The sequence below is a fragment of the Urocampus carinirostris genome, chromosome 3 (genome assembly GCF_059441175.1).
Source record: "Urocampus carinirostris isolate Australia breed hairy pipefish chromosome 3, RoL_Ucar_1.0, whole genome shotgun sequence".
Lineage (NCBI taxonomy): Eukaryota > Metazoa > Chordata > Actinopteri > Syngnathiformes > Syngnathidae > Urocampus > Urocampus carinirostris.
Window position 1 is genome coordinate 6,876,015 of NC_142351.1, and position 109,381 is coordinate 6,985,395.

At 42.0% G+C, this 109,381-nt stretch overlaps 2 protein-coding genes across 3 annotated transcripts; both read left to right on the forward strand.

Moving 5' to 3' along the window:
* The first annotated feature begins 2,161 nt into the window (after nucleotides 1–2,161).
* Nucleotides 2,162–68,753, forward strand: LOC148368482 (A disintegrin and metalloproteinase with thrombospondin motifs 5-like). 2 transcript variants are annotated; one of them, XM_088330500.1, is made up of 9 exons: nucleotides 2,162–2,857; nucleotides 2,888–3,264; nucleotides 44,221–44,353; nucleotides 45,774–45,941; nucleotides 51,858–52,141; nucleotides 55,860–56,043; nucleotides 58,972–59,147; nucleotides 59,215–59,390; nucleotides 68,025–68,753. In XM_088330500.1, the coding sequence occupies exons 1-9, from the start codon at nucleotides 2,254–2,256 to the stop codon at nucleotides 68,704–68,706; spliced, it is 2,784 nt and encodes a 927-aa protein (XP_088186626.1). In that variant the 5' UTR covers nucleotides 2,162–2,253; the 3' UTR covers nucleotides 68,707–68,753. The 2 variants fall into 2 exon arrangements, with proteins under 2 accessions (XP_088186626.1, XP_088186625.1); XM_088330499.1 differs by having other exon boundaries at nucleotides 2,162–3,264.
* A 15,853-nt stretch (nucleotides 68,754–84,606) lies between these two features.
* adamts1 (ADAM metallopeptidase with thrombospondin type 1 motif, 1) lies at nucleotides 84,607–102,990 on the forward strand. The gene is made up of 8 exons (XM_088329748.1): nucleotides 84,607–85,420; nucleotides 93,245–93,591; nucleotides 96,169–96,301; nucleotides 97,671–98,128; nucleotides 99,126–99,312; nucleotides 99,399–99,577; nucleotides 100,713–100,888; nucleotides 101,692–102,990. The coding sequence occupies exons 1-8, from the start codon at nucleotides 84,802–84,804 to the stop codon at nucleotides 102,428–102,430; spliced, it is 2,838 nt and encodes a 945-aa protein (XP_088185874.1). The 5' UTR covers nucleotides 84,607–84,801; the 3' UTR covers nucleotides 102,431–102,990.
* The last annotated feature ends 6,391 nt before the right edge of the window (nucleotides 102,991–109,381 follow it).

Genomic DNA, 109,381 nt, shown 5'->3' on the forward strand with positions numbered 1-109,381 from the left:
AACCTCTTTTGAGCCAACTTCCTTTTTTCCTTTTCTCTCTTTTCTCTTTCTCTCTTCATACCCTTCGCGCTTTCTTTTCTCTTTTCTCTCCTTCTGTCTTTCTATTTCTCTTTGGATTTCTTTCTTCCTCTCCCTTTCTTTCTTCCCCTCTCTCACAACTTTTTATCTTTTGTTTCTCACGCTCTCTCCCCCTCTCTCTTTTTCCCTCCCTCTTTCTCGTATTTCTTTATCTCTCTTTTTCTTTCTCTTTAATCTACTCGTCCGGCCCCCGACAGAATGTTTGTTCTATCGTGTGGCCCCCCGAGTTCAAATGAGTTTGACACCCCTGCTTTAATCAGTATATTACCGACAATAATTTAATAATTTGAATAAGAAAATGTACTATTCTACTTAATTCTATTTGCATGTCTTTTTTCCTTCTACAGTAAAAGTCCAAGCGACTTCATTTTTCAATTTTTTTATAATAAAGCTCATTCATGTCGAGCAACTCAGGATCTCACAACAAAATGATAATTAACAATATATATGATATACACTATAATATGTTAAACTACATCAATAAACACGTTTGGGAAAAAAATATGGTGTAAGTGTAGCGACCCTCTTTCATGCACGACACAAGGTTTCACAGTCTCTGGGTTTATTGCCTGCATTCAGTAAACAAAACAATACAAAAATCAGGGGCATCTGTTCACGACTGCAATTATCTTCAGCGCTTACAAATTCACTTAACTTACGGCAAGCAGACAACATGCGAGCACATTAATAATGAAACTTCCATAATAACAATGAACATAACTTTCCCACGTACCTGCATTCAGTAAACAAAACAATACAAATATCAGGGGCATCTGTTCACGACTGCAATTATCTTCAGCGCTTACAAATTCACTTAAGTCACGGCAAGCAGACAACATGCGAGCATATTAATAATGAAACTTCCATAATAACAATGAACATAACTTTCCCACGTACCTGCATTCAGTAAACAAAACTATACAAAAATCAGGGGCATCTGTTCACGACTGTAATTATCTTCAGCGCTTACAAATTCACTTAACTTACGGCAAGCAGACAACATGCGAGCACATTAATAATGAAACTTCCATAATAACAATGAACATAACTTCCCCACGTACCTGCATTCAGTAAACAAAACAATACAAAAATCAGGGGCATCTGTTCACAACTGCAATTATCTTCAGCGCTTATGAATTCACTTAACTTAAGGCAAGCAGACAACATGCGAGCACATTAATAATGAAACTTCCATAATAACAATGAACATAACTTTCCCACGTACCTGCATATAGTAAACAAAACAATACAAAAATCAGGGGCATCTGTTCACAACTGCAATTACCTAAAATATTAAAGATACAAAAAAACGGGTCATCACTCAACAGGCCGCACCTCGTGACGTGTTTGTATCAAAACACGTTGCATCGTCGTTTCAAGCTCTATTGCTTTATTTTTTATTTAGTGCTTTTTTTAAATATACATCATTTAGCACAACTTATATATCTTTATATACAAAAATAATTTGCGAAAGCAGCTCATATGTCTAGCAAAATATGCATTTTTTTTATCCAACTGATATTGGGCACATCTTACCTTCAGCGCCTACAAATTCACTTAAGCTACGGCAAGCGCTGAAGCCCATAAAGTGCCAAACGAAAATGATAGTCGCAGACGCCCATCACTTAACAACTGAATGAGGTACCGGAATATTAACAGTAATACAACAAAAACACAGATTTTATGAGAATTCGAAAAAAAAATCTAAACAATCAAATTTCAACTCTTACATAAGATTATTTTGTATTTTGTAAGGGCATGGAGCCCTGGAGCGCGACAGGTATGGAGAGTTCTAAGAATGCTATAATTTGGGGTGGGGGCTCGGGTTAAATTTGGGGCTGGTTACGCCCATGTTTGTCTCCTCCAGCATTCTTCAGCTTCCTCTTCTCTCTCTCCGCTGTGATTTGAGAAAGAGCGCAAGGGGGAGGGATGGCGATGGAGCGCAAAAGGGGGCAGGACTTCTCCTCTCGAGGTCCTATTAAGAGCAAACTTTGGGATTCTGTTCTCCAAGTTCGGCCCCAGACTGCATGCGCACGCTTCCCCCCCCCACACTGCGACGCCATTATCTCTCCATCCCCGCAACTCTCAATGATTTCGTTCGCTGGCAGGGTGCGCCTTTTGCACCGACTGAGAAGTTCGCCAGGGATTCGGACCTGCGACTGCGCGGAGTAAACAATGTTAGGGATTTTCGGTGCTGGAGGCGGCGACATGCTCCGGTTGCTGTGCTTGGTCCTGTGGTTAGAACCTGGTACCGGAGTCTCCATTTTCCAGGGATTCTACCTCCCACCTGCGAACGGTTCTCTGTTCTCCCCCGCGAGAAGGACGGACGGGGTGGTGAGGACGGTGGATCGGATCTATCACGGGGGCGGGAAGGCGGGGTATTTGATCTACCTGGACGGGAACCGCTTCCAGCTGGACCTGGAGCGCGACGAGTTGTCGGAGGACTTCAGCCCCCAGTACGCCATGATGGGGGGGAGCTTGGAGTCTCCGCGGCGGGACTGCGTGTACCGCGGAACCGTCGACGGCAACCCGGAATCCCTGGCGGTCTTCCACCTCTGCGGCGGAGGTCTGGAAGGTTTCTTCGCCGTGCACGGCGTGCGCTACGCGGTCACCCCGATCGTCCGCGCCAAGGGACGCCACGCGCGCGTCCTGCAGGACCAGGACGCGGAACGCGCGCTCCACGCCTACACGCGCGAGAGGTTCACGTTCGAAGCCGCGGGAGAAGGTGGCGAGAGTTGCGGGACGCGCGACAGGGAAACCGGGAGAAGTCGGCGGAAAAGTGGGAGAAGGAAGCCGGGCGGGCGCGGAGGGTGGACCCGGTTCTCTGGAACCGCACCTGCGGGGAATCACATGCGGCGGAGGAGGTCCGTTTCCCGCGCCAGGCACGTGGAGCTCCTCTTGGTGGCGGACGAGACCATGATCAAAAAGTATGGCAAGGACTTAAACCATTATCTCCTGACGCTGGCGTCCATTGCGTCCAAGCTGTACGGGCACGCCAGCATCGAGAATCCTATCCGGCTGTCGGTGGTGAAGATCAGCGCGGTGGCGGAGAAAGTCAAAGGCTTGGAAGTATCCAAGAACGCAGCGGCAACCCTGAAGAGTTTTTGCAAGTGGCAGAATCAGCAGAACTCGGTGGATGATGAACACCAGCAGCACCACGACGCCGCCATTCTTTTCACTCGCCAGGTAAAGGAAGCTGGAGTGGTGGGTCGTTTGCGATTGAAATGGCGGATGGAGCTGGCTCTTTGGATGAGGAGCCGGCTCCTTTTGACGCATGACGATGTTGTAGTCTCTCTCTTTCTGTCTCTCTCTGTCACCTTCTTTCTCCCTCTTTCTCTCTCTCTCTCTTTTTCTCTTGTTCTTTCACTTTCTTTTTCCTTCTCTCTTTCTTTTTCTGTTTATCATTTTTTTCTCTTTTTCACTTCCTCCACTTTCGTTCTCCGTTTTTTCTCTCTTTATAATTCTCTCTCTCTATCCTGGCCATCCCTTTATTTTTCCCTTACTCTCCCTTTTTATCTTTCTATCATTCATTTTTTCCCTCTGTTTCTTTCTCCCTCAACTTTCTCTCTCTTTCCCCTTTTCTTCCTGTCTTTCTGTCTCTTTTTATGTCTTTCTCTCTTTTTTCAACTATCTCTCACTCTTCCTCCCTATCTGTCTCGTTGTTTCTTTCCTTCTTTCTGTTTTTCTGTTTTTCTCCATCTCTTTCTTTTTTTCTCTCTTTACAACTCTTTCTTTATCCTGGCCCTCCCTTTACATTTCTCTTACTCTCTCTGTTTTTATTTCTCTATCATTCACTTTTATTTTCTCTGTTTCTCTCTCCCTCGGTTTCTCTCTTTCCCTTTTTCTTCCTGTCTTTCTGTCTCTTTGTCTGTCTTTCTTTCTTTCTTCCACTATCTCTCACTCTTTCTCCCTATCTGTCTCGTTGTTTCTTTCCTTCTTTCTGTTTTTCTGTTTTTCTCCATCTCTTTTTTTTCTCTCTTTACAACTCTTTCTCTAACCTGGCCCTCCCTTTATTTTTCTCTTACTCTCTCTCTTTTCTTTTCTCATTCATTGTTATTTTCTCTGTTTCTCTTTCTCCCTCAAGTTTCTCTCTCTTTCTCCTTTTCTTCCTGTCTTTCTTTCTGTCTCTTTGTCTGTCTTTCTCTCTTTCTTCCACCATCTCTCACTCTTTCACCCTATCTGTCTATTTGTTTCTTTCCCTCTTTCTGCCTTTCTGTTTCTCTCCATCTCTTTCTTTTTTTCTCTCTTTACAACTGTCTCTCTCTAAACTGGCCCTCCCTTTATTTTTCTCTTACGCTCTCGCTCTTTTTATCTTTCTATCATTCATTGTTATTTTCTCTCTTTCTCTCACCCTCCGTTTCTCTCTTTTCCTTTTTCTTCCTGTCTTTCTGTCTCTTTTTATGTCTTTCTTTCTTTATTCCACTACCTCTCACTCTTTCTCCCTATCTGTCTCGTTTCTTTCATTTTTTCTGTCTTTCTGTTTTTCTCCATCTCTTTCTTTTTTTCTCTCTTTAAAACTCTCTCTCTCTATCCTGGCCCTCCCTTTACATTTCTCTTACGCTCTCTCTTTTTATCTTTTCTATCATTCATTGTTATTTTCTCTCTTTCTCTCACCCTCCGTTTCTCTCTTTCCCTTTTTCTTCCTGTCTTTCTGTCTCTTTTTCTGTCTTTCTCTATTTCTTTCACTATCTCTCACTCTTTCTCCCTATCCCTCATTGTTTCTTTCCTTCTTTCTGTCTTTCTGTTTCTCTCCATCTCTTTCTTTTTTCTCTCTTTTTCTGTCTTTCTCTCGTTCTTCCACATCTCTCACTCGTTCTCCCTATCTGTCTCGTTTCTTTCATTTTTTCTGTCTTTCTGTTTCTCTCCATCTCTTTCTTTTTTCCTCTATTTAAAACTCTCTCTCTCTATTCTGGCCCTCCCTTTATTTTTCTCTTACGCTCTCTCTTTTTATCTTTCTATCATTCATTGTTATTTTCTCTCTTTCTCTCACCCTCTTTCTCTCTTTCCCTTTTTTTCCTGTCTTTCTGTCTCTTTTTCTGTCTTTCTCTCTTTCTTCCACTATCTCTCACTCTTTCTCCTGTCCGTCTCGTTGTTTCTTTCCTTCTTTCTGTTTTTCTGTTTTTCTCCATCACTTTCTTTTTTTCTCTCTTTACAACTCTTTCTCTATCCTGGCCCTCCCTTTGTTTTTCTCTTACTCTCTCTCTTTATATCTTTCTATCATTGATTGTTATTTACTCTGTTTCTCTCTCCCTCCGTTTCTCACTTTCCCCTTTTATTCCTATCTTTTTGTCTCTTTTTCTGTCTTTCTCTCTTTCTTCGACTATCCCCCACTCTTTTTCCCTATCTGTCTCGTTGATTCTTTCCTTCTTTCTGTCTCTCTGTTTCTCTCTGTCTTTCTTGGTTTCTCTCTTTCCCCCTTGACTCTTTCTTTCTCTCCCCCTTTATTCTTCTTTTCTCTCTCGACCCCTTTTCATTATTTCTTTCTTTTTCCCCCTTTAGTCTTCCTTTCTCTCCATACCCCTTGTCCTTTCTTTCTTTTCCTCTATTTTTGCTCTCTTTGACTTTTTGTTTTTCCTCTCTAGTCTTTTTTTTGTTTCTTTCTCTCTCTCTCTCTCTCTCTCTCTCTCTCTCTCTCTCTCTCTCTCTCTCTCTCTCTCTCTCTCTCTCTCCCTCTCTTTCTGTCTCTCTATCTTTGGGAGATCAAACAGGACATAAATATTCTTAACCTATTCCAATGAATACAGAAATATACGGAACCTTTGAACATTTTGCTGCTGCGAACATGTCATTTTTTCATTTTTTTATTCCAGTATGGCTCTTTTAACGTTTTGGGTTGCCACTTGGGTCCAAACAGTTTGAAAGTTAAAATGGTAAAAAAAAGGCAGCATGGTGGATGAGTGGTTGCAGGTGCAGAGGTCCAGGGTTCAATTCTAGCAGCCTCCTTTTTTGGAGTTTGCATGTTCTCCCCGTGCCTGCATGGGTTTCCGTTGGGCACTTTGATTTCCTACCACATTCCAATGGTCTGTGCCCGGCCCCTGGATGGGCTCCAGCACCCCCGTGACCCTCGGGTAGATAAGCGGTGCAGAAAAGGGACGGGTGGAATTTAGGTTAGTCCACTGTATAATGAAACATTAGAGGCTATTATCGTAGAGTAGCATAATACGGGTGCTTCAAATCCTTCAAGATCCTTGAATTTTGGGTGAAGTGTGTGTAAATGCTCGAAATTGTTGCCGTGTTTCGTGACTCGATAGATTGCGTTTTAAAAGAAGAATAAAGAAATCAAGTCTGCTAAAAAATAAATGACACCTACACACCTGCTCCGGTGGCTTCACTTTGCCATTGCCGATGCTTCTTTCCTCGGGACTAACGGCAGCTGGTATTAGTTTGTAGGGCATCGTCATTCTGAGGCGTCATTTATGAGTCGGGACAGATCGGGACCCAAACGCATGACAGTCTCACACCAACCTTTTATTTGACGGGAAATGCGGAGTCATGCATGTTAGGCAGCAGTCTGGCGTGAAATGATGGGAAGCCAGAGGCCGACGAGATCGATACCAACTGCCCGAGTAAATATCGGACGGATGGGGTCGATACTGGACAGGACGGGACAGACAGGATTGATATTGAAAAAGGATATTGGTATTAAACAGGGCAAACGAGATGGGAACGAAAACTGGAGAGAATAATGAACAGGACAAATATAGACAGGAACGAAACTGGAAACCGATATTAAACAGGACAAAATAAATGGGAACCATACCGGGAAATACAGGAAATACCAACAGGAAACAGGACCGAGTCAAAACCCACGTCTTGCGGGGCAGAGGTTCGTTGACGGACTGACAAACGAAGAGTGAGAGCACTGAGCTTAAATAGACGGAGAGCCAATTTGTCAATGAGCTGCAGCTGGCGCCACATGGGTGGGGCCAATTGGGCACCAGGGCAACCGTGACAGACAGGCACTTGTTAAAGGCTTTCAGAGCCAACTTTCAATTTTTCCAGAACCATTAAAAGAATAAATCCATCATGGATCAAAAGAAAGGGAGCCTAAACCTTAGTTTGCAACCCTAACTCCAGCCCCAACTTTATTTTGAAACCATAAAATAAGTTTTAATCTTACTGAACACTTACCTTAAAAAACATGGCAACAATTCCAAGCATTTAGCAGCATTTCACCTAAAATTCAAGCTTTTTTCAAATGTTGAAAACACAACATGTTTGTGTCGTGTGGTTTGTGTCAAGCATGGTGTTGGGAATGTCATGGTTTGTGGCTGCATGAGTGCAACTGGAGTTGGGGAGTTTTTATGGCAATGGCGGTGACGGGAACGGAAAAAAGCGGGTCAGTAGCCGGGACAGGACAGCAAATAACGTGGTCGGCGTCAGAAACGAGTCGAAAGCCAGGAGTGGAAAGTCAAAAGCCAGGAGAGGAGCGTAGATGTTGTCAGGATTTAAAAAAAAACGGGTCCAAGCCAGTGAACAGACGGGAGCAAAAACAGGTGTGAGTCAGGGTTGAAAAAAAGCTTGCCTAGAGTAAACTGAGGTTCGCAGACGGACTGACAACTGGTGACAGCGGGCACAGGTGGCTCGCATCAGTAATCATGACGGTCATGTTGTCATGGAGGCGTGAAGGAGCATTCCAATGGCAAATTGTAAGGCTCTGGTGTGGTTCTGCAAAATCATGGAGGCCAACCCAAATATCGAACTTCAGGCACTTTTACTTAAGGGTGCACTCGCTCATGTTACAAAGCTACGAATGGCTATAATTTGAGTTTTTGAGGGGAAAAATACATTTTTCGGGGACGTTTTCACAGTGAGCCGAGCCGAAAAGAGCAAGAATTCCCATCATGGCTGACTTCCTGTCCCAAGGCGCCGGACTGCATGTTCTCCCGGCCGCACGGCAGCTTAGCACCCGGGTGCGATGCCAAGGCAACGGGGTGACGCCATGGCTTGTTTTGAAATCGGATAGCAGGCAGCTGCTTCTCTTTCCCCACTAGGTGACTTTTGGCGCTCTTCTAACTCGCATACTCTTACTTTCATCGAGGCGTTAAGGACACACACCGAGACTAAACCTCAAGCTCTCGATTCTGTAGACCCCTGGCGATTTCCGTGTGCCTCAACACTGTCAGGGGCCTCAAAATCAATTCGCATGGGGGCCGACGGAGCGAGGGTTGGAGTAAGGTTGGGCCAAAATACAAGTTCAGTTTTTTTACACAGAATAAGATCTATTTTTTTTCAAAAGGAATAGTTTATAAGGGGGCAGCACGGTGGAGCAGTGGTTGGCGCGTGTGCGGCACAGTTCTGAGGTCATGAGATTGAACCCCCTGTGTGGAGTTTGCATGTTCTCCCCGTGCTTGCGTGGGTTTCCTCCGGTTTTCTCCCACATTCCAAAAAGATGCACATCAGGTGAAATGGCCGGTCCAAATTGTCCCTAGGTGGGAATGAGCGAGCAAATTGTCTGTCCCTGTGTAGGTCAGGGTGTCCCCTGCCCACTGACTGAAGATAGCTGGGATGGGCTCCAACACCCCCGCGGCCCTACTGAGGATAAACGGTGCAGACAATGGATGGATGGATAGTTTATATAAAAATAAAATATATAATTAATAGTACATAAATCCATTATTTATGTGGGATCTTACATCAGGGGTCTCAAAATCAATTCGCATGGGGGCCTGACGGAGTGAGGGTCGGAGTAAGGTTGGGCCAAAATACAAGTTCAGTTTTTTACACAGAATAAGATCTAAATTTTGAAAAAAAAGAATAGTTTGTATGGAAAGAAACCAATAAACTAGTAGTACATTAATCCATTATTTATGTGGGATCTGACATCAGGGGTCTCAAAATCAATTCGCATGGGGGCCCGACGGAGCGAGGGTCGGAGTAAGGTTGGGCCAAAATACAAGTTCAGTTTTTTTTACACAGAATAAGATCTACATTTTGAAAAAAAAGAATAGTTTGTATGGAAAGAAACTAATAAACTAGTAGTACATGAATCCAGTATTTATGTAGGATCTGACATCAGGGGTCTCAAAATCAATTCACATGGGGGCCGACGGAGCGAGGGTCGGAGTAAGGTTGGGCCAAAATACAAGTTCAGTTTAGAATAAGATCCAAATTATTTAAAAAGGAATAGTTTATATGGGGGCAGCACAGCAGCGCAGTGGAAATTGTCTGTCCCTGTGTAGTTCAAGGTGTCCCCTGCCCACAGCCGGAAGATAGCTGGGATGGGCTCCAACACCCCCGCGGCCCTACTGAGGATAAGCGGTGCAGACAATGGATGGATGGATAGTTTATATATTAAAAAAATAAAAATAATTAATAGTACATGAATCCATCATTTATGTGGGCTGCATCTTACATCAGGGGTCTCAAAATCAATTCACATGGGGGCCAACGGAGCGAGGGTCGGAGTAAGGTTGGGCCAAAATACAAGTTCAGTTTTTCTTAACAAAATAAGATCCCTATTTTTTTAAAAAGGAATAGTTTATATGGGGGCAGCACAGCGGGGCAGTGGTTAGCCCGTGTGCGGCACAGTTCTGAGGTCATGAGATCGAACCCCCTGTGTGGAGTTTGCATGTTCTCCCCGTGCGTGGGTTTCAAAAATGTCCCCGAGCGAGTGAGTCTGCTGTCTCTGTGTGCCCTGCGACTGGCTGGCAACCAGTTCAGGGTGTCCCCTGCCCACTGCCCGAAGATAGCTGGGATGGGCTCCAGCACCCCCGCGGCCCTACTGAGGATAAGCGGTGCAGATAATGGATGGATGGATGGAAAATCTAATTTAAAAACAACAAACAGGAGAGTAAATATGAAAATAAATCAATAATTTAAATGAAAAATTTATTTTTTTAATGAATTACCCTTTTTGACCACAAGATGGCGCTGAATAAAACAGAACTGTCCTATTTTCTTTTATTGTTTTTGCAAAGGCATGTGAATATCTGTAATGAAGAATATTCAAAAGTTTTCATTTCAAACTGTTTCTTCTGTTTTTTTTTTTAGCTTAATTCATTCGGCTTCATGCTGTCCGCTGCCAAGATTTTTAACACAGCAAGGACGCTGGTCATTGGTCAACTCCCTCTGCGGTCGCAGTGAAGTGCTGCATAGGCTTTTTTTAAAATTCCTTTTCTTCACTTTTTGTAAGAAGACTTTTGTTAGTCTTTTCGACCCGTCCCTTTTTTGTCTGTCTCTGCATATCTGTTATATATATTTTTAAAGGGGTCACTCTAGGGGCACAAGTGTCAAACAGGCGGCCCGCAGGCCAAGTCAGGCCCACTAAGGGATTGAATCCGGCCCGCGAGACAACACTCAGAGAAGCGCAAGAGAAAAAAAAGCTGCAGGTTGAAATATGTCAACTTGATGTTGCCAAAGCCAGGTGCCTCGAACAAAGACACTGTACTTGTATTTATTTCTCTCTCTCTCTCTCTCTGTCTCTCTCTCTCTCTCTCTCTCTCTCTCTCTCCTTCCACCTCTTTTGTCCCACTCTCTGTCTCTGTCTCTTTCACTCTCTGTGTCTCCCTTTTTCTCTTCCTTTGTTCCTTTTTGTCTTTCTCTCTCTCTGTGTTTTTAACTTCTTTTGCTCTGACTTCCTTTTTTCCTTTTCTCTCTTTTCTCTTTCTCTCTTCCTACCCTTTGCGCTTTCTTTTGTCTTTTCTCTCCTTCTGTCTTTCTATTTCTCTTTGTATTTCTTTCTTCCTCTCCCTTTTTTTCCCACTCTCTCACGACTTCTCTTTTTATCTCTTTTGTTTCTCACACCCGCTCCCTCTCTCTCTCTTTCTTTGTCCCGCCTTCTCTTCTTTTCCCTCCCTCTTTCTCTTATTTCTTTATCTCTTTTTCTTTCTCTTTAATCTACTAGTCCGGCCCCGACAGAATGTTTCATCTATCGTGTGGCCCCCGAGTTAAGATGAGTTTGGCACCCCTGCTCTAGGGTGTGCTACACTTATTATCTACTTTTTATTTTCAATGCTTACGCTCTGTGCTTGATGCACTCCATGGAGGCTAAATGTAACAAAAACACTCTGAAAATGTCACTGCCCCCTAGTGTAGTGGAGGTGCAGTTTCACTTTATTCTGGGAAAATTTAATTAAAAAAGTTCCTCAAAGTCAAGCGCTCGTTGATGGAGCCTCACGTCCCTGATTCCTGCATTTTAGAGACAGTGTGTATTTTTTGACCACTAGATGTCACTCTATTGTGTTGTTCAACAGAAAACGAGTGCTACAAAGCACAAAGATGAATAAATACTGCAGAGACTCAAAGTCACCAAACACTCCTCTTTTTCTTGTTGTTTTTTTTGAGTTTTCTAGGCGAGCCTTATCTAATGACAAAAAATACAAATCTCTCAAACGACATGTATTTAAAAGCCCCAGATGTTTATGGTGAAGGTATCGCATGATTCGGGTCTGCATGGCGATCGTCGTCCCGCACGAAACGTCATCCCTCTCTGTCCCGACAATGACGAAGGGACTTCTCAATCGTTTTTAAGAAATATTAAGGCATAGAGGCATTAACTCTCTCTCTCTCTCTCTCTCTCTCTCTCTCTCTCTCTCTCTCTCTCTCTCTCTCTCTCTCTCTCTCTCTCTCTCTCTCTCTCTCTCTCTCTCTCTCTCTCTCTCCTGCCCACACACTGCCATCTAGCGTCATACGGTCGGGACAGGAAGCAAAACCGTGTTGACAAAAATGCCAGACCTGCCATCTACTGGTGATTTTTCGGACTGAAATCATTCCTAGAGGCTTGATACTTACTGATAAGCAGCACCAAAGCCTTCATAACAGGGGTCTAGAACTCGCGGCCTGTGGGCCAATTGCAGCCCCCGGTTTGAGAACCCCACGTTAATATGAAAGTTAAAGGGACATTGTGTGTTAATGTCGCCACCAGATGTCGCTGTATTCTGTCATGCCACTGAAAACGAGTGCTAAAAGCATAATAGAAGAAGACAAAATAGGGAGAGTCCAAGTGACCAAAATGTATTAGTTTTGAAAAGTAGAGAAATAGGAAAATAAGAAAAGAGAAAAAATGAGAATGAAGAAATAGGACAAAAAAAACTCAAGAAAAAAGGAAAATAAAATAAAAAATGGCAGACTGAAAAAATGTAAAGAAAAAAGAGAAGAAAAATAAGATTTTTTTTCTCCTTGTCTTTGTCTTTTTTCTCTGTAATTCTTTTCCCTTTTCCCTTTTTCTTTCTTCAACACATTTTTGTTTTAGTTTTTTCCCCTACTTTTTGATTTTTTTTCTCGTTTTCATTTTTTTGCCACTTTTTCTTATTTTTTTCCTTCAATATATTTCATTCCTTTGAAAAAATTGTTTTTTTTTTAACTTTTTTGTCGATCTGGGTGTTTTGCCCACTTTCAGTCTCCGTAATTTGTAGTTTTCCTTGGACTCATTTTTGCTCGCACAACACATGACAGTAACATCGAGGGAACAAATTTGAAACACTGTCTCTTTAAGAACAACGGAATGTTTTTATCAGTGCAGTTTTTGTAGAAAAACCCACCCAGATCCTAGCTCTAGCGGCCCCCAACTCCATTTAGTTTATGATATATGGAGAATCCACTTTGGCACTCAAGAACAACGTATTTATACGTTACGGCACCGAACGAGTGAAGTAAGGGACCCCAGACTATCCCCCAGGCGGACCTGAATCGGCCCCCGGGCCTCGATTTTGCGACCCCTGCCGAATTTGGCCCGGCGTCTGCGAAACAGCCATAAAAAGTGTATTTCCTGAGTGCGGTGTTATTCTGGGCAGACTCTTAAGTCTGCCCTTCCCAGTCTCCTGACAGACGTCAGTGGCTGAGAGCTTTTCAGGCAAATACTTCCCAGGAATTCTTTTTAAATGAGCACCCTTTCAAAATAAAACCCCACTTCACTTTAAAAAGCAGACTCCCCGGCTGTCTATTATCCAAGCTGCGCATTTTTGGTGGTAGAAAGTCTTTCTAAGGTTGCGGTCCTGCGTACCCGCCCCACTCGCTTAGCCTTTCTTTCACCCAAATTCCGTTCCCCCTTTCCGGTACCACGCCTTTGCGCTGGTGAAGCGGGCGTCCGGAGTTTGACTTTGCATCTGTGAAGTGTTTTGGTGTCGGGAGGATGCCGTCATTTTTTGGCACGCCGGTTAAAAGGACTTGGCAGAGAGTCCCGGTCCCTACGAACGGTGTTTACACTCCACCTGCTCGGGCAAGCCCGCGGAGGAGGTTATTGTCTGCAGGGGGCGCCACCTCAAAGTTGTTCTTTTGTGAGAGTTGCGTTCCGAAAAAGTACTGCGATACTTAAAACTAGGGTTGTGACAATATACTTTGGACGAAAAATACAAATCTCTCAAACGACCAGGGTTAGGTAAAGTTACTTGAACTGGATTACTTTCAATGACTTTTGGATGACTCCAATACCAAATATGCTAATAAATGACAAAAGAAACTAAATAGGAATCAAATGATGACTCACAACACGTGGTAAGCTTTCTCTCCTGGCTTTGATCTCAAAACAAACATCAAATGCAACAGAAACAAAATGAAAAAAAAATCCAAACAGCTTGCTAACATCATTTTTGCCGTTCCATGTATTCCAATTCTGCACAAAAACTAGTAATTTTATTCATATTCAGTTTATTTTGTCTTTTATTAGCATAATTGGTATTGGAGTAATCCAAAAGTAATTGAAAGTAATCCAGTTAAAGTAACCCTACCCAACCTTGGTTGTCATAATATGTTCAACCCATTTTGCCACAATGACAATAAAGGTATATTTTATTCTATTCTATTCTATTCTATTTGTTCCTTTATCTTCTTTGTTTTCTTTTATCCTCACTGTTAAATGTGAACCTGGAGTGCCACGTCCAATTTCGTTGGGTAGGGTTACTTTAACTGAATTACTTTCAATGACTTTTGGATGACTCCAATACCAAATATGCTCATAAAAGACAAAAGAAACTAAATAGGAATCAAATGATGACTCACAACACGTGGTAAGCTTTCTCTCCTGGCTTTGATCTCAAAACAGACATCAAATGCGACAGAAACAAAATGAAAAAAAAATCCAAACAGCTTGCTAACATCATTTTTGCCGTTCCATGTATTCCAATTCTGCACAAAAAAATAGTAATTTTATTCATATTTAGTTTATTTTGTCTTTTATTAGCATATTTGGTATTGGAGTAATCCAAAAGTAATTGAAAGTAATCCAGTTTAAGTAACCCTACCCAACCTTGGTTGTCACAATATGTTCAACCCATTTTGCCACAATGACAATAAAGGTATATTTTATTCTATTCTATTCTATTTGTACCTTTATCTTCTTTGTTTTCTTTTATCCTCACTGTTAAATGTGAACCTGGAGTGCCACGTCCAATTTCGTTGGGTAGGGTTACTTTAACTGAATTACTTTCAATGACTTTTGGATGACTCCAATACCAAATATGCTAATAAAAGACTAAATAAACTAAATATGAATAAAATGATGACTCACAACACGTGGTAAGCCTTCTCTCCTGGCTTTGATTTCTTTGATCTCCGGAAAAACGAACATCAAATGTGACAGAAACAAAATGAAAATAAATCCAAACAGTTTGCCAACATCATTTTTGCCGTTCCATTTATTCTGTTACTCCCCAAGCCTTCACAAAATTGAGTCATTTTATTCATATTTAGTTTCTTTTGTCTTTTATTAGCATATTTGGTATTGGAGTAATCCAAAAGTAATTGAAAGTAATCCAGTTAAAGTAACCCTACCCAACCCTGCAAATTACATGTATTTAAAAGCCCCAGGTGTTTTTGGTAAAGGTATCTCATGTTTCGGGTCTTCATGGCGATCCTCGTTCTGCACGAAACGTCATCCCTCTCTGTCCTGACAATGACGAAGGGACTTCTTCATATTATTTTAGAAAAATTACGGTATTGAAGCATGAACTCTCTCTCTCTTTGTTGTATCTTTGCTGTTCTCACCACACTGGCCTACCCGGGATACGGGCCGCCCACCTGCTCCGGCAAGCCTGCGGAGGAGGTTGTTGTCAGCAGGGGGCGCCGCCTCAAAGTGGGAAATAGTCATGAACCAGGACGGAATCTTCATTAGAGAGAGTTGTCGGTCATCAGCCACTTCGGACGGAATGGCAGTTTCGTGACAGGTAGGTGGAATCGGTAAAGCTGAGCAGGCAGGTCGATGGCCAGGGCGGGAGAGCAGGTCGAAAACGTGGAACGGAAACAGGTCAAAAACAGAAGGCAGGCAGGAATCAAGCAAGAGTCGTCTTAGGTACTTAGTAATCCGGCGAAACACTCAGGAATACAGAAGTACGGTCTGACATCCTCCTCTGGACGCTGACTGCTTAAGAGGAGAACGTCAGCCAATCAGAGAGCGAGCTAAACGATTGCCCCCGGATCAAAAACAGGTCGACGGGAGCAAAAAACAGGTGGGAGTCAGGGTCGAAAAGGGCTTGCCTTGTGTTAACTGAGGTTCGATAGATAAGGATAAAAAAGTGACTCCACTCTGGCAATCATGACAGAAATGGCCTATGTTGTTTTTTCGCGAGGGTTGCGTTCCGAAAAAGTACCACGATACTTAAAACTACGGTGGGACAATATGCTTTGGACAAAATATACAAATCTCTCAAACTACATGTATTTAAAAGCCCCAGATATTTTCGGTAAAGGTATCTCATGATTCGGGTCTTCATGGCGATCGTTGCCCTGCACGAAACGTCATCCCTCCCCGTCCCGACAATGACGAAGGGACTTCTTCATCTTTTTTGTATCTTTGCTGTTCTCGGGCAAGCCTGTGTAAAAAGTACTGCGATACTTAAAACTAGGGGTGGGACGATATACTTTGGACACGATTCTGTTATTATCACGATCCTCGATCATTGCCATCCTACCGGTATTGCCGTTCTATAGAATTGAGAATTAATATTTCATTTTACCACAATGGAAATACTTCAAAACATTCTACAGAAATACTACAAAAATACCACTACAATAATACAATCAAATGAAAATACTACCAGAGAAATATTATGACAAAAATACCACTACAGCTATACTGTAATACAAAAGTACTACTATCGAAATCGTATGACAAAAATACTACAAAAATAGTATGGCAGTAATACTACAAAATGCTTCAAAAACATTACAATGGAGGTTCTAGAAAACAGAAATACTACAAAAATACCACAATAGTGATTCTATAATACAAAATATTACTAGAGAAATATTACGGCAAAAATAGTACAACAGTAGTACTACAAAAATACCACTACAGTAACACTAAAATATAAAAATACTGTCAGAAAAATATTATAAAATACTCCAAAAATACTATTAGAGTAATGCTACAAAATACCACAAAAATTCTACGATGGAGGTATTAGAAAAGTACAACAGAAATACTGTAATCCTATCATACAAAACACTAATAAAGAAATTATTATGACAGAAATACTACACAAATACTACTACAATAAGACTAAAATACTGTAATACTAATAGAGAAATACTACGAACAAGAATACGACTAAAATACTATTACAATAATACTAAAAATAACTACAAAAACTCTTAAATAGAAGTACTAGAAAACTACCACAGGAACACTTCAAAAATACTACAGATATACATAAACAAATATGGATTTACTACTAACGCAGAAATGCAGAGGTATTAGAAAAGTACAACAGAAATCCGACAAAAATACCACTACCGTAAGAGTATAATACAAACATACTACTAGATGATGACATAAATATAATGAAAAAAGTACCACTACAGTAATACTATAATACAAAGATCCTACTGGAGAAATGTTACAACAGAAATACTACAAAAATACTGCTACAGTAATACTAAAAAATACAAATAAAATTCTACAATAGCGGTACTAGAAAACGACGACAGAAATACTACAAAAACACCGCTACAGTAACACTGTAATACACAAGTACAACTAGAGAAATCGTAAGACAAAAATGCTACAAAAATAGTAAGGCAGTAATACTACAAAATACTTTAAAAAAATTACATTGGAGGTTCTAGAAAACTACAACAGAAATACTACAAAAGTACCACAACAGTGATTCTATAATATAAAAATATTGTCAGAAAAATATTGTAACAAAAATACTACAAAAATAGAATTACAGAAATACAACAAAATACTAAAAAAATATACAATGAAAGTATAAGGAAAGTACAACAGAAATACTACAAAAATACCACTCCCGTAAAAGTATAATACAAACATAATACTAGTGAAATATGATGACAAAAGTACCACTACAGTAATACTATAATACAAAGATCCTACTGGAGAAATGTTACAACAGAAATACTACAAAAATACTGCTACAGTAATACTAAAAAAATACAAATAAAATTCTACAATCAAGGTACTAGAAAACTACGACAGAAATACAACAAAAACACCACTACAGTAATAGTATAATACAAAAGTACTACTGAAGAAATCGTATGACAAAAAATACTACAAAAACACCACTACAGTAACACTATAATACAAAAGTACTACTAGAGAAATCGTATGACAAAAATACTACAAAAATAGTACGGCAGTAATACTACAAAATACTTTAAAAGATTACAATGAAGGTTTTAGAAAACGACAACAGAAATACTACAAAAGTACCACAACAGTGATTCTATAACATAAAAATATTGTCAGAAAAATATTGTAACAAAAATACTACAAAAATAGAATTACAGAAATACAACAAAATACTAAAAAAATATACAATGAAAGTATAAGGAAAGTACAACACAAATACTACAAAAATACCACTCCCGTAAAAGTATAATACAAACTTAATACTAGTGAAATATGATGACAAAAGTACCACTACAGTAATACTATAATACAAAGATCCTACTGGAGAAATGTTACAACAGAAATACTACAAAAATACTGCTACAGTAATACTAAAAAAATACAAATAAAATTCTACAATCAAGGTACTAGAAAACTACGACAGAAATACAACAAAAACACCACTACAGTAATAGTATAATACAAAAGTACTACTGAAGAAATCGTATGACAAAAAATACTACAAAAACACCACTACAGTAACACTATAATACAAAAGTACTACTAGAGAAATCGTATGACAAAAATACTACAAAAATAGTATGGCAGTAATACTACAAAATACTTTAAAAGATTACAATGGAGGTTTTAGAAAACTACAACAAAAATAGCACAAAAATACCACAACAGTGATTCTATAATACAAAAATACTAGAGAAATATTACGGCAGAAATACTACAAGAGTAATACTACAAAACACTGAAAAAAAAATTACAATGGAAGTATTAGAAAAGTACAACAGAAGTACAACAACAATACCACTACTGTAAAAGTATAATACAAACATACTACTATAGAAATAAGATGACAAAGGTACCACTACAGTAATACTATAATACAAAAATCCTTCTGGTGAAATATTACAGAAGAAATACTACAAAAATACTGCCCCAGTAATACTAAAAAATACAAATACAATTCTACAATAGAAGTCCTAGAAAACTATTATAATACTATACTATAATACAAAAGTACAACTAGTGATTCTATGATACAAAAATACTATTAGAGAAATATTACGGCAGATATAGTACCACAGTAATACTACAAAAATACCACTACAGTAGCACTATAATATGAAAATACTGTCAGAAAAATATTGTGACAAACAAACAAAAATACTTCTACAGTAATACAACAAAATAAAACATCTACAATGGAAGTATTAGAAAAGTACAACAGAAATACCGTAATACTACAATACAAAAACACCAATAGAGAAATTATTATGACATATGGCATTGGGATCCTCGGGTTGAACCAGGTCTTTGTGATGATGAAAATACAAGAGTGACAAATTTCGCAGTTTCTCACAAGTTGTAGCTCCAGGTCATCCGCATATTGGGTAATGGATCTGGCGTTGGTGGGATACAGGCTCGGCAGGGATGGTTTGTTTTATAGCAGTAGGCTGGACCTGTAGCACTGCTATTGCTTTCTCTCCCACCACCGCCTCTCTCTCTTCCCTGACCCGATAATAATCCACGGAGCACCTAGTGGTGATTAGCATTTCTTTGCACTCTGCTGACTTTCCTCAGGGTCCGATTTTAGGAATGCGGTTTGTTTTGCTGTTTGACTGACAGTTTACTCAAGCCTATCAGAGACACACACGCCCACCCAACACAAATAAACAAAGCCCACCGCAACCTGCCCCGTGATAACATCTGCTGCGTGTTGTCTGCTGCAGAACCAAACACAATGAAAATCCAAAAAGGATCAAAACTGTCATTGCGATACTATTCGATATTACGTTCAAAATATGAATCCCAATGTTATTGGGGCCCCGGATGCCGCAGTCAGGAATTCTCTGGAATTCCCTGGCGCACATTCTCACAGTTTTCTGTCAAAATATTTTTTTTTTCATTCCTCTCCTTTTACCTCTTGCAGTACTGTAACTACTCTTTCTCTCACCCTTCACTGACCTCCCTTAAAAATACTGAGTTCTAGTACTTTTGGTAGGTTTATATATTAATAAACGCTCAAAATGAGGAGAACATTTTGAACTTGCAAGGAAAACAGGAGAGGACTGTACAAAAACACCTGCAATGCCCAATTGAAACAACTGAAGACATGCTGGAATATATATTTTTTCCTTTTTCTAAAATTTATTTTAAAAAAATGATTCTATCTTCAAGTATGTGACTTATCATATTAATAGTCCAAAATTAAAAGACAGATTTTTGGGTTATTCGTAAAACCAGATTTAGAATACCAGAAAGGAAGGAAGGAGAAAAAAATGAGAAAAATAGATTAAAAAAATGACAACGAAAGACTGTGATGATGAAATTAAACTGATGTGTCAGGACCAAAACCGAGACAGGAACCACTTGCGTTACGTTTCTCCCAAGTTTTATTGGCCGCTCTGAACGCGGAAGTGGATCTTCCGTGGCGAGCGATGGCAGTGTCGGGAACAGAAAACGGGTCAGTAGCCGGGACAGGAGAGCAAAAACGTGGTCGGGGTCGGAAGCGAGTCGAAAGCTAGGAAAGGAGAGTAGACTTGGTCGGGGACAAAAAGAGGTCGAAAGTCGGGACGGGAGAGTAGACGTGGTCAGGATCAAAAACGGATCGAAGCTGGGGGGCGGATGGGAGCAAAAAACAGGAGTGAGTCAGGGTCAAAAAAGGCCTATTGTTAACTGAGGTTCGCAGACGGACTGACAATCGGGACAGATAGGAGTGGGTTTCAAATAGGGAAAGGGAGCCAATCAGAGTCCGAAGCAGTTGGCGCCAAAGGAGCAGACGTAGGTCAGGATCAAAACCGGTGTGTCAGAGTCGAAAAAGGCTTGCCTAGTATACACTCAGGTTTACAGACGGACTGACAATAGGGGGTTAATAGGACAATAGTGGCAGGGAGCCAATCAGAACCCACGGCAGGACCATCACATTGTAATCATGACATGATGTTAATATAAAATCAACAAACGAATGTGATGATGAAAATGTAAATGTATAATTAACAAATAAGTGGAAAGAATATTCTTAACATCATAATAAACCTCTCGTGTGCGTGTCTGTTTCAAAGATTTAACAAAATAGCTTCTTTATAAACTTGAGTAAAAGTGAGTATGTAAACAAAATTGAGGACAAGGTGTCACGGTTGCCATGGCGCCCAATTGGCCCCACCCGTGTGGCGCCAGCTGAAGCTTGTTGAGGGATTAGCTCCCTGTCAGCATTTAAACTCGGTCCTGTCAGTCCTCTTTGGTCGGTCCATCTGCGAATCTATTTTTACACCTTTTTCACCTGTCCCGTTTTCTGCTCTTGTTTGTCTCCCGCTACGATCTGTTTTGATCTCGACCACGTCTGTTCTCCCGCCCCGAATCAAGATCCATTTTTTATCTTGACCACGTCTACTCACCTTTCCTGGCTTTCGACTTGTTTCTGATCCCGATCACGTTTTTGCTCTTCTATCCCGGCTACCGACCCGTTTTTTTCCGTTCCCGACACCGCCATCTCTTTCCGAAGTCCCACTTCCGCGTCTGAGCAACCTGCTCCCCGCGACCAGCGATCTCCGGATCGTGTGTGCAATCCTTTCTCTTCTTCCCGATAAAACTGTGAGAAACATTACGCGCGTGGGTCCTGTTTCCGTTCTGGTCATGACACCAGATTGAAAAAAGCTTGTGGTTTTCAGGGTGGGATTGGAATGTGATAACAGGTGTGGGTGCAGGAGGTCTGGCAGCCTTTGTGCTGAGCGTGAACTGGCCTCCCAAGAAGAAACGGAACTCTAATGGCTAGCTTGAACTTGAAATGAAATGAAATGATCTTTTCAAGTCAATGACTTCCCAAAGCGCTTTACAGTGTGCTTCACATTTCCCAATAGCGGCCGTGCAGCCGTGTAAGGAGCTAACCTGCATATTGGGGGTTTTAGGGGTTCAGTGTCTTACCCAAGGACACTTTGACTTGTAACAGGGACGAGCTGGGTTTCGAACTGGTTTCTCTTGATCCCAAGACGAGCGCTCTACCTCCTGAGCTACTGCCGCCCAAGACTTGTGAATCTATCTATCTATGGTATCTATGGTATCTATGGTATCTATGGTATCTATGGTATCTATCTATCTATCTATCTATCTATCTATCTATCTATCTATCTGTCTATCTCTTTCTCTCTCTCTCTCTCTTTCTCTCTCTCGCTCTCTCTACCTATTTATCAATCTATCCATCCATCTATCTATCTATGGTATCTATATCTATGGTATCTATGGTATCTATGGAATCTATCTATCTATCTCTCTCCCTATCTCTCTCTCTCTCTCTCTCTCTCTCTCTCTCTCTCTCTCTATCTATCCATCTATCTATCTATCTATCTATCTATCTATCTATCTATCTATCTATCTATCTATCTATCTATCTATGGTATCCATATCTATCTATGGTATCTATGGTATCTATGGTATCTATGGTATCTATGGTATCTATCTATCTATCTATCTATCTATCTATCTATCTATCTATCTATCTATCTGTCTATCTCTTTCTCTCTCTCTCTCTCTCGCTCTCTCTACCTATTGATCAATCTATCCATCCATCTATCTATCTATGGTATCTATATCTATGGTATCTATGGTATCTATGGAATCTATCTATCTATCTCTCTCTCTCTCCCTATCTCTCTCTCTCTCTATCTATCTATCTATCTATCTATCTATCTATCTATCTATCTATCTATGGTATCCATATCTATCTATGGTATCTATGGTATCTATGGTATCTATCTATCTATCTATCTTGACATCTATCTATCTATCTATTCACTATCTATCCATCGATCTATCTATCGAACCTCAGTCAACACTAGGCAAGCCCTTTTCGACCCTGACTCCCACCTGCTTTTACTCCCGTCTGTCCCGCGGCTTCGACCCTTTTTTGATCCGAACCACATCTACTCTTCCGTCCCGGCTTTTGACTTTTTTTGTCTCTGATCACGTCTACTCTCCTTTCCTGGCTGACGACTCGCTTCCGACCCCGACCACGTTTTTCTTCGCCTGTCCCAGCTACTGACCCCTTTTTTTATGTTCTCGACACCGCCATCGCTCGCCACGGAAGATCCACTTCCGCGTTGTGAGCGACCTGCTTCCCGCGTCCAGCAATCCCTGGGGTCAACCCTTTCTTTTTCTTCCAATAAAACTTGTGAGAGACGCAACGCAAGTGGGTCCTGTCTCCGTTCCGGTCCTGACAGTACGGAGTGACTGAGGAACGGGCACAGGTGATTCACAACAGTAAACATGACACAGTAAGGAACCACTATTCCCTACTTTGCTGTCCACACAGTCGTAATAAAACTAAGAAACTATATATATGTATACTTCAAAGAATATTACGAATATTGAAAAGATGAAAAAAACAAGATTAACTCAAGATGAATCAAGGCAATGTGGTGAATTGTTGGATCAGCAGCCATTTAAGAGTCTGATAGCAAAGAAGTGGCACTTCCGTGTCGAGCGAGGATAATCGTAGGCAGCAGGGATACTGGTCGATAGCCGGGACGGGAGAGCAAGGGCGGTATCGAGTCCAGAAAAGAGGTCGGCAACAGGTATCAGGCAGGAAACAGGGCAAAATAGGTCGATGGTCGGGATGGAAGAGGAGGGCAGAAACGGGTCCAGAAACAGGTCGGCAACAGGTATCAGGAAGGAGAAAACAGGGCAGGAAAATGTCGGAAGGTATGGAGCTTGCCTAGCTGGGAGCATAGGTTCCCAAACGGTCTGAGAGCTTCCTCTTGGAAGCCGGGGTTTTAAAATGAGTCTCTGTCCTGAGGGTAGGACTGTAAAAGGACTGGGTGAGGTCCTGAATGATGGAAGTAGCCCCCCTGTAGACTTTGTGGCGATATATACTCTGCAGAGAGGGCAGTGGAGTCCATTCTTAACCACTCTCTGCAGGCGTTTGCGGTCCATGGCTTTGATACTGCTGTACCAAACAGTGAATCAGCTGGTCAGGATGCTCTCCAGGATGCAACTGTAGAAGTTCCTGAGGATCTTCCAAACTTCCTCAGGAAGTACAGTCGCTGTTGAGCTCTCCTGACTAGCTGTGTGGTGTTGAAGGTCCATGTGAAGTTGCTGAGGATCTTGCTCAACATTCCAAACTTCTTCAGCCTCGTCAGGAAGTACAGTCGCTGTTGAGCTTTCCTGACCAGCTGTGTGGTGTTGAAGGTCCAGGTGAAGTTGCTGAGGATCTTGCTCAACATTCCAAACTTCCTCAGCCTCCTCAGGAAGTACAGTCGCTGTTGAGCTTTCCTGACCAGCTGTGTGGTGTTGAAGGTTCAGGCAAAGTTGCTGAGGATCTTGCTCGACATTCCAAACTTCCTCAGCCTCCGCAGGAAGTACAGTCGCTGTTTAGCTTTCCTGACCTGCTCTGTGGTGTTGAAGGTCCATGTAAAGTTGCTGAGGATCTTGCTCGACATTCCAAACTTCTTCAGCCTCCTCAGGCAGTACAGTCGCTGTTGAGCTTTCCTGACCAGCTTTGTGGTGTTGAAGGTCCATGTGAGGTCCTCAGCAATGAGCACCCTGAGGTACTTAAAGCTTCTCACCCGCTCTACTTCAAGCTCCTGGATAGAGACTGATAGAGACTGATCTGTTTTTAATTGGGACATGTGTCCCTAATTAGCCTGAGCCTTTCTAAGGACACTTTGGACAGCAGCAAGTGGCGGGCGATTTTCATTTTCTACATTCGTTCTCCACATCACCTTTTCCAGTCCATCCTGCTTTCTGAAGTTTGGTTTTTGTTTGTGGTTCTGGCGGTTTATGGTTGTCATAGGGGGGGAAGAAGAAGGGGGAAAAAAAGTGAAAAAAGAGAAAGATAAAAAGAATAAGAGAAGTGAAACGAGTCAGCAGGAGAAAAAGAGACAAAGTGAGGCGCGAGAGAGAGAGAGAGAGAGAGAGAGAGAGAAAGAGGCCAAAAAAGGTAAAAGAAAAAGGGAAAGAAAGAGAGTGAGAAAGAAAGAGAAAAATACAAAGAAAGAGAATTAAAGTGTAAATTAGAGAGAGAAAATAGAAAAAGAGCAAGACAGAGAAAAAGAAAGAGTTAGAGAGTGAGAGAGAAATAGAGAAAAGAGAAAGAGAGAGTGAACAGGAGAAAGAAAAAGAGGAAAAAATAAATAAAAAAGAAGTGAGTCAGTGAGAAATGGAGAAATACTACCACAATTGTTTTGCAAGTGTTAACCGGCTTTGGTGACATCCGGTGGAAATATCTAAAACTACAGCTCATTTCCCTCTTGCGCTTCTCTCATTCTTGTCTTACGGGCCGGATTTAAACCATTGGTGGGCCTGATCTGGCCCGCGGGCCGCCTGTTGGACACCTGTGACATAGGAGCAGTGGCTGGTTTTGAAGAACAGTGCTCCCTGAAAACTACAGAACCTTGACAGATATTACTGTTTCCCCTGTTTTCTTTCACATACCACTCCGATATTTGGATGGACATTGCTTTCGAGTGCAACGGTCCTCAAACACGGTGATGTTACAGGAGGTCCCAAGCGCATACCGTTCCATAAAAGCGCAAAATCCTACCTCACTTGGCAAACTTGTCCACATACTTCTGTCATATAACCTTTTCAATGGAATTGCCCCGTTTTACCACGACTCCTCCCTGTCCTGCGTACTTGATAAACTCGTCTGTGAGTATTTGTCTGCACGGCAGTGTACATTTCCCTCTTCTTGCCGCCGTCCCGGACGGTCCCTCTATTTGTTTTAGCCGTTCTCGATATTTCACACGTTATGCTTCGTCTGGCATCCGCAGACAGGCTCGGGAGCCCAGCGCCTCCATTTCTGGCCGGGGGGCACACGGTGGATTCTCAGCTACTCTTCTTTCCAAAGCCCATTCCGATTTATCGGCACATAGAGAGAAATCAGTCCAGAAGTGTTCTTTAAACATCCAAAAATGATTCATTGGGAAAGAGGGAAGTTATAACTTAAGGGGCTGTAGTAAATTCCAAATCCCAAAGGCAGTGTTCTGGTTTTCCCTCGTCCCTGCGTCCTAGACGCATCATTTTTGCTGGGGACAAATTGTGTCCCCGGGACGCAAATTTTTTTGACACCAAATTGTCATTATTACCCGATGACTTTTTTTTTTTTACAAAGATTTACCGCACTCCAAACTTTTCGTCGGGCAGATCCGCCATTGTTGTTTCGGTCTCGCGGTTCGAGTTTTGGACCGCACGCCGATCTCGGCAAACGAGATCTCGTTGCTTCGAGATGACGTCGTTGTTGTGGTGCTTGTCGGCGGGGGAAGGTGAAAATCAACACAAAATCGGTCATTTCTTCAGTGTCGGTAATAAGTCGAAACATAATGCAGAAAGTGATAACAACGGCAATAATTTTGGCTTGAAAAAAACTGCGGAGAAAGTATTCGGAAGATCGCGGAGGCAAGGAAAACACGTGTGTTGAAGTGAACGATTCGACGAAAGAAAATAAACAAAAGAATACTCCTAGCAAGAAAACGACTTTTCTGCCAAAATGGACTCAATTATATTCCTGGTGACGTTTTGAGGAGGATGATAATGGATTGGACCTTGAGAAGGCATTACAACTGTGGCGGGACAGCAAACCACGAAGAATATATGAACTGAAAAATCTGAAGTGATAACTGATTTGCATAACCAATAAACTGTGTTGATTAAAACTGAATGAATATATGGATTTATATTATATATTTGTCGCTGATTTACAATTTCAACCTAAATTTTGGGGAGCCATAGATCTCTGTTGGGACCCATAGATTTTTGAGCATGCCAGTCCCCGGGACCCATCACTTTTCACAGCTAAAACGAACATTGCAAAGGTGAGAACCACCAGGAAAAGTATGTGTGGGTCTGTGTGTGGAGTCAAACTTTGGAACAATTTACAATAGCAGATCAAACAATGTCCAACTATTCATGTGTTCAAATTTAAATACAAAAAACATTACTGGTGAAATACAGAGATGAAGAAAATGGGATATGAGTGAGATTGGAAATACTACGTTTAAAACTATGCTTAACTTTTTTGTTATTGTTGCTATTATTATATCAGAACTGTTATTATAAATATTATTTTTATTTATTTTTTATTGTCACAATGAAATTTAGTGACAAGTAGCATACATAACAACGTTGTATGCTTGAAATAAAGTTTTTATTCAGCATTTTTGTAGTACTGCAATATTTTTGTAGTATTTATGCTGCAGTATTTTTGTAGTATTTCCATCGTAGTATTTTTGTCATATTTTTTGAGTGTTTTTGCAGTATATCCATAATAGTCTTGTTATTACTTAAGTAGTATTTTTGTAGCATTTCTATCATAATACTTCTGTGGTATTTCTCTTGTAATATTTCTGTAGTAGTATTTCTGTATTATAGTATTATCGTAATGGTATTTTTGTAGTAGCGCTGCGGAGGTGTTTTTAAATTACTGCCATTGTAGTATGTTTGTGGTATTTCAGCTGTATTTTTTTGTAATATCTACCAAAGTATTTATGAAGTATTCCCATGGACGTATTTTTGTACTATTTCTGTCGTATTTTTGTAGTATTTCCATCGTGGTATTTTTGTCATATTTTTTGAGTGTTTTTGCAGTATTTCTATAATAGTCTTGTTATTACTTAAGTAGTATTTTTGTAGTATTTCTAGCATAAAACTTCTGTGGTATTTCTCTGGTAATATTTCTGTAGTAGTATTTCTGTATTATAGTATTGTCGTAATAGTATTTTTGTAGTAGCTCTGCAGAGGTATTTGTCAAGGAACAGAACAAGGACTCGGATCCAATAGCGTCAGTTAAAGGATTTATTGTGACAAGATTCGGTGGAGCAGGCTTGGGACGTCGAGCCTTGGCAGTGGAAAGCCTCTTGGGACGATATGGCAACTCCGTGGTGAAAACGCGTGGCGAAACGTAGCAGGTAAGTCGGTGGCCGGGACGGGAGAGTAGATCGAAAACTTTTAACAGACAAGGGTCAGGCAACGAGAATCAGACTTGGAATATACATGGGCTTGTGGTACCTTGAATGTTGGAGGTTCACTCAGGAAATGAGGAAGACACTCGAACGTCCATCTCTGGACGCTGACAGCTTATGTAGTAGACTTCCACCAATCAAGAGATCGCGTTCCAGCACACCAGCTGATTACCTCAGGTGACTCCGGTTAGGTAATCACGACAGAACCCCCCCCCTCAAGGGACGGCTCCAGAAGTCCCCCAGGGAAAAATAAAAATAAATCCAAACACGTCACATGGCAACACCGGTAATCCAAGGGAAAAAAAATCACAGGCCAGTTACAAATAATTCCCCAAAACCCAAAATACATCACCAATAATCCAAAAATCGAGGGCCCAGAGGTCGTCCGATGAACCCTCAGAATTCTTCCGAGTGGATAGAGGCCCCTTCGTCCGCATCTGAAGGGGTGGTAGCGGGTGGGTCTGCCGGTGGAAGAGCAGCAGCGTCGGACCTCCGACGACGACCACGGCGTGGTGCTGGTTGGTCAGGATGCAGTTGATGGAATTCTGCCACAAGAGATCGGTCCAGGATCTGCCTGCTGGGAATCCATGATCTCTCCTCCGGACCATATCCCTCCCAATCGACCAAGTACTGGAAGCCCCGACCCCTGCGTCGGGAGCGGAGCAGGCGGCGCACTGTATAGATAGGCTCCCCGTCCAAGGAGCGTGGAGCTGGGGGAGGAGGTGGAATGGGTGCCAACGGACTCTGGCTGACGGGCTTGATTCGGGAAACATGAAACGTGGGGTGCACTCTCATAGATCTTGGTAGACGGAGACGGACTGCTGAGGAGTTGATAATTTTTACTATAGGAAACGGGCCAAGATACCGAGGAGCCAGTTTCCTCGACTCAACCTTCAGTGGAAGATCAGCTGATGCGAGCCACACCTTCTGGCCCACCTGGTACTTCGGAGCAGGACTCCTCCGTCGGTTAGCCCCAACGGCATGAGTCTTGCTTGTCCGAAGGAGTGTGGCCCGAGCACGAGCCCAAGTTCGCCGACAGCGACGTGCATTCGCCGTAGCTGACGGGCAGTTTACTTCCTCTTCTTGACTAGGGAACATAGGGGGTTGGTACCCATACACACACTGGAAGGGGGACATTCCAGTGGATGAGCTAACCAAGGAATTGTGAGCATATTCCACCCATGCCAATTGCCGAGCCCAGGACAACGGTTCACTAGAGACCATGCAGCGAAGTGCCGTTTCCAAATCTTGGTTCACTCGTTCAGACTGACCATTGGATTGAGGGTGGAACCCTGATGAGAGGCTGACAGAGGCACCCAACAGACGACAGAACTCCTTCCAAAACGCGGATGAGAACTGGGGACCACGGTCAGAAACAATGTCCAGAGGGATGCCATGGAGGCGGAACACATGCTGCTGGACTATCAATGCAGTTTCCTTGGCGGAGGGGAGCTTCGGTAGTGCCACGAAATGGACCATCTTACTGAACCGGTCCACGATAGTTAGTACAGTCGTCATCCCCTCGGATACTGGCAACCCCGTCACAAAGTCCAAGGAGATGTGGGACCATGGGCGGCGGGGAACCGGAAGTGGATGTAACAGACCGGCCGGACGTTGGTGGGATGTTTTGTTCTGGGCGCACACTTGACAGGCGGAGACGTATTCCCTAACGTCCTTGGCCATGGTAGGCCACCAGAAGCGTCGGGACAAGAAACTGAGTCCGAGCCGACCCCGGATGGCAAGAAAAGTGAGAATTGTGCCCCCATTGGAGGACCTCGGACCGTAAGGGTTCGGAGACGAATAGTCGACCCTCGGGACAGGAGCTGGGACCCGCCTGATTGGGTATCGCCTCTCTGACTCGGGACTCGATATCCCAGGAGACTGCTGCCACCATACAGGAAGCTGGAAGGACCGTTGCGGGACCCTGAGGTGTGTCATTGGAACTCTGGAATTGTCGGGACAGCGCGTCGGGTTTCACATTCCGAGATCCGGGTCTGTAGGACAGAGTGAAGTTAAAGCGGGTGAAAAACAGGGCCCAACGTGACTGGCGAGGATTGAGCCGCTTGGCCGATCTAATATATTCTAAGTTCTTGTGGTCAGTCCAAACTATGAACGGCACCGTTACCCCCTCCAACCAATGCCGCCATTCCTCCAGGGCTAGCTTGACGGCCAACAACTCACGATCCCCCACGTCGTAGTTGCGTTCGGCCGGGGACAACCGCCGGGAAAAGAAGGCGCACGGGTGCATTTTCTGGTCCTTGTCCGACCGCTGGGACAGGACAGCACCCACTCCCACATCTGAGGCGTCCACCTCCACTACCAGTTGGCGTGCAGGGTCCGGTACCTGGAGTATGGGGGCCGTAGAGAAATGGGTTTTTAGACGGTTGAAAGCTGCATTAGCCTCGGAAGACCACCGAAATGGCTCTCTAGGACTGGTAAGAAGCGTGAGGGGAGCTGCCACCGAACTGTAGTTCCTGATGAACCTCCGGTAGAAATTGGCAAAACCAAGGAATTGTTGGAGTTTTTTCCGAGACTCAGGGACAGGCCAAGAGGTGACTGCTGATACCTTGGCAGGATCCATCTGAAGGGTCCCCTCCGCCACGATGTAGCCCAGGAACGAGACTGTCTTGGCGTGAAACTCGCACTTCTCTGCCTTAACAAATAAAGAGTTCTCTAGGAGACGACGGAGAACCAGCTGGACATGTTTTCGGTGTTCATCGAGGGACTTTGAGAAAATCAAGATATCGTCCAGATACACAAAAACAAAACGATTAAGCACATCTCGTAAAATGTCATTTACCAAAGATTGGAAAACAGCTGGAGCATTGGTTAATCCGAACGGCATTACCAGATACTCGTAGTGACCGTTGGGTGTGTTGAATGCCGTCTTCCATTCATCACCCTCCCGGATTCGGACTAAGTGGTAGGCGTTGCGCAGATCAAGTTTAGTGAAGACCGTGGCCCCCTGTAGAAGCTCAAATGCAGAGGCAAGCAGAGGCAAGGGATAGCGATTTTTAACCGTGATTTCATTAAGGCCCCGATAATCTATACAGGGCCGGAGTGACCCGTCCTTTTTTCCCACAAAGAAGAACCCCGCCCCAGCAGGAGAAGAGGAGGGTCGAATGATACCAGCCGCCAAGGCATCGGAAATGTACTCCTCCATGGCCTTCCTCTCGGGAATGGACAAGGAGTAGAGGCGGCCCCGAGGAGGAGCAGACCCCGGCAGGAGATCAATTGCGCAGTCATAAGGTCTATGAGGGGGCAAGGAAGAGGCCTTAGCTTTACTGAAGACCTCCCGTAGGTGGTGGTAACAGGCTGGGACCTTGGACAGATTGGGTGGAGCCCTCGTGGAAACAGGATGATTTGGGTAAGGAGCGGCTTGCAGACAGGTTTGGTGACAGTCCATGCCCCATTCAAGTATCGACCCAGTGCGCCAGTCGAAATGGGGGTTGTGTTGCACCAACCAAGGATGACCCAGGACAAGGGGTTGGTTAGGGGAGTGAAGTAAGTGAAATCGGATCTTCTCTCTGTGATTTCCAGACAACTGTAGTTCAATGGGTTCCGTTATTTGAGATACGGTGCCTAATAGGTGGCCATCCAAAGCCCGAGCTGATACCGGGTTAGGAAGGGTTTCAACAGGTATCCCCATCTTGTGTGCGAGTGACAAATCCAGGATATTTGTTTCGGCGCCAGAATCGATGAGGGCATGGAAGGGTTGAGATGTACCGGAAATAATGAGATTTGCCCGGAGAACAGGTCTATCAGTCTTGGGGGACGATAATAAAGCTGAGCTCAATCGGATGTCCCCTATATCCGACGAGCGTTTGCTTTTAACGGGCAATTGACCACCCTATGTCCCTGGCCGCCGCAGTAATAACATAGCCGTTCGGTACGCCTTCGCTGGCGTTCTTCGACGGAGAGAAAGGTGCGGTCCACCTCCATCATCTCATGAGGTGCGGTAGAATTGGTTGGGGGGTTCGGTATCTTACTAATGTCTTGACTTTGCCGGGTGATGGGTTGTCTGGGATCTTCTCTCTCTCTGCGTCTTGCCTGAACCCTACGGTCGATCCGGGCGGTCAGTTCGATAGCATTGTCAAGAGTTACCGGAGGAGCGTGGGAAACCAATTCGTCTTTGATATAACCGGACAAGCTATGGAGGTAGGCGTCGACCAGCGCCTCTTCGTTCCAGTGACTCTGGGCTGCTAGTGTGCGAAAGTCAATGGCATAGTCGGAAATGGAGCGTCTCCCCTGGCGAATGTTCAAGATTGAACGAGCAGCATCGACTGATGAGGCTCCAGAATCAAAAACTTTAATCATTTCCTGGCTAAGCAAATTAAAAGAGGTGCATGCTGTCGCCCCTCGTTCGTATTCTGCCGTTCCCCAAAGGCGGGCTCTGCCAGTCAGATGATTTATCACAAAAGCCACCTTCGCCTTTTCGTTCACAAAGGCTCGCGGTTGTAGATCAAAAATTAGTCGGCAATTTATAAGAAAGGGGCGGATCTGGGCGGGCTCTCCACTGAATCTCTCTGGCGAACCTACTCGTGGTTCAACACTGCCGACCTGATCAGAAAGGGGCGGAACTGGATCTCGTGCTCGTGTTGCCGGGGAAGCTTCGCACTGTTCAAAAAAATCTTGGTGACGTTGTACTTGCCGGACTAGTGTGGATACGTCGTGGACGATTTGTTGTATTGCGCCTTCGGTGTGTTGTAGGCGCTGTAGCGCGGATTCCTGTTCGGCATTTCCGCATCTCTCAGAGGTGGGACGAACTGTCGCTGGATCCATGCTTGGGTTCGAGTGTTCTGTCAAGGAACAGAACAAGGACTCGGATCCAATAGCGTCAGTTAAAGGATTTATTGTGACAAGATTCGGTGGAGCAGGCTTGGGACGTCGAGCCTTGGCAGTGGAAAGCCTCTTGGGACGATATGGCAACTCCGTGGTGAAAACGCGTGGCGAAACGTAGCAGGTAAGTCGGTGGCCGGGACGGGAGAGTAGATCGAAAACTTTTAACAGACAAGGGTCAGGCAACGAGAATCAGACTTGGAATATACATGGGCTTGTGGTACCTTGAATGTTGGAGGTTCACTCAGGAAATGAGGAAGACACTCGAACGTCCATCTCTGGACGCTGACAGCTTATGTAGTAGACTTCCACCAATCAAGAGATCGCGTTCCAGCACACCAGCTGATTACCTCAGGTGACTCCGGTTAGGTAATCACGACAGTATTTTTAAATTACTGCCATTGTAATATGTTTGTGGTATTTCTGCTGTATTTTTATGTTATATCTACCAAAGTATTTATGAAGTATTCCAATGGCCGTGTTTTTGTACTAATTCTGTCGTATTTTTGCAGTATTTCCTTTGTAGTATTTTTGTAGGATTTGTTTTAGTATTTTTGTAATATTACTGTTGATGTATTTTTGTAGTGTGTCTGTTGTAATAGTTTTGCAGCAATTGTAAAAGTAGTATGTAATGTAGTAGTATTTTTTAAGTATTTCTATAGTATTTCTTTTTCTTTTTAGAATAAAGCAATATGATATATTAGATCTCTGGCACTAAGCAACTAAATTTTTGTAGCAATTTTGTAGTATTTCTCTTGTAGTGTTTTTGTCGTATGCCCACAAAGTGACAATGGCAGTGACAATGACCAAGTTGGCATAAAAATAAAAACATTTTTTGCTTGTACTTTATTATTTAATGCATATATATATATATCGTCATTGTCGCGGTTGCCATGGCGCCCAATTGGCCCCGCCCGTGTGGCGCCAGCTTTTATCACGGTTGCCACGGCGCCCAATTAGCCCCGCCCGTGTGGCACCAGCCTCAGCTTGTTGACAAATTGGCTTCCTGTCAGTATTTAAACTCTGTCCTGTCAATCCCCTTTTGTCGGTCCGTCTGCAATTCTCTGTTTTTACACGGCAAGCCCTTTTTTGCCCATCCCGTGTTTTTGCTCCTGTTTGTCTCCCAAATTATAACCTGTTTTGATCTCGAAAACATCTGTTCCCCCATCCCAAATAACGATCCGCTTTTTGATTCCGATCACGTTTTGCACTTCCACTGACCCGTTTTTTCCGTTCCCGACACGCCATCGAGCAACCTACTCCCCGCGACCAGCAATCTCTGGATCGTGTTTCCGCTCCTTTCCCTTCTTCCCAATAAAATTGTGAGTCAAGCAAGGCAAGGCAAGGCAAGTTTATTTGTATAGCACAATTCATACACAAGGCAATTCAAAGTGCTTTACAGAAATGGTAACGTTATGCAAGTGGGTTCTGTTTCTGTCCGGGTCTTGACAGTCATTATATTTTGACCATTTTTGTTTGGTGAGCCGGAGCATTTTTTTTTCCACGCGCAATAAAAATGCTCCAGTTTTGCTGGTGGTCTCCATTCCATTGCGTCATGACATTAAGGTATGTCGTGTGTTTTCAGAGTGAGCTAAACTGACCTAGTCAGACTTTCATCAAGTGTCTGCTGAGTTGTTTTTCTAACTCTTGGTTTTGACCAGTCAGGCTCTTTTTCAGGTGTCGCCCCAAAATCCTGACTTTCGAATTCCAGCCTGTTGGTTCTGCCAATACCCCCCAAAAATTCCATGACCCCAACTATGCCTGAGCTTTATACCGGCATCATCGGAGTAACTTTGAGATGGAAATGGTTTAACCCAGGGGTAGGGAACCTATGGCTCGGGAGCAGGGTTGGGTAGGGTTACTTGAACTGGATTACTTTCAATGACTTTTGGATGACTCCAATACCAAATATGCTAAAAAAAGACAAAAGAAACTAAATATGAATCAAATGATGACTCACAACACGTGGTAAGCTTTCTCTCCTGGCTTTGATCTCTTTGATCTCAGGCAAAACTAACATAAAATGCAAGGTTTGGTAGGGTTACTTTAACTAGATTACTTTTAATTACTTTTGGATGACTCCAATACCAAATATGCCAATAAAAGACAAAAGAAACTAAATATGAAGAAAATGATGACTCACAACACGTGGTAAGCTTTCTCTCCTGGCTTTGATCTCTTTGATCTCCGGCAAAACTAACATAAAATGCAGGGTTGGGTAGGGTTACTTGAACTGGATTACTTTCAATGCCTTTTGGATGACTCCAATACCAAATATGCTAATAAAAGACAAAAGAAACTAAATAGGAATCAAATGATGACTCACAACACGTGGTAAGCTTTCTCTCTTGGCTTTGATCTCTTTGATCTTTGATATTAAACATATCGAACCATCTCATTAGCAGATAATAATATAAAACATGAAAAAATAATCTTCTGCCACCTACTGATATGGATGAATGTTACAGTTTATTGGCTAATCAAGGAAAATGTTTTTCTTTCTTTATGCAAAGATAAAATTGGCCAATTTCCAGCAGACCCGACACACAGGTTGTAAAACCCTGGATTAAATCATTTAATTTAAGAAAGACCAATTGAACAAAATATTGTGTGATCCTGAACGAAACCAAACGTGATTCTAGAAAAAGAACATCAGTTATCAACAGGGTTGGGTAGGGTTACTTGAACTGGATTACTTTCAATTCCTTTTGGATTACTCCAATACCAAATATGCTAATAAAAGACAAAAGAAACGAAATATGAATCAAATGATGACTCACAACACGTGGTAAGCTTTCTCTCCTGGCTTTGATCTCTTTGAAAACGAACATAAAATGCGACAGAAACAAAATGGAAATAAATCCAAACATCATTATTGCCGTTACATTTATTTCGTTACTCCCCAAGCCACATGCTAACAAGTTATGCAAACAAATACAAGCTAACGGCTGCAGGCTAACAGCAACTTGCTACCGAGTCAGGCCAAAAGCTACAGGCTAACGGCTACTTGCTAAGAGTCAGGCCAACAGCTACAGGCTAACTGTTGCATGCTAACGGCTACATGCTAACAAAGTATGCTAACGGCTACTTGCTAACAAGTCAGGCCAACAGCTACATGCTAACCACTAATTGCTAATGGTTACATGCTCACGGCAAAAGGCTAACAGTAACATGCTAACAGCTGCAGGCTAACAGAAACTTGCTAACGAGTCAGGCCAATAGCTACAGGCTAATGGCTACATGCTAACAGCTGCATGCTATCAGCTGCATGCTAACAGGGTTGGGTAGGGTTACTTGAACTGGATTACTTTTAATGACTTTTGGATGACTCCAATACCAAATATGCTAATAAAAGACAAAAGAAACTAAATAGGAATAAAATGATGACTCACAACACGTGGTAAGCTTTCTCTCCTGGCTTTGATCTCTTTGATCTCCGGCAAAACGAAGATAAAATGCGACAGAAACAAAATGAAAATGAATCCAAACAGCTTGCCAACATCATTTTTGCCGTTCCATGTATTCCGTTACTCCCCAAGCCTGCACAAAATTTAGTCATTTTATTTAATTTTATTCATTGGTCCATATGAAGCCGAAACAACTTAATGCAGAATTTTGATAAGAAACCATTTAAACCAGGGGTGTCAAACTCATTTAAACGCGGGGGCCACACGATAGAACAAACATTCTGTCGGGGGCCGGACGAGTAGATTAAAGAGAAAGAAAAAGAGATAAAGAAATAAAAGAAAGAGGGAGGGAAAAGGAGAGAGGGCGGGACAAAGAAAGAAAAAGAGAGAGAGGGAGAGAGCGTGAGAAACAAAAGATAAAAAGTCGTGAGAGAGAAAAGAAAGGGAGAGGAAGAAAGAAATCCAAAGAGAAATAGAAAGACAGAAGGAGAGAAAAGAGAAAAGAAAGCGCGAAGGGTATGAAGAGAGAAAGAGAAAAGAGAGAAAAGGAAAAAAGGAAGTTAGAGCAAAAGAGGTTAAAAGACACAGAGAGTGAAAGAGACAAAGAGCAAAAAAGGAAGAGAAAAAGAGAGACACAGAGAGTGAAAGAGACAGAGACAGAGTGGGAGAAATGGGGTGGAAAAGAAAGAAAGAGAGAGAGAGAGAGAGAGAGAGAGAGAGAGAGAGAGAGAGAGAGAGAGAGAGAGAGAGAGAGAGAGAGAGAGAGAGAGATACAAGTACAGTGTCTTTGTTCGAGGCACCTGGCTTTGGCAACACCAAGTTGAAATATTTCAACCTGCAGCTTGTTTTTCTCTTGCACTTCTCTGAGTGTTGTCTCGCGGGCCGGATTCAATCCCTTAACTGGCCTGAATTGGCCCTCGGGCCGCCTGTTTCACATCTGTGATTTAAACTAATAAATAAAAACGCCACCAAACAATTTTGATTGGGTGAGCAGTGCAGGTGGGCGGATCCCTGCACACAGCGCAAGGCACTTCCTTCTCTCTTTCGCTCAGTGCGGTGAATATGACGATATGCTGATCGTTTGCAGTCATTTGTGACATTTTTACAAAAGAACTTTGCATGCACATTGTTTTGAAACCGTTATTAAGGACAAATTTCATTTGGAGACGCATAGTGTCAAATCAACGTGCGTCCCCGGGACGCAACCTTTTTGCCACAAAATTGTCATTATTACCCGATTACTTTTTTTTAACAAGGATTTACTGCACTCCAAACTTTTCTTCAGGCAGATCCGCCATTGTTGTTTTGGTCTCGCGGTTCATGCAGATCCGCCATTGTTGTTTTGGTCTCGCGGTTCGAGTTTCCGTCTGCACGCCGATCTCGGCCAACGAGATCTCGTTGTGTAGTGAAAGGAAGTCCGTCTTTTTTTAGAGAACCGGCTTTTTTGGCTCAACTCATTAAAAAGAGCCGTTTCTAATTCCAAATCTTGATTTGCCCAAGAATGCCCAAAGGATATTCCTTTAGTTTTATTTAAATTGATTGATGTCCATCCATACTTTTAGGTTAATTAATTCACGGTTAATGCAGGTTACCAAATCAATATAGTTAAAATTTGAATAGAAAATGTTAATGTCTTCTGCAAATATCACTAATTTTAATAGTGTTTTTACCACAGAAATATTACAAAAACTGCGAAGGAAATATTAAAAAAAATACTACTGCAAAAATAGCGCAAAACTAAAACTACAGTTATACTGTTAAAATATATCAGAAATACCACAAATATACCACAATGGCAGTAATTTAAAAATACCTCTACTACAAAAATACCATTACAATAATACTATAATACATAAACATTAAGACTATCATTAATATATAACTTAAATAACTTTGGACCCAGGATAGAGCCCTGTGGTACTCCACAACAGATGTCCAAGTATTCAGATGACAATCCTCCCATTTTCACATATTGCTTCCTCCCCGTCAAATAATGTTCTTGGAAAGGTCTTAAGAAGACTTAAATTTGATTGGCAAATCCTGGGGAGACCCTGAATATCCCATATAGTTTATATTTTAGATGTGAATACTTTATATTAGAGGTAAATGCTTTGTTTTTTTCGATTTGTCATTTTTTATACTGTATACTTTGCCGACTGCAGTGTAACCCCAATTTTGTTGTTGTAACACAATGATAATATAAGCCAGGGGTGTCAAACTCATTTGAACTCGGGGGCCACACATCAAAACAAACATTCTGTCGGGGGCCGGACTAGTAGATTAAAGAGAAAGGAAAAAAAAGAGGAAGAAATAAGAGAGAGAGGGAAAGAAAAGGAGAGAGGGCAGGACAAAGAAAGAGAGAGAGGGAGAGAGCGTAAGAAACAAGAGAGATAAAAAGTCATGAGAGAGGGGGAAAAGAAAGGGAGGAGAAGAAATAAATCCAAAGAGAAAGAGAAAGACAGAAGGAGAGAAGAGAGGAAATAAAGAAATCCAAAGAGAAATAGAGAGAAAGAAAGAGAAATAGAGAGAAAAAAAGAGAAATAGAGAAATAGAAAGAAAGAGAAATAGATAAAGAAAAAGAAAGAGAGTGAGAGAGAAAGAGAAAGAAAGAGAGATAGAGAAAGAGAGAGAGAGAAAGAGAAAGAGAAAGAAAGAGAGAGAGAAAGAGAAAGAAAGAGAGAAAGAGAGAGAAAGAAGGATAGAAAGAAAGAGAGAGAAAGAAAGAAAGAAAGAAAGAAAGAAAGAAAGAAAGAAAGAAAGAAAGAAAGAGAAAGAAAGAAAGGAAGAAAGAGAGAGAGAGAGAGAGTGTGTGAGAGAGAGAAATAAATACAAGTACAGTGTCTTTGTTCGAGGAACCTGGCTTTGGCAACATCAAAGGGACACATTTCAACCTGCAGCTCATTTTTCTCATGCGCTTCTCTGAGTGTTGTCTCGCGGGCCGGATTCAATCCCTTAGTGGGCCTGATCTGGCCCGCGGGCCGCCTGTTTGACACCTGTGATATTAGCGATTCTGGTTCCCTTTTCAAAAACAAAAACAACGTAGGGAGTAAGAATAACCAACGTTTCTATTTTTCCACTTTTCACTGACGGTTTTCTGTGAAAACATGCGCTTTCACACAGTCGTCTGGGACGGGTTTGGTGAAGAAACAAAGACAAAAGAAATGGGGTGAAAGAGCGTCAGGAACTTTCTATACACTCCCACTGCGAGACTCCAAACAAACTTTGTGCTAGTCCACGCATAACAACAGGAGAGGGAACTCAGTGGGCAGTTTCCCTCCGTCTGGCATTAGTGTGTTCAGCAGTTACTTGTCAAACATGCTCAGTGTATTGCTGTATTGCACATGTCCGTCCTGTCGGTTTCCTGTCCGGCTCACGTTCCCTGTTTGTGATGTGCATTTGTGTGCAGGGTTGGGTAGGGTTACTTGAACTGGATTACTTTCAATGACTTTTGGATTACTCCAATAGCAAATATGCGGATAAAAGACAAAAGAAACTAAATATGAATAAAATGACTCCATTTTGTGCAGGCTTGGGGAGTAACGGAATACATGAAATAGCAGAAAGCTGTTTGGATTGATTTTCATTTTCTTTCTGTAGCATTTTATGTTCGTTTTGCCGGAGATCAAACAGATCAAAGCCAGGAGAGAAAGCTTACCACGTGTTGTGAGTCATCATTTGATTCCTATTTAGTTTCTTTTGTCTTTTATTAGCATATTTGGTATTGGAGTCATCCAAAAGTCATTGAAAGTAATCCAGTTAAAGTAACCCTACCCAACGAAATTGGACATGACACTCCAGTTTCACATTTAACAGTGAGGATAAAAGAAAACAAAGAAGATAAAGGAACAAATAGAATAGAATATACCTTTATTTTCATTGTGACAAAATGGGTTGAACATATTGTGACAACCAGGGTTGGGTAGGGTTACTTTAACTGGATTACTTTCAATTACTTTTGGATTACTCCAATACCAAATATGCTAATAAAAGACTAAAGAAACTAAATATGAATCAAATGACCAAATTTTGTGCAGGCTTGGGGAGTAACGGAATACATGGAACGGCAAAAATGATGTTTGGATTGATTTTCATTTTGTTTCTGTGGCATTTGATGTTCGTTTTGCCAGAGATCAAAGAGATCAAAGCCAGGAGAGAAAGCTTACCGCGTGTTGTGAGTCATCATTTGATTCCTATTTACTTTATTTTGTCTTTTATTAGCATATTTGGAATTGGAGTAATCCAAAAGTCATTGAAAGTAATCCAGTTAAAGTAACCCTACCCAACCCTGGTTATTTTATAATATGGCTTATTTGTGTTGCACTTCAAGTGTAGGACAAATCTGTTGCTGGTGAGGGGAAATAATTTTTTTTTAGGTCTCATTAAAGAATGTACGAAAAAATCCTCGATCCATTTAAATAAGTCATTGTTCTTGCATGGTTTCGCTTTTGTTTGCTGTGACACTCTGACAGGGTAGGGTTACTTTAACTGGATTTGAGGTGGCGCCCCCTGCAGACAACAACCTCCTCCGCAGGCTTGCCCGAGCAGGTTGGGCAGCCCGTATCCCGAGTAGGCCAGTGTAGTGAGAGCAAAGATACAACAAAGAGAGAGAGAGTTTATGCTTCAATACCGTAATTTTTCAAAAAAAAAGATGAAAAACTCCCTTCGTCATTGTCGAGACAGAGAGGGATGACGTTTCGTGCAGGACGAGGATCGCCATGAAGACCCGAATCATGAGATACCTTTACCGACTACATCTGGGGCTTTTAAATACATGTAGTTTGCGGGGTTGGGTAGGGTTACTTTAACTGGATTACTTTCAAAGACTTATGGATGACTCCAATACCAAATATGCTAATAAAAGACAAAAGAAACTAAATATGAATCAAATGACTCCATTCTGTGCAGAGTTGGGGAGTAACGGATTACATGGAAGGGCAAAAATGATGTCGGCAAGCTGTTTGGATTTCTTTTCATTTTGTTTTTGTGGCATTTGATGTTCGTTTTGCCGGAGATCAAAGAGATCAAAGCCAGGAGAGAAAGCTTACCATGTGTTGTGAGTCATCATTTTATCCATATTTACTTTCTTTTGTCTTTTATTAGCATTGGTATTGGAGTAATCCAAAAGTCATTGAAAGTAATCCAGTTAAAGTAACCCTACCCAACCCTGTTTGTGTGTTCTCACCCACTCAGTGGAGTGTGAGTGCAAACACAAGGCAGTTTGTTCCTAACTGGTCCAGCCGTAACGGGTAAACACCCTCCCCGTAGAGTCTTTCCCCGGCAGGCCTGTCAGGACCACTTAGCGTGATGGCTCATCGTAGCGGGACACGCATGTGTTTTTGTGCACATGCCGGGATGTTTGTATGCATGCTTACTTGTCATTTGATCTCTGACACAAAGGGACCCGGGGGTTAACCCAACGATCGGTGAGATCGGCATTCCGCAGCCAGACACCCCCTGGGCTCGTCGTGACGGTCCAGAATCAATGTCCTGCATCCGCTGGGGATAATGACGAATATGGTTCTGAGAAACATTAGTGGAATATTTCCTTATGGAAGGGTTTTGCACACCACCTACCACCAAAGGGCCCCAACTGGGGTTTGAACTGGGCACAGGAGCGTCATGAAATGAATTCCTATAGCGCTTTTCAAGTCAATGACTTCCCAAAGCGCTTTACAATGTGCTCCACATTTCCCAATAGCGGCCTTGTATTGCAGCCATGTAAGACGCTAACCTGGTTATTGGGGGTATTAGGGGTTCAGTGTCTTATCCAAGGACACTTCGACATGTAACACGGAGGAGCCGGGGTTCGAACTGGGATCCCTTGATCCCAAGACGAGCGCTCTACCTCCTGAGCTACTGCCGCCCCAATTATCACACACCTGTGCCCAACTATCAAGAACCCTTTAAAAGAATGAAACGCACCAATGCCCCCAATGAGCAAGTAGGCATTGAAGGATTTTACACATCCATCCATTATCTGCACCGCTTATCCTCAGTAGGGTCGCGGGGGTGCTGGAGCCCATCCCAGCTATCTTCGGGCAGTGGGCAGGGGACACCCTGAACTGGTTGCCGGCCAGTCGCAGGGCACACAGGGACAGAAAACCATTCATTTGCTTATTCACACCGGCAAATTGACCGGACTTGCATGTTTTTGGAGGTAGAGCGCTCGTCTTAGGATCAAGGGATCCCATTTCAAATCCCGGCTTGTCCGTGTTACATGTCGAAGTGTCCTTGGGTAAGACACTGAACCCCTAATACCCCCAATAAGCAGGTTAGCGTCTTACATGGCTGCAATACAAGGCCGCTATTGGGAAATGTGGAGCACATTGTAAAGCGCTTTGGGAAGTCATTGACTTGAAAAGCGCTACATAAATTCAGATCATTTCATTTCATTTCATTTTGGAATGTTGGAGGAAACCGGATTGCCCGGATGAAACCCACACAGGCACAGGGAGAACATGCAAACTCCACACGGGGGGCTGCGGTAGCTGGACTTGAACCTGAACCTCTGCACCGCAGGGGCCACGCGGTAACCACCTTCCACCGTGCCGCCCAGTTAAAATACATCCTTCCATCCATTATCTGCACCGCTTATCCTCAGTAGGGTTACGGGGGTGCTGGAGCCCATCCCAGCTGTCTTCGGGCAGTGGGCAGGGGACACCCTGAACTGGTTTCCGGCCAGTCACAGGGCACACAGAGACTGACAACTCACTCACTCATTCATACCTAGGGACAATTTGGCCTGGCCAATTAACCTGACATGCATGTTTTTGGAATGTGGGAGGAAACCGGAGTGCCCAGAGGAAATCCACGCAAGCACGGGGAGAACATGCAAACTCCACACAGGACCTCATAACTGTGCCGCACATGCGCTAACCACTGCGCCGCCGTGCTGCCCTGGATTTCATATATTTGACTATAAAGGATTTAGTTAGATAGATAGATAGACAGATGGATAGATAGATAGATAGATAGATAGATAGATAGATAGATAGATAGATAGATAGATAGATAGATAGATAGATAGATAGATAGATAGATAGATAGATAGATAGATAGATAGATAGATAGATAGATAGATAGATAGATAGATAGATAGATAAATGGATGGATGGATGGATGGATGGATAGATAGATAGATAGATAGATAGATAGATAGATAGATAGATAGATAGATAGATAGATAGATAGATAGATAGATAGATAGATAGATAGATAGATAGATAGATAGATAGATAGATAGATAGATAGATAGATAGATAGATAGATAGATAGATAGATAGATAGATAAATGGATGGATGGATGGATGGATAGATAGATAGATAGATAAATGGATAGATAGATAGATAGATAGATAGATAGATAGATAGATAGATAGATAGATAGATAGATAGATAGATAGATAGATAGATAGATAGATAGATAGATAGATAGATAAATGGATGGATGGATGGATGGATGGATAGATAGATAGATAGATAGATAGATAGATAGATAGATAGATAGATAGATAGATAGATAGATAGATAGATAGATAGATAGATAGATAGATAGATAGATAGATAGATAGATAGATAGATAAATGGATGGATGGATGGATGGATAGATAGATAGATAGATAGATAGATAGATAGATAGATAGATAGATAGATAGATAGATAGATAGATAGATAGATAGATAGATAGATAGATAGATAGATAAATGGATGGATGGATGGATGGATAGATAGATAGATAGATAAATGGATAGATAGATAGATAGATAGATAGATAGATAGATAGATAGATAGATAGATAGATAGATAGATAGATGGATGGATGGATGGATGGATAGATAGATAGATAGATAGATAGATAGATAGATAGATAGATAGATAGATAGATAGATAGATAGATAGATAGATAGATAGATAGATAGATAGATAGATAGATAGATAGATAGATAGATAGATAGATAGATAGATAGATAGATAAATGGATGGATGGATGGATGGATAGATAGATAGATAGATAGATAGATAGATAGATAGATAGATAGATAGATAGATAGATAGATAGATAGATAGATAGATAGATAGATAGATAGATAGATAGATAGATAGATAGATAGATAGATAGATAGATAAATGGATGGATGGATGGATGGATAGATAGATAGATGGATAGATAGATAGATAGATAGATAGATAGATAGATAGATAGATAGATAGATAGATAGATAGATAGATAGATAGATAGATAGATAGATAGATAGATAGATAGATAGATAGATAGATAGATAGATAGATAGATAGATAGATAGATAGATAGATAGATAGATAGATAGATAGATAGATAGATAGATAGATGAGTGATAGACCAGAAACTCCGAAACATCGATTATTCTGCCTCTCCTAAAATGTTTGCCTTGCATATCTGCAGGACCTCTGCGGCCATCACTCCTGCGACACTCTGGGAATGGCGGACGTCGGCACTATCTGTTCTCCCGAGAGAAGCTGCGCTGTCATAGAAGACGACGGGCTGCACGCCGCATTCACAGTAGCGCACGAGATCGGTAAACGCGGTTACACTCGTTGAGAAAAAAACAGATATACAGTGGAACCTCGGTTCTCGACCATAATCCGTTCCAGAACCCTGTTCGAAAAGCGATTTGTTCCATCACCGAAATCTTTTTTCCCATTCAAAATAATGTAAATCGTGTTAATCCGTTCCAACACCCTGAATGTTTACCTTGAATGTTTAACGTAAACATGATGCTAACCCGGGCTAATCGTGCGTTCGCGTTATCGTAATCTTCCGTACGAAAGATTACGCTAACATGAACGTGTAAAAATAAAAAAATCAGGTCGTTTACAAGTCATTTAGCACCCGAGTCTCCACAACAAGTTCATTGGAAAGGGGGCTCCGTTCCAACACCCTGAATGTTGGGCTCCGTTCTAACACCCTGAATGTTTACCTTGAATGTTCAACGGAAACATAAAGCTAACCCAGGCTAATCGTACGTCCGCGTTATCGTAATCTTCCGTACGAAAGAATACGCTAACATGAACGTCTCATCTCATCTCATTAGCCGTACCGCTTATCCTCATTAGGGTGGCGGGGGGGCTGGAGCCCATCCCAGCAATCATCGGGCAGTGGGCAGGGGACACCCTGAACTGGTTGCCAGCCAATCGCAGGGCACACGGGGACAGACAACTCACTCGCTCATTCACACCTAGGGACAATTTGGACCGGCCAATTCACCTGAAATGCATGTTTTTGGAATGTGGGAGGAAACCGGAGTGCCCGGAGGAAACCCACGCAAGCACGGGAAGAACATACAAACTCCGCACAGGAAGTCTGGAGCTGGATTTGAAGCCACGACAGGTTCCCATGACATGAACTGTGCCGCACAAGCGCTAACCACTGCGCCGCCGTGCTGCCCCTAACATGAACGTGTAAAAATTAAAAAAAAAAAGGATTAAGATAAGAATTATGAATAGGATTTCTTACCTTTGTGGTGGTCAGCAGAAGGCGCAGGCCGACAGTGGAGCTATTATTTCTTTCTTAAATGCAATAGTTGTACGCACTACTTTTCTTTTTTCACCTGTAGCAACTTTGCTGCTTACATCGACCTTCTTCGGAGGCATAATAAGGGGCTAAAACACCCGTACGCCGCTCAGTATCGCACCCTAGCGTACGCACTCAAGCATTACCGGCGTTCGAACTCCGATTTCTGGACCGAACAGCGAAGCAAGAATTTCTCGCAATTTTTGGTCGGACTCCGATTTGTTCGAACTGAGAGGCGTTCGAAAACCCAGGTTACACTGTACCGACAAGCCGGAGCTGGCTCCTCCGTCAGCAGCCGCAGAGTCTTCCCTCCAGTGCGCTTTGTGTTTGGTTTTCTCATTCTTGCTTCAAGTGCAAACCTGTGGAATCGTTTCTCCTCTTCCCTTTGATGGTCTTGAACACGGATTCCTTCCACTCTGCCTCAGGCCATTTACTGGGTTTGTCCCATGACGACTCCAAATTCTGCGAGGAGCGTTTCGGTGTGAACAGTGACAAGAGGCTGATGTCTTCCATCCTCACCTCCATTGACGCCTCAAAACCCTGGAGCCGCTGCACCTCGGCAACCATTACAGACTTCTTTGACGATGGCAACGGTGAGGGAACGTAGCAAACATCTGCAATTGTTTTCTATTTATCTATCTACCTACCTATCCATCTATCTATCTTTCTATCTAGACATCTAGACGTCTATCCAGACATCTATCCATCTATCTATCTATCTATCTATCTATCTATCTATCTATCCCACTATCTAGACACCTAGACATCTATCTATCTAGCTATCTATCTATCTAGACTTTTATCTAGACATCTCTCTCTCTCTCTCTCTCTATATCTATTTATCTATCTATCTATCTATCTATCTATCTATCTATCTATCTATCTATGAATCTATCTATCTATGAATCTATCTTTCTATCTTTCTATCTACCCATCTATCTACCTATCTATCTATCTATCTATCTAGACATCTAGACATCTATCTATCTAGACATCTATCTCTATCTATCTATCTAGCTATCTATCTATCTAGACTTTTATCTAGACATCTATCTCTCTCTCTCTCTCTATCTATTTATCTATCTATCTATCTATCTATCTTTCTATGAATCTATCTATCTATGAATCTATATTTCTATCTTTCTATCTACCCATCTATCTACCTATCTATCTATCTATCTATCTAGACATCTAGACATCTATCTATCTAGACATCTATCCATCTATCTATCTATCTATCTATCTATCTATCTATCTAGACTTTTATCTAGACATCTATCTCTCTCTCTCTCTCTCTCTATCTATTTATCTATCTATCTATCTATCTATCTATCTATCTATCTATCTATCTATCTATCTATCTATCTATCTATCTATCTATCTATCTATCTATCTATCTATCTATACATCTACCTTGGTCATATCCCTCAAGAGGGGTGACCGACAGCAAGACAAACACATCCATCCTCAGTAGGGTCACGAATGTGCTCCAGCCCATCCAAGTTATTTTCAGGCAGTGGGCAGGGGACACCCTGAACTGGTCGCCAGCCAATCGCAGGGCACACAGGGACAGAAAATGTGCTCGCTCATCCACACCTAGGGACAATTTGGACCGGCCAATTAACCTGTTTTTGGAATGTGGGAGGAAACCGGAGTGCCCGGAGGAAACCCACGCAAGCACGGGGAGAACATGCAAACTCCACACGGGAGGTTTGATCTCACCACCTCAGAACTGTGCCGCACATGCGCTAACCACTGCACCCCAGTGCTGCCGTGGATTTAATACATTTGACTATAAAGGATTTTATATGATTGAATACAAGTTCCATTTATTGAGTTTAATGCCGTAGTTATTTACCGTGCCTTTATTCAATGAGCAGTGAAAATTCAGGGCTGGCATGAGTGCTGGAAGATGTTGTTTACAGAACGGGACGTACTGCTGATAAGATAATCCGCACATCCAGACGGAGGACGGCAGGCGTTGATTTTAAACCAAGGCCCTGATGACGCTCGGTGTTGTTTTGAGTATTCCAGACATCGCGACGCCCAGGGGGGGCCTTCTTGGCACGCCCATGGGAGGAGGCGGCACGCCATTATGCGGGGAGAAGATGGTGAATAGGAGAGGGCTAAAGGACTTCAGAAGAGGGCTTCCCAGAGACTCCAACGTCACTAATTCGGCCGTTTTCGATGGAGTACACTTAGTTAAATTGTTAATGAAATTAAATCTGCCCCCGTGTGGAAATGCCCATGACCTCAGAACTTCCATTTACTTCTGCAAATTCCTCAAAGTCTTTGAATATGTATTATTGATGAGAGCAGTTTAATGGAGGACTGTCACCACCAAGTTACAAAATAAGATAAAACAAAGTATAGTCTGGGCTGACTAGGAGAAGGTCTCACTCAGAAAGGGCATCAAAGAATGTCTATAGGAGAAAGGTGTGGATGTCAGGACCAGAACAGGAAACAGGACCCACTCGTGTAACGTTACTCACTGTTTTATTGGGGAGAAGAGAAAAGGGGCGCACACTCGATCCGGAGATCGTTGGTAGAGGGAGTAGGTTGCTCAGACGCGGAAGTGGGACTTCCGTGGCGAGCGATGGCGGTGTCGGGAACGGAAAAAGTTGAAAACCAGGAGAGGAGAGTAGCCTTGGTCGAGATCAAACAGATCGTAGCGGGAGAAAAACAAGTGCAAAAACACAGGACAGGCAAAAAAGGGCTTGTTGTGTAGAAACGGAGATTCGCAGACAGACCGACAAAAGGCGACTGACAAGACATTGTCTAAATACTGACAGGGAGCCAATCTGTCAACGAGCTTCAGCCGGCGCCCACGGGCGGGGCCAACTGGGCTCCATGGCAACCGTGACAGCGGAATCGACAACAACAGAAAAGGAAACTTACGTCGGCTGTAATTTCGAGCGCAGGCAGTGTCGAGGACAAAACAATTCGATGGCCGGGACCAATGTTCCCTGTAATTTTCTAGGGGTCTGAGCGTTCACACAAAGTCGGTGAGCAACGCTTGAAACAACAGTGAGCAACGGCAATCCCAAGTGTGGGAACTAAGGCCCAATCCCATTTCTCTCACTCGGCCCTGAGAACCCTCCAGTGAGGTCCCTCGATAGAGGAGTGCCCTCCGCCGGTGGAGTGCAAAGTGGAGATGGTTTGGACAAGACTTGCAAGGGTCCACCCCTGTCCAGGAGATGGCGGTAATATTAATTGGCTGTAGACCTCAGTGACGTATTGGTCTACGTCACATGTAAACAACTCGAGTCTCAACCTGTAGTGTGCCAGTTGGAGAGTTCGTGCAACGTTAAAAATGCCCGCTACTGCTGTGTTATTACCGATTGCCTGAAAGCTCTTCATCTTTTCCGTGTCTCCAATCAACGGAGGAGAAATGTGCTATACTGAAGACAGCTTCGGCGCTATGTAGTGCTGATTCATCTTTACAAGGTACGTACACTCATTAAAAAAAATGACCCGTTCGGTCATATACAGTAAGAGTTAACATACAATGCACGTTCACATAATACCCTAGTTTGTGTAGACATAAATGGCAATCTACTTATTAGTATCTTAATGCCATTTTATGACATATTGTAGGGGTCTTGAATCTGTGACATGACGAAACGTAAACAAACACAAGAACAGTCCACCTGACCCTTAAGCTGACATAATATCGTCACCAAACTTCCCTGTACGACCCAAAAACCTTAGTTCATAAGGAATTTAATTCAAAAGAGTTGTCATTGAATATAAAAAGGTAATTTCAACATTTTTTCATGATGCTTACATCACAGTTAAAGCGGTCTTTTTCTTTTCTATGCCCACATTTATGTCTAAATTGATTTGTTATCTATTGTGTTCCAGAGTGGCTGTCCCATAAGCGTGGACAGGTTGGACAGGAATGTTCCCATCCTGTGCTTATGGTTGGATGTGGAGTCAGAACTCATTCAGGACTTAAGGTTGAGCAAGAAGGTTATGTGGGCCCTGCAGGAGCTGCTAAAGAGGGAACAGGGCCATGGCTGGAGGTCTTGATCTACGTGTACTGGCTGGTCCACGCTCTGTCCTACCGTGTGGTGTCACGGGTCTTCAGGGTTCCCAGGTCCACCGTACAAAGAATTGTCCACAGTTAATATGGAATAAATTGCCCAAAAGCCATATTTTAGGCTCTGGAAGTCAAGGAGTGTATCGTGCTTCCTTTTTTTTCTGGGTGATTTGGGGTTTGGCGCCCGATTAGAAGGTGCCAACGACGTGCCCGGTGGTGTGGATGGCGTGGTAGCTGCGATGGTGACCAGCTCTTCCACGGGACGTTCTACAGTGGCCTTTAGGTTGGGTGGAAAAAACAAGAATTACTTAATGCTGATGTATTGTACAAAAACAACTGTGTATAGGATGCTCAACAAGTTGATATGAGACAGGAAATTATAGGATGTGTTCTGGATAATTATTTGATAGTGAATAGATACAAAAAAATGACATGTTATTCTTATGGCTGTATGAACCTTCTATTGGCCAGCATCACATATGCTTTAGAGTTGTCTCCACATTTGGACAACATTTTGAGAAGGTAATTAGTTTACTTAATATGTGTTTACAGAGAAGGCAGTGGATTATGTGATAGTAGTTTGTTTCAACTGTATTTCCACGAGAAATTCGGAGACATTACTCATAATGCATGATGAAAACTAATGCATTCTGATCTCACATGAAAGAATCATATTGTAAATAAAACACGACACCCGAAATTGTGTGCAGTAAACAAGCGCTATGTCCAGAACGGTATTCTGACTATGCTCCTTTAGCAACTGGCCATGTAAATGTAAAAGCACGACTCGTTTAAGATAAAAACAGGGATGGGCTGAACCGTGATTTTCTGCAGTTATCCTACTTTACAGTTTGTAGCGTGAAGATTTTTTTTTTGCCAGCTCCCTTGGTAGATTAGTGCACTTCGTAAAGTAGCGATTTTGCAATGTTCGTGTTTTAACGCGAAAATACGATTTTCTATTGCATTTACGTCTAACTAAGATATCTCAATACATTTTGTTGCAAATACATGCGTGGTTGTGGAAAACTACTTACATTTGTGCGGTTCCTTTTCGGGCATGTTTGTTGATATTGAGAATTCGCAAAGCCTTCTGGGTAGTCACTTCGCCGCCAAGTGAGGTCGAGAGCCCCCTCGGTCTTGAAGTGGTTACGACATGGTTTGAGGGCACTTCTGCCTCGGTCTTGAGAGTATCGGGACACACCCCATTTTCACGTGAACCGAGTGACTAGGGCACATAGCGAGTGGAAGTGCGAAGAATGGGACGCAGCCTAAGTCGTTATCAAACATGTCCAAAACTCGACATCACGTTACATTTTGCTGAGTTTCCGGCAATGCAAAATTATTTTTCTCTTTTGAATGAATTGACTCATGTACGATTGCAAAGGTTGCAGGCTCACAAACGTTGTTTGTTTTTACAATTCTTTCACAAGATTTCCCATCTCTTTTTTTCCTGATATAGTTTGTCGCATAGTACTAATATTTTTGGGGGCTTATTTAGTCGGTTACAAGATACACAACTGTATTTAATCACATTTTTTTAGTGGAAGTACAATGTTGGCAACAAGATTCACTTGATAGAATTGGAAATTATTTGAATGCAACACAAAAATGTTCTTCTTTTTCCCGTTTTTTTTTACTTTTTTTAAAAGTTCCTAGCTGTTATTTTTTTCTTTTTGTTCTCTATTTACTTTTTTCCTTTGTTTCTTTCTTTTCTTTTTTTTCTGGCTTTTTTCTAATTTTTTCCTCTTTTTTTACTTTTCCTTTTGGTTTCTTTTTGCTCAGCTTTTCACTACTTTTTCAATTTGCTATTTTTTTCTTTTTGTTCTATTCCCCCCTTCCTTTAAGTCATTGTGTGCATCATTTTACATAATATTTGGTCATGTTGGGATTAAAGAAGCAAAAACAACCTGAAGAGCCGTTTAGGACCCGAAAGAGCCGGTTCATTTTAGTGAGCCGAGCCAAAGAAGCCGGTTCTCGAAAAACTCTACTGACTTTACTCAACGCCGTTCTACTTTGGCTTCAAAATACCGCATTTAAATCACAGCGACAGGGGAACCTGCGTATTTTTACCTTCATTACTGTAACTCTGACTTAATTCGCTTCTTAATTAGCAATTTGAGCCCTCATTTTTGTGAGCTGGCTAAATTTTCTTGTGCGCTGAGAATGTGCGGGCAGTGCGCAATTGCTTAGAGGGAACATTGGCCGGGACGGAGGAGCAAAAACGTAAACGGGTTTAGAAAAGAGGTCGGCACCGGGAATCAGACGGCAAACCAGAGCAGGATTGAGTCAGCAGTCAAAAGGGCTTGCCTAGCATGTAGCTGAGGTTCTCAGACCAACTGACAATTGTTGACAGGAAGGCGGGGGTATAAAAACAGGTCAGCAGCCATTGCCGGAGCAAACTCAGGACCGAAAATGCAGACAGAAAACCAAGATAACATTCCCCTAATGCCATTTTATGCCCTTGCAGCCGAGTGTCTCCTGGACTCGCCCCGACAACCTCTCTTGGGCCCCGAAGAGCTCCCGGGTCAGAGCTACGACGCGGTGCGCCAGTGTCGCCTGGCGTTCGGGCCGGAATACACCGTTTGCCCCGGGATGGACGTGTGTTCTCGGCTGTGGTGCGCCGTAATTCGCCAGGGACAGATGGTGTGTCTCACAAAGAAGTTACCGGCCGTGGAAGGAACACCCTGCGGCAAAGGGCGCATCTGCCTACAGGGCAAATGTGTGGACAAAACGCGCAAGAGACATTACACGGTGAGGGTTTGATTCCCTGGAGAATAGATAGATAGATAGATAGATAGATAGATAGATAGATAGATAGATAGATAGATAGATAGATAGATAGATAGATAGATAGATAGATAGATAGATAGATAGATAGATAGATAGATAGATAGATACCATAGATACCATAGATAGATAGATAGATAGATAGATAGATAGATAGATAGATAGATAGATAGATAGATAGATAGATAGATAGATAGATAGATAGATAGATAGATAGATAGATAGATAGATAGATAGATAGATAGATAGATAGATAGATAGATAGATAGATAGATAGATAGATAGATAGATAGATAGATACCATAGATACCATAGATAGATACCATAGATACCATAGATAGATAGATAGATAGATAGATAGATAGATAGATAGATAGATAGATAGATAGATAGATAGATAGATAGATAGATAGATAGATAGATAGATAGATAGATAGATAGATAGATAGATAGATAGATAGATAGATACCATAGATAGATAGATACCATAGATAGATAGATAGATAGATAGATAGATAGATAGATAGATAGATAGATAGATAGATAGATAGATAGATAGATAGATAGATAGATAGATAGATAGATAGATAGATAGATAGATAGATAGATAGATAGATAGATAGATAGATAGATAGATAGATAGATAGATAGATAGATAGATAGATAGATAGATAGATGGATACCATAGATACCATAGATACCATAGATACCATAGATACCATAGATACCATAGATAGATAGAGAGATAGAGAGATAGATAGATAAATAGATACCATAGATACCATAGATACCATAGATACCATAGATACCATAGATACCATAGATAGATAGATAGATAGATAGATAGATAGATAGATAGATAGATAGATAGATAGATAGATAGATAGATAGATGGATACCATAGATACCATAGATACCATAGATACCATAGATACCATAGATACCATAGATACCATAGATAGATAGAGAGATAGAGAGATAGAGAGATAGAGAGATAGAGAGATAGAGAGATAGATAGATAAATAGATACCATAGATACCATAGATACCATAGATACCATAGATACCATAGATACCATAGATACCATAGATAGATAGATAGATAGATAGATAGATAGATAGATAGATAGATAGATAGATAGATAGATAGATAGATAGATAGATAGATAGATAGATAGATAGATAGATAGATAGATAGATAGATAGATAGATAGATAGATAGATAGATAGATAGATAGAGAAGGAAAACGTCGTAGCGCCGAACAGGTTTTGATATTTTTGGTGATGGGTAATTTGATTTATTTCGGGTGCGACATGATTTGACCTGGAAGACTGGAGTAGCAGTTGGATGCAAGGATTGGTATGTTCTAAGACACAGGTGTCTAACAGGCCAGATCAGGCCCGCTAAGGGATTGAATCCAGCCCGCGAGACAACACTCAGAGAAGCGCAAGAGAAAAACAAGCTGCAGGTTGAAATATGTCAACTAGATGTTGTCAAAGCCAGATGCCTCTCACAAAGACACTGTACCTGTATTTATTTCTCTCTCTCTCTCTCCCTCTCTCTTTTCCACCCCTTTTCTCCCACTCTGTCTCTGTCTCTTTCACTCTCTGTGTCTCTCTTTTTCTCTTCCTTTGTTGATCTTTGTCTCTTTCTCTCTCTGTGTCCTTTAACCTCTTTTGCTCTAACTTCCTTTTTTCCTTTTCTTTCTTTTCTCTTTCTCTCTTTATACCCTTTGCGCTTTCTTTTCCCTTTTCTCTCCTTCTGTTTTTATAGTTCTCTTTGGATTTCTTTCTTTCTCTCCCTTTCTTTTCCCCCTCTCTCACAACTTTTTATCTTTTGTTTCTCACGCTCTCTCCCTCTCTCTCTTTTCCTTTCTTTATCTCCTTTTCCCTCCCTCTTTCTCTTATTTCTTTATCTCTTTTTCTTCTCTTTAATCTACTAGTCCGGCCCCCGACAGAATATTTGTTCTATCGTGTGGCCCCCGAGTTCAAATGAGTTTGACACCCCTGCTCTAAGAAGTTTCCTTGCCTTATTTTTGTCCCGATCGTTGATTGGCTAAGGCCATGCCACTTTGCTCGGGTAGTGATTCGTGTGCCTTCTTCGTATTTCTTGATCATAGCAAGCTTAGTTTCCATGGTTACATACTTTCCAACACTGCCACTTTATGCATTTACATATCATCTGAGTCATTGTCAGTTCGAACTAGTAGTTTCCTCTAATCCACAAGGAACGGTGATAAGTGAATGCTACTTGATATGTTGCCCCGGCAAGAAATATTGGGATAACAGTAGAGTATACTCGTTTTCTTTTGGCGCAGTAGTAAACATGTGCTTGTCTCTGTAATCGGCAACAGACCTTATAGTAGTTGCTATTTTCAGTCATATGGTCTGAAAACTGAGACGATCTGGATTAGAGCTGAAACGGGTTGAGACGATATTGGTCTCACCAAAAAATAATTCGAAATGATCAAAAAGTGTATGAAATATAAGGAAAACAAATAAATTGACGGGTATGGAACAGCATATCATCTGAGTCATTGTCAGTTCGAACTAGGAGTTTCCTCTAATCCACAAGGAACGGTGATAAGTGAATGCAACTTGATAGGTTCCTCCGGCAAGAGATATTGGGATACTCGTTTTCTTTTGGCGCAGCAGTAAAAATGTGCTTGCCTCGGTAATCGGTAACAGACTTTATAGTAGTTGCTATTTTAAATACCGTAAAATCCGGACTATAGAGCGCACCTGTTTATAAGCCGCACCCACCACTTTTTAAGTGATTTGGCACTTTTGTACTTACACAAGCCGCACTTCCGTACAAACCGCGTGCACACGCATTAAAACTTGTGGCACAATCACAAGTTTAACCCAGACCAGGCTGTAAGTTCCACGATTATAACTAAATAAATAGTAGACGATATTAGGACCACAATCGGCATTGTGAACAGAAAATGATACCCGTAATTAACGTATGATGCAGACTTGTAAAGTCCGGGTCCCGTTGAAAGTAATCCAAGGAAACAAAATTTATATTTCCAAAGTTAAGGGTGGGAAAAATATATATCCACTATTATCCGCTGCGACAACAGACAGATCTACCGGTAACTCAGCTTTACCCCACTTCCCATCAGCCCGCGTTTGCTCCACACCTTCTTTTTGATTCGCTCGTAGAACACATAACAGAATAAATCTCTAAAATAAATACCTGGCACCATTGGCAATCTACAGCCCAATACCTCAGGCGGTTGGTGCCTAGTGTGCCCCAGGCTTAAGACTGATCATGTTAGGGTCTGAAATACCCCCTACCACCAGAGGACCCCAACCAGGGCTTGAACTGGACACATAGGTGTCCAATTATCACACACTTGTGCCCAATTAGCTAGAACACTTTGAAAGGACATTTTTAACAGGGTGTCGAGACATTGAGTTATTTTATTCCTACATCACGCCAGGTTTTTTTTGTTTCTGTTTTTTTCTTTGTTACTTTGCTCATTGCAGTTTCAATTTCCGTTTTTTTTTTCTTTTGGGTTCTTGTCGGTCAGTGTTGTCAGCTGCTTCGTGCTCATTTCTTTGTTTGTTACTTTGGTCTTAGCCGTCCTTGTTTCGACTACCTCTGTTCCGGTTCCTACCTCCCCCCGCATGGGTCCATCACCGTCCAAACATTTCCTTTTTCCTCTGTGCCGCAGTCATCCAACCACGGCAGCTGGAGCTCCTGGGGTTCTTGGGGGTCGTGTAGCAGAACCTGTGGGGGTGGAGTGCAGTTTGCCCAGCGACTGTGCAACAACCCACCACCGCGGAACAACGGACGATACTGCACCGGGAAGAGAGCCATCTACCGCTCCTGCAACGTTATACCATGCCCACCATCAAGTGAGTGCAGCATCGTGTGTTTTTCGGAGTTTGGAACCGCCACAGCAGCCATGTCAAACATACGGCCCTCGTGCCAAATGATTGATTTTATCCGGACGGACGAAAATTCTGTAAGTCGGGGGTCGGGAACCTTTTTAACACAGAGAGCTATTAATGTCAGGATCAGCACGGAGACAGGACCCACTCACGTAACGTTTCTAATGTGGCCGTTAGCGTCAACTCGTTAGCATGTAGTTGTTAGCATCTACTGGTTAGTATTTAGTCATTAGCATCAAATCATTAGCATCTCATCTCATCTCATTAGCTGTACCGCTTATCCTTATTAGGGTCGCGGGGCTCATTAGCATTTACTCTTTATAATGTTTTTGTTAGCACTTGCTAGCATGTAGGTATTAGCAATTTGTTGTTAGCGTGTAGTCATTATCATGTTGCTGTTAGCGTCAACTCGTTAATATGTAGTTGTTATTATCTACATGTTAGCATTTAGTCATTAGCATCAACTCATTAGCATTTACTCTTAATCTTGTACTTGTTAGCACTCGTTCGCATGTAGGTATTAGCAATTTGTTGTTAGCGTGTAGTCATTATCATGTTGCTGTTAGTGTCAACTCGTTAGCATGTAGTTGTTAGCATCTACTCCTTAGCATTTAGTCATTAGGATCAACTCGTTAGCATTTACTCTTTATCATGTACTTGTTAGCACTCGTTAGCATGTAGGTATTAGCATGCTGTTGTTAGCGTGTAGTCATAAGCATGTTGCCCTTAGTGTCAACTCGTTAGCATGTAGTTGTTAGCATCTACTCGCTAGCATTTAGTCATTAGCATCAACTCGTTAGCATTTACTCTTCATCATGTACTTGTTAGCACTCGTTAGCATGTAGGTATTAGCAATTTGCTGTTAGCGTGTTGTCATTATCATGTTGCTGTTAGCGTCAACTCGTTAGCATGTAGTTGTTAGCATCTACTCTTTAGCATTTAGTCATTAGGATCAACTCATTAGCATTTACTCTTAATCGTGTACTTGTTAGCACTCGTTAGCATGTAGGTATTAGCATGCTGTTGTTAGCGTTTAGTCATAACCATGTTGCTGTTAGCGTCAACTCATTAACATGTAGTTGTTAGCATCTACTCCCTAGCATTTAGTCATTAGCATTAACTCATTAGAATTTACTCTTTATGATGTTCTTGTTAGCACTCGTTAGCATGTAGGTATTAGCAATTCGTTGTTAGCGTGTAGTCATTATCATGTTGCTTTTAGCGTCAACTCGTTAGCATGTAGTTGTTAGCATCTACTCCTTACCATTTAGTCATTAGTATCAACTCATTAGCATTTACTCTTTATCATGTACTTGTTAGCACTCGTTAGCATGTAGGTATTAGCATGCTGTTGTTAGCGTGTAATCATAAGCATGTTGCCCTTAGTGTCAACTCGTTAGCATGTAGTTGTTAGCATCTACTCGCTAGCATTTAGTCATTAGCATCAACTCGTTAGCATTTACTCTTCATCATGTACTTGTTAGCACTCGTTAGCATGTAGGTATTAGCATGCTGTTGTTAGCGTTTAGTCATAACCATGTTGCTGTTAGCGTCAACTCGTTAGCATGTAGTTGTTAGCATCTACTCCTTAGCATTTAGTCATTAGTATCAACTCATTAGCATTTACTCTTTATCTTGTACTTGTTAGAACTCGTTGGCATGTAGGTATTAGCATGTTGTTGTTAGTGTGTAGTCATAAGTATGTTGTTGTTAGCGTCTAATCGTTAGCATGTAGTCAATAGCATTTACTTTTTAGCATTTGCCTGTGAGTATTTAGTTATTAGCATCAATTCATTAGCATTTACTCTTTATGATGTACTTGTTAGCACTCGTTAGCATGTAGGTATTAGCAATTCGTTGTTAGCGTGTAGTCATTATCATGTTGCTGTTAGCGTCAACTCATTAGCAGGTAGTTGTTAGCATCTACTGGTTAGTATTTAGTCATTGGCATCAATTCATTAGCATTTATTCTTTATAATGTACTTGTTAGCACTCGTTAGCATGTAGGTATTAGCATGTTGTTGTTAGTGTGTAGTCATAGGCATGTAGCCGTTAGCGTCAACTCGTTAGCATGTAGTTGTTAGCATCTACTCCCTAGCATTTAGTCATCATCATCAACTCAGTAGCATTTACGCTTTATCATGTACTTGTTAGCACTCGTTAGCATGTAGGTATTACCATGCTGTTGTTAGCGTGCAGTCATAAGCATGTTGCTGTTAGTGTCAACTCGTTAGCATGTAGTTGTTACCATCTACTTGTTAGCATTCAGTCATTAGCATCAACTCGTTAGCATTTACTCTTTATCATGTACTTGTTAGCACTCGTTAGCATGTAGGTATTAGCATGCTGTTGTTAGCGTTTAGTCATAACCATGTTGCTGTTAGCGTCAACTCGTTAGCATGTAGTTGTTAGCATCTACTCCTTAGCATTTAGTCATTAGTATCAACTCATTAGCATTTACTCTTCATCATGTACTTGTTAGCACTCGTTGGCATGTAGGTATTAGTATGTTGTTGTTAGTGGTTAGTCATAAGCATGTTGCCGTTAGCGTCAACTTGTTAGCAGGTAGTTGTTAGCATCTACTCCCTAGCGTTTAGTCATCATCATCAACTCAGTAGCATTTACGCTTTATCATGTACTTGTTAGCACTCGTTAGCATGTAGGTATTACCATGCTGTTGTTAGCGTGCAGTCATAAGCATGTTGCTGTTATTGTCAACTCGTTAGCATGTAGTTGTTACCATCTACTTGTTAGCATTCAGTCATTAGCATCAACTCGTTAGCATTTACTCTTCATCATGTACTTGTTAGGGAAAGGCCCCCGATCCAAATTGAGTCCGACACGCCTGAGGTACCGACACAAACTGTTTCCTTTGATACCGTCCCCCTCTAGATAAGAGTTTCCGTCAGGAGCAATGCGAGGTCCGCAACGGCCCCCAGACGGACCCCAAAGGGGTGAAGACCTTTGTAGAGTGGGTTCCCAAATATGCCGGAGTTCTCCCGAAAGACGTCTGCAAACTCACCTGCAGAGCAAAGGGAACCGGGTACTACGTGGTGTTCTCTCACAGGGTGAGTTTTTGACCCCGACTCTGTAAACGTTCCCGAGGCGAAGACCCTCACCGGGTTTTGTTTTCAGGTGATCGACGGGACGGAATGCCGTCCGTACAGCAGCTCGGTGTGCGTGAAGGGAAAGTGCCTGCGGACGGGATGCGACGGAATCATAGGCTCCAAACTTCAGTTCGACAAGTGCGGAATTTGTGGAGGGGACAGCACCGGCTGCGTCCGGGTGGTGGGCAACTTTACCAAGAGAAGGTAATCATCTACTCGTTAGCATGTAGTCATTAGCATCTACTCGTCAGCATTTAGTCATTAGCGCCAACTCAGTAGCATTTACTCTTTATCATGTACTTGTTAGCACTCGTTAGCACGTAGTCATTAACATATGGCCGTTAGCGTCTACTGGTTAGCATGTAGTTGTTAGCATTTACTTGTTATCATTTAGTCATTAGCCTCAACTCATTAGCGTTTACTCTTTATCATGTACTTTCACTCGTTAGTGTAGGTGTTAGCACATTGTTGTTAGTGTGTAGTCATAAGCATGTTGTCGTTAGCATCTACTTGCTAGCATGTAGTCAATAGCATTTACTTTTCAGCATTTGCCTATGAGCATTTAGTCATTAGCATCAACTCAGTAGCATTTACTCTTTATCATGTACTTGTTAGCACTCGTTAGCATGTAGTCATTAGCATCTACTCGTCAGCATTTAGTCATTAGCGCCAACTCTGTAGCATTTACTCTTTATCATGCACTTGTTAGCACTCGTTAGCACGTAGGTGCTAGCGTGTAGTCATTAACATGTGGCCGTTAGCGTCTACTGGTTAGCATGTAGTTTTTAGCATTTACTTGTTATCATTTAGTCATTAGCCTCAACTCATTAGCGTTTACTCTTTATCATGTACTTGCACTCGTTAGAGTGTAGGTGTTAGCACATAGTTGTTAATGTGTAGTCATAAGCATGTTGTCGTTAGCATCTACTCGCTAGCTTGTAGTCAATAGCATTTACTTTTCAGCATTTGCCTATGAGCATTTAGTCATTAGCATCAACTCAGTAGCATTTACTCTTTATCATGTACTTGTTAGCACTCGTTATCAAGAGGTGTTAGCGTGTAGTTGTCAGCGTGTAGTCATAAGCATGTTGCCGTTAGCGTTTACTCATAAGCATATAGTCGAAACTTGTAGTGGTTAGCATCTCCTCGTTACCATTTATCCATTAGCATTTAGTCATTAGCATCATCCATTAGCATTTACTCTGTAGCATGTACTCATTAGCACTCATTATCATGTAGGTGTGAACATGTTAATAGCATGTAGTCGATTGCCTGTAGTCAATAGCATTTACTCCTTAGCATTTACCCGTCGGCATCAACTCATTAGCCTTTACTCTTTAGCATGTACTCCTTAGCACTCACTAGCATGTAAGTGTTATCTTGTCGTTTGTTAGCATGTAGTCATTAGTAGGCTGCCATTAGAGTCTGCTCATTAGCATGTAGTCAAACGCATCTAGTCGTTAGCATCTACTCGTTGGCATTCACCCATCAGCATTAACTCATTAGCATAGACTCATTAGCATTTACTCTCTGGCGTGTACCTGTCAGCACTCATTCGCATGTAGGTGTTAGCGTATCTTTGTTAGTGTGTAGTCATTAGCAAGTCGCCGTTACCATCTACTCATTAGCATTTAGTCATTAGCATCAACTCATTAGCATTTACTCTTTATCATGTACTTGTTAGCACTCGTTAGCATGTAGGTGTTAGTATGTTGTTGTTAGTGTGTAGTCATAAGCAGGTTGCCATAAGCGTCTACTCGTTAGTATGTAGTCGTTAGCATCTACTCGTTAGCATTTAGTTTTCAGCATCTACTCGTTTGCATTCACCCATCAGCATTTACTCATTAGCATCAAGTCATTAGCATGTACTCTTTGGCATGTACTTGTTAGCACTCGTTAGCATGTAGGTGTTAGCGTATCTTTGTTATTGTGTAGTCTTTAGCAGGTCGCCGTTACCATCCACTCGTTAGCATGTAGTCATTAGCATCTACTCGTTAGCATTCATCTTTTAGCATTTACTCTTTAGCATCAACTCATTAGCTTTTACTCTTTATCATGTACTCGTTACCATGTAGGTCTTAGCATGTCGTTGTTAGCGTGTCGTCACCAGGTTGGAATGAATGTTTGATGAATGTGAGTGTCTTCTTGCTTCCATGTTATTACCGTATTTTCCGCACTATAAGGCGCACCGGGTTGTTGGGCGCACGCCGAAAAAATAGTTTTTGTTCCTATTTTTGACATACATAAGACGCACCGGATTATAAGGCACTACAATGGAAACGTCGACAAAACAGTCGGATGGTTCAGTCCAACTGATTACCCCCTTAACATTCCCAAAGCTTGCAAAGACGCAAATACGTGTCGAGAACACGTGCGGATGCGGTGTCCGTACGATGTCACTCAAATGCATTATTTCGAATATCATTCGGAAGGTTAAAGTCTTGGGATTCAAGAAATGCCAACCATTCCTTAGTTTCTATTTTCTTTTTCGCTCGCAACTTTACTGTGCCTATGACAATAAACACTTGGAATTGAGTTGAATTTAAAAATAGACACTCCATTCCATCCATTATCTGCACCGCTTATCACAGAAACATCGAGTTCAGTCTAAAACAAGATACAGGGATAATATATAACCGGAGTAGCTCACCGAAGTCGTTGTGTTCATAATAATGGGCAGCCAATGTCCTCTTATATCCGTGAGTGTAGTAAATCCAGGAGAATAAAATATTTACAAATACAGTGTAGTAAAAAATGCTTTCTGTATGCCGTCAACCACGTGCTATTCACATTTATCTTTTTCGGCCAATTGCAGGCTTTGTTTTGCCGTATAAGCCAATGCCAGCCTGTAAATGATAAAAAGGATCCGCCTATTGACCTCCGAATAACTTTAGCCAATAGTGATCGATTCAAACGATGATTGACACATTGGTTGGCCAATGAAACGCCGGTAAATAAATCCCAGCATACACCGCGGACTACTTCGCCTTCGGGGGAAAATCTAGTCGGCGGCTGCAAGTTAGTGGGAAGACTTTGCGACTTAATGTTTATCCATATATAAGGCGCACTGTATTATAAGGCGCATGGTCAGCTTTTAGGTGCGCCTTAGTGCGGAAAATACGGTATTTAGTTTATTTTTTATATCGGCAGACATAAAAACTAGGATACTATACGTTAGTCATCCTCATAAGTTTGTGTTTTTCATGTCGTTTCAAGCCTGGGCTACCCCGTTTGAAACCATGTTGTTCTTATCGAGGTTTAGTCATGGAAAACTATGCTAAACTTGGCAATTGGCAACAGGAAGTTGACCGTAATTGGTCTAAAAATGGCATTTATTTTTCCAATCTATTTCAAGTCATGATTGAACATTGGACCTTATATATAGAAGGTCTTTGTGTGTAAATAGTGTTAGCATTAGCATGGAGGACCCTTGTTGCCGTATGAATACAGTAAACGATCACCACCAAAATGTATCCGGATACTCTAACTCTTGATCAACGTAATCATGTTTTTGACTCAAAGAGCCATCAAAGCAAAATTTTTACATTATTTGGGCGTTACAAAATGAATTTTATGACAAAATTCAGCAAAACCCGCTCCCTAGACTAGTGTTTACAGCAGGGGTGTCAAACTCATTTTTACTCGAGGGCCACACGTTAGAACAAATATTCTCTCGGGGGCCAGACTAGTAGATTAGAGAGAAAGAGAGAAGGGGAGAGCGAGAGACAGAGAGAGAGAGAGGAAGAGAGAAAGTGAGACCAAGAGAGGGATAGGGGAAAGTGAGAGAGAGAAAGAGAGAGAGAGAGAGAGAGAGAGTAAGAGAAAGGGAAAATGAGAGCGAGGGGAAAGCGAGAGCGAGGGGAAAGCGAGAGCGAGAGTGAGTGAAACGCAAGAGAGAGAGAAAGGGAAAAGTTCGAGCGAAAGAGAGTGAAAGTGAGAGCGAGAGAGAGAGAGAAAGCGAAAAGCAAGCAAGAAAGAGAGAAAAGCGCAAGAGAGAGACAAAGAGAGAGAAAGAGGGGGAAAGAGAGAGAGAGAGAGAGAAAGAGAGAGAGAGAGAGAGAAAGAGAGAGAGAGAGTAAGAGAGAGACAGGGAGAGAGAAATATAGAAAGGGAAAATGAGAGCGAGGGGAAAGCGAGAGAGAGTGAAGAGCGAGAGCGAGAGAAAGTGAAAAGCGAGAGCGAGAGTGAGTGAAAAGCAAGAGAGACAGAAAGGGAAAAGTTCGAGGAAAAGAAAGTGAGAGGGAGAGAGAGAGAGAGAAAGCGAAAAGCAAGCAAGAAAGAGAGAAAAGCGCAAGAGAGAGACAGAGAGAGAGAGAAAGAGAGGGAAAGAGAGAGAGGAAGAGAGAGAGAGAGAGGAAGAGAGAGAGAGAGAGAGAGAAATATAGAAAGGGAAAATGAGAGCGAGGGGAAAGCGAGAGAGAGTGAAGAGCGAGAGCGAGAGAGAGGAAAAGCAAGTAAGAAAGAGAGAAAAGTGCAAGAGAGAGACAGAGAGAGAGAGAAAGAGAGGTAAAGAGAGAGAGAGTAAGAGAGAGAGAGAGAGAGAGAGAGAGAGAGAGAGAGAGAGAGAGACAAATATAGAAAGGGAAAATGAGAGCGAGGGGAAAGCGAGAGAGAGTGAAAAGCGAGAGCGAGAGAAAGTGAAAAGCGAGAGCGAGAGTGAGTGAAAAGCAAGAGAGAGAGAAAGGGAAAAGTTCGAGCAAAAGAGAGTGAAAGTGAGAGCGAGAGAGAGAGAGAGAGAGAGAGAAAGCGAAAAGCAAGCAAGAAAGAGAGAAAAGCGCAAGAGAGAGACAGAGAGAGAGAGAGAGAAAGAGATAGAGAGAGAGAGAGAGAAATAGAGAGAGAGAGAGAGAGAGAGAGAAAGAGAGAGAAAGGGAGAACCAGAGAGAGCAAAAGCGAAAAGCAAGCAAGAGAGAGAGAGAGAGGGAGAAAGAGAGAGAGAAAACAAAAAGCGAGAGAGATAGAGAGAGAGAGAAAAGAAAGAGAGAGAAAGCAAAAAGCTAGAGCGAAAGAGAGATAATGCAAAAACCAAGCGAGAGAGAGAGAGAGAGAAAGAGAGAGAGAGAGAGAGAGAGAGAGATAGAGAGAAAGTAAAAAGTGAGAGCGAGAGAGACAAAGCAAAAGGCAAGCGGGAGGGAGAGAGAGAGAGAGAGAGAGAGAGAGAGAGAGAGCTAAAAGCTAGAGCTGGAGAGAGAGAAAAGCAAAAGCGAGAGATAAAGAGAGAGAGAAAGCGAAAAGCAAGCGAGTGAGAGAAAGAGAGAGGGAGAGAGCAAGAGAGAGAGAGAGAGAGAGAGAAAACCAAGCGAGTGAGAGAAAGAGAGAGAGAGAGAAATAAATACAAGTACAGTGTCTTTGTTCGTGGCACCTGGCTTTGGCAACATCAAGTGGACATATTTCAACCTGCAGCTTGTTTTTTTCTTGCGCTTCTCCGAAGGTTGTCTCGCGGTCTGGATTCAGTCACTTAGCGGGCCTGATCTGGCCCGCGGGCTGCCTCTTTGACACCCCTGGTTTACAGTCAAACTGTTGTACTATGCCTGTGCGGTCTAGCGCAAGCTATCTCTCATTCGAATGTACTTTTAACGGAGATGCGACAGCACCAACTAGTGGTGCTCCGTGGGACTTTTTTTTTTAATTGGCTTAAAAAAAGTTTTCAAGACACTACTATAGACAAAAGTTAACATTTCATTCTTTATTTGCTTAAATTGGGTGACGTTTGATGAGTGATAAAATCTACGAAATAATAATGGTTTCAAAACAATGTGCAAGGCAAAACGGGGCGTAGTCAGGTCTGGAAACAGGTTGGCAACAAAGATCAGGCAGAAAAAAAGCAGGGCGGGAACGGAGTCGTACGAAAAGGCTTACTGAGCTGAAGGCAACAGTTCGCATAACGATCTGACGGCTTCCTCTTGGAAACCGGGGGTTTAAAAAGAGGATGTCAGCCAATCATCTGTCCGGTAATCGGCAATCATGACAAAACCTTCGGTGCCAAATTGGAGTAGTGGGCGTGGTGTTGCTTTGGGTGCGTTGCTGTCGTTTTTGGGTGTTTACAGTTTGTTCGATGGGTTTGCCTCATAGGCGGTCTCCAAAGTAAACATATTTTGTTTATTGGGCTTTAATTTACAAGTTTCCATAGAGTCTTAGAGCCAAAACGGGGTCTGTTGGTGTAACACCGCAACTGCAAACTGTAGTTACGACTATACAACCTGAACCACACCGCACTACTGCTGAATCACTTCAGCCCCTCCACCAGAGGGCGCCTAATGGCTTCTGAATTGGGACAGGGGTGTCCATCGCCAGACAACTGACCATAATTACCCCAAGTCTTCTTTAAGACATTTTGGACAGAGCCTGTTGTCGTTGTTGTTTTGGTCATTTGTTTGTTGCTTTGTTGAGGATTTTGTTTAGACACCATCATTTTTAAGCACCTTGCCTCGCTTTCTGCTGTTCTGCGTTTGGGTCCGCCACAACATGGTCTGTTAGTATACAAGAGAGTTCAATGAATCCAACCATGTAAAATATTTACTCCTAAACACATTTTAATGCCGACATAAAAAAAAAAAAAAAAAAAAAAAAATCCGCCTAAAAGCTCTCCTGCATGATTTCGCGATCAGTCACTTTGGCTCCATAACGCTAAAAATAAATAGATTCATCAGATAACTTCTGGTATTGCCGTTATTCTCTCAACTTTTTATTGATTCTCTTGGCTGCAATTAGCCAAGAGAGCTTTTTTTTCACCGTCCCTGTGAGAAAAAAAAAACGTCATGACCAATTCGGATTCAAAAACGCTTGGCCCACAGTGACCGGTTCAAATATAAATCGACACATTGGTTAGCCAACGAAATTAACAACATAGTTTTACGATCGGTATTGAGATCAGAGCTGATAATAAACAGGCACAAATGCAGAGAAGTCAAACACTTACAACTCTTTCACAATGTCTAAAAATTGTAAAGTACAGTTTTTAGGGCTGTAAACTGGCCGTCTCCAAATGGACACTTTTGGAAACTGATAATAAACAGGCACTAATGCAACCCGGAATCCATTTTTATGCTTGAGCATTATGCCCAAATATGCACAATTGTGGATTGACTTGTAGAAAGAGAAGTAAAACACTCACAACTCTTTCACAATGTCTAAAAATTGGCCGAAGTAAAATACAGTTTTTAAGGCTGTAAACTGGGCGTCTCCAGATGGACACTATTGGAAACTGATAATATACAGGCACAAATGCAACCTGGAATCCATTTTTACGCGTGAGCATTATGCCCAAATGTGCACAATTGTGGATTGACTTGTAGAAAAAGAAGTCAAACACTCACAACTCTTTCACAATGTCTAAAAATTGTCCAAAGTAAAATACAGTTTTCAGGGCTGTAAACTGGCCGTCTCCAGATGGACACTTTGGGAAACTGATAATAAACAGGCACAAATGCAACCTGGAATCCATTTTTACGCGTGAGCATTATGCCCAAATGTGCACAATTGTGGATTGACGTGTAGAAAGAGAAGTCAAACACTTACAACTCTTTCACAATGTCTAAAAATTTGCCGAAGTAAAATACAGTTTTTAAGGCTGTAAACTGGGCGTCTCCAGATGGACACTTTTCCGCACTATAGGGCGCACCAAATTATAAGGCGCTACAATGGGAACGTGGACAAAACAGTCAGATGATTCAGTCCAACTTATTACCCCCTTAACATTCCCAAAGTTTGCACAGAAGCAAATACGTGTCCCAGACACATGCGGATGCGGTGTCCGTACGATGTCACTCCAATGCGTCATTTCAAATATCATTCGGAAGGTTAAAGTCTTGGAATTCAAGAAATGCCAACCATTCCTTAGTTTCTATTTTCTTTTTCGCTCGCAACTTTACTGTGCATATGACAATAAACACTTGGAATTGAGTTGAATTCACTCAACTTATCACAGAAACATCAAGATCGTTCTAAAACAAGATACCGGGAAAATATAAAGCCGCATAGCTCACCTAAGTTCTCACGTTCAATAATGATGCGCAATCATGGTCTTCTTACAACCGTGAGTGAAGTCAATCCAGGAGAGTCAAATATTTACAAATACAGACTAATGAAACATGTTTCTTTATGGCGTAGTTTAGCAAGCTTGCTAAGCTTGCTACGCCATTGCTAAACTCGGCCAATTGCAGGGTTTGTTTTGGCCCTCTAGCCAATCCGAGGCTCCAATAACTTCAGCCAATAGCGATCGATTTAACGGATGATTGACACATCTTTTTCGGCCAATTGCAGGGTTTGTTTCGGCCCTCTAGCCTATCCGGGGCTCCAAATAACTTTAGCCAATAGCGATCGATTTAACGGATGATTGACTCATCTTTTTCGGCCAATTGCAGGGTTTGTTTTGGCCATCAAGCCAATCCGAGGCTCCGAATAACTTCAGCCAATAGCGATCGATTTAACGGATGATTGACACATCTTTTTCGGCCAATTGCAGGGTTTGTTTTGGCGCTCTAGCCAATCCGAGGCTCCGAATAAATTCAGCCAATAGCGATCGATTTAACGGATGATTGACACATTGGTTAGCCAATGAAACGCCGGTATATAAATCCCAGCATACACCGCGAACGACTTCGCGTTCCTGGGAAAATCGAGTCGGCGGCTGTTGCGTAAGTTGCGAGACCTTGCGAATTTAGTATTGAGCCATATATAAGGCGCACTGTATTATAAGGCGCATGGTCAGCTTTTGAAAAAAATTAAGACTTTTAGGTGCGCCTTATAGTGCGGAAAATACGGTACTACTAAAACTAGCTTCTGCATCGAAATATTGACTTACCATTTCACTAATCAAATCTCTACTTTCTCCCTCAGTAAGGGCTACACTGATGTAGTCAAGATCCCTGCCGGCTCCACCCACATCAAAGTCCGTCAGCACAAGGCGAAAGACCAGACTCGCTTCACCGCCTACCTGGCCCTCCGAAAACCCAGCGGGGATTACCTCCTCAACGGCAAGTTCATGATCTCCACCTCGGAAACCATCATCCCGCTCAACGGCTCGGTGCTCAACTACAGCGGCTGGAGTCAAAGAGACGAGTGGCTCCACAGCATGGGACCGGGGGCCCTCAACGAAGCCTTGGTCGTCCAGATCCTCGCCACCGATGCCAAAAAGTCGCTAGATGTTCGTTACAGCTTCTTCATGCCACGCAGGACCGCTCCGCAGCAGCTACCATCGCTGCTTGTCCAGAGTTCGAATTTGGCCCATTTGCAGGGTCCCACGACGGACACGACAAAAGCTAGCACCAGAAGAGCTACGACGTCTTCCCCTACTCCTACCATATTGGTTCCGGAACCGACTTTGGCTTCCGGGCTGTCTACCCCGGCTCCTGGACCTCAATGGGTGACAGGAGTATGGATGAGCTGCTCCAGGACTTGCGACACGGGTTGGCAGAGTCGGACCGTTCAGTGCAAGGACCATAGCGGGAAGCTGTCCAAGGGATGTTTGCTCAATTCCCGCCCTTCCGCTTTTAAACACTGTCTTGTGAGAAAATGTTAGCATTGCACAACAAAAGAGGTCCTATAAGAATGTCGCTCGGTGGAACTAGGACCAGTCGGTTTTTGGACAGAATCGCCAACCTAAGGGGCCGGTCACACAGACATTTGCGGCTGAACCACGGCCAGAAATTTCTGGTAATAGCGTGTTCTGCGCCTGTATCGCGGTGTTATTACGTGAAATTAGCGTGTTACGCGTGTGACAGTCAAACGCCTTTCTCCGCGTATATACAGCGCGATTTGCCAAGCACACGTCAGTTGTGCTCGTGACGTCAAGGGGGTGAACACGGATCCCCGTCAGCGTAGTGACCTCGTCTTAATCCATTTTTATTTCTTGACATTTCTTTTCAAGATAATAAAATAAAAATGATGCCAAAGCTTGAAATCTTGATCTTCACTGGACTGTGTCTTGAGCGGTTATGATTTCTACAGCCCGGTGTTACCCGAGAAATGCATCCCTGTCGAGATTCGCATCCCCACTTTTACCTCGTTTTATCTCACTTTTAGGGAATGTAATGGCGAACATATAACCAAAACCACTTCGTCTTGCATTTGTTGGGAATGTAATACAACTTAAACCATTCCGTCTTCGTTTTTGTTGTGAACGTAATCGAACTGTAAATCCCCCCCCCCTCGCGTAAACTGCTGCAACAAAAGCGATCGTATTCTATATAAAACGCTTATTAAAACAATAAAGTGAGCTAATTATAACAATTGGGAGATCCTAGTCTATATAACGCGTTTATTTAAACAATAAAGTGCGATCGTATTCTACAAAATGCGTTTGTTAACGCGGATGAAAAAGTCAAAAGCGATCGCAGCAGAATGCGCGTTCACGCGAGGGGTGGGGGGGGGTGGTTGGGGGTGTTGCGTAGGAGTCGGATTTGGGCTTAACACCGGCTCGGGAGCTTTTATACCTGTGGTCCACACGAGAAAATGACGCAGAAATGATGCGATGAGGAAGCGGAACAGTCGCCGGCGTGTTTTGCGGGCATACCACCGATGAACAGCGGGTTGGCCAATTTTGCGCATTTTCCATCGCGGGCAACCACGGGCAAAAAAAAATGCAAAATTTTAGCCGTGATTCAGCCACAAATGTCTGTGTGACCGGCCCCTTAAGACTGTGAATCTTGGACCAAGTCTCACAGAGATTGCTTGAAGAATGTCTCAGTTTTACGCTTGCAGAGTCAAGCAAGGACATGTTTTGTTTTTTCAAGGACTCCCGTGTTGCATGTTGGTGACTCAACTTGGTTTCAGCATCCAAAACAAGTCTTGTCTTTGTGTGTGAGCGTGTGGAGACATTTGCCGTCCAGCTTACTTCACTGCTCTGGCGGTCCAGTTTACGGGGAACAGGGCAGATGTGGACCAACGATGGATGGGGGAACCCAAACATTCGGTTTTGAAATGGTGCTTTAGAATCAGTTCGTTCTGGACAGGAATAAACTCCGAACAAGTAGAGGAACCAGCTGGACTTTGGTTGGGACTTGCTTGGGATCTCAATGTCCCTTGACTCTGTTACACCTCAGGAAGAATATTCTTATTTGCAACCAGTGTTGGGCACGTTACTGAAAACAATCATTAGTTACATCCATTCATCTATCTTCTGCGCACATTATCCACACTAGGGTCGCGGGGGTCCAGGAGCACCCAACCCAGCTATTTTCCGGCAGTGGGAAAGGGACACCCTGAACTGGTTGCCAGCCAGTCGCAGGGCACACTGACATACAACCATTCACTTGTTCATTAACACCTTGGGACAATTCTGACCGGCCATTTAACCTGACTTGCAGGGGCACAGGGAGAACATCCAAACTCCATACGGGTAGGTTACAGTAGCTGGAATCGAATCCCGAACCGCAAGGCTGCGCGCTAACCACCCGCTCGTGCCGACTGCACAGGCACACAAATTGGATAACAGAGATGGGCGGATCCAACTAGATGTTTGATCTTACTGTACACACGGTCCAGTGTTTTTTCCCTAATTGTTCAGTCCACGTATTGAATGAATTTGGGAAGTACAGTCCTTAAGCATGCCTGATTAAAGTCGCCGGCGACGATAAAAGCTCCATCGGGGTGTGCAAGCTGCTGTTTATTGATAGCAGCAGGCAGGAGATTTAGCGCTATGCTAACGTTAGCGTCCGGTGGAACGTACAGCAACCACAATGACCGCAGTCAGCTCTCTCGGTAAATAGAAGGGTCTACACCACGGGTGTCAAACTGCCGGCCCGTGGGCCAGATCAGGCCCGCTAAGGGATTGAATCCGGCCCGCGAGACAAAGCTGAGGGAAGCAAGCGCAAGAGAAAAACGAGCTGCAGGTTAAAATATGTCCACTTGATTTTGCCAAAGCCAGGCGCCTCTCACAAACGCTGCACTTGTATTTCTTTCTTTCTCTCTCTCTCTCTTCCACTCTCTCTCTCGTCCTCCCTTTTTCCCTCACCTTCAATCTCTCTCTCTTTCACTCGCTCTGTCTCTCTTTTTCTTTCTTTGTTCATCTTCTTATGTTTTTCTATCTGTGTCTTTTTACCTCCTTTGGCTCTCCCTTCCTTTTTTCCCTTTCTCTGTCCTTTCTCTCTCTCTCTCTTGCATCAACCTCCTCTTTCTCCCCTTCTCTCTTTCTCTCCTTCTCTCTTTCTATTCCTGTTTGGATTTCTTTTTCTCTGTCTTTCTTTCCGCCTCTCTCACTATTTCTCTTTTTATCTCTTTTGTTTAACATTCTCTGTCTCTCGCTCTCCTTTATCTCTCTCTCGCTTTCTCCCTTTCTCTTTCTTTGTCCCACCCTCCCTCTTGTTCTCTCCCTCTCTTTCTCTTATTTCTTTCTCTCTTCGTCTTTCTCCTCAATTTACTAGTCTTTCTTTCTTTCTCTTTTTCTTTCTTTCGTTGTTTCTTCTTTCTTTCTTTCTTTCTCTTTTTCTTTCTTTTGTTGTTTCTTTCGTTGTTTCTTTTTTCTCTCTTTCTCTTTTTCTTTCTGTCTTTCTTTCTCTCCATATTTTCTTTTCATTCTTCCTTTTTTCTCTCTTTCTTTCTTTCTTTCCTTTACATTCTTCCTACCTCATTAGTCCGGCCCCTGAGAGAATGTTTGTTCTATCCTGTGGCCCCCGAGTTGAAATGAGTTTGACACCCCTGGTCTACACGATACTGCTAGAAACTGTATATCGAGTGAGCAGTGTGTGTCAATGATTCGGCTGTTATTGCAGCGCATAGTCCCCCACCCCTGTTTTTACCGGAGGCTCCGTCTCGGTCGTGCCGCTGAAGCGTGCGTCCTGCTAGTTGGACAGATTGGATAATTTCCCACAGAACACTTGCTATGCTCAGGAGGTAGAGCGCTCGTCTTGGGATCAAGGGATCCCAGTTCGAATCCCGGCTTGTCCGTGTTACATGTCAAAGTGTCCTTGGGTAAGACACTGAACCCCTATTACCCCCAATAAGCAGGTTAGAGCCTTACATGGCTGCAAGGCTGCTATTGGGAAATGTGGAGCACATTGTAAAGCGCTTTGGGAAGTCATTGACTTGAAAAGCGCTATATAAATGCAAATCATTTCATTTAATTTCATTACTACATTATTACTCTGCCAGGCGCTAGACCGCACAGGCACACAGATTGGATAATTTCCCACAGAACACTTGACAATATCTTTGTAACGCTTTAGTACCAACACCGGTAACAAGTCAGGACAAATGTTCTTCCTCACAACTACACGAATCCTCTCGCACATTCTATCAAACAGAACTGAGACCTTACCAAGTCAGCTGTATAGTTGAGTACTACATGATTACTCTGCCAGGCGCTAGACCGCACAGGCACACAGATTGGATAATTTCCCATGGAACACTTGCTAGCTCAAGAGGTAGAGCGCTCGTCTTGGGATCAAGGGATCCCAGTTCGAATCCCGGCTTGTCCGTGTTACATGTCAAAGTGTCTTTGGGTAAGACACTGAACCCCTAATACCCCCAATAAGCAGGTTAGCGCCTTACATGGCCGCAAAGCCGCTATTGGGAAATGTGGAGCACATTGTAAAGCGCTTTGGGAAGTCATTGACTTGAAAAGCGCTATAGAAATGCAGATCATTTCATTACTACATGATTACTCTGCCAGGCGCTAGACCGCACAGGCACACAAATCGGATAACTTCCCACGGAACACTTGATCTATGTAACGCGTTAGTACCAACACTGGTAACAAGTCAGGACGAATGTTCTTCCTCAGAACTACGCGAATCCCGTTGCACATTTTATAAAACTCGGAAAACTCTCTCGGATTTGCTTCATTTTCGAAGTGTGAGTGCCTGCATGTGTGAGAGTGTCAGTTTCCATGATTTACACGTGAAAGTCAAATGAAAACCGAGACAATACACTGGGAAATTCCCGTTGGTGTGCACTGCTTCCAAGTGAACATACAGATAATCAGACCAAATATTTCCAACCACTTGCTCTCATTGAAAAAATGGAGAAAAGGAAATATCCTCATCCATGGAAAATAGGATTTGAACCCTACGCAATGTTCAAGCTCAGTGCATGTGTACCCTGCTGTACATGAGAGGCCGTTTGAGAACTGAATTCTACTTGCTCTCACATTCAACATCATCTCACACATGCATAACTATATACAACATACAGACACCGTCATATCTATGCAAAACACAAACAGACTCTCTCACGTATACTTTTATACTCTCATGCAGACACCACTCTCACACATACAACGACATTCTTATACACCCATGACTATGCTATCACACACAACACTATACTCAAATTATTTAACTCTCTCACACACTATTATACTCCCAAAAACACATTATGCTACAAACTCTCACACATTGTTATACTCTTTCACATACCACTTTACTCTCAAACACACTATACTACAGACTTTCGCAAAATTATTTAACTCTCTCACACACTATTATACTCCCAAAAACACAATATACTACAAACTCTCACACATTGTTATACTCTTTCACATACCACTATACTCTCAAACACACTATACTACAGACTTTCGCAAAATTATTTAACTCTCTCACATACTATAATACTCCCCAAAATATATTATACTACAAACTCTCACACACATTGTTAAACTCTTTCACATACCACTATGCTCTCAAACACACTATACTACAGACTCTCGTGCACATTATTTAACTCTCTCACACACTAGTATACTCCCAAAAACACATTATACCACAAACTCTCACACACATTGCTAAACTCTTTCACATACCACTATACTCTCAACCACACTATACTTCAGACTCTCGCACACATTATTGAACTCTCTCACACACTATTATACTCCAGATAACACATTATACTACAAACTCTCACAAACATTGTTAAACTCTTTCACTACCACTATACTCCCATACACACTATACTACAAACTCTCACAAACATTATTTAACTCTCTCACACACTAATATACTCCCGAAAACGCATTATACTACAAACTCTCACACACGTTGTTAAACTCTTTCACTACCACTATACTCTCAAAAACACTATACTAAAGACTCTCGCACACATTATTGAACTCTCTCACACACTATTATACTCCCGAAAACACATAATACTACAAACTCTCACACACATTGTTAAACTCTTTCACATACCACTATACTCTCAAACACACTATACTACAGACTCTCGCGCACATTATTTAACTCTCTCATGCACTATTATACTCCCGGGAACACATTATACTACGAACTCTCACACACATTGTTAAACTCTTTCACTACCACTATACTCTCAAACACACTATACTACAGACTCTCACGCACATTATTTAACTCTCTCACACACTACTATACTCCCACACACACATTACTATAACTCTCTCACAGTTTTACACCTTGTGCAATGATTACCTGATCTCTCAAGGTTTTACTTTGAGTACTTTTGGTAACCATGGTGATTCTGTGGGTAAGCCAATAACTAAATGGGTATTTCAAATTAGCTTCCTGTTTAATATTACACATAACAATTGTCCATGTATGAGATTATACTGGTATTTGTGAGAGAGTAATATAGAGTGTGTATGAGAGCATAGCACTATGTGTGGGAGAGTATGAGTGTGTGTAAGAGTGTATGGCGGTTGTTGTGAGAAAGCATGGTATTGTGTGTTTGAGAGTATAGTATTATTTGTTAGAAAGTATAGTTGTATGTGTGAGAGAGTGCAGTAATATGTGTTTAACAGCATAGTAATGTCTGTATGTGAGTATGATAATAAGGTGAGAAGGTTTAGTACTGTGTCATGAGAGCATATGAATACGTATGAGAGTATTCTAATATGTGTAAGAGACTATTAGAATGTGTTAGGGTGTATAGTGGTAGATGTGAGAGAGCATAGTAGCGCGTGTGTGATAGGATATTAGTATTTGTTAGAGTATAGTAGTATGTGTGAGAGAGTGTAGTAATATGTGTTTAACAGCATAGTAATGTCTTTATGTAAGTATGATAATAAGGTGAAAAGGTTTAGCACTGTGTCATGAGAGCATAAGAATATGTATGAGAGTATTGTAATATGTGTGAGAGAGTATTAGAATGTGTTAGAGTGTATAGTGGTAGGTGTGAGAGAGTATAGTAGCGCGTGTGTGATTGTATATTAGTATCTGTTAAGAGTATAGTGGCATATGTGAGAAATAATAGTAGTATGTCTGTAACAACATCGTAAAGTGTGTATGAGAGTATAGTAGTATGTGTGGGAGAGTATGAGTGTGTGTAAGAGTGTATCGTGGTAGGTGTGAGATAGTATTGTGTGTTTGAGAGTATAGTATTATTTATTAGAAAGTATAGTTGTATGTGTGAGAGAGTGTGGTAATATGTGTTCATAGTAATGTCTGTATGTGAGTATAATAATAAAGTGAGAAGGTTTAGCACTGAGTCATGAGAGCATATGAATATGCATGAGAGTATTGTAATATGTGTAAGAGAGTATTTTGGTAGGTGTGAGAGAGTATAGTAGCGCGTGTGTGATTGTATATTAGTATTTGTGAGAGTATAGTGGTAAATGTGAGAAAGAATAGTAGTATGTTTGTAACAGCATAGTAATGTGTGTATGAGAGTATAGTAGTATGTGTGGGAGAGTATGAGTGTGTGTAAGAGTGTATCGTGGTAGGTGTGAGATAGTATTGTGTGTTTGAGAATATAGTATTATTTGTTAGAAAGTATAGTTGTATGTGTGAGAGACTGTAGTAATATGGGTTAAACAGCATAGTAATGTCTGTATGTGAGTATTATAATAAGGTGAGAAGGTTTAGCACTGTGTCATGAGAGCATATGAATATGCATGAGAGTATTGTAATATGTGTAAGAGAGTATTGTGGTAGGTGTGAGAGAGTATAGTAGCGCGTGTGTGATTGTATATTAGTATATGTGAGAGTATAGTGGTAAATGTGAGGAAGAATAGTAGTATGTGTGTAACAGCATAGTAATGTGTGTATGAGAGTATAGTAGTATGTGTGGGAGAGTATGAGTGTGTGTAAGAGTGTATCGTGGTAGGTGTGAGATAGTATTGTGTGTTTGAGAGTATAGTATTATTTGTTAGAAAGTATAGTTGTATGTGTGAGAGAGTGTGGTAATATGTGTTCATAGTAATGTCTGTATGTGAGTATAATAATAAGGTGAGAAGGTTTAGTACTCTGTCATTAGAGCATATGAATATGCATGAGAGTATTGTAATATGTGTAAGAGAGTATTGTGGTAGGTGTGAGAGTATAGTAGCGCGTGTGTGATTGTATATTAGTATTTGTGAGAGTATAGTGGTAAACGTGAGAAAGAATAGTAGTATGTGTGTAACAGCATAGTATTTTGTGTATGAGAGTATGTTGATAAGGTGAGAGAGTTGAGTAGTGTGTGTATGTGAGAAAGTACAGTAATGTGAGTGAGGATATTGTAGTATGTATGAAAGAGTATATGAGTAACAGTCTGTATGAGAGTGTAGTTGGGCATGATGTTATGTGTAGTAGCTCAGGTAGGCGGTCGCAGGTTCGATTCCCGGCTCCTCCGAGTAAAATGTCCGAGTCTTCTTGGGCAAGACACTGAACCCCTATTCCTCCAATACCGGCGTGTGAGTGTGTGTGTGAATGGGTAAGTGTGAAGTACCACATAAAGCTATGTACTTTTCAAACGGCCTCTCACAGATATACTTTATGTATATCAGGGTAAACCTTCATGAACTGTGTATAAATACAATGTACGCGTCGGAAACTCCAAGAAACATGCAAAGCCATATGCAAAGGCGTCCGCCTCAAAGACACATCAGCAAAAACAGCACTGAGCTTGTAATTTATTGTTTGTACAAGTGCTTTGTGTGAATATCAGAACAATACCATGAGGTCTATTTATTGTAGTACTTTTGTATCAGATGGCTATTTAACGTAGGACTACGCAGAATCCTCACTGTAAGGATAGTGTTTCTTTTCATGTACATAAAATATATATATTTAAACAACTGGTCTGTGTGTTTTCTATGCTAACGAATACTCGGATACTTTGAAGTACTTCTTGTTTGGATTATAGTTAGCCATGGGCTTCATAGTACTCTACAGCAGCCGCCTGCCAGCACCAGGGTTTCCCTAAGGCAGGGGTGTCAAACTCATTTTAATTTGGGGGCCACACGATAGGACAAGCATTCTGTCGGGGGCCGGACGAGTAGATTCAAGAGAAAGAAAAAGAGAGATAAAGAAATAAGAGAAAGAGGGAGGGAAAAGGAGAGAGGGCGGGACAAAGAAAGAAAAAGAAAGAGAGGGAGACAGCATGAGAAAAAGTCGTGAGAGAGGGGGAAGAGAAAGGGAGAGGAAGAGAGAAAGCCAAAGAGAAATAGAAAGACAGAAGGAGAGAAAAGTAAAAGAAAGGGTAAGAAGAGAGAAAAAGAAAAGAGAGAAAAGGAAAAGAAAGGGTAAGAAGAGAGAAAGAGTAAAGAGAGAAAAGGAAAAAAGGAAGTTAGAGCAAAAGAAGTGAAAAAGACACAGTGGGAGAAAGAGACAAAGAGCAACAAAGGAAGAGAGAGAGAGAGAGAGAGAGAGAGAGAGAGAGAGAGAGAGAGAGAGAGAGAGAGAGAGAAAGGAATACAAGCACAGTGTCTTTGTTTGAAGCGGGCGGGTCAAAGAAAGAAAAAGAGAGAGAGGGAGAGAGCGTGAGAAACAAAAGAGAAAAAGTCGTGAGAGAGGGGGAAAAGAAAGGGAGAGGAAGAAAGAAATCCAAAGAGAAATAGAAAGGCAGAAGGAGAGAAAAGAAAAAGAAACGGTAAGAAGAGAGAAAGAGAAAAGAGAGAAAAGGAAAAAAGGAAGTTAGAGCAAAAGAAGTGAAAAAGACCCAGCGGGAGAAAGAGACAAAGAGCAACAAAAGAAGAGAAAAAAAAATGACACAGAGAGTGAAAGAGACAGAGACAGAGTGGGAGTAAATGGGTGGAAAAGAGGGGGAGAGAGAGAGAGAGAGAGGGAGAGAGAAAAAAAGAAATACAAGTACAGTGTCTTTGTTTGAGGCGGGCAGGTCAAAGAAAGAAAAAGAGAGAGAGGGAGAGAGCGTGAGAAACAAAAGATAAAAAGTCGTGAGAGAGGGGGAAAAGAAAGGGAGAGGAAGAAAGAAATTCAAAGAGAAATAGAAAGGCAGAAGGAGAGAAAAGAAAAAGAAAGCGCAAAGGGTATGAAGAGAGAAAGAGAAAAGAGAGAAAAGGAAAAAAGGAAGTTAGAGCAAAAGAAATTAAAAAAACACAGAGAGAGAAGGAGAAAAAGAGCAACAAGGGAAGAGAAAAAGAGATACACAGAGAGTGAAAGAGACAGAGACAGAGAGTGGGAGTAAATGGGTGGAAAAGAGGGGGAGAGAGAGAGAGAGAGAGGGAGAGAGAAAAAAGGAATACAAGCACAGTGTCTTTGTTTGAGGCGGGCGGGTCAAAGAAAGAAAAAGAGAGAGAGGGAGAGAGCGTGAGAAACAAAAGATAAAAAGTCATGAGAGAGGGGGAAAAGAAAGGAGAGAAAGAAAGAAATCCAAAGAGAAATAGAAAGGCAGAAGGAGAGAAAAGAAAAAGAAACAGTAAGAAGAAAGAAAGAGAAAAGAGAAAAAGGAAAAAAGCGAGAGAAAGAGACAAAGAGCAACAAAAGAAGAGAAAAAAAGAGACACAGAGAGTCAAAGAGACAGAGTGGGAGAAAAGGGGTGGAAAAGAGAGAGAGAGATAGAGAGAGAGAGAGAGAGAGAGAGAGAGAGAGAGAGAGAGAGAGAGAGAGAGAGAGAGAGAGAGAGAGAGAGAGAGAGAGAGAGAGAGAGAGAGAGAGAGAGAGAGAGAGAAAAAGGAATACAAGCACAGTGTCTTTGTTTGAGGCGGGCGGGTCAAAGAAAGAAAAAGAGAGAGAGGGAGAGAGTGTGAGAAACGAAAGAGAAAAAGCCGTGAGAGAGTGGGAAAAGAAAGGGAGAGGAAGAAAGAAATCCAAAGAGAAATAGAAAGGCAGAAGGAGAGAAAAGAAAAAGAAAGGGTATGAAGAGAGAAAGAGAAAAGACAAAAAAGGAAACAAGCGAGAGAAAGAGACAAGGAGCAGCAAAAGAAGAGAAAAAAAGAGACACAGAGAGTGAAAGAGACAGAGACAGAGTGAGAGAAAAGGGGTGGAAAAGAGAGAGAGAGAGAGAGAGAGAGAGAAAGAGAGAGAAAGAAAAACAAGTACAGTGTCTTTGTTCGAGGCACCTGGCTTTGGCAACATCAAGTTGACATATTTCAACCTGCAATTTGTTTTTCTCTTGCGCTTCTCCGAGTGTTGTCTCGCGGGCCGGATTCAATCCCTTAACGGGCCTGATCTGGCCCGCGGGCCGCCTGTTTTGACACCTCTGCCCTAAGGTCTTAAAATATTTTTGATAACCGCAAATCAAGGCATTCAAAAGGTCTTAAATTTTGTCTACACATCTGTCACAAGCCAGAAACGGAGACAGGACCCAATAGCGTTCGTTAAAGTGCCGAGGGAAGGATAGTCGTGGGTGGTAGGAGAGCTGGTCGGTAGCCGGGACAGAGGAGCAAGGGCGGTAATCGAGTCCAGAAAAAAGGTCGGCAACAATTATCAGGCAGGAAACAGGGCAAAACAGGTCGAGGGCCGGGACGGAAGAGCAGGGTAGAAACGGGTCCAGAAACAGGTCGGCAACAGGTATCAGGCAGGAAACAGGGCAAAACAGGTCGATGGCCGGGACGGAAGAGCAGGGCAGAAACGGGTCCAGAAACAGGTCAGCAACAGGTAATCGGGCTGGAGAAACAGCAGGAGATTGTCGGAGGGTACGGTGCTTGCCTAGCAAAAGCGTAGGTTCGCAGGACGGTCTGACAGCTTCCTTTTGGGGTTTAAAAAGGGTCCATGAACCAATCACAACATCTTTGATTTCACTCTGAAATTTCTCCATATTTCCCTGTCTTATCTGTGTCATAGAGGTAATGACTTTATAAAAAGTAAACGAACAAAAGTATCGAATGTTGCGTTTTAAAATTATTTTTCATTTCTTCCGACTTTATAGATGTCACGATTGACGATTAATCGCAGCTGCGGCGGGCGGCTTAATTTTGCGCCAACAGCCCGGACAGCCGATTGGCTGTCTCTCTCTTTTTAAACCCCCGGCTTCCAAGAGGAAGCCGTCAGATCGTTATGCAAACCCTTGCCTTCAGCTCAGTTGCCTTTTTCATCCGACTCCGATTTTACCCTGTTTTTTCTGCCTGATCTTTGTTGCTGATTTGTTCCCGGACCTGATTACGCCCCGTTCTGCCTGCCAGTTACCTGACTGCCTCCTGCTACCGACCTTGCTTCCGAACTCGACATTGCCTGTGATCTATTCCCGCCTGTCTCCGATCCTCCTGCCACTTCCGCACCGCTCGCTTCTTTTGTCCGTCTGCCATCGAATCGTGGAAGCAAGCCCTACTCTCTCTCTTTTTCAATAAAAACTGAGAAAACGAGTGTTATTGTGTCCCGTCTCCGTTCCTGGTTCGTGACAATAGATCCCTGACTAAATGCAAAGTGTCTGCAATGTTAGTGAGCAGCCCCCAAATGGCCCCGCCCGTGTGGCGCCAGCTGCGGCTCCTTGACGGATTGACTTTCCATCTATTTAAGCTCAGTGCTCTCATTCTTTCTTTGTCAGTCCGTCAACGAACCTCTGCACCGCAAGATGTGGGTTTTGACTCGGTCCTTTTTTTCCTGATGGTATTCCCTGTCCGGTATTGTTCCCGTTTATTTTTGTCCTGTTTAATATCGATTTCCAGTTTCATTCCCGTCTATTTTTGTCCTGTTTATTATTCACTCCAGTTTTCGTTCCCAGTTTATCCTGTTTATTTTGATATCCTGTTTTATGAGCTATCCTGTCTGTCCCGTCCTGTCCGGTATCAACCCCATCTGTCCGATATCAACTCGGGCAATTGGTGTCGATCTTGTCAGCCTCTGGTTTCCAATCATTTCACGCCAGACTGCTGTCTTACTAATAACAATAACAATAACCTGAGTAGATATCGGACAGACGGGGTCGATACCAGACAGGACGGGACAGACAGGATTGATAATGAAACAGGATATCGAAATAAACAGGACAAACTAGACGGGAACGAAAACTGGAGAGAATAATAAACAGGACAAAACAGACGGGAACGAAACTGGAAACGGATATTAAACAGGACAAAAATAAACGGGCACAATATCGGACAGGGAATACCAACAGGAAACAGGACCGAGTCAAAACCCACGTCTTGCGGGGCAGAGGTTCGTTGACAGGCTGACAAAGGAAAAATGAAGAATTATAAACAGGACAAAAATAGACAGGAACGAAACTGGGAATCGATATTAAACAGGACAAGAAGAAATGGGGAGTCATGCCCGTTAGGCAGCAGTCTGGCGTGAAATGATAGGAAGCCCGAGGTTGACGAGATTGATACCAGTTGCCCGAGTAGATATCGGACAGACGCGGTCAATACCGGACAGGACGGGACAGACAGGATTGATAATGAAACAGGATATCGAAAATAAACAGGACAAACTAGACGGGAACGAAAACTGGAGAGAATAATAAACGGGACAAAAATAGACGGAACTGGAAACCGATATCAAACAGGATAAGAATAAACAGGATCAATACTGGACATGAAATACTCACAGGAAACAGGACTGAGTCAAAACCCACGTCTTGCGGGGCAGAGGTTCGTGGATGGACTGACAAAGGAAAAATGAGAGTACTGAGCTTAAATAGACGGAAAGCCAATGTTTCATTCAGCTGGCGCCAGATGGGCGGGGCCAATTGGGCGCCATGGCAACGATGACAAATTGGGAAGAATTAATAAGCATATCCTTCTTCCTGTTCCTTTTCAGACATTCACATCGGTTTGGGTTTTTGACTCGTTTTATTTTTGTCTCAATATTTGTTTCTACTTTTTATTTAGGTTGAGAATACTTCAAGTGAAAACTAAAGTACTTTTTATCAACATTCTGCAGATTTGAGAGGAAAATCCGAGTATTCAAAAATGATTTCAGACCAAAATCTTTTCACCTGATGCAATAGCTCCAGCCATTACGACTAGACATTGCCATCTGTCGGTAGCACCAGGTATTGCACCCCAAAACCGTCTAAGCTTAATTCCGGTCTTTTCTGACATCTAGTGGATGCTTGCGGAACTGAACTATTCTTTTTTTTTTAACTGGATTTTTTTAAGGTGGACTGTTTAATGATTCAATATTGTACCAGTGACTTTTTCAATCGGGAAAACGTGCTGCTGCACAACCGTTTATACTTGATGTGTTTCTTTCTTTATTATTATTTTGATTTTAATCCTTTTCACATTTTACCAAAACAATTTATATTCGAAGCAAATTAATAATAATAATATAACGAGTTCTCATGGAGATTGGTTGATAATTTAAATCAGGGGTGTCAAACAGGCGGCCTGCGGGCTGGTTCAGGCCTACTAAGGGATTGAATCCGGCCCGCGAGACAAGGCTCAGAAAAGCACAAGAGAAAAATGAGCTGCAGGTTGAGATATGTCCACTTGATGTTGCCAAAGCCAGGTGCCTCGAACAAAGACGCTGTACTTGTATTTATTTCTCTCTCTCTCAGTGTCTCTTTTCCTCCCCTTTTCTCTCAGTCTCTGTCTCTCTATGTGTTTTTACCTTGTTTTGCTCTCTTCCTTTTCCCTCTCTTTTCTCTCTTTCTCTCCTTCCCTCTTGCTTTCCTCTTCTCTCTTTCTCTCTTTCTTTCTCTCCTCCTCTTTTTGGATTTCTTTCTTTCTCTCTTCCTTTCCCTGTCCCTCACTATTTCTCTTTTTATCTTTTATTTCTCACATTCTCTGTCACTCTCTTTCTCCCTTTTTTCTCTTTCTTTGAACCACCCTGTCCCTTTTTCTCTCCCTCTCTTTCTCTTACTTCTTTCTCTCTCTTTTTCTTGTTTCTAATCTACTAGTCCAGCCCCCGAGAGATTGTTTGTTCTATCGTGTATCTATATCTATGTATGTATCATGGCGGCGCCCTCTGGCTGCGGCTGCATCGACCCGCTACAACGGGTCAGGTGTATCGACATTTCGTTCTGTGTACATTGTTACAAAGAATGACAATACAAAGGAAATTATTATTATTATTATTATTATCTATCTATCCATCTGTCTCTCTCTCTCTCTCTCTCTCTCTCTCTCTCTCTCTTTATCTATTTATCTATTTATCTATCTATCTAATCTCTCTCTCTCTCTCTATCTATCTATCCATCTCTATCTATCTATCTATCCATCTATATCTATCTATCTATCTATTTATCCATCTCTATCAATCTATCTCTCTATATATCTCTCTTTCTCTCTCTCTGTCTCTCTCTATCTATCTATATATCTCTCTTTCTCTCTCTCTGTCTCTCTCTATCTATCTATCCATCTATCAATCTATCTCTCTATCTATCTCTCTCTCCCTCTCTCTCTATCTATCTATCTATCTATCTCTATCAATCTATCTCTCTATCTATCTATCTCGCCCTCTCTCTCTCTTTCTCTCTCTCTCTCTCTCTCTCTCTCACTCACCCTCTCTCTCTCTCTCTCTCTCTCCCCTCTCTCTCTATCTATCTATCTATATCTATCTATCCATCTATATTTATCTATCTATATCTATCTATCTATCTATTTATCCATCTCTATCAATCTATCTCTCTATCTATCTCTCTCTCCCTCTCTCTCTCTTTCTCTCACTCTCTCACTTACTCTCTCTCTCTCTCTCTCTCTCTCTCTCTCTCCCTCCCTCTCTCTCTCTCTCTCTCTCTCTCTATCTATCTATCTATCTATCTATCTATCTATCTATTTTTCTACCCATGGAGAAGGGAAGGGTTAATACTCCTCTCTTCCTGAAATCTGTCCGGGCGGGGCGACACTTCCACGGAATCTCCCTGTTTCCACGCAAGAACGAATTGCGCTCCAGAACTTTTCCACCTTAAAATTTGGGCTCTCCTTCTTTAGCGGAAAAAGCGCATTCGGAGCCCTGTTGAGTGCCATTCAACGTCTTTTATTTCAATATAAACCACAATATAGACCTGTTTAATATTATAGGGGATTAAGATATTCAAGTTTGGGTTATTGTCATGAACCTAAAATCCTAGTGAAATGATCTTTGCAGACCCAAAATTTCCAAAAGGAGTTTAAAAAAACAGATTTATACAAAAAGGAAAGACAACCTAGTGTTTTTTGTGTAAATGAAGGTGCGACGGAGTAAATAGGCAGGTTTTAAATCAAGAAATAATTAAAATGTATATTTCGTTCTCCTCTGCAACAGTGATTGATGATTTGGACAACCTGAAACGTTTTGGTTGCGCGCAAGACCTGGCCCCCACTCAGATCCGGAGCCCCCCAAAAGGGGGTGGGGCCCCTGGTCGGAACCTATTTAAAGTCGGGCCCTTCAGAGCGAAATTCTTAAAGCAGAGATTCCTTCTCAGGGTCGGCAGAAAAACCCCAAAAGCTGCAAACCAATAGATGTTTTAGAGGAGTTTTCGGATTTACTACTGAGATTTTTGATTCGGGTCCGAACTTTTCAGGAATCTGCATGGTTTTTTGGACTTGTGTTCCGAGTTTTGAAGAGTTTTTGATCAGGAGTAGCTTCGATTCCAGATCAGGAGTTTCCACTGCGTTATGATGTGGTTTGTGTGGGTTTCTCTTGGTTTTATGGCCGTTTTGTGCACCAGTGCGACCATGCAAAGCGCTTGGGAGGAGAGTACGGTAGTCCCGGTCCGGCTGGACCCGGCGGGTGTCCCCGAACCGGGTCGAACCCTCTCCCCCGAAGAAAAAGAGAAAGAATCCGAGATGCGCGTCTACCGATTGGACGTCTTTGGTCAGGAACTGATCTTGCGTTTGGAGCCGGATCAGACCTTCTTGTCTCCGGGGTTCGTATTCCACGTAGTAGGTCACCCCGAATCGGTCCCGAACCAGGACGCGGATCGGTCCGGCTGCTTTTTTTCTGGCACCGTGAACGGCGAAGAGAACTCCGCCGCTGCGCTTAACCTTTGCCGGGGACTGCGTGGTGGATTTTACTCCAGGGGCCACGAGTACTTCATCAGACCCCTGAAAATGAATGAAAACCGGGATGAGAAGACCCAGGAGGAGGTCCAGGAGAAGGAGGTCCACCTCCTTCGACGCAGGACTCGGGGAAACGCCGATGGGGGCGGCTCCAAGTGCGGGGTCAATGAGGACGAGGACAGAGTGCCGAAAAAACTGGAGAAAGAACCCCAAAATCGAGACACCGGCAAAACAGGTAGGTTTTTTTTTACTCATACATAAAAAAAATGAGGGACCCCCCAAATTCAAGCCAAGTACCCCCGAAAACCAAAGTCTTTCCCTTAATAACTGAAAAAATAGACTTAAAAATCATCTAGTTCAAATACAATTAAAAAAAAAGAAAAAACAATATCGTAAATATTCCATTGCCTTGAAATGGTTCAGTCCATTTGATTCCCAGCACCGGTCTCGGCCCCCGGCGAGTGTCACTTGCGGCATAACGGCAGAGTCTGTGGAGGCTCCGGTGTATCACGGTGAAAGTATTTATGGAAGCCTGAGAGTGCCATAATTCAATTGGAAAAAAATGAACTTTTGATTCATAAGAACAGTGTTAAAGGGACAGTGAGTTATAAAAACATTGATAATTGAGCTGTATCATGTTTTATTAAAATAAAAATCATAAGTATAGAAAATAAGTATTTCTTTGAGATGCAGTAAGAGGAATCCCTACTTAAAGTTTGTCTCCTGAACTGATTTTTGTTCTTGTTAGACAACACTGCCATCTAGTGGTCAAATATTTCATAATGGGGCTTCAAAACGAACATTTAAATAATTAAAAAAAAGGCTTTTAAAATAAAAAGCCTCCTACAAAATATTTGAATTAAAATGTTAACACAATCGAATTTTATATCACAAATATTGAAACAAATATTTTGAAGCAGATGTCAAGTTTCTCCTTTCAGTGAAAGTAAACAAATGAAAAAGATAAAAACCTGTGCAAAAGGAAGAAATGTTCGAGAAATAAATAAGAAAAAGAAAAAAAGCGAGAGAAATCAAGTAAAGACACAGGAAATAAATGAAACTAAAGAAGAAAAGAAAATAAAAAAGGGAAAAAAGAGAAATAAATTCCTGATCAAGCAATAAAAGCAAGTGAAAAGCTGAAGAAAATAGACAAAAAAGCAAGAAAAAAATGGAGGAAGCAAGGAAAATAAAGTTAAAAAGATAGGGAAAAAAAGAAACGAAAGAAGAAAAAAATAAAATAGCAAAATGAAAAAATAAGAAATAATAATAAGTAAAAAGCTAAGGAAAATAGAAAAAAAAATCTATAAATAAATCAAGAAAAAAAAGTAAAAAAAAAAAAAAGATGAAGTTCAAAAGCTATGAAATCAAAGAAAAAAAAGAAGATCAAAAATAAAATAACAAAATGAAAAATAAAGAAGAAAAAACATAATTAAGCAACACAATAAAGTAAAAAGCGAAGAAAAAACAAAAAAGCATGAAAATAGAAGTTTGAAAGATAGGAAATCAAAGAAACAAAAGATGATGAAAAATGAAATAGAATAACAAAAAAAAAACAATGAAGCAATACTAAAAAAATAAACAAAAGAAGAAAAAACAAAATAACAACATTAAAAAGTAGGAAAAAATAACAAAGCAATTATAATAAGTAAAAAGCTAAGAAAAAAAAGATTTTAAAAAAATCAAGAAATAAAATAAAGAAGAAGAAAGAACGCAGACAAATGACGTTATAAAGCTTGAAAAAAAGAGAGGAAAGAAGAATAAATAAAATAACAAAATGAAAATATAGGAAAAACAACAAAGAAACAAAAACATAGAAAAAAAGAAACAAAAGAAGAAAAAAACAAAATTCAAAAGGAGGAAAAAACAACAAAGCTATAATAATAAGTAAAAAGTTAAGAAAAAAAGATTTTTAAAAAATCTAGAAATGAAAAAGAAGAGGAAAAAGAACGCAGGATGAATAAAGTTAAAAAGCTAGAAAAAAAGAAAGAAAAGAAGAATAAATAAATTAACAAAATTAAAAAATAAGAAAAACAATAAATAAACAAAAATAATAGAAAAAAAAAGAAACAAAAGAAAAAAAATTAAAAAGGAGGAAAAAACAACAAAGCAATATTAATAAGTAAAAAGCTAAAAAAAAAAGATTTAAAAAAATCAAGAAATAAAAAAGAAGAAGAAAAAGAACGCAGGATGAATAAAGTTAAAAGCTAGAAAAAAAGAAAGAAAAGAAGAATAAATAAATTAACAAAATGAAAAAAAATGAAAAACAATAAAGAAAAAAAATAGAAAAAAGAAACAAAAGAAGGAAAAAAACAAAATCAAAAAGGAGGAAAAAAACAACAAAGCTATAATAATCAGAAAAAAGCTAAAAAAAAAAAAAAGATTTAAAAATAATCAAGAAATAAAAAAAGAAGAAAAAGAACACAGGACAAATGACGTTAAAAAGCTAAGAAAAAAATGAAAAAAAAGAAGAAAAAAACAAAATTAAAATGAAAGGAAAAAAACAACAAAGCAATAATAATAAGTAAAAAGCTAAAAAAAAAAGATTTAAAAAAAATCAAGAAATAAAAAAAGAAGAAAAAGAACGCAGGACAAATGACGTTAAAAAGCTAGAAAAAAAAGAAGAAAAAAACAAAAGGGGATAATAGAGAAGAATACAAGTGCAAAGTCACGCCAGAGCGCAAATATTGAAGACTCAGCGAGTTTTTGACAGCCGTCCCTCGATCTTTGCCAACAGGGGCGGAGCATGTGTGAAAGGAGGGCAGGGGGGGGCGGGGGTGCCACCGCTCCTCTATTACATCCCCGAGAGGGGAAACGGGCGGGGGTCGCGGGGCAGGGCGGGGGGGGAGGGGGGGATAAGCAGAGCCAGTCGCGGGCCGGCATGGCTGAGACGTGCAAACTCCCCTCCTGGTACTAAAACGCCCCCCCCCCCCCCCCCCCCCCCCCCTTTAAAGGATTTTCCCCTATAAACTATCTGAGAATTTTCCAGCAAAAGGGTCATTCGGAGAACACCGAGTGGGCGGAAGAGCGATCACGCACATTTTTCTCGCAAACTCAATATCCATTCGAGCAGGGGCGTAGCCGGACCCTATTAGGGCGGGGCCCCGCACCCCCGCATCCAAACCGAGCACCCCCCCAAAAATGGCAGCATTTTAAAAACTCTCTATGCCTTAGATCAGGGGTGTCAAACTCATTTGAACTCGGGGGCCACACGATAGAACAAAGATTCTGTCGGGGGCCGGACGAGTAGATTAAAGAGAAAGAAAAAGAGGGATGGACAGAAAGAAAGAAAGAAATAAAGAAAGAAAGAAAGAAAGAAAGAAAGAAAGAGAGACAGACGGACAGAAAGAAAGAAAGAAAGAAAGAAAGAAAGAAAGAAAGAAATACAGAAAGAAAGAAAAAAGGAAGAAAGATAGAAAGAAAGACAGAAAGAAAGAAAGAAAGAAAGAACAACAGAAAGGAAGAAAAAAGGAAGAAAGAAAGACAGAAAGAAAGACAGAAAGGAAAAAAAAGGAAGAATGAAAGAAAAAAACGGATTAGTAGATTAAAGAGAAAGAAAAAGAGGGATAAAGAAATAAGAGAAAGAGGGAGGGAAAAGGAGAGAGGGTGGGACAAAGAAAGAAAAAGAGAGAGAGGGAGAGAGCATGAGATAGAAATGAGAGATAAAAAGTCATGAGAGAGGGGGAAAAGAAAGGGAGAGGAAGAAAGAAATCCAAAGAGAAATAGAAAGGCAGAAGGAGAGAAAAGAGAAAAGAAAGCGCAAAGGGTAGGAAGAGAGAAAGAGAAATGGAGAGAGAAAGAGACAAAGAGCAACAAAGGAAGAGAAAAAGAGAAACACAGAGAGTGAAAGAGACAGAGTGGGGAAAAGAGGAGTGGAAAAGAAAGAGGGACAGAGAGAGAGAGAGAGAGAGAGAGAGAGGAGAGAGAGAGAGAGAGAGAGAGAGAGAGAGAGAGAGAGAGAGAGAGAGAGGGAGAGAGAGAGAGAGAGAGAGAGAGATACAGGTACAGTGTCTTTGTTCGAGGCACCTGGCTTTGGCAACATCTAGTGGACATATTTCAACCTGAAGCTTGTTTTTCTCTTGCGCTTCTCTGAGTGTGGTCTCGCCCGCGGCCCGCCTGTTTGACACCTGTGCCTTAGATAGACTTAGATATGACGAAAATTTTTCTTCTTATATGAACAATGCTCCACTGCCTTGGAATGGTTCAGTCCATTCCTTTCCTAGCACAGCATTGGTGTATTTCTGTAGTAGTATTTTCCTAGGATTTCTCCAGTGGATTTTTTAAATATATCTGTAGTATTACTTTAGTTTTATAATGTAGTATTTCTGTAGTATTTGGACAGTATTACTGTACTTTTGTTTTGAAGTGATTTGTAGTATTTCTACCGTAGCAGTTTGTTTTATTTAAATAGTACAAGTTTTGTAGTATATCTATAGGTATAGCTATAGTATTTTTGTCGCATTACTGCAGTTGTAGTATTTCTGTTGTAATATTTATATAGCAGTATTTATTTGTATTATTGTGTTACCGTTTTAGTATTTTTTGTAGTACTTGTGTAAATATATTTTGAAGTACTTCTATTCTAGTATCTGTGTAGTATTTCTTGAGTATTAATTAATCTTACTGTCGTTGTATTTCGTGGTATTACTGTAGTATTTGGACACTATTTCTGTACTTTTATGTTGAAGTAATTTGTAATATTTCTACTGGAGCAATTTGATCTATTTCCAATGTGCAAGTTTTGTAGTATATCTATAGTATTTTGGTCGTATTACTGCAGTTGTAGTATTTCTGTTGTAATATTTATATAGCAGTATTTATTTGTATTATTATATAAATATATAGCAGTATTTGTGTAGATATATTTTGAAGTACTTCTATTCTAGTATCTGTGTTGTATTTCTTTATTTTTGATTAATATTACTGTAGTTGTATTTTGTAGTATTTCTGTAGCCAGATTTTTGTAGTATTTCTGTCGTATTTGGACAGTATTACTGTACTTTTATTTTGAAGTAATTAGTAGTATTTCTACTGGAGCAATTTGTTTTATTTACATATTACAAGTTTTGAAGTATAGCTATAGTATTTTTGTCGTATTACTGTAGTTGTAGTATTTCTGTTGTCGTATTTACATAGCAGTATTTATACCACGAAATACAACGACAGTAAGATTAATTAATACTAAAGAAATACTACACAGATACTAGAATAGAAGTACTTCCAAATATATCCACACAAGTACTACAAAAAATACTACAACGGTACCACTTCAAAACAAAAGTACAGTAATACTGTCCAAATACTACAGAAATACCACGGAATACAGCAACAGTAATATTAATTAATACTAAAGAAATACTAAACAGATACTAGAATAGAAGTACTTCCAAATATATCCACACAAGTACTACAAAAAATACTACAACGGTAACACTTCAAAACAAAAGTACAGTAATACTGTCAAAATACTACAGAAATACCACGAAATACAACGACAGTAATATTAATGAATACTAAAGAAAAACTACACAGATACTAGAATAGAAGTACTTCCAAATATTTCCACACAAGTACTACAAAAAATACTACAACGGTAACACAATAATACAAATAAATGATAATACTGAACTAAAAATTGGCCCCTGCTTTCAAGCATCTGCTTTCTCAAGCAATCACTCGAATGTTTTTGCAATGAAGCAGGAAATCCAAGTCGCGTACCTGGAGAAAGCCACAAATGCAGAGGGAAAACTTATAAACTCCGGACGGAAGCGGGGGAGGGGGCGGGTCTTTACTGCAGCCAGAACTCGGAACAGAGGACTTCCAGATTCTAACCGCTCGACCGCCATGCTGTCCCAATTCGCAGCAATTTAGCCAGATATTTGTAGTATTTCTGTGGTAATTGGGCAGTATTACTGTACTTTTATTTTAAAGTAATTTGTAGTATTTCTACTGTAGCAATTTCAACAAACTTCTGCCCCGCAGGACGTGGGTTTCGACTCGGTCCTGTTCCTGTTGGTACTTCCTGTCCTGTATTGTTCTTGTTTGTTTTGTCCTGTTTAATTTTCGATTTCTAGTTTTTGTTTGTTTGTTCCAGTTTATTTCCAGATTTCGTTCCCGCCTACTTTCTCCTGTTTATTTTTGATATCCTTATTCATTTTCTGTCCTTTCCCGTATCGACCCCATCCGTCTGATATCAACTCAGGCAATCGGTATCGATCTTGTCGGTCTCTGGCTTCCTGTCTTTCCACGCCAGACTGCTGCCTAACCTGCATGAGTCCCCATTTCCCGTAAAATAAAAGGGTTGTGTGAGAACGTCACGCGTTTGGGTCCTGATCCGGTTCTGGTTCTTGACAGTGGGTGCCTTCTGCTGCGGCTGCCTTACAACAACACAGACAAAAATATATGAATATAGTGGGAGCAAGGGTGAGTTTGTTTGTGGTAAATTAACGAGTTGATTACAAAATAAATCACATTTGAAACAGTGTCAGGAACAGAACGGAAACAGGACCCAATCGCGTAACGTTTCTGACAAGTTTATTGAGATCGAGAAAGGAAGGGCAGCGCCCACGATCCGGTGCTCGATAGACGCGGGACGAAAGTCGCTCTCGCAATCGTATTGTGATCCAAAGACGGAAGTGGGTGTTCAGGTCGATAGCCGGGACAGGAGAGCAAAAACGTGGTCGGGATCGGAAACGAGTCTTAAGCCAGGACGGGAGAATAGACGTAGTTGGGATCAAAAATGGGTCGTAAGCCGGGACAGGAGAGCAGGCCTGGTCGGGATCAAAACAGGTCGTAGCCGGAGACAAACGGGAGCAAAAAACGGGACAGGTAGGAGTCAGGGTAGCCTTGTATACACAGAGGTTTGCAGACTGACTGACAACAGGGGATTGACAGGACTGGGTGTAAGTAGGAGTGAATCAGAACCCGCGGCTGAATTCGTTTTTTAGATTCCTCCATTTGTGAACCATCGATTCATTCATCTTCCATTCTCTCATGTTTCCATGTTCTTCCGCGAATCGTAGAAATCAACTCACCACGGCGAACAAAAACACAGAAAGTGTTCAAATAAGGGAAAGTGAGGGTATGGATTTAGTCCATATTTGGGAAACAACTCTTTTCAGCCACCAGTAGGACTATAGCTTTCAAATTACTAAATATGCTACGGCGTTAGCATCCATGAGTACTTCTGCAAATAATGAGTGCATTGCGTGTGACGTCACTAGCAGGTTACTTGTTGCGGTCTCCTGCAGTCACAGGAAATGGCGTACGAGACGCATTTGGTTGGTGAAGGATTTTATACATTTTACTATAAAGGATTTTATACGATTAAATACAAGTTACATTTATCGAGTGCAATGAAGATTTTCACTGAGTGAGCTTCAGGTCACACCGTTCCAAATGCGGAATGTTTTGGCTGTGGAATTTTGATAACAGAACTCTGACGAAGGACGTCAGGCATTGATTTGATAAACGCTCGGTGTTGTTTTGAGTTTCTTCAGACATCGAGGCGAGGGGGCTTTCCTGGCAAGCCCATGGGAGGAGCTGGCGCTCTAGCTTGCGGAGAGACGTGGGTCGAGAGGAAAAAAGAAGATGGAGAGAGAAGGCTTAACGTAGACTCAAGCGACACTAATTCGGCTAATTCGGCTAATTCGATGGAGATCACTTAGCTAAATTATTTAAGAAATCAAATCTGCTGATCCAAGAGACATCTGGGCTGACATGTCGTCGTGAGCCAGACACTGTTCCTGTTTAATATTTATTTGCTAACATTGGAAATGTGAACGATATCACAAAAACATCGGGTTTCACCCCAAAATATTGTACGTCCTTAGTCGGTCAGACTTGAACCTGTAACCTTCCAGCCTGGGGGCGGGCAACCAAATCACTCAAACCACTCAATTCCTTGTCTTCGGTGTCTAATTGTCTGATTAGGAGCACGGCAGAGGGGGACTGCAAAACGGGGTAACGCTGCCATCTCTTGGAGAAGGAAAGATACTGCAAGCCCCAAACCATGACACACAATAACACACTGAAAGACAACTTCTCCCATATCTCCCGACAGCCCCGGCCCACCATAGGACGAGGCGTTTCGTGTCCACCCCTCGCTACCTGGAGATCATGCTGGTGGCGGACCAGTCCATGGCCGAGTTCCACGGTGCCGGTCTCAAAGCTTACCTCCTCACCATCATGGCGGTGGCGTCCCGGTTGTACCGTCACTCCAGCATCCACAACTCCATCAGCCTGGCCGTGGTGAAGCTCCTGGTGGTCTACGAGGAAGAGAGAGGTCCCCAGGTCTCCTCCAATGCCGCCTTGACCCTCCGCAACTTCTGCCAATGGCAGCGGCAGCACAACCCGCCCAGTGACCGGCACCCTGAGCACTACGACACGGCTATGCTCTTCACCAGGACGGTAAGTCGGGAACGGATGACAGTGTGTAGATACCACAGAGTGCTAAGCCACGCCCACCACGGTTAGGGTATCCTTGTATCACAAGGGGAGCAAATAGAGCGGCTGAAACAACACCGAGTATTGTTAAAATTGTTATTATTATCGTGGTTTTCACACCTAATTTAATGATCCCCAACAGACTGTTTGAGAAGTAAATACTACCTTCCCTGAGTATGAGAGTGTAGTAGTATGTGTGTGAATAGCATAGTAGTGCGTGTATGATTGTATAGTGATATGTGTGAAATAGTAATGTAGTGTGTGTATGATATTATAGTAGAATGTGTGAGAGAGTACATTAGTACAAGTGAGATAGTGTACTAGTATAAGTGAGAGAGTAAAGTACGGTAGTATGTGTGTAGCAGCATAGTAGTGTGAGTACGACAGTGTAGTAGTATGTGTGTGGATAGCATAGTAGCGTGTGTATGATTGTATATGATTGATACGTGTGAAGTAGTAATGTAGTGTGTGTATGAGATTATAGTAGGATGGGTAAGAGAGTACATTAGTACAAGTGAGAGAGTATAGTTGTATATGTGTGAGAGCAGAGTAATATGTGTGTATAGCAGCATAATAGTGTGGGTATGACAGTGTAGTAATGTGTGTGTGAAGAGCATAGTAGTGTGTGTATGATTGTATAGTGATATGTGTGAGATAGTAATGTAGTGTGTGTATGAGATTATTGTAGAATGTGTGAGAGAGTACATTAGTACAAGTGAGATAGTGTACTAGTATAAGTGAGAGAGTAAAGTACGGTAGTATGTGTGTAGCAGCATAGTAGTGTGAGTACGACAGTGTAGTAGTATGTGTGTGAATAGCATAGTAGTGTGTGTATGATTGTATATGATTGATACGTGTGAAGTAGTAATGTAGTGTGTGTATGAGATTATAGTAGAATGGGTAAGAAAGTACATTAGTACAAGTGAGAGAGTATAGTTGTATATGTGTGAGAGTAGAGTAATATGTGTGTAGCAGCATAGTAGTGTGGGTATGACAGTGTAGTAGTGTGTGTGTGAAGAGCATAGTAGTGTGTGTATGATTGTATAGTGATATGTGTGAGATAGTAATGTAGTGTGTGTATGAGATTATAGAAGAATGTGTGAGAGAGTATATTACTACAAGTGAGACCGTATAGTAGTATAAGTGAGGGGGTAAAGTAGTATGTGTGCAGCAGCATAGTAGTGTGAGTATGACAGTGTAGTAGTGTGTGTATGATTGTATAGTAATATGTGTGAGATAGTAATGAAGTGTATATGAGAATAGGAGTAAATGTGAGAGGTTATAGTAGTATATGTGAGAGGTTATAGTAGTATATGTGAGAGATAATGGTAGTCTATATGAGAGTTTAGGAGTAGATGTCATAGAGTATAGTAATATGTGAGTTACAGCTGAGTAGCATGAGCATGAGAGTGTAGTAGTATGTGTGAAGAGCATAGTAGTGTGTGCATGATTGTATCGTAATATGTGTGAGATTGTGTTGTAGTATGTGTAAGAGAGTATACTCGTCTGCATGAGAGAATATATTAGTATGAGTGAGAGAGTATAGAAATATGTATCAGCATAGTAGTGTGAGTATGTGTGTGAAGAGCATTGTAGTGAGCGTAGGATTGTTTAGTAATATTTGTGAGATAGTATTGTAGTGTGTGTATGAGAGCATAATAGTATGCGTGAGAGAGTACATTAGTATAAGCGAGAGAGTGTAGTAGTAGATATGAAAGTGTATAATAATGAGTGTGAAACAGCATAGTAGTGTGTGCATGAGAGTATAGTGGTATATGTTAGAGATTATAGTAGTATATGTGAGAGATTATAGTAGTATATGTGAGAGATTATGGTAGTCTATAAGAGAGTTCAGGAGTAAATGTCATAGAGTATAGTAATATGTGAGTAACAACTGAGTAGTATAAGTATGAGAGTGTAGTAGTATGTGTGTGAAGAGCATAGTAATGTGTGCATGATTGTATGGTAATATGTGTATGATTGTATGGTGATATGTGTGAGATTGTATTGTAGTATGTGTAAGAGAGTATATTAGTCCGTATGAGGGAGCATATTAGTATAAGTGAGAGAGTATAGAAATATGTGACAGCATAGTAGTGTGAGTATGATAGTGTAGTAGTATGTGTGTGAAGAGCATTGTAGTGAGTGTATGATTGTATAGTATTTTTTGTGAGATAGTATTGTAGTTTGTATGAGAGTTTTGTAGTATGTGTGAGAGAGTACACTAGTATAAGCGAGAGAGTGTAGTAGTATATGTGAAAGTGTATAGTAATGAGTGTGAAACAGCATAGTAGTGTGAGTATGACAGCGTATACAGTAGTACGTGTGTGAGATAGCATTGTAGTGTGTGTATGAGAGTAAGGTAGTATGTGTGAGAGAGTATATTACTATGGACGAGAGCATAATAGTACGTATGAGAGAGTTTAATAGCGTCTCTATGATGTACGAGCGAGCAAGTATGATCTTACATTTCAAAGGGCCTTTCATTGTGCGAGATAAATATGAGAGAGCATGTTGTGACCCGTTGGTTTCCTCTGGCAGGATCTGTGTGGCGCTCATTCATGTGACACCCTTGGAATGGCCGACGTGGGTACGGTTTGCGAACCCGAGCGAAGTTGCTCGATCATCGAAGACGACGGACTTCAGGCCGCTTTTACGGTGGCGCACGAATTAGGTGAGTCCTGTTTTCGGGAGGGCGGGACATAGATAGATAGATAGATAGATAGATAGATAGATATATAGATCGATCGATAGATAGATAGATAGATAGATAGATAGATAGATAGATAGATAGATAGATAGATAGATAGATAGATAGATAGATCGATAGATAGATAGATAGATAGATAGATAGATAGATAGATAGATAGATAGATAGATAGATAGATAGATAGATAGATAGATAGATAGATAGATAGATAGATAGATAGATAGATAGATCGATAGATAGATAGATAGATAGATAGATAGATAGATAGATAGATAGATAGATAGATAGATGGATAGATGGATAGATGGATACCATGGATAGCATAGATATCATAGATACCATATATACCACAGATAGATAGATAGATAGATAGATGTCTAGATAGATGTCTAGATAGATGTCTAGATAGATAGATAGATAGATAGATAGATAGATAGATAGATAGATAGATAGATAGATAGATAGATAGATAGATAGATAGATAGATAGATAGATAGATAGATAGATCGATAGATAGATAGATAGATAGATAGATAGATAGATAGATAGATAGATACCATGGATAGCATAGATAGCATAGATAGCATAGATACCATAGATACCATAGATAGATAGACAGATAGATACTTTATTCATCCTCGTAGGGAAATTCACACTTCCAGCAGTCTCCTTTGTTGTTTATTAACAGATTAACAGGATGGCCTCAGGGTGCTGTGTTTGCAGTTTAGCAACAACGGAGTTGATGACGTCACGCTCTCTCTCTCTCTCTTTCTTTCTCTCTCTCTCTCTCTCTCTCTCTCTCTCTCTCTCCCCCTCTTTTTTTCACCCTTTTTCTCCCACTCTCTGTCTCTGTCTTCATTCTCTTTCACTCTCTGTGTTTTTCTTTTCTGTGTTGCTCTTTGTCTCTTTCCCTCTCTGTGTCTTTTTAACTTCTTTTGCTCTAACTTCCTTTTTTCCTTTTCTCTCTTTTCTCTTTCTCTCTTCCTACCCTTTGGACTTTCTTTTCTCTTTTCTCTCCTTCTGTCTTTCTATTTCTCTTTGGATTTCTTTCTTCCTCTCCCTTTCTTTCCCCCTTTCTCACCCTCTTTCCCTCTCTCTCTTTCATTGTCCTGCCCACTCTCCTTTTCCCTCCCTCTTTCTCTTATTTTTTTATCGCTCTTTTTCTTTCTCTTTAATCTACTAGTCCGGCCCCCGACAGAATGTTTGTTCTATCGTGTGGCCCCCGAGTTAAAACTAGTTTGACACCCCTGATCTAGGGTTTTTTACCGGTAACGGAGATGCAATGAAGCAGTTTTCAAGGATAACCGGGGCTTTCATTCTTGTTTTGACGCAGGCCACGTTTTCAACATGCCTCACGATGACTCCCAGCTCTGCTCCGGAGTGAACGGCCCCCACTGGGGCTCGCACATGATGGCCTCCACCCTTTCCAATCTTGACCAGCAGCAGCCATGGTCTCCCTGCTCCGCCTTAATGGTCACCACTTTTCTGGACAACGGCCACGGACAGTGTCTGCTGGACAAGCCGGTCAAGCCTCAAGCGCTACCTCAGCCCCTTCCCGGAACGGTCTACGACGCGGACCGGCAATGTCGACTGACTTTCGGAGACGACTCTCAACATTGCCCCGACCTGAGCACGACTTGCGCGGCTCTGTGGTGTACGGTGACGACATCCAACGGTCTGCTGGTGTGCCAGACCAAGAACTCCCCGTGGGCCGACGGGACCCCTTGCGGGTCCGACAGCTACTGCCTGGCCGGCCAGTGTCTCACCAGGAGCCAAGCTTCCAGACATCAGGTGACCAGGGGTTTCAAAGTCAATTGTCCTGGGGACCGCCGGAGCTAGGGTCTGGGTGAGGTTGGGCCAAATTGGGTTCACCAGGAGCCAAGCTTCCAAATGTCAGGTGACCAGGGGTTTCAAAGTCAATTGTCCTGGGGTCCGCCGGAGCTAGGGTCTGGGTGAGGTTGGGCCAAATTGGGTTCACCAGGAGCCAAGCTTCCAGACATCAGGTGACCAGGGGTTTCAAAGTCAATTGTCCTGGGGACCGCCGGAGCTAGGGTCTGGGTGAGGTTGGGCCAAATTGGGTTCACCAGGAGCCAAGCTTCCAAATATCAGGTGACCAGGGGTTTCAAAGTCAATCGTCGGGGGGACTGCTGGAGCTAGGGTCTAGGTGAGGTTGGGCCAAATTGGGTTCACCAGGAGCCAAGCTTCCAAATATCAGGTGACCAGGGGTTTCAAAGTCAATGTTCCTGGGGACCGCAGGAGCCAGGGTCTGGGTGAGATTGGGCCAAATTGGTTTCTCCAGAAGAAAATCTCGGATAAAGACATTCCACTGCTCTCAAATACAGTGATCCATGATAGGCAAAATCTGTGAATAAATGAATAATAGATATAAATAAAATATTAATGTTACAGGCAGTCAGGTAACGGAGCAAAACAGGTCAGGTAACAGGCAGGCAGAACGAGGCGAAGTCAGGTCCGGAAATAGGAACAGGAACAGAGTCGGACGAAAAGGCTTACTGAGCTGGTGGCAACAGTTTGCCTAATGATCTGACGGCTTCCTCCTGGAAGCCGGGGGTTTAAAAAGAATACCATAGCTATCAACCGCTCCAAACAGCCGAATCCAATCTTCTGCCCGTATGACAATAAGTTCAATCAGTAAAAATGGGTTGCACCCGCTTTAAAATTTCACATGGGGTCTCACACTATCGGCCCGGGGACCACAAATGGCTCAGCTTCTGAGGATAAAACTGGGTTTCAAACCAGGATGTAACCTTTGCTTATGTTTTTTTAGATTCCTGTTAACGGTGGCTGGGGAGTCTGGGGTCCCTGGGGTGACTGCTCTCGGACATGCGGGGGCGGGGTTCAGTACTCCTTCCGTTCCTGCGATAACCCTTTGCCGAAGAACGGAGGCAAGTACTGTGAGGGCAAGAGGATCCAGTACCGCTCTTGCAACACGGAATCCTGTCCTGACGTCAATGGTCAGTCCCGATTTACATCACCGAAAAATGGCCGCCTCGGTGGGAATTTACATTCCTGACCATCGAGGTTCCTTGTTCTTCTTCAGGGTTGTCATTTCGAGAGGAACAGTGTCTGGCTCACAACGACATGTCAGCCCAAATGTCTCTGGGATCAGGCGACGGTGTCGAATGGGTTCCCAAATATGCCGGGGTTTCGCCCAAAGACCGGTGTAAGCTCGTGTGCCGAGCCAAGGGAACGGGATACTTCTTCATCCTTAAATCAAAGGTAATTTGGGGAATTAAACTATTAAAAATGTAGAGTTTACCAAATTATTCGAATTAGTTATCTGACTCCATTAACCAAACATAACTTTCATTCACCAACAATGCATGCTCTTTTCTTTTCGGGGAAAGAGACGGGCATTTCCACACGGGGGCAGATTTATTTTCTTAAAGGATTTAACTAAGTGAATTCCATCGAATTAGTCGAATTAGTTTTCGTCGAGCCTCCCTCTCGATTGTCCCTCGCGATCGATCAAAACCTTACTCAGGAAAGTAAGACTATTGAGAATCAAAGTACCCAACCAGGTAGAAAGTTGACGAATGTCATGAAAGCTTGGTAAACAAATGTAACAGAAGATTTGTTTTGTTTTTCAATTTGGGAGTTTGCGTGACGTCCCTAATCCAAAGGTAGTAGAATTGTTTAACAAATTGACATGTCAGGTACGAGAGAGAGGAAAATGCAATAACCCTCTGTAAACGTACAGGAAGGTCAGAAATCTCTTGGGTAAGAAAAAACATTTTATTTTAATCAGGCCTTGTTTTTGGGCACCAACTTTTAAGTCCCACGTAATTCACCAGATGACTTGAAATAAATTTCAAGATTCAGATTTAATTTCTTAAATAATTTAACTAAGTGAACTCCCTCGAATTAGCCGAATTAGTGTCGCTCGGGTCTCCGTAAAGCCTCCGCTCTCGATCTTTTCTCAATCTTCTCTTCTCTCTCGACCCACGTCTCTCTGCCAGCTGGTTTGCCGGTTCCTCCCATGGGCGTGCCAGGAAAAACCCCACGTGGGGTCCACCCCCTCGCCTCGATCCCTGAAAATCTCATAACAGCAGAGCGCTTATCCAAACAATGCCTGACATCCTTCGTCAGAGTCATGTTTTTAAAATTCCCCAGCCAAAACATTCCGAATTTGGATCAGCGTGACCTGTCATTGAACTTCAGCCTACCCGGTGAAAATATTCATCGCACTCGATAAATGTAACTAGTATTTAATCGTATAAAATCCTTTATAGTAAAATGTATAAAATCCTTCAATGTATTAATTCAAATTGGGGATCGTTGGCTGACTGTACTGTACTTCCTGACTTACTGTAGGCAGGACTTAAACTTCAATGGCGTTGTTTGTTGCCCCCAGGTGGCGGACGGAACACCCTGCAGTCCCGATTCCACTTCAGTTTGCGTCCAAGGCCAATGCGTCAAGGCAGGCTGCGATCGAGTTATCGGCTCCAACCGGCGTTACGATAAATGTGGTGTGTGTGGAGGCGATGGCTCCGGCTGCAAGAAAGTATCCGGCTCACTGGAACGTGCTAGGTAAGGTCCAAGTCAAGTCAAGTCAAGTCAAGTCAAGTCACAAAGTGTCTCAAATGGCTGCACAGATCAAAGACTATTGCAAACTAAGCCGTAGGGGCGCTACGGAATCCAGGACACTAGCCAGGGCAGCTTTAAACTCCAGGAAATCTTTTCCGCCAATATGATGAAGGGTGGGCAGCATGGCGGCTGAGTGGTTAGCGCGTCTACAGCACAGTTCATGGTCATGGGATCAAACCTAGCTACCAGCCTTGCTATGCGGAGTTTGCATGTTCTCCCCGTGCCTGCGTGTGTTTCCCACATTCCAAAAACCATGTATGTCAGGTTAAATGGCCGGTCCAAATTGTCCCTAGTGAGTTGTCTGACTCTGTGTGCCCTGCAACTGGCAACCAGTTGAGGAAGTCCCCTGCCCACTGCCCGAACTGGGATTGGATCCTATTGAGGATAAACAGCGCAGAAAATGGATAGATGGATTAATAATGGGGATTAGAGTATGGCGGCTGAGTGGTTAGCGCGTCGGCAGCACAGTTCTCTGGTCTCTTAGTACCTTAAACAGTATATTTGCGACTTTTATTTAGTGTCAAATAACATCGGGAGGGTTTGTTTCCTCTAATGTTCTCTGGTTGATAAATAGTAGTCACCAAATACAGCTACAGTGTTTTATTTTACGGGTGGCGCTTAGATTTGGTGACATCCAGTGGACATATTCTAAACTGCGGGTCATCGTTTGACGTGATGCAGTTTAAATCTCCCGAGCCGTAGGTTCCAGACCCCTGGGCTACACTAATCAATCGTTTCTCTTTCAGGCCTGGATATCAAGACGTGGTGACCATTCCAGCCGGTGCCACCCATCTCGACGTCAAACAGCGTGCTCCCGGCAACAGTCGTCATGACAACAGTTACCTGGCAGTACGGCGACAGGACGGTACCTACCTGTTGAACGGCGATTATAAGCTGATGACCATGGAGTCGGACATCACTCTGCGAGGGGCTCTTCTGCGGTACAGCGGTTCTTCCGCCAGTCTGGAACGCCTCCGCAGCTTTTCACCCCTCCCCGAGCCCATCACCATCCAGGTTCTGTCCGTGGGTGAAGCCCCCAGACCGAGAGTCAAGTACAGCTACTTTGCTCCCAGGCCCAAAAACGCCGCTACGCCCGGCAACGACGCGGGTCGTCGGCATTCCATCAACGCCATCCGAGAGTCGGGCGGGGCCGAGTGGGCTCTGATGGACTGGGGTCCCTGTTCCAAGACCTGCGGGGTCGGTACGCAACAGAGGGAGGTGGTGTGTCTGGATCCTCGAGGACTTCCGTCAGAGGACTGCCCGGGAGAGCTTCGGCCTTTGGCCTCCCGATCCTGCGCTTCTCAGTCGTGCCCGTCCTGGGTTCTGGGAGACTGGTCGGTGTGCTCCAAGACCTGCGGCAGGGGTTTTCGAAAACGCCAGCTTCGTTGCGTGGGCGCCGACGGGCATTCGCTGACCCACGACCACTGTGACTCCGGTGATCGACCTCGCCCCCTGCTGGAGCTGTGCTACAAAGGGGCTTGCTAAGGACTGTTCTGACATTCTGACCTCTGGTTTATTTAAATACTTTTGTTATTTTCCCCTCAATGACTGCATCTGTACATTCCACATCCACAGACATTGTCAAAAGCACACTGAGTGTCATTCTTGGGGTTTAAAAGTCTGCTAACCGTTTTTGGGATCCACCAGCTAGCGCTACCCACCCAGCCTTTCAGACCTGTGAGATCCATCGGATCTGGTCCGTTTTAGACATGATTTAGTAAATGGTAATGGTTAATGGTCTGCATTTCTATAGCGCTTTTCAAGTCAATCAAGACCTCCCAAAGCGCTTTACAATGGGCTTCACGCTTACCCATTCACACACACACTCACACACCAATAGGGAGTCAGCCTCCAAACATTTAGAGGGTAATCATTTCTGCATTTCAATAGTGCTTTTCAAGTCAATGAAGACCTCCCAAAGCGCTTTACAATGTGCTTCACACTAACCCATACACACACTCACACACTAATGGGGAGTCAGCCTCCAAACGTTTTGAGGATAATCAAGATGCTAAATGGTAAACGGTCTGCATTTATATAGAGTTTTTCAAGTCAATGAAGACCTCCCAAAGCATTTACAATGTCCTTCACACTTACCCATTCACACACAGACTCACACACCAATAGGGAGTCAGCCTCCAAACGTTTTGAGGATAATCAAGATGGTATAAGGTATGCATTTATATAGCTCTTTTCAAGTCAATGAAGACCTTCCAAAGCACTTTACAATGTGCTTCACACTTACCCGGACACACACTCACACACCAATAGGGAGTCAGCCTCCAAACGTTTTGAGGATAATCAAGATGCTAAATGGTCTGCATTTCTACAGCGCTTTTCAAGTCAATGAAGACCTCCCAAAGCGCTTTACAATGTGCTTCACACTTACCAATACACACACTCACACACCAATAGGGAGTCAGCCTTCAAACCTTTTGAGGATAATCAAGATGCTAAATGGTTTGCATTTATATAGAGTTTTTCAAGTCAATGAAGAGCTCCCAAAGCGCTTTACAATGTGCTTCACACTTACCCATTCACACACACACTCACACACCAATAGTGGCCATGCAGCCATGCAAGGCGCCGACCTGGGGGCATTAGGGATTCAGTGTCTTGCCCAAGGACACTTTGACATATAACACGGAGGAGCCGGGAATCGAACCAGCGACCTCTTGATCCCAAGATGAGCGCTCTACCTCCTGAGCTAATGCCGCCCTAGTAGTCCCAAAAAGCGCCGACTGAAATTTTGCCGTGTTTAGCCCGGGGGTCTTTAACCTTTTTCAAACTGAGAGCTAATTTTTGTTACAAATTAGCGCAAAGGGAACCCACTTTGATACAGATTTCTAAAATAGCAACTTGGCTAGGTGGTTTTCCAAACGTTAAAAGGGTAGCTCAACAGTTAGCTAGAAAAGTAAACAGGTTGAAAAGTAAAAGCGAGGTAGATAGCAAGCTAAAATAGTAAAAAAGAAAACTAAATAGCCAGATAGAACGCTAAAAACGTGAGGTTTGATACATAGCTAGAAAGAAAGCCCAGCATTTAGTTTGATAACTAGCAAAAATGGTAAAATGTTAGTTAGAAAACATGAAAAAAAATGTCAAACGCTTGCTAAATAACTTGAGAAATAGCTAAAAATGTAGGAAGATAGCTAGCTAAAATAGTAAAAAGAAAACTAAATAGCCAGATAGAACGCTAAAAAACGTGAGGTTTGATACATAGCTAGAAAGAAAGCCCAGCATTTAGTTTGATAACTAGCAAAAATGGTCAAATGTTAGCTAGAAAGCATGAAAAAAAATATCAAACGCTTGCTAGATAACTTGAGAAATAGCTAAAAATGTAGGAAGATAGCTAGCTAAAATAGTAAAAAGAAAACTAAATAGCCAGATAGAACGCTAAAAACGTGAGGTTTGATACATAGCTAGAAGGAAAGCCCAGCATTTTGTTTGATAACTAGCAAAAATGGTAAAATGTTAGCTAGAAAGCATGAAAAAAAAATGTCAAACGCTTGCTAGATAACTTGAGAAATAGCTAATGATGTAGGAAGCTAGCTCGCTAAAAAGCTAAAACGGTAGCCAGATAGCTAACTAAAGAAACGGCACATTTTTTGCTCATTTGCTTCATAATTTGAAATTTAGTTTGTTATATTACCAAATAAATCAACAAAAGAAGAAAAATGATATTTGTTTCCTACGAGAATCATTCTATTATCTTAATTAAATGCTTAAAAATATTAATCAACATTTGAATAGTTAATAAAACCCATTAACTGGTATTAATTTATTTGAATTTCTAAAATAACAACTTATTATGTCATTACTATGTTATTAACAAGTTAACTATTAAAAATAGGGTTAAATAGACTCAGTCAACCAATTATTAAAAAAAACATTTCACTGGAAAATCACAATGGTCCAGTGCTGATGAGCTATTTTCAGAACACCCGTGGGCACCACGTTGGAGACCCCTGGTTTAACCAATACAAAGTAATGCATATTTAGTCCTAAAATAGTCGTTGTAAAATCTAGTCCTGTGGCCCTCAACGTTTTCTTTACCGGTTAAATGTCTCGACTATACTCTTGTGGCCCAGCCAAATAATAACATTAGTAACAGCAACATTAAAAATAATAACAATGATAATAATAATAATAATCCCAAGTCAACTGTGTAATCACTAGAGCCCTAGGGTTCTATATGACATGGGAAAAGGCATTTGATTTTAGCTCACTATCACTGCCACAGAGTTTTGGTTGAACTCTTTCCCATAATGCTCATTTACAAAGTACAACGTGGCACTATATAAATAGTGTGATGAGGTAAATCCTGATCCTTTTTCTTATATCATCAACAACCGATGTCCTCAACTCCGTGATCCGGGTCTGATTACCGTAAAATCCAATGCCGTTTGCTGCCTGATCAATGATATACTACCGTAAAACCTCAGATTGGCTGGCACCTGAACTTTGAGGGGTTTTTTTAATTTATGGGGTATAAACTAAGAAATACGGTATACGCTAAAATTAAAACCTTTTTCTTCTTACTGAGCAGCCTGGTAGCAAACGACCTACAGTCCAAAACTGGTCTGCGGTCCGGTGGTTGCAGAGCACTTATGTCGTCCAAATTTAGCAATGAAAAAGTTATCTTTACATTAACTTTTATTAACATTCACCTTTTAACCTGAAAAAGACAGTGTTTTGGCTTTTTATCGACGTCTTTCCAAAGGGACAGTATGTAATATGTAGTGCCTCCTAGTGGTACAAAAATGTTTATTTAGTAAAAATAAAACATTGATTTAAACACTAGGCAAAAACAAACAAATTATTATTAATCTATCTATATATCGTATCCCCCTAGTGGTTGGTGAACACACTCTCATTCCCCAAACATTACTCCCACTTTGCTCTTCCCATCCTGACACCGAACTTAAGGGCAGAGTTGATGAGCCATCCATATCAATGCTAATTTTCATCATTGTATTTCTTTTAAACAGTGGAATCCCCCATGTTTTTCTCGTTGGCATTACACAACAGTGCCATCTGGTGGTTACATACAACCCTTTCAAGCTTTTTTCTTGGCTGGGTGGGTACAGACTCCATTGAATTTGAGGGCGCTGTTTACACTTCCAACGGTATGCATATGTGTGACTGTATGTAAAGATCTGAGACCTATATTTTGTTTGTCCAAGCTGGGCTGGACACATTTGGAATGTTTTTAAGAAAATTCTGTTGTTATTTGGATGCAAAATAGCTCCTGTTTTACTCTATCCCCCCATCAGGTATGGACATTGAGATTGATTCCGAACTATCAGTCTTTTATTTATCGCAATCTGTAGCACTTCACTCTTTGTTTTTACCAGTGGCACATTGTTACACTCATTTTTTCTCGAGGAACGTCTTTTTGTCCTTTAGCCATATCTTGAAAACCAAAGAACTTGTATGCACGCGTGTTTTAGGTCACGCGTGTGTGTGGAGACTTAATGAGGGACTTGTCTCCGGCTACTACTTCATAAGGAAGTCTCTCTTGCCTTCTGCGAAGGTATTTTGTGAGTGGAGTTCTTCTTCTTTTGTGCAAAATATACGGAGGTTATTTATTTTTGTACAGCCTGGTCGATGTAATCCTGTTTTAATGTTATTTTTATTGGTTATGGAGAGCGTAGAAGGAAGTCAAGAATATCGAGAGTATTTATGCAATGTTTTTATAAATGTATATGGTTGCTTTATGAATAAAATGTTGACTCTGAAAAGGGTTCGTGTTTTCGAGTGTTGTCAGTCCGTCTGGGAATCTCTGTGTTTACTAGGCAAGCCTTTTTTCGATCCTGACTCCCGCCTGTCCTGTTTTTGCACCCGTTTGTCTCTGGCTACGACCTGTTTGGATCCCGACCTCATCTGCTCTCCCGTCCTGGCTTACAACACTGTTTGTTCCTGACTACGTCTACTCTCCCGTTCTGGCTCACGACTCGTTTCCAACCCCGACCACGTCTTGCTCTCCCAGTCCTGACTACCGACCAGTCGTTTGTTTGTTTTTCGTTTGTCTCCGGCTACGACCTGTTTGGATCCCGACCTCGTCTGCTATCCCGTCCCGGCTTATGAGCCCTTTTGTTCCCAACTACGTCTACTCTCCTGTTCTGGCTCACGACTCTTTTCTGACCCCAACCACGTTTTTGCTCTCCTGTCCCGGCTACCGACCAGTTTTCCGCCCCTGACACCGCCATCGCTCGCTACGGAAGATCCACTTCCGTGTTCCGATCACAATCCGAGTACGAGGGCGACTGGCTTCCTACGCCCAGCGAATACCGGACCGTGGATGCAGCCCTTCCTCTTTGCTTCAATAAAACTTGTGGTAAACGTCGCGCAAGTGGGTCCTGTTTCTGTTCTGGTTCTGAGAGTGTCATGTCCCATTTTTTTTTTGTGAGGCCCTTCCTCACAAAATGTCTTAAAGTATTGCACAGGCCACAATGACACTGTCAAGGTTAAAACTTAAGTTTGCATGAGAATAATGAAAGAAGAAACTCCAAAAACATACATTTCAGGTGAATTGGCCGGTCCAAATTGTCCCTAGGTGTGACTGAGCGAGTGAGTTGTCTGTCCCCGTGTGCCCTGCGGTTGGCTGGCAACGTGTCCAGGGTGTCCCCTGCCCACTGCCCGATGATTGCTGGGATGGGCTCCAGCATCCCCGTGACCCTACTGAGGATAAGCGGTGCAGCTGATGAGATGAGATGAGACTTTGAGTAGGTGATTACGTTTTTGATAGTCTTTCCATCGGAGGTGCGTCCCACGGAGCTTTCCCCTAGGTCTACTTCCAAGATCATACCCTCCCAATGGCTAGAACACAGGTGTCGAACAGGCGACCCGCGGGCCAGATCAGGCCTTCTATGGGATTGAATCCGGCCCGCAAGACAACACTCAGAGAAGCGTACGAGAAAAACAAGCTGCAGGTTGAAATATGTCAACTTGATGTTGCCAAAGCCAGGTGCCACGAACAAAGACACTGTACTTGTATTTCTTTTTCTCTCTCTCTCTCTCTCTCTCTCTTTTCCACCCCTTTTCTCCCACTCTCTGTCTCTGTCTCTTTCACTCTCTGTGTCTCTCTTTTTTCTCTTCCTTTGTTGCTCTTTGTTTCTTTCTCTCTCTGTGTCTTTTTAACTTCTTTTGCTCTGACTTCCTTTTTTTCCTTTTCTCCTTTTTCTCTTTTTCTCTTCCTACCCTTTGCGCTTTTCTTTTCTCTTTCCTTTCCTTCTGTCTTTTTATTTCTCTTTGGATTTCTTTCTTCCTCTCCCTTTCTTTTTCCCCCTTCTCACGATTTTTTATTTCTTGTTTCTCACGCTCTCTCCCTCTCTCTCTTTTTCTTTCTTTGTCCCGCCCTCTCTCCTTTTCCCTCCCTCTTTCTCTTATTTCTTTATCTCTCTTTTTCTTTCTCTTTAATCTACTCGTCCGGCCCCCGACAGAATGTTTGTTCTATCGTGTGGCCCCCGAGTTCAAATGAGTATGACATCACTGGGCTAGAAGTTCATTTATTGAAAAACACAAGAATGAAACAATACATCTGATCAATTCGAGAAAAGATGGAAGCTTATCACACAATTTTTACTTGATGTCTAAACTCCTCACTTTTTATTTTATTTGTTTTATTAACATTTTGTTGTTGTTGTTTTTTTATTTATTTATTTATGGGTATGTCAATTATATATATTTTGTTTTTGTGTTGCCGTATGATGGAGAAATCAAACCTCTGTCAAAATGAGTGTGAGAAATAAAAAGTTATTAAAAAAAAGAAACAATATATCTGATTGGCTTAAACGAGATTACATGAACACAGGAAACAAATCTGATTGGTTCGGACAGAAATCACATGTTTAAATGCAGCGTATAGTGCTGGTCGCGAGATGGCGTGCGAGTATAATAAATGTCCATAGATTGTCCACAAGGGGGCGCTAAATAGTCACTGGGTGATGGAGCCCTTCCCTGGGCAGGGGACACCCTGGACTGTTTGCTGCAGGACCGGCCCCGCACCTTCATGGGGCCCTCAGCAAAATGAGATTTGGGGCCCCCTATCACTTGTGAATGTCTATACCTACTAGAACGTATTGCATGTTGTACTCCAGGGGTGAGTAACTATTTGGAGTCGGGGGCTGCATGTGACAAGTTGTACTTCTCATCTCATCTCATCAGCTGCACCGCTTATCCTCAGTAGGGTCACGGGGATGCTGGAGCCCATCCCAGCAATCATCGGGCAGTGGGCAGGGGACACCCTGGACTGGTTGCCAGCCAATCGCAGGGCAAGTTGTACTTCTTTTGAAATCAATTTGTTTTCATCAAATTAGTTTTGAAACAATTGGAGCAAAATAGTATATGAGGTCCCTGTTTTAAGTACTTCATTTGTTATTTACTTTTGAAGTATTACTGTAGGTTTTTTTTAGTATATCTGAAGTCGGATTTTAT

What these genes read in the sequence shown, in the direction of transcription:
- LOC148368482 (XM_088330499.1), top strand. Translation starts at nt 2,254, where the DNA reads ATGTTAGGGATTTTCGGTGCTGGAGGCGGCGACATGCTCCGGTTGCTG. An exon ending in CACAGTAGCGCACGAGATCG is followed by an intron (nt 44,354 to 45,773) that starts GTAAACGCGGTT and finishes ACTCTGCCTCAG; the next exon opens with GCCATTTACTGGGTTTGTCC. An exon ending in CGCGCAAGAGACATTACACG is followed by an intron (nt 52,142 to 55,859) that starts GTGAGGGTTTGA and finishes TCTGTGCCGCAG; the next exon opens with TCATCCAACCACGGCAGCTG.
- adamts1 (XM_088329748.1), top strand. Translation starts at nt 84,802, where the DNA reads ATGATGTGGTTTGTGTGGGTTTCTCTTGGTTTTATGGCCGTTTTGTGC. An exon ending in ATCCTGTCCTGACGTCAATG is followed by an intron (nt 99,313 to 99,398) that starts GTCAGTCCCGAT and finishes GTTCTTCTTCAG; the next exon opens with GGTTGTCATTTCGAGAGGAA. An exon ending in GGCTCACTGGAACGTGCTAG is followed by an intron (nt 100,889 to 101,691) that starts GTAAGGTCCAAG and finishes TTTCTCTTTCAG; the next exon opens with GCCTGGATATCAAGACGTGG.